Source organism: Medicago sativa, chromosome 8, assembly GCF_051527215.1.
Source record: "Medicago sativa cultivar Bolivia chromosome 8, Bolivia_mono, whole genome shotgun sequence".
Lineage (NCBI taxonomy): Eukaryota > Viridiplantae > Streptophyta > Magnoliopsida > Fabales > Fabaceae > Medicago > Medicago sativa.
Genome location: NC_140756.1, coordinates 56,757,066 through 56,901,244, shown reverse-complemented (window position 1 = coordinate 56,901,244; position 144,179 = coordinate 56,757,066). Strand labels below are relative to the sequence as shown.

The window sequence follows — 144,179 nt, the reverse complement described above, 5'->3', positions numbered from 1 at the left end:
AATATATATTGTATAATTTAAATTTATATTCTTTTGTTTCTATTTTCAAAATATATATTGTATAGTAACATAGTAAGAATAACGTATAATAGTGGTTATTAAAAAAAAACCAAATAATGTTAGATAAATTATTTTTTTGACAAATGATGTGAAACAATTGATTTGGTTGTAATTATGTCAAGTATATTTTATTCAAAGTCTTATTAAAACAATTAAACACATTATGATTTGATTTTCCTTAATAATAAGGAAAAGCCACATGTAAGGGATGGTCAACCGGAAAAATAGTAAATCAATGAAATAAAATTGATTAAAAAGGGCGGACAAAAAATAGTAAAACTTATGTTATGGAATATATGTAACCGAATATTAAAGTAATGGCATAAAAATAACCGCGTGTAATTAACTCTCATGCCAAATTAGATTCATTTAGTTTACAAATTACCCTACGAAAATTACTATAAATTAGACCTATGACTTCACAAATTTTCACATCACAACCTTGCCTCTCTTTCTGTTTGTTTAGCTTTTTCCTTTGCTTTTCTTTCTTTGTTTTTTTGTTGTTCGTCTTTTTATTTGTTTTATTATTTTTTATTCAACCGAATATGATATTCATTGAATTCATTTCCGATATCTCCCGTTCACATAAAGATATTTGAAGTATCAGTGGATGAATCATGTAGTTGGTTATCCTTTATTATAAAAGCTAGACTTGCTTGGCTAGCATGTTTGCCCTAATCATCCCTATTTTGCCCTAATTCCCTAGCTTTTTTCCCTCCTAAACATGTAGTAATTGCTCGAGTAATCTCATCCGTTCAAGCATTTGATCACATCCGTTTATTCGACCTTGAAAAAAGTTCTCTCACTTCGTTAATGCAATTGAATACCTATTAAAGCCTAATCAAGTCGAAACATGTACTAATCACTCTACCAATTACTACCAATTGAATACCTATTAATGCTCACTTATAATGGCAATTAAGAACGTAGTTAATGGCTTGAAAACGTCGTTAATGACCATTAAAAATGTTTCACGCAGACACGTAAACATCCCTAAGTTTATGGCAATTGAAGATGTTTCGCGCATACATTTTTTAGGCCTTGCTGTTTCACGCATACACGCCTTGCTGTTTCACGCATACACTAATTCCTGTCGCATTAGGCTACTGACATTTCAATGTTTCACACATGGATTATTTACACCATACTGTGCTATCCGATACAGAGTGGTAGGAGGATATGCGTTTCAAGGTGAAATTTCCAGCGAATTTTACCACTAAAATATGCACCAATCACTCTACCAATTACTACCTATTAAAATTAATTATGACGTACTTATTTCAAAAAATAACGCATATCATGGTTGATTCGATTTTGAATAGTAATTATTGCGTACTGTTAATGGCAATTAAAAACGTAATTAATGGCTTGAAAACGTCGTTAATGGCCATTAAAAACGTCGTTAACGTCCTTTTAATCCACGGTACTCCACGCTTTTAGTTGATTTTATGCATTATGCACTAACCACTCTACCAATTACTACCTATTAAAAACAATTATGACATACTTATTTCAAAAATTATTGCTGTTTAAAGGTTGATACGATTTTTTTTTGAGGGAAGGTTGATTCGATTTTGAATAGTAATTATGATGTAGTGTTAATGGCAATTGGAAACGTAGTTAATGGCTTTAAAACGTCGTTAATGGAAATTAAAAACTTTTGAATAGTAATTATTACCTTTAGAACACTATGATATTTAAATACCACTTAGTTGTGCTATTACAACCATTCTCGACTTTAAGCAAATATATATCAAATATAACTCTTTCTTGCACTTGCTAATATGGCAAACACTTTCACCCCCATCTCAGCTGTGACAGGTGGAAGGAGGGATTTGAAGTTGATTGTCCGTGTGGCCCATATATGGCTGATCCGTGATAAGGAAAATCCAGACGATGTTATCTTCATGAACATGATATTGGTTGATGAGAAGGTATATTATATGTTTCGATTGTATAAATAAATGATCCTTTTTTCAAGTTGCCATTATGATAACATGTTATTTTTTGTTTAGCGAGGAAGGATCCATGCCACTGTTCGTAAGTTCCTGGTGCCAACGATTCAAGGAATGGTTGAAGAATGAGGAACATATAAGTTAGAGAATGTCATGGTAGGATTTAATGAGGGGCCTTACAAACTCTTGCCACACAAGCACAAACTTAACATGGCGGCAAATGCGAGATTTACTAAGGTGAATGCAGGCAATTTACCTCGGAACGTGTTTGAATTCATGTCTTTCAAAGACATTTTGATCTCTCCGTTAGAGGACGTGGTTGCTGGTATGAAATCCTACCTTTTTTTTTTTTTGCGAATTTGTTACTAGCTGTAATGTTAATGCATATTTTTTTGTTGTAGATGTCATTGGTCATGTAGTTGAGAAAGATAGTGTACGCGAAACCGAAAAGAATGGAAGAAAAAGCAAAGTCATTGATCTTACACTCGAGGATTTAGAGTAAGATGTGCAATATATAACTTATCGGTTTATTTCAATTGATGACTTTATTCTCATGATCGAGTTGATTGTGTTATTTGGTGTTTCAGGAACACCAGGATTCGTTGCTCTCTTTGGGGTGAATTTGCAACTGATATTGAAAACTACTTTGCAACCCATGACAACACTAAGTCTGTTGTGCTGATTGTACAGTTTGGCAGATTGAGGAAGTATATGGGTAAATATTTTAATATGACTTAGTGTTGTGTTCAGTGTACTCACTTTACTTATGACTTTAATACTGATTTAACTAATATTTACCCAATAAACAGGTGCAATGGGTGTGGGTTTTTCGGGTCCAAGGTTATCATGGAGGGTGATCTTCCTGAAGTTGAAGATTATAAAAGAAGGTAAATATTAGTTAAATTAATAGTCACGACAATATTATTATGTTAGTTAGAAATTTGTGAATAGGTTCTTAATGTAAATGATGTCCGTTAACAGGATGGAAAATGGTCATGTTGACCTAACGCAAGGTGTTAGTTAGATGTCCTCATGTATTGCACGCCCTGTATCTGAGGAGTTGCTTGACACCTCCAGAATGACTGTTGAGAATCTTATTGAGGCGAGATCGGTACTAAACATATCTTATTTCAATATATTGCATAATGTATTTTTTTGGTTTCTGCTGTGATGGATTAAAATAAAGTTTTGTAATTTAATAGTTTGTATTTTCTCATTACATTAGGCATGTTTTGGGACAGTACTTGCTACCGTATGCGAGATTGAGACTGGTGTGGAATGGTTTTTCCGTTCATGTACTCAGTGTGCGTCATTGGTTACTGTGGTTGATGGAAAGCTGTCTTGCAAAAGATGCAGGGAGTGCAAAGGCGCCGAAAACCCTGGTGTGGAATTATTTTTCATTGATTCGATTAATTTCTATGTAGTAGGACCCGTGCGGTAGCACGGGTCAATGGTCTAGTTTTAGAAATATTTTTTCACTTATATTTGTTGTATTTTATTATTTGTGCCTTAACATAATGTTTACATCGAGAACAAATCTATTATATTTTGTCCTTTTAGATTATTTCAATTCCATCAACTTCATATTTCTTATAATTGGTCTATTATCCTATTATATTTTATTATTCTCATCTTAACTATTTTTTTTATATAGACTGCAATAGTTGCTTAAAAAAAATTATAGACTGTAATAATATAAAATTTGATATAATCCCACAAAAATAGTGCAATTATTTAAATGCATTAATGAGAGATCGTTGCAAATAAGTAACAAGTAATAATATAAACCGGTAAAAAAAAAGTAATATAAACTGTTTCATTAAACAGAAGCCTACAAAAAATCTCCTTAATTTATTATCGTCTAATAAAAAATAAAAAGCTTTAATGACATTGTTATTACCATATTAAAATTAGTATTATATTTTATATAAAAAAAAAACAATAGTGTTATCACGGCGGGTAATGCATTGGGTAGATATAAATGGAGATAAGTGTAATCGATAGGTGCATTTTTTTGGAATATCTCATTTACTTATTTCTTTAAGTACTAGTTTGGAAACCCGTGCCAAGCACGGGCTAGAATTACGACTATTTTTTTTTATAAAATCTAATTAAATAGCAAATTCATTATTTTATACACAATATATAAATAGACGCATTGTTATCGGATTTTCGATTGCTTATATATGCAAATATCAACTTGTATATAGTTATTTGGATTTTCGTATCGTTAAACATGAATGATTTAACGGATGTAACGTCGAAACATATTTAATGCCGGAATATTTTACATGGATGGCTAAGATGGCTAAAATTTATTACGGAGATGTGAGTCTTTTTATTTTTATTTTTTATGTTCTGCATATAACTGTGGGTGTTGGAGTCTCGAGGCCTACCGCTGCATATACAATTAATTGTCCCTACCTAACCAATCGTCTCTACCAGATGCCCTTATATATAGTTTCTTTCAAATTTCATGATTTCTATAGCGGATACCCTTATATATACAAAGCTAATATCGTGCATACACTTGATTCATCTTAACATCCAACACGAATTTGTAATTATTCAATCGTGTAACAAATAAGTATAACAAACAACGCCAAAGACACCAACTATCTATCACATTTTTTAACTAAGCATGTTATAAAAACACAACAGAAAAGGCTTGAAAAAGGACTACAAAATTGTCCTGTGCATGCACATAGACATAGGCGCTCCAAAGAACAAAGAAAAAAAAAAGACGGATATATAGCAAATTGTATAAAAATTGATCACTCGGCCTGTTCTTTGCACAACAATAAATGTCATTGGATTTTATACAATGAAATAAGAAGTGTGATCTTAATTGTTAGTTCCAGAATTGTAGTTTATCTACATGACCAATCCATTACTCTTTCTTTATGCAACTATTAGAATGGTTGCAAGTAGAAACAACCAATTCATATCCAAATAAAAAATATATATTACAACGAAGTTTAAAAGAGAAAAAAAAAAACTCATACCCACCTGCGTCATCAGGAACGACCGGTTAAACAATCCAAAAAACATCACGGTACACAACATTAGTGGTCTCAGTACACACGCGATTTTCTTCATCCAGTATAAGCATTTTCAATCCCTTTTTAGAAGTGACCCTCAACACAGCGACATACAAATGTCCATGAGTAAAAACCAGTTTGGAAAGATAGATTTCAACATGAGACAACGACTAACCCTGACTTTTATTTATTGTCATTGCAAAACACACAGCCAGCGGGAACTCTCTCGTAGTAAATTTGAAAGGCAGTTCAGGATCACCTGGAACTAAGTTTAGTATTGGAATAATTACTTTTTCACCAGCATTTTTTTGGTAATAACAGTTATACCGACAAAGTTCTTCCCAAGATTGTCTACAATTAACCTAGTCACATTGCACAATTCAGTTGCTTGGTCAATGTTCTTCAACAACATAACTCGACATTCAACTTTAAATCTCAACTTGTGGTTTGGAATACCGGAAAACTTGATATTGTTTAAGAATTTGGTGGTAAACCATTCGCTTTGTACCTCACTATTCTCGTCTGATTTGCAAACTGAATCAGAACTGGTATATTCCTTTTTGTCTCCTGGAACCAATGATAGAAGGAATTTGTTTACGTGATCAACTGCATCCAGCGTGGGAGCAAGTATCCCTCGCGTTTGGAAAAAAATCCGAGATCTTCATGTTTTGCGAAAAAATTCGGATATACAAAATCAACCAGAGAACGCAACAAATCAGAGGAATCTTTTATCAGCAACTCATCAGGAATGGGTACCTTAATTTATCCACTCTCGTTGGTGGATCCAATTCCATCTCCAATTGAAAGCATCCAATCAACAAACTTTCTTATCTCATCTTGCTCGACACGAACGGTTTAAGCACGTAAACACATATTTGTTGTAAGTGTGAGAACCTTACAGTGACTCCACAACTTTGATGAGTTGATGGATGAAGCAAGTATGTCTTTTCTGCATCCTTTTCTTATCACTGGAAAAATTTGTCTGAAATCACCGCCGAAAACCACAGAAATACCCCAAATGGTTTGTCTGTATTATCGACACCATCATAAGACATTATATCGCGCATGGTTCGGTCAAACGCCTCAAAACAATAACGATACATTATCAAGTGTCAAACGCCCCAAATGGACACCCGTGTCAAGCACGAGATATAATTTCGTCATATTTGAGGGAGAAAATGCTCTGATGTATCAAGTGTCGGTTAAAGTTCAATATTAAATAAAAAAGTGGAGGTTGAACAACAAATAAATTAATGAAACTCATATTTTAGTCTTCAATTTTTCGATGAAGATGTGGTATCGTTCTCACTTGTGTGGTTTCTCTTTCTGTAATGTGTCAAATCACATCAATGTTGACTCCCCTATAAAGCCCAGAGGTGGTATCATATCCCGGTTCAACATTGTGGACGGCGGATGGAGTGCTTCTTGGTGGTCTGTCACAGACACGGAGAGTCTCTTAATGGAGATATGTTAATCTGTCAATTATGAGTTAAAATTTGACATTGGATGCAAGAGTACATGTTGAAAAACATATGAGGGAGATTATCCATATACCTGATGCTTTAGGACTTTGGGTGAAGAAGTGATGTCAATCTCACTTGTGTTGTTGCTCTTTGACTAATATGATGATACAACCCAATGTAGGTTCCAATGGAAGTCACAACATTATAATGATTTGTTTTGTTAGTTTTTGGGTGTCATTTGTTTAATTTTTATTTAAATTTTAGTTTTAGGATGTCATTCGCTTTCAAGCAATTTTTTATTCAACCTCTATTACTTTAAATTCCTTCACTTTTGGTCTTTGGTATGATTTGACAATGGAAAAATGTAGACGTATTATGCTACGTTGACAAAATACATATTTAATAGACATTTTAAATTGATGCGACATTTTTAATGAATCTATTATTTTGGTAGCATAATTACCCAGTAATTTCCAATTCCTTAAATAAATTCATAAAATTACCAACAATTGATTCTATTAATTATATTGTCATAGATAAAACACACTCTCCTTAGTTTTACTTCTTATCATTCCTCTCTTGTTCAAATTCCTTTTTCTTCTTTCTTTTTCTAATTTACTTTCTATCTCCACATTAAAGAAAGGAACAAAGACACCCGTCTATGAAATAGCCACCAACTCACATTTTTTTACCATATTGGTCCTCTTATCTTATTTTGCTATCTCACCATATCATAGACACAAAGAATCTCACACTTAAGGGAGGGATGGTAATGTGTCATTTGCAAGTAAAATTTCTACATTGGATGCAAGAGTATATATTGAGCAACAAATAAGTTAAATGACAAATATACCTAATGTCTTAAGGTTTTGGATGAAAATGTGGTGTCAATCTCACTTATGGGGTTTCTCTTAGCCAAATGTGATGATCCAAGTGATTACAGGTTCCCTCGGAGCTCCATACATTATGATAAATTGTTATCTTAGTTTTCGGATGTTCTTTACTTAATTTTTTATATTAAAGAAAAGTTTTTGGATGACGCTCACTTTCATGCAATTGCTTTTATTCAACCTATGTTCTTTCAAATACATCCACTTTTGAACTTTAATCTTGTTTATGGTAGCCTTGGTCGCAATCCCAAATATAAAAAAAGAGGGTTGTGTTAGCATCTACAACAAACATAAAAAAAAAATTACAAAATTGAATCTCTATAGCCAACTCCACTTGGTGGGGATAAGACTTGGTTGTTGTTGGTTGTTATTGCACCTTCACTTTTAGTCTTTGGTGGAATTTGACAATGAAAAACACAAATGTTTTATGTTGAGTTGACAAAGAGACATTTTAAAATGATGTGGGATTTTTTTAATTGAATCTATTTTTTTTGGTAAAATACTACTCATAAATCTCCAATTTCTTCAACTAACCCATAAAATTACCATTAACTCATTCTATTCATAATACCTCCACAGACAAAATACAAACTTTTTTTTCCTTATCATTTCTCTCATGTTCAAATTGCTTTTTCATATTCTTTCCTTTTCTAATTTCCTTTCTCTCTTTTCATTAAATATGGGAACATAAACCTACATAAACCACCATCAATCCACCTTTTTTACCATGTTGTGCCTATGTCACCAAATCACAAATGCATCAAGTCTCACACATAAGGGAAATATGTTGATGTGTCAATTTTGACTTAAAGTTCCATAGTTGATTCAAGAGTAGATGTTGACAAACATATAAGTGAGATGACCAATAAAGTTTCATAGTTGATGCATCAAGTCTCTTTTTGTATTTTTTTCTCTTTTCTTAATGAAGCTTAGAGGTTAGCGGTCATCCTGCTACCTCTTTATGCTAAAAAAAAAAAAATATGACCAATATAAGAGTAGATGTTTAAGTTTTATATTAAATTTAAGGTTTAAGATGTTGTTCACCTTCATGCAATAGTTTTTAATTAATCTCTAGTAATTTAAATCCCTTCACTTTTGGTTTTTATGGATTTAATCATGGATAAACTCTTATGTGATTTGTTGAGTTAACAAAATACGTGTTTATTAGACACATTTAAATGTTGTTTTTTTTTAATCGAGCCTAAATTTTTGGTAAGTTAAATGTTTATTCTTTAGTATGAACACCTGCACCAAGCATAGTCTAGTATCATTTTCATTTGTGTGGTTGATCTTTGTTCAATGGATAAATGCACACCAGTGTTGACTACCCCATAAGGTTCAACGATGGCATCATATCTCGATTGGACTGTGAGGAAGCAGAAGAGGTTCCTAGTGGTAGATCCCTGCAGTGGATAGTCTCATACTTGAGGGATAGAAGTTAATGTGTCAAGTCTGAGTTAAATTTTCATATTGGAGGTAAGAGTGTATGTTGAGCGACACATAAGTGATGTGATCTATATACCTAATGTCTTAAGGTTTAGGATGAAGATATGGTGTCAAACTCACTTAAGTGGGTTTTCTTAGTCTAATGTAATGATCAAATTCAATGTAGCATCCCTCGAAAGTCTCAACATTACGATGAACAATATTTTATTTTTTATTTTTATATGTCATTTGTTTTTTTTTTAAATTTAGTTTTTTGATGTCTTCCTCTTTCATGTGAATTTTTTTATTCAACCTCTATTATTTCAAATTCATTCAATTTTTGTCTTTGGTGGCAAATGAGAGTGGAAAATTGCAGACGTGTTATGCTGAGTTGACAATATATGCTTATTAGACATTAAAAATAATGTGAGGTTTTTTTAATTAGATCTAATTTTTTGATAAAATAATTACCTATATGTAGTGGGATCTGACAATGGCAAAATGTAGTTGTGTTGTGCTGAATTCATAAATACATGTTTATAAGACATTTTAGGTGAAATGAGGTATTAATCTCACTTGTGTGATTGCTCTTAGCCTAATATGATGATCGACGCTCCCCCTGAAGCTCCAACATTATGACTTCTTAGTGAGATTGTATATCATTTGTTTAATTCATTGATCTTAAAATCAAGTCTTTCAGTGTCATTCATTTTTATGCTATTTTTTCTATTTAACCTCCATTAGTTCAAATTCTTTCACATTTTGTCTTTGGTGAATGTGAAAATGGAAAGAGGCATATATATGATGTTGATTTGACCAAATACATGCTCATTAGATATTTCAAAATGATGTCGCATTTTCTAAATGAGTCTAATTTTTTTGTTAAAATAATTACTCATAAATCTCCAGCTTATTCAACAAACTCATAAAATTTCCAGCAACTCACGCTATTTCCTATACTCTTAAGAACATATCACACACTTCTTTTTTTTTCCTTTATCATTTTTCTTAGGTGTAAATTCATTTGTCATTTTGTTATATTTTCTAAGTTTATTTCCCTCTTCTCATGAAAGAAAGGAATGAAAATCTTCTTGCATGAAAACACAACTAACCCACCTTTTTTAGCATGTTGTGTCTCTGTCTGATCTTATTTGTTTATATCTTTTATAGCACAGACATCAAGAGTCTCACACTGAAGGGAAAGATGTTCATGTGTCAAGTATGAGTTAAAGTTCGACATTAAATTCAAAAGTATATTTTGAGCAACATATAAGTGAGGTGACCAATATAACTTATGTCTTTTATGGTTTTGGTAGAAAGAAATTCATTGTGGTTTTTGATTTTATTTAAATAACGACATTAAATGTTAAACCTCAAAAATTATTACGGTGCAATGATAATTAAGGTGTTATTCCATTTATATTTTTCTTTATAAAATTAACCATAAATGTATTATTATTTTTTTGTATTATAAAAGACTTTTATGTGCACTATGCTACTAAAAGGGAATTGGATTATCTCCATTGAAATTTTTCTCAATTTTTATCCATTTTCAATCTACACGATTAAAATACAAAAACCATTTTTTTATAATTTAATTCTCAACTTCTCTCTCATGTTTAATTGTTGAGATTACACTGAAGAAGATTTGAGAGAATTTTCAATGTAGAGAATCCAAATCCTACTAAAAGACATGATGTACTTTGATTTTTTTTTTCAAGATTTTTTTAGAAAAAAATCAATTTAATTTAGTTGCTGATATATCAAAATCAATTTATTCTATATTACTTATTTTTATGAGTTTAATCAATATTGATAGCAATACAATTTGTTGTTTATCATATGTTTTAATATCCTTTTAAGGTTGATTTCGTGGTTGCGGGGTCAGGTTTATATACTCTCAGCTTTTATACTTGCCTTTATTTAATATTTATTTCTTTGCTTAAAAAAAAGATAATAATACAATTACTTCATTAATACAAATTTCCTTCTCTAAAAAAAATAGTGCACATTAATGAAAAGATATACATTAATAAATGTAAATCAATCAATATCAAAATAATTTAATATCCTAATAAACAGTAATTACAATTATTTACTTTAATATAGTTAAGGCAAGGTAGTTAACGTAGTAAATAGGTTTTATTTTGATGATGAATTTAAGTGCAAAATCAATTGTCATATTAATGTGTGATCAATTACAATAGTAGTATTGTCTTCTATCGTCTTGTTCCTGCCCTTGCTAGATACATCCTTAAGACAATTTCCTAAAAATATAGAATATTGATTCAATTTATAACGTCACCACCTATTATAATTATAATTAACATCTATCTTCCAACTGAAATGGTAGTATAGCTACTATCATAATTATCACTTTCATGCCAAATAAAAAGTTCCAATTAAAAGAATAAAGAAGCACGTTTGTCTTTTGTTCCCTTTGGATCTCAACTATACTTTTTTTTCCTTTCCATAATTCAATCTTCATGAATATCGTCTATTCGTGAATAATTTCTGCAAATTAAAAAGTCAAAACACACAAAAAAAGTTATAAAATATTCAACAACACAACTTTATACCGAAGAAGAAAAACTACATTGTATTTGTTAAAAAAAGAAAAACATGCTTAGAAAAGACTTTCAATAATATGAATTACCAAAACTTGTGATTCTCTTACATATATCAAAGAAATCAAATATGTTGTTACAACACATGCGTCATGTACATTAATAAGAGAAATGTGTAAAAAATTGACATTGTAACAAAGAGAGAAAATATAGGTTCATAGAAGACTTTCAATAATATGAATTGTGAACAGAGAGTTGTGTGAAAAGTGTGAGAGTCAAAACGGATATTTATAGCCAAAGACATAAAGTAACCAAAATAATCAAGTGCTTGATTCGTGCATATTGTAACGGAAAAAAAAATTGTACATTAATATTCATCAATTGGTGCATTTGATCTTAGAAACAAAATCGTAATAATTCAAACCAAATGATTTTATTTTATTGATAACTTTTTTTTTTGACAATTTTATTTTATTGATAACCATATATTTGACATCTACTTACGCACACTATTTTTTGACCAAATATATTTTTATTTAATTTTAATGTGTAACAAAAAAAACTAAAAATGTGTATAAACATATTATGTACCATATCATTCCTTTCATGCTACATAAACTATGGAAGGCGTTACTAAAATTTAGAGAGCTGTCTCTTCATATTTAAAAATAATTGTTGTGATAAAAAGACAAAAAATAAAGGAAACGAAAACAAATAAAATTATAAACATATGAGAGAGAGAGAGAGAGAGAGAGAGAGAGAGAGAGAGAGAGAGAGAGAGAGAGAGAGAAGGTGTGTGTCACAATGAAGATAGAGAGAAAGGATGTGTGCTACGATGAAGATGAAAATGATGACGGACATATTGACTATATAGAGGGGGAAAAAACCTAAGTAAAAGTTAAAAGGATGACATGTATGCTCAAATTTGATTGGTTGGTAATTTTAATCATGAATCATGATTGGTTGATAATTTTAATCATGAATCATGGTCAATTTTTATTGGTTGATAATACAAAACATATTCATGATAGGCTATTAAAATTAAAATGTTTATAATTTCCATTTTTCTTTTTAGTAAATTAATTGAAATAAATTAAATTTGTGTGAGTGATGCAAATGACATAAATAGCATGTGAGTAAATATATGGTAATTTGAATCTTTGATCAAGCAATTAATGAGATGAAGCAAGAAGGAGTTCCAAGTGTACTTTTCAAACAAAAAAAAACGGCAAATGTTATAATAAGGATTATTAGTATTTGGTTTAAAAATAAGTACCAAAACTTATGGTTAAATGTTGCAATTGAAATGTTTGACCGATCGATAAAGCTAATCGTTTTTTTTTAACAAATTGGCTGATTGTTATATGCTTTGAATGATCCATCCTGGACATTATTTATATTGCGTATATTGAAAAATAATAAGCATCATCAATGTCATGTATTGTAAAAAAATAAGCCTTAATCATCGTTGGTAAATTAAATACTCTTATAAAATAGAGATAACATTTTAGGATAATTCATCAAATTATGATTTTTGTTTCTATTATAAACTTTTTCATATTTACTGTGTACATAAAAGAAAACATTGGTGCATTAAACAACAATTTCAAATTCTGACTCTTTGCACAACATTTTCGGTTACCATACTTGGATTTCAATTTTGTTTGTTTTTTTCCTATTATAAACTCCATCATACCTTGTGTGTACATGAGAAAAATCATTAAATGAACCTTTTCACTAATAGGATGCCAAGTGTACTTTTAAAAAAAATAGTGCAAATATATATAATAGAGATGCATATTATTTTGTGTTAATTTTTATTAGACTTCCATTTATCAGGTAAAAAAAAGAGCAAAAAAGAGAGAGAAATCCTCAAAGATATATATCGTAATATTTTTCTCATATGTCATGTGACATCTTGAACCAAACCAAGAAATGTCGTGAGTTTGACACTTAATGAAATGTACAATTTTTTAATTTTTATTATCATAATAATAATATAATAATAATGTGAGACAATTATAATATTATGTATTTTATTGATTTCCAAACAAATATGGACACAATCAATATCTTAATTTGTTGCCAAATATTGTGCCCGCACGCGGGTTCATTGGGCTGGGTTGCACCTTTAATTAGTGAATTTTGTTAGGATAGGTTAGAGTAGATCCATTGGACTGATTTATCACGATGTATTTACGTTTGGGTTATTCCTGGGTCAGGTCTAATGTCCTCACAGTCTTTGTATCTCTTCTTTTTATTTTATATATTTTCTATTTTGCCAAAAAAATGGTCAAAATAAATTTGGTATAATTAAGTTTCCAAATATATTTTATTGGTCAATTAGAATAAAAAAAATCATGTTCCAGCGAAATTCCTTAAAAAAAATGTGCAAGCAAAATAAATAGTGTTTTTTTAATACATATACATATCATTTTTCTATGAGGATTAAATCTCACCTTTATGATTTCCTTAGCAACAAAAATAAAAAAAATTAAAGGTCTGACTTTTTTTTTAGAATTAAAGGTACTACTTAATGACTAAGATAGGAAATCTGTATAATTGTCCAATTTAAATGTTATTTTACGAAATTATCCTATAAAATATATTATAAATTAGACCTATGGGCTAGCAAATACTTCACATCACAACTCCATTCGTCTTTCTATCTATTTTCGTTAGTGTTTCTATATGTCTTCTTCGTACCTCTTATTTTTCATGACTCATATTTCTTATGTTCATCTGTTTTTCATCTTAGAGCCGCTTTTTCATGACTCATTTTATTATACCTATTTTTCATGACTCATATTTCTTTCTTATGTTCATCTTATTTTTCATGACTCAGTCTAACAACTAATTCAATTTTCATCGTTTAGGTTTTGGTTTGTTTACATAACTGAAAATTGATAATCTCTCATTAACATATATTATTCTCATTGTAACGTGTATTCTACTTAATGAGTAATGAAGTTTTACAAATAATTTATCTCATTGTAATATATAACAAAAAATTTAATTTTAATGAGGACATTCTCCTTACCGTCAAATTTTAATAATTATAATTATAAATAAAAAATTTAATTTTTTGTAACTAATTATACATTATTAGATTACATGTGGTATCTTCACATTCCTCATCTCATTTAATGATTTCTTATCATCCAATCAAATTGAACCATGACTCATTTATATTTTATTAGCCAATCAAAATAAATCATGACACATTTAGTTTCTATAGGCCAATCAAAATTAATCATGTCATGATTTTTTTCCTATATATTTGTTTTTCATTATTTTCATATGCCTCTTCCCCCATAAAAAAATTCATAAAATAAAGTATTTTCTATGTTTTGAAACTTAAAGCATGGAAGTTTTTTCTGAAAAAAAAAAATAGAAGTTTAATCATTTGGTTGTAGATTATGGGGTTGATTTTATTTTTCATGTGTATCTAATATGTTAATTGCTAATTCTACTTTCTCATGGTCCCATTGGAGAGCATGTACCTCCATTCTTCGATTTCAAGGCGTTCAAAATCAACAATATAATTTTAAGTCAAGGCAATGTTTTGTTTTTGATATGGAATCAAGATGTTAGAGTTTAGATACCTTTTGTTAATTGAATATTACTTAATGAATTGATATGTCAAAAAACTAATCTCAATAGATTGATTTAGCTTTTACACATGAACTCTTATTTGATAATTTCTTAACACATCTCCCGATATGTTACACATCATCCTAATGGTTGCACGCAATTGGTTCAGATCATCTAAATTAGACAAACCTTTTCTAATAAAAATCATTTTAACTTCATCATGGTTTACTATGACGGTTTTTCATTTATCACAGTTTCTTCAATAGAATGTATCAAAAGCTTCAATCAGTCATTGATAAATAGACATGTTTTTTCGAGACACATAATCGCAACTTCTAACTCTAAAGAAATGTCCCAATTAATGTAATTAATTGTTTCCTTTTACAACTAATTACTAACATCCGTCATTAAAAAAAATATTTGTTTTATATGACTTTTTTTTTATTAATTCAATATATTAAAGATATCACTTTTCAACTATGATAATGAAATATTATGCATTTCATTTGCAAATAGTATGTATTCAAGATAGTTTTCAAATTTAAAATAGCAGATTATAGATATTTTAAGCATATTTTTTAACAAGCTTTTTAGGCTAAAAATTTATTAAGAAAAAAATGAAAAATAAAAAAACTAAAGAAGATAAACCTAGCCTAATAAACAATTATGGACATAAACCGAATTAAAAAAAAAAGGTAACATAATCTTTTCCATTAATTTCAGTGATTGTCTTTGTCCCAATTATCTTTATTGTCACCTTAACTTTCATTTAAAAATATTATACATCTAATCAAATTAACTTTACACACAATAATACAGGAGAATAAACATGAAGTGAAATTAATTTGGGATGAAAAATTTATATTTATACAATAATGCCTTAAACTTTATTGACATTTTTCAAGTTATTATAGAAATTTCTTATACGTAACACTATCATAACTAATTATAGTTTACATATTTTTTTTTTGTATCATGAGAATTGATATAATATTCGGCTGCATTTTTTCATGTGATTTAAAAAATTTATGTGTGAAATTTAAGGTTTTTTCTGTCTATAAAATTAAAAAAATTTGATAGCATCTAAACTAGGCACAATATATGTAAATAAGAGATAAAAAATCAAATATAACATGCAGGAGAACATGTACCAACATAGCTGTTATAATTTAATAAGGGAGTAAAAATTAGTAGAATCAATGTCTATATTCCACATAGGAAACATCATTTATGAGTCAAAGAAAGCATTTTTGTTTTTTCTCTATAAGGAATGATTTGGTGGTGTAATATTTCTTTCCATAAAAAAGTTGATATTTTTTGTAGAAGAAAAAAATAAAAAACAACGGTGGTAAGAAGGGTCAAAGAAAAGCGTTTTTTTATTTATATATAAGGAATTATTGAATTAATGGTACATAAAAAACATTATTTAAGTTCATATTATTAATGGAAAAAATAAAAACATTTGTGATAAGTATGAAATAAATTACTCATATGTTTCCACATAGGAAACATCATTTATGAGTCAAAGAAAGCATTTTTGTTTTTTCTCTATAAGGAATGATTTGGTGGTGTAATATTTCTTTCCATAAAAAAGTTCATATTTTTTGTAGAAGAAAAAAATAAAAAACAACGGTGGTAAGAAGGGTCAAAGAAAAGCGTTTTTTTATTTATATATAAGGAATTATTGAATTAATGGTACATAAAAAACATTATTTAAGTTCATATTATTAATGGAAAAAATAAAAACATTTGTGATAAGTATGAAATAAATTACTCATATGTTTTTTATCTACTCATATGTTTTTAAAAACAACAGCATACTTTTTTTTTCATTTTCACATTATGTAATTCTTTTATAATATATATTATAAATTATTTTGCTAGCAAATTTAGGATCTATACGTTAATGTAGTGATTTTCTTGGATTTTTTCTATAGATATTGATTCTAATTTCACCGTTCTTCACACAATTATGATATTGAACCAAAGAATTCAAAATTCTTTTCAATTTTACTGTATTTTTGAATTTTCAACAATACTCACTATTGGTAAAAAGAAAAAAAAAACTTACTACTCTCATTTTTTCAGTGGGTCCAAAACCAATAATCTTTGAGTTTCGTTGTTCATCTTTTGTTTGTTTTTGATGTATCAAACTGTAAGCATCTATTGTCACTAGACATCTATTGTCGCTATGTATTCGATTAGTATACATGTTTGTCTTTATTTTCAGCTATTGAAGTGTCAAACAAGCACATAATAAGAAATAGTACAAAAACATTGGGAAGAAAAATATGTAAAATAGTACGAAAAATATTGGGAGAAGGAGATAAATAGAGAGAAAATTAAATGAGGTGTTGAATGAGTGTTTAAGAATAATTGATGTTCAAATATAAGAGTTGTTAAAGATATAATTTAGTTTATTAAATCAAGATAAAATGAAGGGTGTGGATATAGAGTAACTTTTTTTTTTGGTATGTGAACCATGAAAAGAGTTATTTTTACCATCCAAAGGATGAACTAAGAAAAATATATATACATAGTAAAAGTTCCAAATCCGCTAAAACTAATCAGAACAAAATGATATATATAGATATATAAAGAAAATCAGCAAACCCTATTGTTGATTGTGAGATCATTTTCTATCTCATTTCCATTTATTTTATTACTAAAATCACTTTCATGTTTATTTTTATTATATATTTCCAAAAATTGATATTTCTACTCAAAGTTAACATTATCAGTCTTCTAAACAGACTTTACAAATATTAATTAGTCGATAATTCATAACAATCTATTTAGAGAGAAAATTTTGTTCCGCTTATTTATTAGTCCTTTGTGTTGGTTTCTTTCTTTTTTATTAGGCAAATATTAGTTGTTAGGAAATTTATAGAGGGGAGGGAAAAATGTTAGTTTTTGGGGTTCGAACCTAAAAACTCCGACTTAAATTCTCTTCATCGTCCATCCATTAGCTCTCCTTCGTATTTTCAATGGATTCTACAACCAAATCAGGTCGTCAAAATAATTAAAGAGAAGATTATGTCTTGACAATAATAATAATATAAATTGATAATTATGTCATTGAATATAATAAGTAAAAGCGATACAATTATATCTCTCATAATCATTAAAAAAAAATTGATGCCCTCAGAAAAATATTTTTAAGCATATTGAGATAGAGACTAGATTTTCTAATTTATTTTTTGGAACTAAGAGGTGCTTTTATTTTTATTTTGTCAACTCATCATAACACATTGGCGTTTTTTCATGGTTTGTTCCCCAACAAAGACCAAAGGTGAAGGAATTTGAAATAAAATAAAAAATGGATTTTTTTAATTAATATAAAAAAATAAACAAATGACATAAAAAATCTAAGAAAGCAATTCATCATAATGTTAAGAGTTCTGCAGGAGTATACAATGAGTTGGATCATCACATTTGGCTAAGAGAATCTCCACAAATGACATAACACCATATTTTGACCTAAAACCTTAAGACATTAGGTACATGATCCAACATAGATGTTTAACTTACACATGAGACATTAACATCTCTCTTTTCAGTGTGAGATTCTTTGTATATGTGACTTGGTCAGATAGCCTAATAAGATCAGAGGCACAACATTGTAAAAAAGGTGGGCTGGTAGCGGTTTCAAAGAGGGGTGTTTTTTTTTTTCTTTTATGAGAAGAGAGAAAGTAAATTAGAAAAAGAAAGAAGATGAAAAAGAAATTTGAACATAGAGAAATAATAAGGGAAAATAATAAGTTGTTGTTAGTTTTATGGGTTTGTTGAAGGATTTGGAGATTACTGGGTAACTATACTACCTCAATATTACACTTATTAAAAAAAATTCCATATCAATTTTAAGGGAAATGCTGCATAAAGTGACAATTATTATAACAATGACATCGCGACAGTATAAACGTGTATTGTAGCAAAATAACTAAATTTCATCCAACCAGCCATGTATTGTGTGCAAGGAGATCTGACGGTGGAAAGCAATTTCGGGATAGATTCGGGAACACGGGCTTCGCTAGAAATAGCATTGCTCCAATTTTAAATGTCTAATAAACATGTATTTCGTTAACTGTATAAAACATCTACGGTTTCCTTTTGTGAGATCCCACAAAGAGCAAAGGTGGATATTATTTTTAATAAATGAATATAATGCAAAAGCATAAAGAGAAAGGCATGATGTTCCAACTTGGTTAGCACATGATAGCTAACTTTCTCCTTTGCCCATACTCTAAAAACGGCGAAGAAATTTGAAATAATAGATGTTGAAAAAAAAATATTGTCTTGAGAAAAAAAATTGCACGAAAGTGAATGAAATCAAAAGTATAAAATTCAAGAAAAAAAAAGTTAAACAAATGACACCCACAAAATAACAAAACATATTATTATAATGTTGGTACTTCTCATGGAGCTTACATTGGGTTATATCATTGTATTAAACTATATCAGAAACCACACAAGTGAGATTAATATTACATCTTCATTCAAAATATCTAGGCACGTATATATGGGTCATTTCACATATATGTTATTCAACATCTACTTTTCCATCAATTGCAGAACTTTAACTCATACTTGACATATTAATATCTATCCCTCAAATGTGCGACTCTCTGTGTCCATAATTATATGACATAATCAAATAAGGTCAAATGGAAACGCAACAAATAAAAAAGGTGGGTTGGGGGTGATTTAATGAAGGGAGATTTACGTTCCTTTCTTTCATGAGAGAAAAAAAAATTAGAAAAAGAAAGAAGATGCAAAATAAATTTGAGATAGAGATAAATGACACCAGTAAAAAAAATGTGTGTTTTGTCCATGAGGTTATAAAGAATAAAGTGAGTCAAATGAGTTGGAGATTTTTGAGTAATTAACTTCCCAAAAATTAGACTTAATCAAAAAAACACAATCACATTTAAGAAATTCTAATAATTAAACACATATTTTATTAATTCAGCATAACACGTGAGTTTTTCTATGGTTAAATCCGACCAAAGACACAAGTGTAGAAATTTAAAATAATAGGAATTAATAAAAAAAATTGCATGAAAATGAAAAACAACCAAAAATTTAAATTTAATATAAATATTAAACATATACTCTTATATTGGTCATGTCATTTACATGTGTCTCAACATTTAATGTTGTATCTAATGTGAAACTTTAAATCACAATTGACATTTTAACATATCTTCTTTAAATGTGAGACTTTCTACGTCTCTGATATGGTGACATAACCCAATAAGGTCAGAACGAGGCATAACATGGTTAAACAGGTGGATTGATGGTGATTTCATGGAGAGAGGTTTATAATTCTAACTTTCACGAAAAGAGAGAAATGAAATTAGAAAAAGAAAGAATATAAAAAAGTAATTTGAAAATGAGAGAAATGATAGGAAAAAAGTAGTGAGTGTTTCGTCCGTGGAAGTATTGTAAATAGAGCGAGTTATTGGTAATTTTATGGTTTAGTTGTAGGAGTTGGAGATTTACGAGTGATTATTCTACCCAAAAAAATAAACTCAATAAGAAAATGTTACATAATCGCTTTGTCAGATTAGCATAACACATGCATTTTTTCATTGTTAGATCTCACCAAAAGGCGAAAGTGAAGGTATTTTAAATAATAGAGGTTTGATAAAAGTGAATGACTTCCCAAAACGTATATTTAATATAAAAAAATTAAGTGACTTCCAAAAACGTATATTTAATATAAAAAAATCAAACAAACGAATTCCAAAAACTGACAAAACAATTCATCAAGATGTTCGTAGTTCTTAGAGTGCCTACAATGAGTTTGATCATCATATTTGACCAACAGAAACCCCACACGCAAAATATCTACTCAAAACCACATCTAAACTCAAAACCTTGAGATTTTGGCTATATTAGTCCTCTCATTTATTTGTTGCTCAATATCTACTCTTACATGTAATGTAGAAGTTTAAATCACACATGACACATTAACGTCTTTCCTTCAAGTGTAAGACTATCTGTATTTGTGATATAATGAGATAATCAAATAAGTTCAATGGCACGGCAAGGTAAAAAATATGGTTGGTGGCGGTGTCATAGAGGGGTGTTTTTGTTCCTTTTTTTTTTTAACAGAAAAGAGAAACTAAATTAGAAAAAGAAATAAGATGAAAATAAATTTGTGCACGAGACAAATGATAAGGGAAAAAATAAGGAGTGTGTGCTTTATTTATGAGAGTATAGAAATATAATGATTTGCTGGTAATTTTATGAATTTGTTGAAGGAGTTGGAAATTACTGGGTAATTATGCTACCAAAATAATAGATTCACTAAAAAAAATGTGACATCAATTTCAAATGTCTAATAAGCATGTATTTTATTAACGTAGCAGAACACGTCTACATACATTTTTTCATTAACAAATCGTACCAAAAGACCAGAAGTGAAATAATTTAATATAATAGAGGTTGAATAAAAAATTGCTTGAAAGTGAATGACATCCCAAAACTAAAATTTAAGATACAAAATTAAACAAATGACACCAAAAAACTAACAAAACAAATCATCATAATGTTGAGACTTTTGTGGGAACCTTTATTCGGTTGTCATAACATTAGGTTAAAAGCAAGCACACAAGTAAGATTGACATCACATCTTCACCCAAAATCTTAAGACATTAGATATATGAGTCATCTCAATTATATGTTGCTCAACATCTACTATTGTATTCAATGTGTTATTTTAACTCACACTTGACACATTAACATTTCTCCATTAAGTATGAGACTCTCTGTGTCTGAAATCCACCACACGAACCACTTCCGCTCCCCCAAAAATGTTGAAGTGGATATGATATTGCCTTTTGGACTTATGAGGAGCCAACACTTATGTGAATCAACACATTGCAGAAAGAGCAAACACACAAGTGAGAATGATGTTGCATCTTCATCCAAAATTTTAAGACTTAAGTATATGATTTATTTTTCACTTATTTGTTCTTCAACCTCCGATATTTTATCCAATGTTGAGATTTAACTGACACTTGATACATCACAATATTCTCTCTATTAAGGATGACGAAATTCTAGCCCGTGCTTGGCACGGGTGTCTATACTAGTAATATTAAAAACATCTAAGTTTAATCGTTATTTAATTTTAATAGCATTTTTGGTACCTACAAAAAATATTTACATTTAGTTTTAGTCTCTGTTAAAACAAACTTTATTTAATTATCCTATAACTCTTAAATTTTTGAATGACTTTTTTTAGATAAGTTTAGAATATTACGAAATGTTCATTTACTAAAATTTTGAATTTTTTAACATGAAATGAATTAAATATGACACGTGTAAATGAGTTAATGTTTTTGAATTAAACTAAACTAACAAAATGGATTAAAATGTGTAACGGAGAGAATCTTAGGAAACTCAAATGGACAAAAAAATTAATTATATGACCAAAGTAATATAAAAAAATAGTTAAGAGACCAAAAGAGCAGTTTAACCCTATAATTTTCATATAAGTGTGTCATCTCACTTTTATTATTTAAAACTAATAACTTGGTTTACTTTTGTACCTATCATTAAAAAAAATTGTTAACTTGTGTCTACTTTATTAGCTTATCCACTTTGTTATAAACACATTTTATGTTTTGGAACACATAATTATAAACATGAAACAAGTCAAAATAAACACAAATGTGTACAAATATATTTCATTAATTCTTTTGGTTCATAAATAAAGTTGGTCTAAATTAGCAAAAAATGGGTGTAAATTAAGAAACATTATATTCAAGTTTACATATTTTTCTTTTAGTTATAACTAACTTACACTAGTGTTAATATATTTTTCTTTTAGTTATAACTAACTTACACTAGTGTTAATATATTTTTATATCTAAATAAAAAGGTGAACACTTGCTAACTTAGACCTTAATGCTTTTAGGTTGGATGAAAGTGTTTACCTTGCTTAGCTATTTTATGTATCATTGAAAGTCATAAATCAATTATCTACTTCTTAGCTACATGATCATTCATCATCTTTATTTTCAATTATTGGAGTTGAGAATCTTACTCCTTAGCTACTCCTCTCACCTTACTTACTTATATAAGGATAATTTTAGAAATGCTACTTCTTCCCGAAATCGTTGAACATCACGATAGTGGAATGTAACTGCAGCAATCACCCCTTTTATTTTCATCCACCCTATGTTTTCCTACAAATGATATATTCATCACCCCTTTTATAGCAATACTCATTTAATTTATGCCTCTTGTTTACAACTGACTTGAAAGACCAAACTTAAAGGTGATAAATAAAGATACTATCACTACACCAAAAAAATAACCAAATAACAATTTTCTACACCAAGTAGGAAGAACCTCTACACCAAAATGCTATTCAACTACATATGTTTCTTGTGAGAGTAACTTTGTCACTAAATATTTTTTTGTTTATTAGACATGTTGAATTGATTTTTTCTTTTAGTTCTAGTTTTCAACATTGACTTTATGATAACAAAAAAAAAAAACTTCATGAGCTTCTATGTTTGAAGTAATGGATCTGTATGCGGCAAATAAAATGGTACCATCAATATGCCTTGTGATTAACAAAATCCATTGGTTTATAGTCTAGGTGATAGTCTTGCATCATCAAGATTGATGGAATCACTGAGCAAATTATGTCAGCAAAGAACTTGGTTAATCAACTAATCATTGGCATTCATTTTGGTTAATCAAGTTATCATCAGCAGCTAAAATATGCTTACTGACTTTCGGATGGATGACTGCTTCCTATCACGCTATTAATGACCGATAATATAGTCGAATTCTGTCAAATTCAAGTTATTTTTTTCTGCAGGCTAAGTTAATTCTATTCCTTGATTACCTATAATTTTTATGATATGTGTAATCTCATAAAATGCCACTTAGGATCTTAATATATATAGTTGCTCAAATTACTCTGGTTAAGAAAGCAAAAGGTGTTCAAAAAAGAAAGAAAATTTATATATTGCACCAATGGATGTATACTAGTTTAAATAATATGTGCTTCTTAAACTTAATTCCACCATATCCATATCAGTTGGCCAAAAGAAAAAAACCCAAGTTTTCCTTAGATCATCTCCTCCTTCCTGCTTGAATTACCTTTCTTTCTTGCGATCAAATTTAGGCTATTAAGAATCATAAAAATTCTAAAATATACCATGACAGTTACATCATTAGGTGTATTTCCTTAAACTTAAAGAATCTGACCTTTATTAAGAAACTAATAAACCTGACTTAATACAAAGAAATCCAAGTTAAAGCATTGCCTCCATTCCATAAATTGTAAATTCATTGTCTACGAACAAAACTAAATTCTAAACAAAGGTGCAAGAGTCACAACAACATTACAATCATTTTAGCATACAAGGGACGTGTATTCCTAAAATCCTCAAATTTTATTACAATAACAATGTCATAATATAGTATCTCATACAGTCATACCATATATTATAGCCGATAAGATCAATTTACTATATATCAGCAAGGAAATAGCAATCATAGATGAACACATCAGAGCAACAATTTCAAATCTAGAGAAGAAAAATTTACTTATATAGAAGCAATATGCAATGTTACCAGATCAGAGACAAAAAGACGAAATGAACAACAATATTGATCGGAGGCGAGCAAACAATATTGATCGGAAACGGGAAATAACGATGATATTGATCGGTGAAGTTCTCGATTGCGTGATACGCTACATCTACAACCCGAAAGACAGAGACGTAATCGAGTGTGTTTCTTGATTGCATCTCTGTCTCCAGGTCGTGGATGTAAAGCATCATGTAGTCGAGAACTTCATCGGAAAGTATGGTATTCATTCCTCTGGCCGACATTCCCCACAAGTGAAACTGAAAACAGTTTTATGACCAAAGCAAATTCCAAAATTTATCCTACTATACGCGCCTCCCTGAACAGAAACTGAATTGAAAACATATGAGAATGATCTTTGGTTGATGAAGATGATGGTGGAAGAAGGTTTTTATAAGTAATGAAAAGAGTAAACTTGATCCACTTTATTCAACGGTATGGGCGGTATGCATGTGCTTTGTTTGTGTCTTTTTACTCACACGATACAGGGAGCAAAAATTCTCAAAGTTCTCACCACAGTTGCTTTTGCTTTTGCTTTTTCTCTCTCTTTTTTTTTTTTTTTTTTCTTTCCTATCTTATTTTCTATTCCATCTCTTTATTTTATATTCTATCTCATTTGAACTACCAACTCTACTTTTATATATACCTGTGTATAAGATTGGACCTGAAGTTAGGATATATAATCTATGAAATTAATGACTTGTGTTGTATATTTGGAATCATGGTGGTGGGTATATTTTAGAATCACAGTGATCCATCATGATTTTACATATGTTATAGAATGTAGCTTTTGAAAAATTATGGCAGATTATCGTGATTATGACATACCAACTATGATACCAAACATAAAAAAAATTGACTGTGCAGTTAAAGTATAGCAATAGTCACTAAGCAACTTCCCCAATTTAGTGCTATGAATATGACATTCTTATTTTACAATATAGTTTTACACCTGAGATCCAATCCAATCTAATTAAATTTAAAGGGCTCAATTCAAAATGAAAATTAGTGACATATGAGAATGATAATTGGTTGATGAAGATGATGGTGGAAAAAGGTTTACTTATAAGTAGTGAAAATATTCTAGTTACTAATAAGTTGCAACTAAGGAATCAAGAAAAGAAAAAAATCAATAGAGGATTTTTTTCTCAGACACATTACATTTCAAGCCTTTTCAAATACTAAAATAACGATAAATTAAATGCGCGAGAGTTCCGTAGTGACACTAGGTCAAAACGAGCCCCTTTCCCTTGGATAATAACGAAAACTAAACCTAATATTTTTTGCATTTTTTTATATATAAAAGCAAAATAAATAAAGTAGAGACATGCATATTTTTTTATTTATTTTTCATATTACAACTCCCAAAAATACAATCTAAATGCAAATTAAATACAGTGTAGAACATATATGGGGGGTGCCTTGACAAATGTAGATCACATACACTTGTATAGGGGAAAGACTAAATATGCTATAACACATATGAGAGTAATACTAATTTTAGGTCATAAACTCTTCCTAATACTAATTTTAAAGGAATGTTAGACGATGTTGAAATATAGGCATATGAGACTAATTACTAGGATAGAAAGTGGTAACTAAACCTGAAACAAGAAGACTTAAATCAAACAACAAGAGAGAATTTTCATCAAGAGATGATGAAAGTGTACAAGTCCATACCAACACAACAAGAGCAACAATGCATAAATATTCTGAAATGGAAACCGAGTCCAGCATCACCTTTAGTATGTCACTTTTTACAACAGTGGCATTCATGATCATTTCTTCAAGGAATATTTCATCAGGATGATTGTCATCATATCCAGGTTGTGTCAAATATATTATGTGTCAAGACCTACTATTCCTCTGCTGCATCAAATATTTGGGCACATGCAATTACATAAGATGAAATAATTTTAAAAAATGGGGAAATTACAACTGTTTATACTTTATAAGCAAATTGGTATAATAACTAACTACTCTTATTTCTGCTTATCAAATAAACAAACTACCCTTATTACTCTGTTGACATTACAGTAACTTAGTAAAACTAAAAGCTGCGTTATTTTGACACCCAAATCGCAACACTGTATCCGACTTCATACAATATACTCGCCCGACCTACCTAGTTTGTTAATACGGTGTCAGATGTCAAATTTTGTGTCCACAAAACATATCTCTAAAACTGATAACAACAGTTGGACAAACCACGCAACCCAGCCTGATACATTACTAGCATAGTTAATAACCTTGATACTATCTGAATTTTGTATATCTGGTTTGAATGACTGAACTATTCCCTTTAAAGGGTTAGAGGATACAATTGAATATGTAAGCGAAGTATGAAAGTAAGTCGTATTAACTCATATCACATGTTAGAAGGAGACATTTGTCTTTAACTCGTTTTAATAGTCTATCTTGCCTCTAACGTTGTAACAGACATTTCATTTGGCAAGAACATTGCACAATTTGTCAACGAAGCATCTTCAAGAGCAATGATGACATGCCTGGTCTATCTTCTGTTCTTTGTTGCACACAGAATAAAAAAAACCACTTGTATGCATCACATGACTTCAGTTCAAAAGGAGAGCATATTTCCTACAAAAAATCATTCAACACTTCTAGTTGTCTCCCTTCTGTCGCCAGTTTCCATACCCTAGGTTCCAGCTACCCTGTTTGTATTTGCCTCAACTTGATCTCCCAACAATGTGCATGCTAAATCAAAGTCCAATATATTTATTTGGATCCAAATTTTCATCTACTAAAATGTTGTTGAGTTTTAGATCTCTGTGAATACTTCTTAATCTAAAGACTCGATGAAGATAAAGAAGTCCGCACATGATCCAGTCTAACATCTCCCGTTTATTTTCATCTAATCAATGACACATATGTGATAAGCATAAGAGATGCACTGTCAACTATTCTTTTTCAATTTTCATAACTGAAATATACCTTGTTTATACAACCGCATCAACTAAAATCTTGACACAGCAAAATAAAGAGTACATTTTGCAATTTTCAGGATAATTGCCAAACTATGATTTGAAGATAAGGATTGTAATCATTTTTTAATTATCCAACCTTAGCAACCTGTCTATCAGGGACAGCAACAGGCTATGTTTTACTATGAAGAATAAAGTTGCATTTGGATTTCATTCTCAAATTAAAAAACTAGCAGCAGGAACAATATTTTTAACATGCGAAATGCAATCAATGCAAATATAAGAGACAATAAGATACATTAGAATCAGAAAATGGAACATGTAATAATTGGCAAAGAAAGAACAGTAGAAGTTTCAGTTTATAATGTCAATTTATAAGGACAAAAACTCATTCATTTGATTCAAAGCTTAAAAGAAAAACTCGCAACATATCTTTACTAACTATCATATATTACAATTGTTGACATTTTTATCAGTTGTATTTAGCCAACAAATATACCATCATTGATTCACTGTGGCCAACAAACAAGGCGATGCCAAGCTTTCCATGTAGACTACTGCATCCATATAAGCTTTATGTTGAAGCTCGAGAATGTTAGAAGTATCATTTCTGGAATGATATAAGCTCTATGTTGAAGCTCGGGAAAGCATCTCATGCACACTCGATTGTGATAATTTCGCAGATTTTGGAGATGAATGGTTCGAAAGATGAAATGATGAAATTGAAATGCCATATATATTGATGGAGTTTCGACTGCTTATGTTCAGCATTATCGTTAGTTCAATGATAGTTTGTTGAGCTTGCACTTTCAATTTAATGACATTGATGCTGCAACTAAGCTTGTATTGGATATGAATAGCTCAAATAATTGTTGCAGTAATGAAGAATATAGGAATCGCTTACAAAAGCCTTGCTTTATTGCTGTTGGATCGCCTAACCTTAAGAATGCATTAAAAAAACATATAAAGCCTGAGCTACTGCAGAAGAACTCTGTGCTTAAATTGGAAGGTAGAGAAGGTCTTGTTTTTTATAATGGTGAGAAGCTTGCTTTTAGTAACGGAGCTTTGGTTAAGTTTATCATTGGTTACAAAAAAGAAGGTAGAATTAGTGAACTTTCAAAACTTTCACTTAGCATTCAAGGGGAACTATACTCAGCGACAGGATCCAGGTTGTGTTCTGATGTGATCACTGCTTGCATTCATATGGGATGGCTTGAGTCTGCTCATGACATTTTGGACGACGCAGAGGCTGCCGGGTCTCCAATGGGTTTCAATATGTATATTTTACATTCGTCGGCATATCAGAAGGAGGGAATGCAAAGAGAAGCTAAGCCACGGCTTAAACAAATTAAAAAGATTAATTTGCAAAAAGAATTGTCTGATAATGCTATTGACAAACACACCCCTTACGAAGAAACGTTAAATTCAGTTGGTAAATCAGATTTGGCTATCACCTTGGCTCACAATTGAAAGATGAAAATCAGACAGTTATTCCCTTGGTGTACAACTTCAATTATTCAATCTTCTTTTTCTGCAAGGCGAGAATGATGGAGGAGGATGTACTGAAGGCATGTAGAAGAATGTTCGAAAAGAAAGTTCAACTGACAAGTCAAATTTTCGCTCATCTCATGTGTGGATATTCTTCTCTCGGTATGTATGTATCGTTAGATTACGTTCTTGTGGGGAGACATTAAGAGATTTGTTAAATATCATGCTTAGGACTGCTGATGTGAAGACTTTTATGTATTATGTGTTGGTTATTTTATTTTAGTAACTGCTGTTCAGTTTTCTTTAATTAATTGTGTTGTATTGTGGTAGTTATTGGAAGTTTTTAGTATTGTCAAACTATGTAAAACATAGTGTGTGTTCTGTTTGTTTTTTATCAGAAAAATTATATGAATGAAAGCAGTTATTTCTCCTTTGTCTTGTTCATTTCCTGCAACTGTTTTCTTGTTCAATTAACAACAATTGGTATCTAGAGCCCTATTCTAAGGGATCTGTGTGAGTTTAACGTCATGGAAACCGAAGCAAGTCTCTCCGGCATCGCTCCGACAGTGTTCGACGGAAGTAACTACCAACTTTGGGCAGTGCGTATGGAGGCATATTTGGAAGCTTTGGATTTGTGGGAAGCAGTGGAAGAAGATTATGAAATTCCTGTACTTCCAAACAATCCCACCATGGCACAAATAAAAATGCAAAAGGAAAAAAAGACAAAGAAGGCAAAGGCAAAGGCCTGCTTGTTTGCTGCTGTCTCAACCACTATTTTCACAAGAATCATGTCCTTGAAATCAGCAAAGGAGATATGGGATTATCTCAAGAAAGAATATGAAGGTGATGAAAGAATTAAAGGCATGCAAGTCCTGAACCTGATCCGGGAATTCGAACTTCAAAGAATGAAGGATTCTGAGACGATTCAAGATTACTCTGACAAACTTCTCAACATTGCAAACAATGTGAGACTTTTGGGATCAGAATTCTCTGACTCAAGAATTGTTGAAAAAATTCTTGTAACGGTACCCGAAAGATATGAAGCAACCATCATTACTTTGGAGAATACCAAAGATTTCTCAAAAATTTATTTGGCAGAATTGCTTAATGCATTGAAGGCACAAGAACAGAGAAGATTGATGAGAGAGGAAACAACACTTGAAGGAGCATTAACAGCCAAGCAGGATAATGTGGGATCAACATCAGCCAATGCGACAGAAAAGAATGTAAATCGAAGAAAATCTTATCCTCCATGTCAACATTGTGGAAAGAAAGGTCATCCACCCTTTAGATGTTGGAGAAGACCTGATGCTAAGTGTACCAAGTGTAATCAAATGGGACATGAAGTTGTTATTTGTAAAAATAGGAATCAACAACATAATGATGAGGCAAAGGTTGTTGATCAAGAGGAAGAGGAGGATCACTTATTCGTTGCAACATGTTTCTCTAGCATCGAATCAAGTGAGAATTGGCTGATTGATAGTGGTTGTACCAACCACATGACACATAACAAAGATTTATTCAGGGAACTAAGCAATGCAAACTCAACAAAAGTTCGGGTTGGAAATGGCAATTACATTGCTGTGAAAGGAAAAGGAACAATAGCAATCTCAACCTATTCAGGTACAAAGTTAATTTCTGATGTGTTGTACGTCCCTGAAATTGATCAGAATTTGTTAAGTGTTGGGCAATTAATTGAAAGAGGTTATAAAGTGTTGTTTGAAAATGAAAGCTGCTTGATTAAAGATAGTGATGGCAAAGACATTTTCAAAGTAAAAATGAGAGGAAAAAGTTTTGCTCTAAATCCATTGGAGGAGGAGCAAATTGCTTTTCAAATGAAAGAAAATGTCACAGACTTATGGCACAAAAGGCTCGGACATTATCATCATCAAGGTCTGCTGCAGTTGAAATCCAAGGAGATGGCAAATGACATTCCAGAACTTGATGACCATATTTCAAATTGCAAGGCTTGTCAGTTTGGAAAGCAAAGCAGGAAACCATTTCCAAAGACAACTTGGAGAGCAACAAAGAAGTTGCAATTAATTCATACTGACATTGCAGGCCCACAAAGAACATCTTCTTTGAATGGTAGTCTTTATTATGCTATATTCATTGATGATTTTACTCGTATGTGTTGGATCTTCTTTCTGAAGCACAAGTCAGAGGTAGCACAAGTATTTTGGAAATTCAAAGCAAGAGTGGAGAATGAAAGTGGTTGTAAAATTCAAGCTCTCAGATCAGACAATGGCAAAGAGTATACTTCTGAAGCATTTGATCGATTCTGTGACGACGTTGGCATTCATCATCAGTTGACTGTTCCATACACTCCACAACAAAATGGAGTTAGTGAAAGAAGAAACAGATTTATATTGGAGATGACCCGATGTATGCTGCATGAGAAGAACTTGCCAAAGCAATTTTGGGCGGAATCGGCAAACACTGCTGTTTATTTGCAAAATAGGCTTCCTACAAGAGCAGTAAAGGATAAGACGCCATTTGAGGCTTGGTATGGTTATAAACCCTCCCTGAATTTCCTTAAAATATTTGGATGTTTGTGCTTTACTCATGTTCCACAAATCAAGAGAGATAAACTAGACAAAAGAGCTCTACCAGGCATTTTTATTGGCTACAGCTCCGTTGCAAAAGCTTATAAAATTTTCCAGCCACAAAATGGTAAAATTATTGTAAGTAGAGATGTGCATTTTATGGAAGATGAAGAGTGGAACTGGGATGACACAAAGGAGATGGAGGTAATTTCTAAAAATCCAAAACTCCAGATTGATGAGAACATTGAAGATTGGGAAAATGAAATGGTAGATGACGTTCCTGTCAGGGGAACAAGATTACTTTCTGATGTTTATCAAAGATGCAACATTGCTGTTTGTGAGCCTGCTGGTTTTGAAGAAGCAAAACTTGATAAAAATTGGATGGTTGCAATGGAGGAGGAGTTGCACATGATTGAGAAAAATAATACATGGCAGCTTGTTGACAGACCTCAAGATAGGAAAGTCATTGGCGTCAAGTGGGTTTTCAAAACTAAGCTCAATGCTGATGGCTCTATCAACAAGTTCAAGGCAAGGCTAGTTGTTAAAGGTTATGCTCAGATTTTTGGAGTGGACTACTCTGATACATTTGCGCCAGTGGCCAGGCTAGACACCATCAGGATGCTACTTGCTGTTGCAGCCCAAAAGGGTTGGAAAGTATACCAGTTGGATGTTAAATCAGCTTTTTTAAATGGTTTCTTGCAAGAAGAAATTTATGTTGAACAGCCTGAAGGCTTTATGAAGAAAGGGGAAGAAGACAAGGTTTATCTTCTTAAGAAGGCTCTTTATGGATTGAAGCAGGCACCAAGAGCTTGGTACAGCAGAATTGATAATCATCTGCTGACTTTGGGCTTTGTGAGAAGCTTGTCTGAGTCTACCCTTTACATCAAACACAATGAGGTTGATATTCTTGTAGTTTCTCTCTATGTTGATGATATTTTGGTGACAGGAAATAATGCAACATTGATTGATGAATTTAAATTGGAAATGATGAAGGAATTTGAGATGACAGATCTTGGATTAATGACTTATTTTCTTGGAATGGAAATCAAGCAAAGCAAGGATGAAATTTTCATTTGTCAAAAGAAATTCGCAAAAGAAATTTTGAAAAAGTTTAAGCTTGAAGAATGCAGAGAAATGAGCACTCCAATGAATTCAAAAGAGAAGCTTTGCAAAGAAGATGGAACTGAAAAGATTGATCAAGCATATTTTAGAAGTCTGATCGGTTGTTTGATGTATCTGACAGCCACACGGCCTGATATTTTGAATGCGGTAAGCATTTTGTCTCGGTTTATGCATTGTGCAAGTGAATGTCATCTCAAGGCAGCAAAGAGGGTGCTTAGATATGTGAAAGGAACATGTGATTTTGGCATTAAATTTACCAAAAGCAATGAATTCAAGCTGATTGGTTTTTCAGACAGCGATTGGGGAGGTTCTGCTGATGATATGAAAAGCACTTCTGGCTATTGTTTCACACTTGGTTCTAGTGTTTTCTCTTGGAGTTCGAAAAAACAAGAAACAGTGGCTCAATCAACTGCTGAAACAGTGGCTGCTGTTAATCAAGCTATGTGGCTGAGAAAAATATTGAGTGACCTTCATCTTGACCACAAAGAAGCCACTAAGATCTTTGTTGATAATCAAGCTGCAATAGCTATTTCTCATAATCCAGTTTTTCACGGAAAAACCAAGCATTTCAACATCAAATTGTTTTTCTTGAGGGAAGTGCAGAAGGATGGTGTCATTACTCTTGTTTATTGCAAAACAGAAGAGCAAAATGCTGATATCTTAACAAAGCCCTTATCAACTATCAAGTTTGAAGATATGAGATCAAAGCTTGGTGTTTGCAGCTCCTAAAGCAAGGAGGAGTGTTAAATATCATGCTTAGGACTGCTGATGTGAAGACTTTTATGTATTATGTGTTGGTTATTTTATTTTAGTAACTGCTGTTCAGTTTTCTTTAATTAATTGTGTTGTATTGTGGTAGTTATTGGAAGTTTTTAGTATTGTCAAACTATGTAAAACATAGTGTGTGTTCTGTTTGTTTTTTATCAGAAAAATTATATGAATGAAAGCAGTTATTTCTCCTTTGTCTTGTTCATTTCCTGCAACTGTTTTCTTGTTCAATTAACAACAAGATTCACGAAGAACAACTATTTAGTTGTAAATAGAGATCTATATGAGTTACTGCTGCTAAACTTCATTCGAGGTGGTTACTTTGAGAGAGTGATGGTAATCATTGGCCATATGAATTACCATGAACTGTATACTGAGAAGTTTCTGTACAAAAGAGAGTTCCTTATACTTCATAAGAATCTTCATATGAGTTTAAAAGTGTCGGACACAAGAACAGAAGCACAAAGCAAAAGACTTGTGCATGTTCAGGAATTTAGAAAATGAGCTGGTATTGATTAATTGTCTAGTAGATATTCGTGTGCTGATGTACATGCATCTTTTTCAGCAGCAGGCCTTGTGAATGTCGTGTCTGCTTATGCTTATTATTTGAAGTATATTTAATTTTCATTCTGGCTCAACTTTAGCATTCTGGAAATTATGTGCAAAATTTTGATTCATTTGTCATTTACCCTACCATGATATTAAGAATGAATTTCTTCATGCTGATGGCGTAACTGTAACTATCCAATTTGAAATGGATTCATCATTTGATCACTCATCTTGCAACTCACAGCAGGTTCAGAATGCGCTTTGATTGGTTGTTTGGCATCCTAATTAGGCTATCAAGGCATTGAAGGCTTACTGAAAACTGCAGTGCTGAGGATAGGTGGATTGTGGGATTCTTAGGCCACATTGGCCATTTTAACAATCTCAATGTGGACCTTCTGGTTGTGTTCAATGGTTTGAAGTTAGTGCAAAGAGGGATTGTCAATATTTGGTTTGCTACTTGGACTCTATCGTTGTTATCAGCCATATCAAAGATCCTTCTCCTAGTTTCACATGATTATGCTTCTTTGGAGCAAAAACACAACTATAGTTTTTCACAATTAAACGGACTTTGACTGTTTGTTGTATTGCTTAAGTGTATGTTTGGGAGTGTGTCTCAGTCACAGGCACAGCCACCACAAATCTGATTGCACTTCACCATGGGAATGCACAAGGTACAAACTGTAGTCACAAAGGGAATGTGCGTTCATGTGTTTTCTAATTGGTTGAAGTAGAAGCTTAAAGGCTTAGCAAGATCACCACTATCAATTAATCAAGAGATCTGTATGCAATTTTATTTAAAAATGTTTGAAACCAAATGCACGCCTTTTCTGCTAGATGCCTTGTTTATAAGAAACCAAGCACCATGTGACTTTGTACGTTAGTTCCCAAGTATTGCATTGTACGACTTTGGTATGCAATTTTTTAGGGGTTTTAGTCAATTGATTTCCCATTTTACAATAAGGGGGTCTTATTGTTTTCCCTTCGATTTCCCTGCTCTTAGCACCTGAGGTATTTATTGTAAACGTCAACATTCGTACTTCATTTTTGTTTTAATAAAACATAATTGGAGTGAGGAGATGGTAACCCGGTTCTGGGCGGGGAATACCTTGGGACTCAGAGAACGCTCACAAAAGAATTCATATTTACCTCCCTCCAAGAAGACTAGTAGGCTCGCAATAATCGTGGAGTCAACCCACCAAGCCGATTGAGTGACTTTTCTGGTTTTCAATTATACCAGTATGACCAACACGTCTGGTCTGTTTTAATAACTTTCAAAATCAAAGTCAAAATTCTTCAATTTCAACATTGAAGATATTTACATGTCAGAACATGGTTTTCAGAAAGCACACAGGCTTAAAATATATTTGTGGTTCTCCCAAACATGAACTTCAATGACTAGTATTTGAAATTGCCTATACACGTGTTCGTTCATATATATACATAAGAACTATCTATTTTACATATCCAATACCATGTGTTTCCTACAAAAAGGAAGTACTCATAGGATTGGCAAAGAAATGCTCTCCGCAAATTCACTTCTGCTAACATGATTTACTTCCAATAAGATTTTGTAGCATGGAGGAGCCTCCACCAAATCTACTTTGACACATTTTCCTCACAGTTAGGTGTTTACCCAGAACCATCAACTCCAGAAGAGTTTTACAGCTTTGCAGAAAATTTGAATCATCATTTACCCGCAAGAGGAGTGCACAAAAACAATGGGAAAAAATAGGCAACTAAACAAAAATTACATCACATCTAAGTCAATGTTTACAGTCAGCATGATGAAAAAGCTAATATAGTAAAGCCTCCTGCACTAGAACAGAACAGGAATACAATTATTTCTCAAAAAATATATTTTGAACCCAATGACCAGAAATTTCAAAATATAAATCATAGAAAAGATTCATGTGGATTCAACACATGCATATGACGTAAAATATCATCCTAGCACATACAAAGTGAAACTGTCAACATTTAAATAAATCTGATCAAAGAACAATATATTCATATACCTCCATCGTCCCCGGGTTCTGCATCACTATTCCAAGAACACGACATCTGAGTCCCTTGAAAACAATACTATTGATGCTCCCATCTTCATTGATCCATGGCAATATTAGCATATACATAATTCACCAGAAGGAAATTTGACCAATTCTTTCTCAAGATCACATCTTGGCGAGCCAAGTCTGTCTTGCATGCAGCCATCATTCCTATCACAAGCTTTATTTTCACTTCGTGGCTTTGTGCACATTATCAAAGCCAGAGTTTCTTTTCCTAAGAACATCAGCAGAAGCAGAAACGCTACATGTATTATCACTTTTCTTAATGATCTTGTTTGACAAAGGTTGAACAACAGGATGTAAATCAGACACAGCTGCCGAAAAGTACTTGTGATGGTGTAGAGCATCAACAATACGAACAGAATCATAAGCATTGACCTACAAAAAGAAACAAATTAAACTCGTTTCGAAGCTGAACCAACTTAAGAATAAATTATTATAATTTTCAGCAAAAACTTTCAACTTCTTCTGAGGTAAATGGCTCAAACTATTACTGCTGTCGCAAACTACATCAAAATCTAAATAAGACAGTTCCAACTCTGTCACACATAGCTCCAAACTACCAAAAGCAGTATATATTTGCACTCTTACCAGAAATGCAAGAACACAGAGGAAACACAGGGAAAAAAATAATCAAAAAGAACTACTTAAGAATAAGGATTACAGTATAAGAGCTTCTACTCGGAGAATTCTAGATACAAGTTAACCCATGAATGAAAACAGTAGCACAAATCCGTATAACAGCAGCAGTCTAAAAATTCAGATATATGTGTGTACCATACTCTATGATGGCGATTTTCGAAAGTGTACAAAGTTGTGCAAGTAGTAAAATTAAAACGACAAGACCGAGTATCAAACTCGAGGATCATGTTATACTGTCGAATAATACTTATAACTTAACTGAACAAAAAGATACTTTTTTGATAGCAATAATGAAAGGTAAGCAACAAAAAAAAATTGCTTTGAACTTTATAATAATAAAATTGTCAAGGATGAGTTTCACTAGATGACTATCTTGAGTTATCAACTTGACTATGACTATATGACTCTTGTTAAGGCTACAACTGATCACAACCCTCCGCAATATCAAAGATTGTTGTGATACAAATGATCCAGTTCCAAAAATTTAAAACCTTGGTTAAAACATTTAATGAGAATTGAATTAATTGAAAAATAAAGAAATAAACAAACCTTGCCATTGGCATTTGCTAGTTTATGAGTAATAGCTTTGATTCGAGGTTCATAATCCGTAAAACAAACATCAGTCTGAGGTTCTTCAGAATCATCGAATTGTGTGATTTGAATTTCAAATCTCTGATGCCCAGCAAGTGATCGACGCAAATAAACCAAATGAGTAGTAATATTAAGAGGAACAGAACTTGAAACCCTAGATATTTGTTTCTTCTTTTCAAGGACAGATCGTTTGACGATTAAGCCCTTACACTCCAAACTTGTCAAAAACTATGAAATAAGAAATAAAGACCAAACCCAATACTTCTGTTTTTAAGCACACAATAAAAACAACATAACTGCTTCACAAACTAGAACAGCCCTACACAATCTTCTTGGTATACAGTTTTAAGAAATTACAGGTGCACCATTGCAGCTAAGATCAGGGCACCACAGACGTTGACTTGAAACTTCAATTTGACAAGAACACCTATAAATATGATATGAGCTATGTTATTTTAACATCAAAATACAAGCAATGTATGTGTTTATCTAAGTATAAGAGATGCACTGTCCACTATTCATTTTCAATTTTCATAACTGAAATGTATTTTCTTTATACAACCACGTCAACTAAAATCTTGACACAGCCAAATAAAGAGTATATTTTGCAATTATCAGGATAATTGCCCAGGTATGATTTGAAGATAAGGATTGTAATCATTTTTTAATTATCCAACTTTAGCAACCTGTCTTTTAGGGACGGCAACAGTTATGTTTACTATGAAGAATACATTTGCATTTTGAGTTCCTTCTCAAATTAAAAAACTAGCAGCAGGAGCAATATTTTTAACATGTGAAATGCAATCAATGTAGATATAAGAGACAATAAGATACATTAGAATCAAAAAATGCAACATGTAATAATTGGCAAAGAAAGAAGAGAAAAAGTTTCAGTTTATAATGTCAATTCATAAGGACAAAGACTCGCTCATTTGGTTCAAAGCTTACAAGAAAAACTCGCAACATATCTTTACTAACTATCATATATTACAATTGTTGACATTTTTATCAGTTGTATTAAGCCAACAAATATACCATCATTGATTCACTGTGGCCAACGAACAAGGCGATATCAAGCTTTCCTTGTAGACTACTGGATCCATATAAGCTCTATGTTGAAGCTCGAGAATTTCAGAAGAATAATTTCTGGAACGATAGACTCCCAACTGACATTGCCTCTTATTATGCAGCATTAGAAACTGTTCATCCTCTGAAATATATAAAACCTTGGCAAAGGGATGCTGATCTGCAATGGAAGGAATGGTGTACAATATATGCCATGACTCATTATTCCCGAATTCCATCATCATCCATATATCCGTACCCCTATCATTGCAATCAAATATGCACAAGAAATCCTTTAAGACTCCCAAGGTCAAACTACCCACTTTGCTAGTAGTAGGAAGCAAAAGCTTCTGGTATGTCTCAGTCGCCAGATCAAGAGAAAAAAGCCCACCAGCTAACCAATTAACTGTCCCACTCAGAAATAGTCCCGTTTTAGGAAGTGTGTGTCTGCTGCGACGTTCTGGAAAGTCATGGATCCCTCTCCAGGAACAATCCATAGGATCGGACCCCAAGGTATAAATACTAGTTTTAGGAGTGGGGGGATTACGGATAAAAGAAATAGCAACGATCTTATACTTATTAGTGGTATTATCATACCCAAAGCTATAAAAGTTAGCTTGAACGCTCATTCTTCTTGTTTCTGGTGTAACCTTATATAAACCATAATTTTCAGGGGGAGGAAACGAATTTTTCACAGGGGGAATGACACTATATTGTCTGGTGGAAGGGTTACACAGAACAGGGTAACTATCCCGAATTGTGAAACATATGATTCCATGGCAATCGCCCCAACATTTACTGAAATCATCTGTATTCAAATTATGAGGCAAAGAGAGTGGTGTCTGTGAGGGTGAACGTGTGGTGAAAATTGAAGTTATATGGGTAGAAGCGAAACCGTTGTTTTGAAGCATGAGGAGATGGTGGTGGTTCTGGGAAGCCTTTGCCATCTGAAGGTGCTTCTTGATGAATTTTGGATCCGAGATGAGAAAATTCCACCGCTTGCACATGCATCGGAGCTGAATGAGAAGCTTTACAGGAAGTCTAGAAAATACATCTTCAATCAGATCAATGGGGAGCAATGGCTTAGTTTCATCATCAGCGATTTGAACGTTCATCATTCTATTCTATGAAATTAACCTCTAATGAACCTGGTTCTGGTTCTGGTTCTGCTTCAATTCAAGAGAATACGAAATCAAATCTACAAAAAGAAAAACGAAATCAAAGATGAATGAGTAGATTGAAAAGGATCGAAGAGAGAATTGCGAAAAAGAGAAAGGGAATTGGAAAAACCTGAAACGAGATCGATCGATGGCAGCGAAATTCGTTGATTTGATTGAGAGAAGAAAAAGATGTTAGTGAGATTCAGAATAAAGTAGCGCTAAATATTCATTCATTCAGTTGTTGGCGTTATTCATTCCTATTCATTCCTTCATTCAATTGTTTTATGTTATTTTAGTATTCTCTTTCAAAAACTAATTTTTTTTTTGTCCATACCAATTAACAACCGAGCTAAATTCTCACAAAAAATATGTTGTAACATTCATATGTTTTGTATTCTTTGTCAATAGAAAATTAGTTTTACATCTTTTTTTTTTTATCAAAAATTAGTTTTACATCTACTATTTATAAAAAAATATATATATATAAAAGTAATAAATGTAATTGACAAATCAAATATTTGCGAAATATATTTTATAATGCGCTGGGTCAAATCAAAATTCTTATGAAGGAGCAAACTTGATATTAAAATATAAGTATTACTTAGTTTAATTGTGGCTATTCGTTGGCTTAATATTGACTCGTTTTGGATTTCATTTTGAATTTTACAATAATATATTTTAGAGTGAACCATGTTCTCAATTGAGTTAGACGCTTCTTTAGCATGCTATTCAGAAAAGTTCATTCAGTCCAGGATATATGAAGAAATCATGATGTACATGGATGAATCCGAAGAAAAAATTAGTTTAACACACATATGATCTTATTTATATTCAATTATGTTGTTTCGTGAGTAAATGAGTTGTAAACCACTAAAACAAAACATCATTCCACGACCCATGTCGTACGGCAAATTTTTAGATTAACACTCACCCTGAGCTGCATCATCATTTTTTTTCCAAGATGATAAAAATATTTCGTGACCAATTACAAAATATCATTCAAGTTTCATTCCATTTAACAATAACGTGTGACATGGGTAATCAAAATTCTGCCACAAAAATTGTTCCTCTTTTGACTCATTTCCATTTTGAACCACAAGATTACCGGTATCCAACACACGTACAACTGGGTTGTTCACTTGTTTAGAATTTGGAGTTGTCTTGACTGTCAAGGAGGTGGAAAAAGAAGATAAAAAAATTGAAATGGGCCTTCTTGTTTTTGGCAATCTTCAACAACGAGTCCAAAATAACTTCTATCAGCATTCGGCGCCGTCATTAGCTTCACAGTTTATTTCAACCTCCACATGAGAGAACCTTTGATCTTTCACGAAAATGAGAGGTCGTTTGACAGCTACGCCCTCTGCCACCACCAGATCTGAAAGAGTGTCTGTATTACAAGCATCCGTATCAGAAGAGTGTATATATTACAGGCCACAGCATAAACCCCACTTCCCATCGCTGCTCTAAGCTGCTTTGTTGTTGATCTTCACTGAACCATCTAACCGAGATTCTTCTTTTCATATATAATTGATCGATTGATTTGAAAACAAGGACTTTGAGCAACTAATAGAATAACAATCCAAGACATGGGAAAACAGTTTTGAAAGTATATGTTAAAAGCATGCGAACATCACCTATTGACCTATGCTGTAGATCCAATTAGCAGCCAGATGATCCAAATACTAAAGGTATACGTATAATATTATTGCTTACACTTATGTCTAGACAATTGAACTAGGAAGCATAAACTAGATACAAGATATTAACACAGCTGAAGTTACTCAACGCATCTGCCTCAATAATTAAATCTGCAAACAGGCACAATTTTAAGAAATTGTCCAAAAATAATATGATTTCTTAATACCCAATATGAATGGGTATAATTGAAACACAATTTGATGAGTACATAAAAAATAATGGCAACATTTCTCCACCAATTGTGAAACACATTCAAAAGAAATTGAGCACAATGACGCTTCCAATTTGCATCACATAGTTGTATGTATAATCAATAATGAATTAAAATAGGGATCCCTCCAAAATTACAATCTGAATGTATAGGCCGCCATATTGCTATTCAAGAAACAATTTAATATACAATTAGGCAAAGCTTCACCAATAGGCAGAGAGATGATCTGCTGCTGAAGAACCTTTTATTCTTCATTATTTTGATTAGTTTGTAACAACGGAAGAAGACGCTCAAAGGATATAACTATCATTTATGGCAAAGTAGCTTTCACTTCTTTCCTATCAGCACCACATGCCTGCAATTCAAAATATCACAAACCATAAGAGTTTAATAAAACACATCATCTACCAAACTACATTATTACTGTTCATGTCCTTTTGTTTAGTAAAGCTTTCACTACATAAAAACTAAATCCAACAAAATATTATTCATTCTTCTACAAATTAAAAAGCCTTTCCTGTATAACAAATAACTGGAGTAATATTCTGTCACATATCATCTGACATGCATTTGCTTGCTTATATTCAAATTTATTAAACATCGGGTACTTTCAATGAGAAATACACAAGAATAATAAGTAGGGATGAAATAATTTGTGTACCTCGACCCCTAAGCCTTTAACATATACATTGGTAAATAGATCAGATGGGTCTGGCATTTGACTTTCCTGGAAATAAGAAAATAAAACAGAACATAGATTGTAAAGCATATAAAAATATGTGGGATACCAAAGTTAGTATGAGAAGAATAAAAAGAATAAACAACTAATATATGGTTATACCTTTGCTTTGGCAATGGCTTCGTCAACTTGTTTTCTGGCTTCCTTTTCAATATCCTAAAAGAAGAAATTGCACAATACTTTTAGCAATTAAACTCTAATGGTTAATAGAAGAAAATGAAAAATGATATCTGAGGGCTTGCCTCCTACCCAGTCCAATCTAAAGCACCCAAATGCTTACTCAAACGCTAAAAGTCTTCCCCTATTTCACACTACTTTTCAGTATTTACTTTAAAATACTTCACACTTGACTCCTTCATCACACCTTATTTCCCCATGGGCAGTCTGTTATGTTGTGCCTATGAATGTAATGAGTCCTTTCAACAAATAGGGATTAAGCTTATTATCGAGTTATTATCAATGTCTAAAACTTTTATTATTGCTCTCCTTTGTTCTAAAATCCATAACAGGTTTTCTCAGATGATAACTAACTAGAGTATTTAATGATGAACTTCCTCTCCACTACTCCCCCCTAATAACTGAAAACTCACATGTCCAGCCCCTCTCTCTCTCTGCCACCACCTCAATAAAGTCCCTGGTATTCACTCCCTGCACCTTCTTATTTTTCTTAGGCTTTGTTTGCGAGTTTGGAGGGGAAGAAAAGGAAAGGCTTTGAGGGGTGCAAAATATGAAGAAAAATAGAGAAATCTTACAAATTTTTTAAAAGAGTAGTTTTTTAGAGAATGATAAGTTAATGCATATGATTACTTTATTTTTAATTTTAAAAATATTATAACAACATAAATAAAATTTGAAGAATTCTTATTAACCCTCCAAAACCCCCTAAAACCCTCCTCCAATACAATTTTTTAGTTCCTCCAAATGAGGAGGGTTTTGTATTATGAAGAAAAGTTAACCCCCCAAAGCCCTCCTCTCCCATTTTCCTCTATTTCTTCCACTTGCTCATTCCTTTTTTCCCAAGCCTTCCCCTCCCTTCCCCTCCAAACTCGCAAACAAAGCCTTAGTGTAGACCCACTTAAACTAAATAATAATGAAATTGTTTCTATTTGTGAACTTCAAAGTGAAAAGCCAGAAAAACTCGATGATCAGTGTAAAGATGATCATAGAAGTATTTTATACAAAATAAAGACAGATTTATCACATTTTACAATAGTTAAGCATGATTTCAAACTTCACGCAATCACCTTTAATTCCTTTTCAGTAGAAATGTCGTGAGCCAATACCAGCTTTCTTACTCTCTCAATTGGATCACGCTCCTGTAATCAAAATAGTCAATAAAAAAGAGAACTCCTCAATTTAATTAAACAACAAGGACATTGTATACTGGTGATAGTGATATACCTGTCTAACACCGCTAATCTCATCACGCGTGCGGTATGTGCTGCCCGGATCAGACATGGAGTGGCCATGGTATCTGTAAGTGTCCATTTCAAGAATCTGGACATTATAGTCATGAGAGAGGATAAGAGACCAATCATAATCTAGCAAATATTAACCTTTGATAATTTAATCAAAATCAAACTAATTTCAGAAAGTTTTAAAATTTAGCCATTTCTATAACATAGTTAAATGTTATGAAAAATAGTGTTATTATAGAATGAGGATGCACATATTTATATACAAGAGACAATCTCCCAAAGTAAGGAAACTAGGAATCAATTAAACTATCTATGCAAACTATAAATCAAATGATAATGGAGAGAATAACTAATTATAAGCCACAAATACCAACAACCTAGCCATACCCCACTAGGTGGAATTGGTCACACGAATGAGCCAATGACCTAACCCTTATCATTTATATATATAGGGAGCACGTCAAGTGAGAGCATTAATTATTGTGAGAGAAGGGAGGGGTAAAGGGAGGGGTAAATAATAGCCCTTGGATTTAAATCAACTATTATTGAATCTAACTTCAAAACTGCACCCTAACTCTTTTTTGTCAACGCATGTGCGTGCCTTTGTCCTTTTCCCCTGCATCTTCTTCACGCTAAGTGTTAATATGCAAAAAAAAATCTATAGGAAATGAAATGCAATCAAAGCTTGAGACAAACCAGAAATTGATTGAATTGATTTGATTTTTTTAAACAGTAATTTATTGATTTATTATTTATAATAAAAAAATAAAAAACAGAAATTGATTCACTGCTCCTAATACAAATTGATTCACAATCCTGTAAAACATCCTTCAACTGACTACAACAGTCGACAACCTTTCAATTAAAATTGATATAAAACTCTTCAAATACTGTGAAATTCTTTCAATGGAGAAGTGTCCTATAATTCAAGACTTGACCATGAGATGTGTAAAACCACAAACCATTTAATTAAAGATCAGCAAGAAGATCTTTTAGTTGATCGATGATTGTCCATGTTGGAGCCAACCACGATCCTAAAATCCCAATTTATTAATTTAGGGTTCTATGCATTCTTCGCAATTGTTTGCATTAGTATCGTTAAAAAAAATATTAAAAAAAAAAAAAACGATGAACTAAGGTGCAGTTTTGAAAGTTAAACACAATTAGAATCGTTGAATTAAATCCAAGGGCTACTGTTTACTCCTCTCATCTCACAATAATTATTATTATTGCTCTCACTATATATATATATATATATATATATATATATAGAGAGAGAGAGAGAGAGAGAGAGAGAGAGACAGAGAGAAAGATGAAAGAATATATCTGTGTAGCTATACTACAGGTTAAACAGAAATAAAAGTCAGTTCCTATCTGACTCTGACTAAATAAAATATCATTGACATGGTAGGTATCGTCTATCTGCATCAGACAGAATGACGACAAGCAATGTATGCTCAAACAAAGCACATTCTTGAAGAGTGCAAACTACTAATACTAAATCATATGATTGGAGACAATACAATATATCACAACAAATGTCAAATCCCGATGGGCCATGTCGAGGACCAACTCTCTAAAAGGCTTAAATTGTCGCATGCAGAATCTACCTAGGATTGGAAAGGGGGTTTAAGACACACAAACTGTGTGCTGGTAACGCTGATTGTAAGATCCTACTTCAGAAACAAAAATGTATTAAGGATGTATATACATATAACAAACATAAATAAGAACAAACGGCATAAGCAACTCCAGTCTCCAGAGATGCTACCAGCACTAGAACAAAAAAACCAATCAAAACAGCAAACAGAGAAGCAGGCAGGTGTAGATTAAAAGCCAAACCAGAGCACCCAGAGAAGATTGAAGCACCTTCTTCGCCATCAAAGACCACCCAAACAAGCACACACAACAGAGCCACACAGCCTTGAACAATTAAGTCATTGGGCCATAAGAACCAGCATATCACACTGGGGTGATGGAGAAACAAGAGCAAGAAGAAGAGAGCAAATAGCAAGAATAATTGTTCGGCCAGGGTAAGGACAAGAGATGAGCGGTAATGAGAAAACACCGGTAAAAAGGTATGTTTGGAAGAAGATCGGACCAAAAGACAAAAATATGCTCAAGAGTGAAATAAGGGATCCAAAACCAATTAGATCCTCAGGCTTTTAAAAAAAAATGTTGTTCTTTCATCAAGTACAGCGAGACCACCACTGATTTCATGAATAAGATTGGTAATCCCACATAATCTAATCATATCGTGTATTGAGATTGTGGTGGTGACACCAAAACACGTAGGATCTTGCAATTTGTTAAACTATTTATTATTAAACAAATGTTATATTTTATAATAGCAATTATGATAGTTATTGATAAGTTATTATGTAATAAGTAGTTAGGCAAAATTACACCTTTAGTCCTATAACTTAATTTTAGGTAACAATTTGATCCTTTATCTTTTTTTCATTTCAATTTTGTCCTTTTGGTCCATTTACATATGAATTTTCAAGCTTCAAATTCATGGTTTTATTTTTTTATGGCCTTTCAATCTTCAAATCTACGGTCTTCTTCTATGTTTGCATAAGAATATTAAATTTGAAGCTTGAATATCCATATGAAAATGGACCAAAAGGACAAAATTGAAATGAAAAAAAAAAAAAAAAAAAAAAAAGATAAAGGACCAAACTGTTGGCTGAAATTAAGTTAAGGGACTAAAATTGTAATTTTGCCAAGTAGTTATTAAGTTAGTTATGTATTGTGTGTGAATAAAAGGGATACTCCAGTCTATTATGGGTTATCCTCGCAATTATAAAGTGTTTACTTGGGAAGGAGACCAAAAGCTCTCAAATTCTTGGAAGGGAGAGACCCAAGGCTCTCGAATTTCTTGGGAGCCCATTGTAATTATACTATTAGTTTGGATGTTGGTACCAGTTTCTATCTCAATCCTACAATCTAAATGGTGATTTTAGTAAACACAGCAACATAAGGACTTACGATTGGTTTTATATTATAAAGACACTCCCTCGTAGAAGAGAAATTAAGGCTTCAATATTCACAATGTGCATGCCTTGTTCCCAAATTACACTTCATATCTAGAAAAACAGGGGTTGCAAGGATCAAACTCCTAACAAGTTGGTCAAGGAGACTCTAATACCAGTTCAAGGACTGCCTTGTTATACGCTTAAGATGTTCATGTCCGGTGAAGATGCACATGATTTATTTTAAGTAACCAACGCGTTTCTATCTGTCATTGAGTTTCTTGCATTCATCTCCTGCTTCTTAGCTTACGACAGGTCCTATGGATCACGCAAATTATATACAATCAGCTACCTAGGACAAGACCAGATCAAATGAGCAGTTCGCACATCATCACTCGGTCAATTGGAAGAGTCATACATGCTTGTATCCAGAAAACCCAGAGTATTCCCATCTTATATGCATTTGATTAATCCTTAGTTCAAAAAACTACACTCACTATTGAGTGACCTTCCCATGTTGAATCAAACACTCAGCACCCCTCCCCAAAACAGCAAGAATTAACACAAACAACAATTAATTCTTCAAGTACAACACAAAAAAGACACAAATCAAAATCAGTCTGCAACAGAATCAGCCCATTTTATGGTGAAAAACGAGACAGATGCTACAGAAGATTAAATAATTTACAAGGCCCACAGGAGAAAACGACATAACCTGTGTAGAATCCCCAACATTTATAAAGTGTATCATGTTAATATCCACAAAATTAAATGGACCTATATCTAGTTTGATGACTAATAAAAATTTCTTGATTGATTCCGCCATAACAAATGATTTAGATCAAATATCTGATGATGAATATCTAGAGCCTTCTTTTAGCCCTAAAACTAATATAATGACCAATGAAATAATCATAGATGATAACTCCTAATCAAAATCGCTCTGTCAAGCATTAGCAGATGAACAACCAATCCGGAACATCGTTTAACAATAGCTTTAGAAATAAGTATTCATACAAATAAATGCAAGTAACTTTACTCACCAGGGGACCATTCTTCAAAGCATGTTCCTTTGCAAATTTGCAAGCTTGCTTTACAGCAAGAACATCCATACCATCTACCTGTACAAAGTAAATACATTTATTCATAAAATTTCAAAAGGGTTGTTCAAGAAAATACAATATATATATATATATATATATATATATATATATATATATGCTTAGCACGTGCATATGTGGAGAGCCAGACATGCTTACGCATAAACAACAGGCCACAATCATACCCATAAAATATCTCTGCTCAAACAAAGATAGTAAAGACCTATGCATCCAACTAAATCAAACATGTATATAGGATGCACAATTCTACGTATTTAGGTAAGAAAAATGGAACAGTTCACAAGAAAGGAGTCAAACCACTACAATCCAAAAAGAACCGACACAAGAACAAGAAAATCACCACGCAATTTAGGGGTGTTCGTGGTGCGGTTTGGTTCGGTTTTTAGGCTAAAAGTCATCTGAACCGCAAGATAAAAAAAGCATGTGGTTTGGTTTGCGTTGGTTCAGTTGTTGTGGTTTTTTGCAAGACAATACAATTTTTTGTTTCCAACATTAAAATCAAGTTAAAAGTTAAAAACAACTTATTTTCAACAATGTTTCAAATATGATCTAAAATTACAATTTTATTTTCATCCAACAATGTTCTCATCAACATCAACATGGACTAAATTAAAAACATGGTCAAAAATCTTATCAATCTCTTTGGTAAGATCTTATCATTCTCTAAAAGTTCTCATTGAGTTTCAATGATTTAAGATATATCTCACATAAACATATATGCAAAAGTGCAAGTAGAATTAAATCAAAGCACATAAATACATTTTTAGAATCAAAAGCATAGAAGAAACTTAACAAGAGACAAAACATGTCATTCTATAAAATTTCTCATTGAATTTCCATGTGGTTGACATAAGTTTAATTAGTGTTTATCTTATGTTGTAGTTTGGTTCGGTTGCCAAAATAAAAAACGCAAACCGAACTAAACCATGTGGTTGAGTCAAAAAATGATCCGAATACATCCGAACCGAATGAGATTTTTGCGGTTTTCGGTTTGGATTGGTTCGATTTGTGGTTTTTCTATTGGGTTGGTTCGGTTTTGAACACCCCTACCACGCATACGAAGTTCATTCCTCAAAATATCATTATGAATTTACATCCAAGACTAGCTAAATCACCTAGGTTTTTAGGAGTATACTACATTAAATAGATAAAAGTTATCAACAGGCTAATTTTTGGGTTGGCCTCTCTTGATGGACTTCAGCCGCTAACAATTGGTGTTTTCGTTGAGAGAAAGCCTAGTCCGTTGTGTGAGAGAGCCTCGTGGCTTATGTACCACATTTAGCAGTTTTATTTACTCAATGTAGGACTCTTAACATAGGTTATCAACTGTAATCAAGCCACATGTCAGTATCTATACTTTAAATTAGAAAAGAACAATTGCATTGCATTCCAAATCCAACATAAAAATCAACCATTTCAATAAGTTACTAGTAATTCCTTACTAGAAGATAACAAATAACTATGCAATAACATAACAAACCATTAAAAATGCCATTCCAAAAGTTACCAAAACGTGCTAATGATTAATCTTTCTAACCTTCAATCCAGGAGCATAATCTCCACGCTTGTAATACGCAGGACTTTTGGCAGATCTCCACTCAGCAGTCCCCATTCCATCTGTTACACAAATCAAAATCAAAATCCAAAAAAAAAAAAAAACAAATAAAGTAATGATTCAAAACTCATGAAAGTAGGATAACTCACAATGATTATTCTCACAAACCAAAATAGCAGGAAGATCCCAAAGAGCGGCGATATTAAGAGCTTCAAACAACTGACCCTGATTAGCAGCACCATCACCATACAAAGCAAAAGTAACATTGGGATCCTTATTATACTTCTGACCAAAAGCCAATCCAACTCCAAGAGGAATCTGAGCTCCAACAATCCCATGTCCACCATAAAACCCACCTTCCTTCCTATAAAAATGCATGGAACCACCTTTCCCCTTGGAACACCCATCTTTCCTTCCCATCAATTCAGAAAAAATCTCAATTAGGGTTCCACCCCTGCAGAGAAAAGTACAGTGATCACGATAAGCGGTGATTACGCAGTCTTTTCGATTAATAGCAGCTTCCATTCCAACAGCAACGGCTTCCTGACCGTCGTAGAGATGGCAGAAACCGCGGATGAGTTTGGCTTTGTAGAGAGAGTCAGCAGCGATCTCCATACGGCGCATGAGAACCATGTCGTTGAAGAAGGACATGAGTTCGGAGGCGGTGGTTTGGACGGTGGTGGAAGGTGGTTCGCAGTTGTGGGAAGTGAAAGGGATGGAGGTTTCGACGGTTAGGGTTTCGGTGGAAGAGGAAGAAATGGAACGGTGTCGTATTGAGGAAAGGAAATAGGGTTTGAGAAGGGTGGATCCGAATTGAGAGGATGAGAATCGCGATAGAGCCATTTGGATCTGATACTGGAAAATGAGCTTAATGAATTGAATTGAATTGAATTGAATGGTTTTTGTGATGAATGAGAGTAAGAAAAATTTGTGAATGAAATGATTAGATTTCAATTTGTAGAGGTTAGGTGAAGAAAAGCAGTCAAATTAGGGGAGCTATGCTATGCAATGATTCTTCTTCTTCTATGAATGGAAAGAGTGAGGACGCTATTCGATAGTTGGTGGCACAATTTGGGGAATTCTGTTTTTTTTTTAATTTTTTTTATTTTATTCAATTTTTAGTTGTGAGATAAGATTATGGTCGTATTCCTTAATAAAAAAAAAAAAAATTATGGTCGTATTCGCATTGCATGTGAATCTTAGACTTTTCTTTGACTTGAATATGATTTTGGTCTCTATAAATATGTTAAATTTTTGTTTTAATTTTTTTTAAATTAATTTATAGTTCTTTTAAAAAATTCATAAATGTATAAGAATATTTCCAAAAAAAAATTAACAACATATAAAATTTTAAGGGTCAAAAATATAAAAAAAAATTAAATTTAAATTATGTTTTGTTAAAAAATTCTAATATTTTTTCAGATAGACTCTTATATTAGTCTTAACATACCTGAAAAGTTTTAATCAAAATTATGAAAGTTACACATGAATTGACTTAAAAGTAGTAACAAAATATGATGATTGCAAAAAAAATTGAGACCAAAAGTGGAAGAAATTTTTTTATGTAAAACAAAAAGTTGATATTTTATAGGGACCAAAGACATATTCACTTTCAAGGATGAATTTTTAGCCATTAAACTACTTTATCAAAAAAAAAAATTATATGAATAGTTTTTTCACAACTTTTTTTGTTGGAATTTTTACAATATTTTTATCAAATTGTTTAATGATACAAATTCAACCATTAAAATAAATATAGAACTTAGAGTTCAAACCTCAATCCATTGTACAGTCAAAAGTGTCAAGTTCATGGGCTATATTTGTATATTTTTTTTTTGTTACATAAAGTTTAGGTGGATTCGGCTCCGGTCACCACCAGGGTCAGGGCAGGCCTCCGGGTCCAAAGGGCACTTACAGAGGTACTTACAGATCACCCACCAACACCGTCCTCACATCGGCAGCGGGAATCGAACACACAACCTTCTGAGGGGAAGTGACTCGTTCCTTACCAACTGAGCCAACGTGTGTTGGCTCTATATTTGTATATTATAAATAGTTTATTTTTTTGAAGGAGGATATTATAAATAGTTATTGAAGATTTTATTTTATTTTTATGGGAAAAATAGTTATTGAAGATTTTATGGATGCATTTGATTAAATTTAAATACTTAGCCGTCTTTTCATGCATGAAAGGCCAATTCATGTTTGTGACTCTGATCATGCGGGTGTGTTCCTTTCTTTTCTTTTTTAGTATTGTATGCTAGGTCACCCTTGTAAGGTACACTTTTTTATCAAAACATGTTTCTTAATAGAGTAATGATATTTTGACATCCATTTGATGACAACTTTGTTGACAACCTTGTTTTTCTCACTTCTTATTGGTCAAAAACAATGGAGAGAGAAAAAGGAAGAGAGAGAATAACAACATCATGTGAGTATGAGAGAGAAAGTTGTCCAAAAGTTGTCAAAAAGTGGTTGTCAAAATATCATTTCTCTTCTTCAAAAAAAAAATATCATTTCTCTTCTTAATATTCCCTAAAATAATGTCATGGTCAATTTTGTTCTGTGCAACGATTTTTTTTTCTCTTTTTCTTTTTTGTTAAATCATGTATGTCCCTAAGAAAAACATGTCTGTTTCTTGAATAATTCAATGGCTTTAATAAATTAATTTGTACCATGCTCAACAAGAAGTGCTAATATGTCCTTAAAAAAAAAAAAAAAAAAAAAGGTGCTGGTACGTACAATGTTTCGGAAATTAATTTTCTAGAAATTGAGAAAATTGTATTCTTCAATAGTTTTCATGATTTTTGACTTGGAGACAATAGTTTTCATGAAACTTAAATCATCTTTATTTGAGTTGTTTCGTGTTGTGTTTGAAACATAATGGTGTCGAAACAAATATTTTTTTAATAGTTTTAAAGAAAAAATATGAATGGTTTGTTTTTCAAATAAAAAGGTGCACACTTACTAACTTAGACTTTAATATATATATATATATATATATATATATATATATATATATATTTCAAGTTTATCATTTACTTTAAATTATTATATTTGCAATTTTATACATTAAAAATTAAATAAATGTCATTCAAATAAATAGAAACAACACAAGTACAATAGAAACAATACTTGACATTTTTTTTTTGACAAAACCAATATTTGACCCTATTAAAAGAAATTAATTTATTCCTATAAAAAAAAAGAACTTATTTATCAAAAATATTTGATTATAGTAAATGTCGAAGTTTTTTTTTTTGCACAAATCAAAATGGGGTATATATTAACAACAACGGTGTTCCTCCCAGCACAAGGAGTGCAAGAGAACAACACCGATAAAAGTTTACAATTTACAAGGAGCCAAAGAAAGAGTCACCAACAAAACAGACCATAACAAACACTAGTAGACACCCATACAAGGTAGCGGGTGTTTCCACCGGTCATGATAACAATAATTAAAGGATGCATGTTTTGCTTTCAACCACAAAAAAGAATATAACTTGACTTTCTCAATAAGAGCAAACAGAGTAGTCGTTGTATTATTGAAGATGTGATTATTCTGTTCCTTCCAAATAACCCAAACGCTAGCAAGCCAGATAACCTTAAAAAATAAATGGGCACCACGCAGCATCCCCGCCATAAACAAAAACTGAGTGAAATGATTGCGGATCTAGCCTGGAGGAACCACTAATAAACCTACCCCAATTCCATACATGAAGCCACAAGCCGTATGACATTTCACAATCTAGAAAGAGGTGAGTAACTGTTTCTGTAACTCCACAACCTGTTGCACAAACCGAGTTGTTAACATGGATGACGCTCCACCTCATCAGATTATCTTTCGTAGGAAGTCTATTACGCAAAAGATGCCACACAAGCAACAACACTTTCATAGGAATATATCTATGCCAGACATCATCAACAAGATTCATATCCACCTGTTCACCATAATTAGTAATAAAGCGGTAGGATTCCCGCATCGAATATCCATGCACAGAATCTAAAAGCCATCTTCAAGTATCATTAACATCAACCTGCAAGACAATGTTATGCAAAACAGCATAGCACTCCCTCACACTCTCCTCCTCCCAAGCTAACAATCGATGTCTCCACACCCACGCCATTCCCCCCCTCCCAACCTAGTCTCTCCATCTCCTCCACCGTGCAATCCTTATTTATGGCTAAATCAAAGAGTCGAGGGGATTTGAAACGCAAAGGCGTCTCCCCGGCCCAATTATCGAACCAAAATAAGGTTGTGCGTCCATTGTAAAGCCCTATTTTATTACTTATTTATTTTATTGAGATTAGATGTCTTTTTATAATTTAGTTTATATATTTTTTGAGTGATATTTTGTTATGTTATATGTTGGTATTTATTAGTATAATATATTTGTTATTTTGTGTAGAAATATATATGTTATCTGGTGTAGAAATATATTTGTTATTTTGTGTAGAAATATATTTGTTATTTGATGTAGAGATATATTTGTTATTTGGTGTTAAAATATTATATACATATATATTTTGATGAAATATACTATTATGTGTCATTTAGTGGAAGAATATATTTAGTGGAAGAATATATTTAGTGGAAGAATATATTTAGTGGAAAAATATAATTATTTAGAATAATGAGGCTTTGGGGCAGAATTGGAAATAAGGGAAAATAAGTAGGTTAAGGATTTATATATATATAGGAGAGTCAGAGTTAGAAAATAAGGATTACGTGCAAACTGTTTTTGGGAGAAAGAGGAGAAACCTAGAGAATGAGGAGAAACGAAGAGAAGAGAAGAGTCAGAGAAGGAGAAGTCTGTAGAACATTGTTGTCAATTAATCTAAGGTAAGGGTGGGACTAACCTTCTTTAATCATAAGTATATGGTTCTGAAATAGGGTTTAACATGTTTGTTGTTGTTTTATTTTGATGATTAAAGAAGTTAGGGTTTTGAATTGCAATTTAATTGATGAAATTCGTGCTCTAGTTGTAGTGATATGTTTGGGTATGTTAATTTGTTGATAAATGAATTGTTCATGATGAAAGTGCATGCTCTTGGTATATGTATTTGGATACTTGATGAATTATGCTCAATTGATGATTTATGTTATGTTGTTGTTGATTGTGATGATTTTGAATGAATGTGAAGTTTGGATAATATAAGTTGCTTTTTCTGATTTTTTTTTCATCTCTGCCCCAAATTTTAAAATGAAAACTGGTATTGATCGGTGCGGAATTGGTCTTAGGTGTAAACACGAAAGTTGTAGATATGGATGTTAGCTTTCTAATGTCGTTGGTCTGATGTCAAAATGATTTATAGAACTTGAGTTATGGTCAAATTACTGCACGTAGGTCACAGTGAATATTTATGGACTTCTGCACAACCTTTTCGAATTTAAAATGGAAACTGGTATTGATCGGTACAGAATTGGCCTTTGGTGTAAACATGAAAGTTTTAGATAATTTTGTTAGCTTTCTAGTGGCTTTGGTTTGACGTGAATATGATTTTTAGTTTTTGAGTTATGATGAAAATACTCCAAGGAGGTCTTAGCGAAATTGTACGGTGACAACATTCTCTGTTTCATATTTTTGCGTTTGTTTCACATGTTTCTGTTCTGAATTAGTCTTTGGTATAAACTTGAAAGTTGTTGATATTTGTGATATCTTTCCAGCAGCTTTGGTTTGACATGAAAATATGTTGTGGATAATTTATTATGTTTTTACAAAGATACATAGTGAATTATTGTTGTTGTTTAAATACGATGTTTTTTTTTTTTGAAAGGTTAAATACGATGTTATATGATGTTGTTTATGATTGACGAATATGATGTTTTATGATGTTGTTCATGATTGATGAAGTATTATATGAAGGTATATGTTATTTAATATGGTGATATAAGATGTTGTCTATAATTGATGAATTATGATATTATCATGAGAAGATGTTGTTGTGGTCGTTGTCGCTGTTGTCGTCAATGTCATTAAGTTGTAAGTTGTTGTTGATGTCGTTGAAGTTGTTGATTTGTTGTTGAGTCCATGCATACATCATTCAAGTTGAGGGCTTGATGCCCTGGAGCTTTTGCTCAATTATGCTGGGGGATTGATGCCCTGGAGCCTTTGCTCTATCACGTTGGGGGCTTGATGCTCTGGAGCTTTTGCTCAATTAAGTTGGGGGCTTGATGCCTTAGAGCCTTTTTACGCTCAAATATGTTAGGGGCTTGATGCCCTGAATTGGTACCACATGCATTTGCATTATCAAGATGGTTTTAAGAAGTTGAAGTTGCATAGTCAAGTTGAAGTTGATTAAGAAGTTGTTTACGATGATGCTATGATTTTATATGATTATTAATATGATATGATGATGATGTTTATGTTGTTAAATTCTGTTGAAGAATTGTATGCTTATTATTAGTGAATGTGAAATCTCACCCCTTCTGCTTGAAAATGTTGCTCTTCGTATGGGTAACTTGCAGGCTATGAAGCCCGGATACTCCAAAACGGAGACGTACCCGTACCGGATACGTATCGGATACCGATACTCCACGGATACTCGCGGATACGCACCCACGAAGTATCCGAATTAATTATTTAAATTTTTAAAAAATATTTTAACGGATACTTATCCGATACTCCGCAGATACCCAATGATACTTATAAGATACTTCACAGATACGTATCCTAGAAAAAGATGAAGAGTAAAAAAGTGAGACAATGTTGTAAACATTCGGTGGAGATATATATGATTCAATTTTAGATATGAATCACTAGAATTGTTTCTCGATGAACCGCTTAAAATTATACTTCTTGTGAATGAAGGTAACGAGAGAGAGATGATTCAGTTAATCAACATTAGATAAAATTTGTGTTGATTTCTTTTAATCAATGTTTATTTTCTTAAATTATTTTACATACATATAAGTTTTAGTATAAAATTTTTGTTGATGTATCCTAGCCGTATCGTATCCTAAATTTTGAAAAATTTGCGTATTCCCGTACCCGTATCGTATCGTACCCGTACCGGTATCCGTATCTGGGCTTCATAGCTTGCAGGTAACCAAGATTAGTCGCGGTCGTGAGTGAACTCCTCACAAGTGTGTCCTAGGTGCTCTGATACGTAGCGGGATGAGAATTTTGTTATTGCTTTTCTGTTCCTTACGTATTATTTTCAGAAGCTTTTCAAGAATTATTGTCGAACCAAGATTTTATGTTGAGGCCCTTGTGTCAAAGATTATTTAAGATGTTGAAATATTTCCGCTGCGAAGTTTTAAATATTACGTTGTTGGATTTTTGAAGGATAAATATTTATTTATTCCGTTTACGATTTTAAGAAAAGAAATGTAACATTCCGTTTACGTTGAGAAACTCTGATTTATTTTTGAAATTTTTATGTTGGAAAAACGGGGTGTTACATCCATCTCCAACAACCCGCCGGACATTAACATCAAACCAGCCCCCCACTCCCTCACCAACCCCCCCCCCCCCCCCCCCCCCCCCCCCCCCCCCCACACCACCACCACACACACACACACTATAAATCTTCCTCCACCACATAGAATCATGCATGCCCCCTTCCATCAACCGCCCCTACCTCCCCATAACGAGCCTTTAAAACACGATACCACAACCCCCTTTGTCTGTCACCATTCGCCAACACCATTTACCCAACAAAGATAAATTAAACGCTCTTAATCTCCTGACCCGCAACCCTCCTTCCTCCTTCGGGACACACACAGAGTCCCAATTTATGCAAGCATTTTTCCTATGATCCCCCCCCCCCCCCCCCCCCCCAAATGTTTTAAAAATATATTCAAGAGAAGAAATGATACCTGCGGGAGCCTCGAAAAAGGAAAGAAAGTAAACCGGAAGCGAAGACAGAACAAATTTCAGCAATATCAGGCGACCACCAAATGAAAGAAATTTATTGTTCCAAAAGGACAGGCGAGCCACAATACGATCAACAACCGGTTTTCAAAAACTCAGTTTCCTGAAATCCCCCAATAGGAAGTCCCAAGTACAAAAAAGGAAGCGGCCCCGTTCTACAATTCATCACCGATCCCGCCTCCGCCAACCACGACTCAGATATGTTAACGCATGTGAGCATGCTCTTATGGAAGTTTACCTTCAATCCTGAAATCTCTTCAAACAAAAGCAAAACAGCACGCATTGAGCGCACATTCAGCCAACATTTCTCGCCTATTATTAATGTATCGTCAGCAAACTGAAGGTGAGTAAGCTGGACCTCACCCAGGCGTCCCACTCCATAACCCCTGACATATGTGCATCCACCATAACCCCTTAATATTGTTTTGCATATCATCAGTAACTAAATAAAAAATAAACCTAGTGAAAAAATTATAAATTATACGCATAAATTATAGCTTTCTATTTTGTCAAGTAGTCGTCCCGTAAGCGTAACTTAATTGATAATTACTAAGGACATTACACATAAAAATTACAATGACTTTTATTTATTTTTTATTCAAGTAATGTGCAAAACAATATTCAATTGCTTAATTTTTACACTGACACCTAGGTCATTTTAACTAAAAAAACATGTGCTACATGTTAGAACTAAACATAAAGAAATCCGACATCGTTTTTTACGCGACCATGTTGAGGGCAAAGGCTACGGTGGGAGACCTTGATAGGTCTCCTACCGGTGAGAGACCTCCTTTTATTTTTCCTTGCAAAATATGAAAAAAATGGAAAATTATATAATTTTTTGAAAAATGAAAAAAAATGGAATATATAATTTTGAAAATCATTAAAAAATCTGATTTTTTTTGAAAATATATTATTTCATTTTTTTCGAAAAATCTGGATATATTATTTCATTTTTAAACGAAAATTTCAATTTTAAAAAATTATTTCATTTTTTTTCGAAAAATCTGGATATATTATTTCATTTTTTTTACGAAAATTTCAATTTTAAAAAATTATTTCATTTTTTTCGAAAAATCTGGATATATTATTTCATTTTTTTACGAAAATTTCAATTTTAAAAAATTATTTCATTTTTTTCGAAAAATCTGGATATATTATTTCATTTTTTTACGAAAATTTCAATTTTAAAAAATTATTTCATTTTTTTTCGAAAAATTTCGGTAAATTATTTTAATATTTTAAATTTATTATCGCTTTTACCAAAATACCCCTAATTTAAGAATGAAATAACAAAAGCATCATTTTTGTCCTTTTTTACTCAACCATTGGATTTAATCCAATGGCTCCATTCAATTTGCAAAAAAAAAAAAACAAAAAAAATGAGGTCTCTCACCGGTAGGAGACCTATCAAGGTCTCCCACCGTAGACGGCGCCCATGTTGAGAAGGTGATGTTGTTTTGGAACATATTGATAAGCTTCAAACTCCGTTTTCAACTTATCTTTGTCTCTTGATCTCTTGATATTTCTTTGTAAGCAAGTGTTTGCGTCATTGGCATGAGTTCTTAGACAAGTTCAAAAAAGGGGCAAAAAAATGTTCTTTCCACTTATGAATATTTTTATTTTTATTTTATTTTTATATAAGACAAAAAAGGGGAAACTCATTTCCCATTCCCACTCTTTCTCTCACTGGTCCCTTCCTTTCTCTCGTCGTTACTCTCCCTCACTCACTTACTTCCTTTCAACACTCATTCCTCCCATCAACTTAACACCATCCCTAACCTCCCCAAGCTTCAATCTTAAGTTAAATGCCTCTAATTCGACACTCTCTCCCTCTCCTTTACCTTTGTGAATTTTTGCAATTTTAAGCATTTTGGTGGATTGATTTGATGTGTGATATGGAACTACTAAGAACCTGAAATTAAGTGGAAGAAAGAGCATAGAGCATGGGTCAAGAGGGTTAGGAGGAGATTTGGGAAAAATGTAAGTTCTCACCAATTTCATCGATCTAGTATTTAATTATGTTTTGATTCTTAAATAAGAGTAAAAATTTGGTATGAATCTTGGAGGAATTTTTAATTGTAGTTAAGATGTAGTGTGGTTGCTATAAATTTGTTTTGGGATTTTTAGTACCATAAACAAGGTGTTGTTTTGTTTGGTAGAGTGGAATGAAGTTTATCTTGGCATTTTGGCTTTCAATAAGGGTTGATTAATGGGTTTGATTTTGGTTTCTTGAAGTTGACGTAAAAAGCCGCAATAAACCGTTTTGCGGAAAAACGATAATGAAGCTGACAAGAGTTTATTTGAGACTTAAATGGTGTAGAGAATTCCTTTAGTTAGTTAACTCTCCCTTTGGGTAGTTTGAATCATGTCATTAAAATTGTGTTATTTACTTTAACTCAATACAAACGAGGTTTTAATGGTTATCCAAAGTTATGATAATGTGAATGAAATTTTATATGATATCAATGTTATGAAAGTGTTTATCATATGAATTGGTTCTAGCAATAAAATGCTAAGCAAGGCAATTGATGTATATACTTACAGAAATAATTTGAAAGAAAAATTGAAATGAGTTAACATTCTTATAGAAAGAAAAAAAATATATAAAATAATAAAATTGAGAAAAAACTCCATTTGCTACAACGAAGAGATAATGTAACCTATGAGGTACGGCTCATAGTAACGAATGCAAAAAACTCCGTTTGAACGAAGAGATAATGTAGCCTATGAGGTACGACTAATAGTAACGAATACAAAAAACTCTGTTTGCTACAACGAAGAGATAATGTAGCCTATGAGGTACAACTCATAGTAACAAATGCAAAAACACCGTTGGCTACAACGAAGAGATAACGTAGCCTTTGAGTTACGGCTCATAGTAACAAAATGAAATAGTTACTGTTCGCCATAACGAAGAGATAACGTGGTCTATATGGACACAGTGAAATGTATAATTAATGACATGAACTTTAAGTCAAGAATTATGATTATGATAATGAGTATGTGTATGAATAAGAATATGACATTATCATATAATCATGATAGTATTTTAGGTATCGATCCTAGTTACCCTCGATCGCTCAGTTATGTATGATAAAGACTGTATAAATGCGAAATGAGTTGAGTTTCGAACATATGACAATCCTAGGTTCCCTGAGATTGACTACAACCTAGGATAGGTGGAACTCACTGAGACATCCTGTCTCACCCCAATCCCTTTTATTTATTTCAGATATTCAGGTTATTAGACGACATAATGGTTCGTGATGAAGAAGCAGAACCATATAAAGTTCACATCAGTGGTATTATTTCAGATGTATAAGACGAGAATTTTCATATCTTATTCAAAGGAAATTTTTATTATTGTAATTTTAATGTATCAAATGCCAAGTTTAACACACATGCTAGATATATCTAGGTAATTTCTAATAGGGGTGTTTCAAAACAAGTTACATTAAATTAAATTTATATAAAAATATAACTCGTGTTCTCCCGTCCACCAAATCGTTTCCACTTTTTGTCTTCCCTATTCGTTTGAACCGCTTATACCTTTCTTCCATTGTTGTAAATTAAAGCTTAACAATGACAAGAAGATTATAATAGAAGGAAGGAAAACCTTTCCTACTTTTTTTATTGATCAGCAACAGGTTTCACAACTTGAAATTGATTTGGGGATTTAATTTTGTTGTCTATATCATCTGTCTCATTTATTGCCTATAGGTATTTGCATCAATCTTTTGAAGGTTGGCCAAATATTCAAATTAGTTAACTACATGGTAATCAAATTGCATACTCAATATTTGACTATTGTTTAGGAATTAGGACTAGGCAAATTCTGAAACCCATACAATGCTTAGATCTGGCGGTGCTATGAAACAAAGACGTGCGGTTTGTAAGTATCGTACAGAAGGGGATGTCAATAGGGTTGACGGAGTGATAGTGGAAGGAGGCAAGAGGGAAAATTGAGTGGAGGAGAGAACACATTATATTTCTAATGAAAGTTTAATCTAAGACATTTATTATATTTAATGGATGTAAATAATTGTTCTTATTTCTCACATTAAATAAGAGTTCTCACCGGATACGCTCCCTATATAAATATATATATAGGGGGTGATGCAATACAGTAAAAGGCAAATCCAACACCTTGTGCAATCAAAGAAGCAAATATATACCATGACCACCATATAATCCTTCTTCCTTCCTATAAGTATGGAGTATGGAAGGCATGGAGATTTCTATGGTTAAGGTGTCGTTAAATGACTAGATGCAATTATCACAAATATTTTTCGAGTAAAGTGCATGTACCGAGCAAATATTCATTTGTTAGATTATTTTTGTATTTTATCTTATACCAATCCTAGGACCATTGTCTTTGGTCTAGTTTACTGGTAACAAATTGTGTTTACTAGTAACAAAAGAATATCTTTAGATTATCTTTTTATCGGCAATGGATATATTTGAGTTCATCTTATGGCATCCAAACCAAGAAAAAAAAACCAAAGCATTGCCAAAATCCTTAGAAAAATTTGCACACAGTAATCTTTTTAACCAAATAAACTCGGTTATTGGATTTGTCTTTTTGTAATAAAACTCATGAATTGAACTCCTGTTGTAATTTTGCAGGACAAGCTCACTCCTTGAAGATAGAAAAGATTTTGTTTCAAGGAAAGTCAAATTACCAGAAATTCATGGTCTTCCTTGCAAGTTGTAACACCATGATGTCTTCTGCAGTCATCAACATATGGCAAGGTTCTTGTTTTGGACTCACAGAAAGGGACGAATGTGCCTACCAAGAAATGATCACTCATCTTCCTCTTTGCTCTATTTCTAACCCCAAAAAGGTCATTTATACTTCTCTGAGTCGATAAATTTTTAGTATATCGAGTTTGTTCTTGTAAAAAAAAAAAAAAAGAGTATATTGGGTCTGTTTCGATTAGTCTGTTTGAGCTTATTTGCTGGCATAAACACTTGCGAGGTTGTTAGAGAAAACTTATGGAGATTGCTTATAAAAACGGCTTATATTTTATATCAAAGTAGTTTGACTTTATTTTATCTTTTGTTATAGAAATAACTTATACTATAAGTGCTTAATTGAGTTGTTTATCCAAACTGGACTTATGTCTATATTTCATGCTTAGTCGCTAAACTTTTTTTGACAGACAATTAGTCAATGAACTTCATTTTCACTGTAATTTTTTGTTTTAGGTTTTTGTTAGTGGTGGAGTTGATGGTGGAGTCCTGCAAGAAGTAGCACGTCATTCTTCAATTGAAAAGATAGACATTTGTGAAATTGACAATATGGTTGTTGAAGTGAGTATGCCACACAAAATTTTATTATTATGTCTCTAACCTAAGCTAAATAACATGATTTTAAATTGTGGTTCACAACTATGATTGCGGCCGTAATGTTAACCTCATTTGTTTGCAATTTTAAAAATCCTAACGCGGCTGTGACCAGGATCGCAATATAAAATATTGACTAAATTATCTTGCTGGCAAGTTAATATTCTACATACAATTAGTTCTCTATTTTTTTTTTCTTCCAATTTTTCTTGATTTGATGTAGGATTTTCTACTTAAGGAAATTGAATACTTTTGTTCTGTTCTTTTTCAGTCAGTCTAAAAAGTATAGTCTCTATTGCTCGGTGACTTTTAGTTGCAGTATGTAAAATATCGTAGTCTTGACTTTGTGCAGGTTTCCAAACAATTTTTCCCTGAAGTTGCAGTAGGGTTTAACGATCCACATGTGACTCTTCGCATTGGTGATGGTACGATCACCTACACTAATATCTGTGTTTAATTTTACAGTGTCGTAAAAAAATTTACACTATCGTTAAATCACAACCAAGCATGTGTGACTGTAGAAGTAGTTGCGATAAAAGCCAAGCATTTTTAATGATGTGACGATTGTAATTGATTGAATGAGTAAAAAATCTTTACACTGATGGTTTTATATGAATTAAATTCTAATTATTTTAGTCCTCATTAAGAAGTCATGTTCTTCTCATGATGGCTTTTCTCACAATGGTCTAGGAGTTGCATTTTTTAAGGCAGCTCCAGAAGGATCTTATGATGCAGTCATAGTGGATTATCTGACCCTATTGGTATGCTACATGTGTGATACACTGCAGTTTTAGTATCCTAAGTGATCTAAACTTTTAAAGAATGTTAATGTTATATTTAATATCCTTTTCGAAAAGCCATTTTTTTCAGTCAGTGGCAAGGGCTCTTCTTCCAGGAGAAGTTATGTGCACTCAGGCTGAAAGTATATGGCTTCATATGGATATAATTGAGGACATTGTGTCCAATTGTCGTCAGATTTTTAAAGGCTCTGTCAATTATGCTTGGACTACAGCTCCTACATATCCAAAGGTATGTTTTTGTAATCTATTAACCTATTTGAGAAGAGAAATCTTGGCTACTAAAATCACATGTTCAAGTCATAGAATCGGCCTCTTGCAAATGTTTGAAAATGTAAAGATAAGAATGTCCACAATAGGTGTTATCAATGGCAAATGGCGGGTTACGGTAGAAGCCAAAAATCCACGATATAAACATGGTGTTAATGTGTTACGGTCTATGGCAGATACAATAGGGGCTGCGACCTATGGCACCTGGTAAAAAAATACGCCATGCCATAAATGGTGGCAATTTGACAACACAATCTGTAACATACCCTTTTCCAAAACGGGTCTGACCCTCCGAGGACCCTGATATGGTCGGAGCTATATAAAACTTGACTGCATTTTATCTATTTTCCTGTTTGAGTTCTGCTAGGTATACTCCTGTGTTTTTTTAATGATGGTAAGGCATACTCCTATGTATTATTTACAAGTTAAGTTTATAAGTATTGTTTTTTTAAAGGAGTTTATAGGCATGTTAATTATACCACAAAACGGCCATATGAAATTAAAATCTCCTCAAGCAAAATTCAAATGCAGACCGGTGTTGTCAATTGTGAATCGCAGAGGACAGTGGTTTGTTCGAATTCCACTACACGTTAATTCTATAACATCTGTATATATTTCACAGTATTTTGTATTAAATAGCCTATCTTGGAAAATTACTGATTTGTTCAAATCCCAGTATGCAATACTAGTGCTTTAGTCGCTATTTAACAACACTGATGCACACCTCTTGTTGCCTTTTTATCGTTTTTTGTCTTTACTTCCTCTAGGAGGTTCAGGTTTTAGATTACTTGACAATGTTGTATACTACTCTTTTGTGTAGAGGTTTCGAAATGTATATGATAATCCATCTTAATATTTCTTTCATTTTTTCATTATAGTGTGATGATTGGTTTTATGCTTTGGTCAACTGAGGGACCTCTTGTTGATTTCAAGCATCCAGTGAATCCTATGGTTGAAAAAGAATGTCAGAAGTCAGTAAGACCTCTCAAATTCTACAACTCTGAGGTATGTTGCTCCAACCATCTTTTGCATTTCTCTCTTTCTTTTCAGAACTTCTAATTCTTTTCTTCATCTTTTGGTTATACTTATATCTATCTTTGCCTTCAATCCCAGATTCATACTGCAGCTTTCTGTTTGCCGTCGTTTGCGAAGAGGAAGATTGGTTCCAAAGAAAATTGAGAAGATTCTTAATAGCTCAAAGCAGCTCATGTGGCTGTTGAAGTCCATCATTCATATCTTTTACTCGATTGGTCATCTATCAACGGACCATGGAATAAGTTGGTGCCTAAATTTGAGTTTGATAAGTAACTGTTTATTTCAGGATAATGACAAAGTTGTTGGATTTATTTAGCAATAATTTTCCTCGTAAACATGACTGCGCCCCTATGTTGACTATGATTAGCTGATAGATAAAAAATTTGTTCAATGAAATTGATTGCTTTTTATCTGTTTTATCTTTTAAAATTACACATGTTTTGAGATTGAGATGCATTCTTTTATGATCTCTGCCTGTTGTGTGTCTTGAATGCTTTTGGTATCAAATGTTCTTTCATTTGGTATCACGTTGTATTATTATTAAATAAGCAATGAGATTGAAAGTCTAGGTATGTGATTTTGACATCAATGCTACAAATCACAACAAAAAACACAAAACTCAAACAACGAAAAATTATACAGTGAGATATTTAACGTCAAACAGTTTAAGATGATGATTTTTTACAAGTTTACAACATATACTCTTATTGACATTCCTCAAATTGAAATAGCTTTTGGTTGTTGCTTGAATGAAGTTGAATGAAGCAACAAAGATGGAGCTTCATCTGTACCGCAGGTGCGAAGTGTGTTCGAATAAGAAGTAATAAAAGTACTAGATTCACATTCATGCTCACATATTCTTTGATTCTCATATAGTTCTCATTATTCATGCTCAAGATATAGCCGTAAACCTTTCTCTGTGGTAAACACCAAAAGATCACCATTTAAAACATTAAATCCGGTAACAATATGATCTTTCTCCATCCCTCACATTGCTCTCACCCTGATTTTCACAATCCTTTTCCACAAACTTGATTCATACTTTGTTAAAACCCATACAGTAAACACACACTTCCTTAATCTCACCAGACAAATAGATTGAGTTGAACCGCTGACTTTACCCCAAATTAAAAATTTCCATGCAACAACTTATATCATTTGAACCCTGCCTTGCTTCTTTCGGCACCCTCAACATTGTTGTCATTCCATTCTCAAAATTGTATGCCATAATATACGGCCTAAAATAAGGACTAACTTTTTCCACGTAAGGAAAACAATCTGAGATGAAGTATACGGCTCCATTGTGTAACACTGGCATGTCAAATTTCAAGTTTCTGTTACACGTAAACAAACTTCCCTTGTTTTTCTTCCAAACACCTTCCTTTGGTACATAGACTTTGCAATCTAAGTATGTTGACCAAATGTAACGCCCGTCAGAATTATTTAATTATGTTGGTATTTTATTGGGTGATTTTATTATTTGGTAGAAGACTATATTTAGTAGAGAAATATAATTAATTGAATTCGGTGTTCGAAGGGTTATAATTGGACATTTTACCGTCAATTGAGTAGACCTGTTGTGAGTGGACTGTAGTATAAAGAAATAATATTATAAAGAAAATAATATTATAAGAGGGAAAGTAGGGAAGGAAAGAAAGAAAGAAAACACGGGAAGAAGAAAGGAAAGAGAAGAGAAAGAGGAAAAGAAGAGAAAGAAGAGAAGAGGAAGAAGAGAAGAAGAAAATTGAAGATTCTTGCTCAGATCTTGTCAATTAAGGTAAGGGTGGGACTAACTCTCATTTTTATCAAGTTTTGATTCATGAAGTTCAATCAATTGGGGTAGTTTTAGGATTTGGGGGTTAGGTCAAAATCATTAAAAATGGTAGATCTAAGTGAATTTTGGTGTAATTTGAGGTAGGAAGATGTTAATTAGTCATAGAAACATTTAGATGTTGATTCCTGGTGATTTAGAGGCTTGGGTAGTTAATTGTGGTGAAATCAAGTTTAATTGATGTTGTTGATGATATGATATGTTGTTGTTGATGATTCATAACTTGGGTGTTCATAATCATGAAATTGTGATGTGAATTAAGTTGTTTTGTTGATGGTTTTTGTAGAAATAAGTGATTATGTGGGATCTTGGAAAACTATTTTTGGGTGGTTGAAACATGAATTTTTCAGTAGATCATGATAGATCTAAGTTTCAGGAGCGCGTAGGCGAAAACGGCATCGAAAACGGATTAACGGTTTGATTTTTATGCACGAAAACGTAAGGGTTGAAAATCTGATGTTGTCTGTCAAGCTATGAACGTGCCACGATGGAGGATGAACGTGCCACGATTTTACCCAGAAATTTCAGTGTTTTTGACTCTGGAAAAATCGTGCCACGATGGGAAACCAACGTGCCACGATCCTGTTAGACTAGGAACATTTAAAATGCATTTTTCTTTAATCCAATCATTTCTAAACTTGTTCCAAAGTGTAGGAACTTTATCCTAATCATTTAGGGGTGTTTTTATGAAAGAAATAACCTTGTTTAAAGGGTCTAATGAGTTTAACTTGTTTTGATTTGAAAATGGAAATAGTTTGGAAAAGTGATAAAGTGAGATGAACTTGAATGAAAGATGTTGTTGAATTAATTATTGTTCCAGTAAGTACTGGTTGGATGTGATGAATTATTGTTGAATAATTGTTAATGAATTTAACATTAAAAATGAAGTTGTTGTTGGTTGTTGTTGATTGTTGTTGATTGTTGTGGATTGTTGATGTTGTCGTTGTCGTCGTTGTCGTTGTCGTGGTTGTTGTCGTTGTCGTCGTTGTCGTGTTGTTGTAGTGATGGGGGCTTTATGCCTGACAGATCTTTTATGATCTTAGAGATGGGGGCTTAATGCCCGACAGGTCCGTCCACTAAACCGACCTTTGTGATGGTGGTACCACAAGCATGCTGAGTCGTCTGAGTCGTTGTCGTCGTCGTGTTGAGTCGTTGTTGTCGTGATGTGGAGTTGTCATAATATATTAACTAAATGATGACTATTGAGATGTTGTTGCTGTTGAGATGTTGTTGCTGTTGATGATGCAATTGATGTTATATAAAGCTGTTATTATTATGTTGATGGTTACCTTAACCTTATTAAATGTGGTTAAATAATGATATTATGGTTGTTGTTTCGATGATGTTGTTGCTATTTTGAAGTTGAAAGATGAAGAGATGGATGTTATATAAAATGAATATTATTTATATAGGTTGTTGATTATTCTTTATGAATTATTATTTGCTAATAATGATTGTGAAATCTCACCCCTTCTGCGTATATGTTGCCTCGACCGTGGGTAATGTGCAGGTACTAAAGACTAGCTGTTGTTGTGAGTACTTCTCCGTTGTGTCGTCTAGGATGCTCTGATACGTAACGGGATGGGGATTTTCTGTTATTTTGTTCCTTGTTACGTATTTCTTTTAATAATAATGTTGAAGTATTTTGTGAAGACTATTTTTGAAAATGTTAAGTTGTAGCCTTTGTGCTAAGTATTTTATAAGATGATGTAAACTAAATTCAACTGTTTTTGATTATTAAAGTTTATAAAGACAGGTTGTTTTAATAAATAGTAATTTCTATTACTATGATTGTTGATTAATGATGTATTGATGAATGTGATGCTCCGTTTCTGATGTTTAAACTCTGATAATTTTTACGAAATTTTCAAGTTGGGAAAACGGGGTGTTACAATTGGTATCAGAGCAGGTCGGTTCGTCCGGCCAAGTAGTAGAGTCGCGTTGTATCGTATTACAGTTTTGTACTGTATTTGAGTTGCCCTGTTTGTTGTTGTTGTGTAATCCCTGGTATGAACTGGTTGGAGTACAACCATATTCATATTAATTGTTTTAGTAAGTCGGTGTGTTTTTCTTCCGCTGAAGAAGAATGTGGAGTAGAGTTTTGTCTACTAAGCAGCTGAAGCAGTTAGCATGTGATGGAATTTTGATGTTTTTGTTGATGGCGTCACTGTCTTTTGAGAATCAAGCAGTGAGTGTTAAGTTGCAGATCGTGTGAGGATTTCCTAAGGTTTCCTGAAGAGATTGTTGTTTGATCTTATCGGCACATCAGTAAGTGTATGCTGCCGGAGAGGAAAGTTGAATTGTCGATTGATCTTGTTCCATATTATTTCTGATAGAGGAGTCGTTGTAGATTCGTCGAAGGTGGATGCGATATCGAAATGGGAGACTCTTAAGTTGGTTACCGAGATTAGAAGTTTATTGAGTTTGGGTGGTTATTATCGTAAATTTATTGATGGGTTTTCGAAGTTGGTACTTCCATTGACTCAGTTGATCTGTAAAGGTAAGGCGTTGTGAGGAATGCTCAGTGTGAGAGTAGATTCAAGGAACTGAAGAAGTGGTGGATGACAACTCCAATTTAAATTTTGTCGAAGCCAGATGAACCTTGTGTTGTATATTGTGATGTGTTCAAGTTGGGTTTGGGTGGTGTGTTGATGCAAGATGGTAAAGTAGTTGTTATGCTTCAAGACAGTTGAGAATTCATGAGAAGAATTCATGACGCATAATCTGGAGTTAGTTGTTGTGGTCTTGGTGTTGAAAATTTGGATATACTATTGTACAGTTCCAGATTTGAAATATTTAGTTGATCAAAAAGAATTGAATTTGAGGCAGATAAGGTGGTTAGAATTGTTGAAAGATTATGACTTTGGTTTGAATTACCATCCGGGTAAAGTTAATGTGTTGCTGATGCTTTGAGTAGGAAAATATTGCGCATGTTGGCTATGATGGTGAAAGAGTTTGAATTACTGGAACAGTTTAGAGACTCGAGTTTTGTTTGTGTTTTGGCACCTCAGAGTGTGCAGTGGGTATGTTGAATATTAATAATGATTTCTTGAATAGTATCAAAGAAGCACAGGAAGTTGATGTGAAAATTGTAGAATTGATGGTTGCTAGTAATCATGCTACAGATGGTAAATTTTAGGTCGATGATCAAGGAGTGTTGAGATTACGAGGCAGGATTTGTATCTGTGATAATGATGAATTGAAAAAGTTGATTTTAGAAGGAAGACACAGAAGTATCTTAAGTAACCATCCGGGAGCTACAAAGATGTATCATGATTTGAGGAAGTTGTTTTGGTGTATAAGTTGAAACGTGATGAGTTGCCGAATATTTCAAGCTGGCATGATTCCATTTGGGTTGTTGTCGATAGATTGACGAAGTCGGCACATTTTATTCCGATTAGTATCAATTATTCAGTAGCTCAGTTGGTGAAGATTTATATTCATAATATTGTGAAGTTACATGGTGTTCCGTCGAGTATTGTGTCGAATAGTGATCCGAGATTCACTTCGAGATTTTGGAAGAGCTTGCAAGAGGTTTGGGCCTCTCAGTTGAGGTTGAGTTCAGCTTATCATCCACAAACAGATGGTCAGTCGGAAAGAACGATTCAATCATTAGAAGATTTGTTGAGGGTGTGTGTATTTGAGCAAGGTGGAGCTTGGGATAGTCATCTACCGTTGATAGAGTTCACGTACAACAATAGTTACCATTCGAGTATTGGTATGGCATCTTGCGAAGCTTTATTTGGTCGAAGGTGTAGAACTTCTTTATGTTGGTTCGAGTCAGGTGAGAGTGTGGTTTTAGGACCAGAGATTGTTCAACAGACTACAGAGAAGGTAAAGTTGATTCGAGGAAAGATGAAAGCGTCGCGGAGTCGACGAAGTAGTTATCATGATAAGCATAAGAAAGACCTTGAGTTTCAAGAGGGTGACCATGTGTTTTTGGAAAGTCACTCCGGTGACGGATGTTGGCTGTGCATGGAAGTCAAAGAAGTTGACTCCGAAGTTTATTGGTCAGTATCAGATATAGAAAGAATTGGAACGGTGGTTTACCGAGTGGGTTTACCACCAAATCTTTCGAATTTGCATGATGTATTCTTGTGTCGCAACTTTGGGAGTATGTTTCGGATCCATCTCATGTGATTCCAAGAGATGATGTGCAAGTGAGAAATAATCTTACGATTGAGATATTACCGTAAGGATCGGAAGTCGTGAAGTGAAGAAGATGTGAGGCAATGAGTTTTCTCCTGTGGAAGTCGTTTGGGGGATGAGTGGCTGGTGAAGGTTTGACATGGGAATTGGAGAGTAAGATGTTGAAGTCATATCCAGAGTTATTGACTGAGGTACATTTTCGAGGACGAAAATTCTTAAAGTTGGGGAGAATTGTAACGCCCGTCAGAATTATTTAATTATGTTGGTATTTTATTGGGTGATTTTATTATTTGGTAGAAGACTATATTTAGTAGAGAAATATAATTAATTGAATTCGGTGTTCGAAGGGTTATAATTGGACATTTTACCGTCAATTGAGTAGACCTGTTGTGAGTGGACTGTAGTATAAAGAAATAATATTATAAAGAAAATAATATTATAAGAGGGAAAGGAAGGAAGGAAAGAAAGAAAGAAAACACGGGAAGAAGAAAGGAAAGAGAAGAGAAAGAGGAAAAGAAGAGAAAGAAGAGAAGAGGAAGAAGAGAAGAAGAAAATTGAAGATTCTTGCTCAGATCTTGTCAATTAAGGTAAGGGTGGGACTAACTCTCATTTTTATCAAGTTTTGATTCATGAAGTTCAATCAATTGGGGTAGTTTTAGGATTTGGGGGTTAGGTCAAAATCATTAAAAATGGTAGATCTAAGTGAATTTTGGTGTAATTTGAGGTAGGAAGATGTTAATTAGTCATAGAAACATTTAGATGTTGATTCCTGGTGATTTAGAGGCTTGGGTAGTTGATTGTGGTGAAATCAAGTTTAATTGATGTTGTTGATGATATGATATGTTGTTGTTGATGATTCATAACTTGGGTGTTCATAATCATGAAATTGTGATGTGAATTAAGTTGTTTTGTTGATGGTTTTTGTAGAAATAAGTGATTATGTGGGATCTTGGAAAACTATTTTTGGGTGGTTGAAACATGAATTTTTCAGTAGATCATGATAGATCTAAGTTTCAGGAGCGCGTAGGCGAAAACGGCATCGAAAACGGATTAACGGTTTGATTTTTATGCGCGAAAACGTAAGGGTTGAAAATCTGATGTTGTCTGTCAAGCTATGAACGTGCCACGATGGAGGATGAACGTGCCACGATTTTACCCAGAAATTTCAGTGTTTTTGACTCTGGAAAAATCGTGCCACGATGGGAAACCAACGTGCCACGATCCTGTTAGACTAGGAACATTTAAAATGCATTTTTCTTTAATCCAATCATTTCTAAACTTGTTCCAAAGTGTAGGAACTTTATCCTAATCATTTAGGGGTGTTTTTATGAAAGAAATAACCTTGTTTAAAGGGTCTAATGAGTTTAACTTGTTTTGATTTGAAAATGGAAATAGTTTGGAAAAGTGATAAAGTGAGATGAACTTGAATGAAAGATGTTGTTGAATTAATTATTGTTCCAGTAAGTACTGGTTGGATGTGATGAATTATTGTTGAATAATTGTTAATGAATTTAACATTAAAAATGAAGTTGTTGTTGGTTGTTGTTGATTGTTGTTTATTGTTGTGGATTGTTGATGTTGTCGTTGTCGTCGTTGTCGTCGTTGTCGTTGTCGTGTTGTTGTAGTGATGGGGGCTTTATGCCTGACATATCTTTTATGATCTTAGAGATGGGGGCTTTATGCCTGACAGATCTTTTATGATCTTAGAGATGGGGGCTTAATGCCCGACAGGTCCGTCCACTGAACCGACCTTTGTGATGGTGGTACCACAAGCATGCTGAGTCGTCTGAGTCGTTGTCGTCGTCGTGTTGAGTCGTTGTTGTCGTGATGTGGAGTTGTCATAATATATTAACTAAATGATGACTATTGAGATGTTGTTGCTGTTGACATGTTGTTGCTGTTGATGATGCAATTGATGTTATATAAAGCTGTTATTATTATGTTGATGGTTACCTTAACCTTATTAAATGTGGTTAAGTAATGATATTATGGTTGTTGTTTCGATGTTGTTGTTGCTATTTTGAAGTTGAAAGATGAAGAGATGGATGTTATATAAAATGAATATTATTTATATAGGTTGTTGATTATTCTTTATGAATTATTATTTGCTAATAATGATTGTGAAATCTCACCCCTTCTGCGTATATGTTGCCTCGACCGTGGGTAATGTACATGTACTAAAGACTAGCTGTTGTTGTGAGTACTTCTCCGTTGTGTCGTCTAGGATGCTCTGATACGTAACGGGATGGGGATTTTCTGTTATTTTGTTCCTTGTTACGTATTTCTTTTAATAATAATGTTGAAGTATTTTGTGAAGACTATTTTTGAAGATGTTAAGTTGTAGCCTTTGTGCTAAGTATTTTATAAGATGATGTAAACTAAATTCAACTGTTTTTGATTATTAAAGTTTATAAAGACAGGTTGTTTTAATAAATAGTAATTTCTATTACTATGATTGTTGATTAATGATGTATTGATGAATGTGATGCTCCGTTTCTGATGTTTAAACTCTGATAATTTTTACGAAATTTTCAAGTTGGGAAAACGGGGTGTTACAATTGGTATCAGAGCAGGTCGGTCCGTCCGGCCAAGTAGTAGAGTCGCGTTGTATCGTATTACAGTTTTGTACTGTATTTGAGTTGCCCTGTTTGTTGTTGTTGTGTAATCCCTGGTATGAACTGGTTGGAGTACAACCATATTCATATTAATTGTTTTAGTAAGTCGGTGTGTTTTTCTTCCGCTGAAGAAGAATGTGGAGTAGAGTTTTGTCTACTAAGCAGCTGAAGCAGTTAGCATGTGATGGAATTTTGATGTTTTTGTTGATGGCGTCACTGTCTTTTGAGAATCAAGCAGTGAGTGTTAAGTTGCAGATCGTGTGACGATTTCCTAAGGTTTCCTGAAGAGATTGTTGTTTGATCTTATCGGCACATCAGTAAGTGTATGCCGCCGGAGAGGAAAGTTGAATTGTCGATTGATCTTGTTCCGTGTACGAAGCCTGTGACGATGGCTCCTTACCGTATGTCAGCGGTTGAGTTGGCAAGGTTGAAGAGCGCCGATGTTGTTGGTTAAGAATAAGGATGGTAGCATGAGGATTATGTATAGGTTACTGTCAGTTGAATAAGGTGATGATAAAGAATAGGTATCCACTTCCAAGGATCGATGATTTGAGGGATCCGTTAGTGGGTGCACGTGTGTTTGGTAAGAATGATTTGAGGTCAGTTTACCATCAGATTAAGGTGAAGGATGAAAATATGTAGAAGACAGCGTTTAGGACGCGATATGGACACTATGAATATAATGTGATGTCTTTCGGTGTTGCTAATGCGCCTGGTGTGTTCATGGAATATCTGAACAGAATATTTTCATACTTTTCTGGATAAGTTTGTTGTTGTGTTTATTGATGATATATTGATTTATTCTAAGCATAGTTGTCAAAGCGGAAACGCGGCGCGACGCGGCCACCCCAAAAATTGACGCGGCGCGGTATGCGGGCGCGACGCGGGGGCTATTACATGACGCGGTCCCTAAAACTAAAAATTATATTATTAATAAAGGACCAAGAAATTATGAAAAAAAATTATATTTGGTATTAGTATAAATGAAAAATTAAAAATTATTAATTGTTTTTAGTATTAAATACTATTATACTTAAATACTTTTAATGTTAAAATATCATATTGTTCAAAAAGAAATATTAAAATACCTTAAATAATATACTTAAATACCATAATGCTAAAAAACAATATTAAAATACCTTAAATAATATTCTTAAATACCATAATGCTAAAAAACAATATTAAAATACCTTAAGCAATGTACTTAAGAAACAAATTAATTGTATATACTTATTAATTTAAAAACTATTATTATTATGATTTTGACTTTTTTAAATCACATTAGCATTACCCTATTATTATTATTATTATGATTATTATGAGTTTGAATTTTTTAAATCAGATTAGCAATTAATTATTAATAATTTATTGAAAATAAAAAAGGAATGTAAAGTTATTGAATTGAATAGAGAATGAAACGACAAATAATAGTAATTGGGAGTAGTGGGTTATAGCTGTGGGGCATTAACTATTAGTAATTGGGAGTAGTGGGTTACAGCTGTGGGACCTTAATTGCATGTCCAGCCATTCACGTGACTAAACGTGTTTTTTTAAATCAATAAAAAAATAAAAACTGCATCATCGTTGTAACAGAGTGGATCTTGGATGAAAACTGCATCTATCTTTTTTCTTCATCTAACCCGCTTCCTTCTTCCTTCTCCTTCCTCTTCCTTTTCCTCTTCCTTCTCCTTCCTCTTCCTCCTCTACAGATCTCACCGGATCTAACCGGAAACAACCACTAAAAACTCAGATCCGATCGTTTTGTCACCGGATCTAACCGAAAACAACCACAAAAAACTCAGATCCGGTCGTTTTGTGCTCAGATCCGGAAAAGCGGGCGCTTTGAACCGCTATTGACCCGCTTCGCTTTGCGATTTCGCGGCCGCGAAACCCGCTTTCCACAAACGCGTGACTCGGTGGCGTTGTGACGCGGCTCTTTGTTTTTGGCCGCTCCGCGCCGCGATAGCGCCGGGAGCGGCCGCGTTTGACAACAGAGATTCTAAGACTGAAGAAGAGCATGCAGAACATTTGAAGATTGTGCTGCAGGTGTTGGAAGAAAAGAAGATGTATGCTAAGTTATTCAAATGCGAATTTTGGTTAAGTGAAGTAAGTTTTCTTGGCCATATTATTTCTGATAGAGGAGTCGTTGTAGATTCGTCGAAGGTGGATGCGATATCGAAATGGGAGACTCTTAAGTTGGTTACCGAGATTAGAAGTTTATTGAGTTTGGGTGGTTATTATCGTAAATTTATTGATGGGTTTTCGAAGTTGGTACTTCCATTGACTCAGTTGATCTGTAAAGGTAAGGCGTTGTGAGGAATGCTCAGTGTGAGAGTAGATTCAAGGAACTGAAGAAGTGGTGGATGACAACTCCAATTTAAATTTTGTCGAAGCCAGATGAACCTTGTGTTGTATATTGTGATGTGTTCAAGTTGGGTTTGGGTGGTGTGTTGATGCAAGATGGTAAAGTAGTTGTTATGCTTCAAGACAGTTGAGAATTCATGACGCATAATCTGGAGTTAGCTGTTGTGGTCTTGGTGTTGAAAATTTGGATATACTATTGTACGGTTCCAGATTTGAAATATTTAGTTGATCAAAAAGAATTGAATTTGAGGCAGATAAGGTGGTTAGAATTGTTGAAAGATTATGACTTTGGTTTGAATTACCATCCGGGTAAAGTTAATGTGTTGCTGATGCTTTGAGTAGGAAAATATTGCGCATGTTGGCTATGATGGTGAAAGAGTTTGAATTACTGAAACAGTTTAGAGACTCGAGTTTTGTTTGTGTTTTGGCACCTCAGAGTGTGCAGTGGGTATGTTGAATATTAATAATGATTTCTTGAGGAGTATCAAAGAAGCACAGGAAGTTGATGTGAAAATTGTAGAATTGATGGTTGCTAGTAATCATGCTACAGATGGTAAATTTTAGGTCGATGATCAAGGAGTGTTGAGATTACGAGGCAGGATTTGTATCTGTGATAATGATGAATTGAAAAAGTTGATTTTAGAAGGAAGACACAGAAGTATCTTAAGTATCCATCCGGGAGCTACAAAGATGTATCATGATTTGAGGAAGTTGTTTTGGTGTATAAGTTGAAACGTGATGAGTTGCCGAATATTTCAAGCTGGCATGATTCCATTTGGGTTGTTGTCGATAGATTGACGAAGTCGGCACATTTTATTCCGATTAGTATCAATTATTCAGTAGCTCAGTTAGTGAAGATTTATATTCATAATATTGTGAAGTTACATGGTGTTCCGTCGAGTATTGTGTCGAATAGTGATCCGAGATTCACTTCGAGATTTTGGAAGAGCTTGCAAGAGGTTTGGGCCTCTCAGTTGAGGTTGAGTTCAGCTTATCATCCACAAACAGATGGTCAGTCGGAAAGAACGATTCAATCATTAGAAGATTTGTTGAGGGTGTGTGTATTTGAGCAAGGTGGAGCTTGGGATAGTCATCTACCGTTGATAGAGTTCACGTACAACAATAGTTACCATTCGAGTATTGGTATGGCAACTTGCGAAGCTTTATTTGGTCGAAGGTGTAGAACTTCTTTATGTTGGTTCGAGTCAGGTGAGAGTGTGGTTTTAGGACCAGAGATTGTTCAACAGACTACAGAGAAGGTAAAGTTGATTCGAGGAAAGATGAAAGCGTCGCAGAGTCGACGAAGGAGTTATCATGATAAGCATAAGAAAGACCTTGAGTTTCAAGAGGGTGACCATGTGTTTTTGGAAAGTAACTCCGGTGATGGATGTTGGCTGTGCATGGAAGTCAAAGAAGTTGACTCCGAAGTTTATTGGTCAGTATCAGATATAGAAAGAATTGGAACGGTGGTTTACCGAGTGGGTTTACCACCATATCTTTCGAATTTGCAGGATGTATTCTTGTGTTGCAACTTTGGGAGTATGTTTCGGATCCATCTCATGTGATTCCAAGAGATGATGTGCAAGTGAGAAATAATCTTACGATTGAGATATTACCGATAAGGATCGGAAGTCGTGAAGTGAAGAAGATGTGAGGCAATGAGTTTTTGACTCTGGAAATTTCAGTGTTTTTGACTCTGGAAAAATCGTGCCACGATGGGAAACCAACGTGCCACGATCCTGTTAGACTAGGAACATTTAAAATGCATTTTTCTGTAATCCAATCATTTCTAAACTTGTTCCAAAGTGTAGGAACTTTATCCTAATCATTTAGGGGTGTTTTTATGAAAGAAATAACCTTGTTTAAAGGGTCTAATGAGTTTAACTTGTTTTGATTTGAAAATGGAAATAGTTTGGAAAAGTGATAAAGTGAGATGAACTCGAATGAAAGATGTTGTTGAATTAATTATTGTTCCAGTAAGTATTGGTTGGATGTGATGAATTATTGTTGAATAATTGTTAATGAATTTAACATTAAAAATGAAGTTGTTGTTGATTGTTGTTGATTGTTGTGGATTGTTGATGTTGTCGTTGTCGTTGTCGTGGTTGTTGTCGTTGTCGTGTTGTTGTAGTGATGGGGCCTGACAGATCTTTTATGATCTTAGAGATGGGGGCTTTATGCCTGACAGATCTTTTATGATCTTAGAGATGGGGGCTTAATGCCCGACAGGTCCGTCCACTGAACCGACCTTTGTGATGGTGGTACCACAAGCATGCTGAGTCATCTGAGTCGTTGTCGTCGTCGTGTTGAGTCGTTGTTGTCATGATGTGGAGTTGTCATAATATATTAACTAAATGATGACTATTGAGATTGTCACGACCCAAAAACAATCATCGTGACCGGCGCACGAACTAGATCATTCTAGCCCGGCAAGCCTATTAATCAAACTTGATAACTATAATAAATAAATAAGAATTTCAATTTGAATTTCATTCAAAAAAATATTCACTGAAATTTCGACAGAGTTTCCTCTATATTTTCAACATTTCCAATATGTAAATCCTATTTTAAAAACACCTGTTTATCAGCCAGAATCTCCAAATAACATCTTTATTTTCATACTAATTGTACAATTCAAAATAAAACATCCTATCAGATAAATACTTCTGATTCAAAATTTCTATCATATACATCATATATATAAAGTTTGACATTAATCTATAATCATTTCCTATGTCATCAAGATGCGTCAATATTAACGTTAATCAATTCAATAATATAAACTAATGGCAATATCCATATAATAGAATGGAACCTCATGAAATTCCATTAACAATGACAAGGATAAAGTGAGTCCTTCCTCCCTATAGCATCAGAGGAAGCAATGCTCCGCTCGGCACCAATCTTAAAATTCATTTCAGCAACAATAAACAAATCATATAACAAATATAATCATAATCACCACAATCATATCAATCACAATCATATATCCAATATATCGTTTTCTGATATAATTTATACTTTGACATACTTATCTGAGTATGTCTCTGATCCTTTTTCCGATAATAACTAATTTCGGCTAATTAAGCCGGAGTTCCATAACTAACATTTCTCATTTCCAACTATTGATAAAATACCCATGAAACATTGTTCCATAGCTAATTCATTCTAAACATAACTTTCATGTTAATATGTGTATGCTATGTTAGTATTCATGTTGGAGGGTCCTTAGAATTTTCCTTGATTCCATACATTTTGTATTTTTTTTCTTCCAAATATTGTTCGAGTAATTCTTGACTTAAAATTTCATATCATTAATTTTACATATCAATCGTTACTATGAGCCGTACCTCATAGGCTACATTATCTCTTCGTTGTAGCAAACGGAATTTTCATATTCGTTACTATGACCCGTACGTCATAGGCTACATTATCTCTTCGTTGTAGCAAACGGAATATACCACATTATCTCTTCGTTGTGGCGAACGGAAATATACCACATTATCTCTTTGTTGTGGCGAACGGAATTTCATAAAATATCTATGAGCTTGTTACTCATAGGCTGCATTATCTCTTCGTTGCAGCAAACAAATTTTTTCTCAATATTCTCATTTCTTTCTTTCTTTCTTTCTTTCTTTCTTTTTCTATGAGCATATTACTCATTTCAATTTTTCTCATCATTTCCATTTTCCTGTGACTTTCTATGATTCACTGTGAGCATATTACTCATAGATTGCATTTCAAATTTTCTTTCAAATCATTTCTATAATTTTATAGATCAATTGTCTTGATAGAATTTCCCTCCAACATTTATACTAGCATAAACATACTTATTAACATAAAAGAGATTTTATAATACACTAATAATAATCATTCTACTATCTCACCCAACTCAACAAACTTTACAACACTAACAAGTTCAAGTACAATGCATAAATGGTATAACCTAAATCAATCCATCAATTAACATTATCATTCTGCTATAATCATACTTTCTATCACTAACACAAAAATCTTAATTTCACAACCATCATTGTCCAAAACATGCAATTAAAAGGCAAGACATGGTAACTCAACATAATCATGCTAATTCACACTAAAGCATATACATTCTCTTTAATTAAAAATCATCTAAGCACATGAAATTCATAGGATCAAATTATCAAACACCTAGAGTGCATACTACACAATTAGATAAAATGTGCAAAGCACGAATCATATAAACAATTAAACTCAGCTGATCTCAAAACTAGACCATTAGGTAGGCAGTAACAACAAAAACTAAACTATACTCATTAGGTGGGCAGTAACAACAGGACCGTTCTTCAACAAAACAATAGTCATTCTACATATAGGTTCGTACTTTCCTTCTCTCTTATGTAAACTCCTAATATTCACATTTGAAATAAAACAATCAAATAAAACAATCTCAAACAACAAAATCTAATATGTAAACAACTCCAAGGTTGAAGCACCTTTTCCTTTTTCTTTGGAAAATTACCTGAATGAATTTAGTCAGAACTCAGAACTAACTCCAACAAAGTATGTGGTCTTTTTAGAGGAAAGTAAAGTATGGATATACATTCAATTGACGGTAGTGCTACTGTACTATAAAACTACATGTTCCAAATAACCATAAATTGAATTCACAAAGTTGCAAACTACTTCAAGTGATTCACCTACAATAATTTTAGTAGAGTAATGAAACCACTTCGAGTCAAATTGAATTCACCTATACAATGGAGTAGTGATGAATAATTCACAAACACAAGAATAAGCAAAGGAAGTACAAATGAGCATAGGAAGTGTCATCTTATCTCTTTCGAACAAATTTGCAAACCCAAGAAAGATGGGTACCTCTTCAAACATGAATTCTAGCAAATTCCCATGAATTTGGAGACCAAAAATGGAAGATTGACAAATTGAAGGAAGGGGGCGGTTTGGCTTGAATAAAAGGGAAGGATAATTTTTTTTTTTTTTAGCTTATTTGATGCAAACCAAACCTCTAGGAACCTTTAGGCATGGTTTTGGTGATGATTATTGGAAATTTGAAGAATTTGAAGATGATGGTGTAGTGGTGAGGGAGAGAACCGATTGTGTCTTGAGAGGAGGAGAAAAGAAGGTAGTAGAATTGTGTAGAAAATTATAGTATTTTTCCTATATAAAATATACTTGGCCACCAAAATGTCTATATTGCCCTTGCTTAAAAAAAATCTCATGGGATATTACATTCTACCCCCCTTAAAGAAATTTCGTCCTCGAAATTTTAGAAATTTAATTACTAATAAGCATAAACAATTTCTCCATAATTTCAACTTTAGATTCCAACATACGTCCATTACGAACTGATTCTTTCTGACTGACTAATTTAAATTGTATAGGTACCGGCCACCACGCTTCCGCTGCGCCACTCTGATTTATTTCTTCACACCTTACATCATACTCCTTATACTGCGTCTTCTGTTAAGGTTTCATTCATCTCTCAGACATTTGTTCTAACTGTCATATACTAGTCTGAGTTGATCAGGCTCAGCCAGACATGACATTTGGAATAAATATATGGAACCCAATAGTCACACTACATCTTATTGAATTCCATTGACCCAAGGCACGATCTGAATCGACCTGCTCTGATACCAACTTTGTCACGACCCAAAAACAATCATCGTGACCGGCGCACGAACTAGATCATTCTAGCCCGGCAAGCCTATTAATCAAACTTGATAACTATAATAAATAAATAAGAATTTCAATTTGAATTTCATTCAAAAAAATATTCACTGAAATTTCGACAGAGTTTCCTCTATATTTTCAACATTTCCAAGATGTAAATCCTGTTTTAAAAACACCTGTTTATCAGCCAGAATCTCCAAATAACATCTTTATTTTCATACTAATTGTACAATTCAAAATAAAACATCCTATCAGATAAATACTTCTGATTCAAAATTTCTATCATATACATCATATATATAAAGTTTGACATTAATCTATAATCATTTCCTATGTCATCAAGATGCGTCAATATTAACGTTAATCAATTCAATAATATAAACTAATGGCAATATCCATATAATAGAATGGAACCTCATGAAATTCCATTAACAATGACAAGGATAAAGTGAGTCCTTCCTCCCTATAGCATCAGAGGAAGCAATGCTCCGCTCGGCACCAATCTTAAAATTCATTTCAGCAACAATAAACAAATCATATAACAAATATAATCATAATCACCACAATCATATCAATCACAATCATATATCCAATATATCGTTTTCTGATATAATTTATACTTTGACATACTTATCTGAGTATGTCTCTGATCCTTTTTCCGATAATAACTAATTTCGGCTAACTAAGCCGGAGTTCCATAACTAACATTCCTCATTTCCAACTATTGATAAAATACCCATGAAACATTGTTCCATAGCTAATTCATTCTAAACATAACTTTCATGTTAATATGTGTATGCTATGTTAGTATTCATGTTGGAGGGTCCTTAGAATTTTCCTTGATTCCATACATTTTGTATTTTTTTCTTCCAAATATTGTTCGAGTAATTCTTGACTTAAAATTTCATATCATTAATTTTACATATCAATCGTTACTATGAGCCGTACCTCATAGGCTACATTATCTCTTCGTTGTAGCAAACGGAATTTTCATATTCGTTACTATGACCCGTACGTCATAGGCTACATTATCTCTTCGTTGTAGCAAACGGAATATACCACATTATCTCTTCGTTGTGGCGAACGGAATTTCATAAAATATCTATGAGCTTGTTACTCATAGGCTGCATTATCTCTTCGTTGCAGCAAACGGATTTTTTCTCAATATTCTCATTTCTTTCTTTCTTTCTTTCTTTTTCTATGAGCATGTTACTCATTTCAATTTTTCACATCATTTCCATTTTCCTGTGACTTTCTATGATTCACTGTGAGCATATTACTCATAGATTGCATTTCAAATTTTCTTTCAAATCATTTCTATAATTTTATAGATCAATTGTCTTGATAGAATTTCCCTCCAACATTTATACTAGCATAAACATACTTGTTAACATAAAAGAGATTTTATAATACACTAATAAGGATACCTAATTTAGAAATAATCATTCTACTATCTCACCCAACTCAACAAACTTTACAACACTAACAAGTTCAAGTACAATGCATAAATGGTATAACCTAAATCAATCCATCAATTAACATTATCATTCTGCTATAATCATACTTTCTATCACTAACACAAAAATCTTAATTTCACAACCATCATTGTCCAAAACATGCAATTAAAAGGCAAGACATGGTAACTCAACATAATCATGCTAATTCACACTAAAGCATATACATTCTCTTTAATTAAAAATCATCTAAGCACATGAAATTCATAGGATCAAATTATCAAACACCTAGAGTGCATACTACACAATTAGATAAAATGTGCAAAGCACGAATCATATAAACAATTAAACTCAGCTGATCTCAAAACTAGACCATTAGGTAGGCAGTAACAACAAAAACTAAACTATACTCATTAGGTGGGCAGTAACAACAGGACCGTTCTTCAACAAAACAATAGTCATTCTACATATAGGTTCGTACTTTCCTTCTCTCTTATGTAAACTCCTAATATTCACATTTGAAATAAAACAATCAAATCAAACAATCTCAAACAACAAAATCTAATATGTAAACAACTCCAAGGTTGAAGCACCTTTTCCTTTTTCTTTGGAAAATTACCTGAATGAATTTAGTCAGAACTCAGAACTAACTCCAACAAAGTATGTGGTCTTTTTAGAGGAAAGTAAAGTATGGATATACATTCAATTGACGGTAGTGCTACTGTACTATAAAACTACATGTTCCAAATAACCATAAATTGAATTCACAAAGTTGCAAACTACTTCAAGTGATTCACCTACAATAATTTTAGTAGAGTAATGAAACCACTTCGAGTCAAATTGAATTCACCTATACAATGGAGTAGTGATGAATAATTCACAAACACAAGAATAAGCAAAGGAAGTACAAATGAGCATAGGAAGTGTCATCTTATCTCTTTCGAACAAATTTGCAAACCCAAGAAAGATGGGTACCTCTTCAAACATGAATTCTAGCAAATTCCCATGAATTTGGAGACCAAAAATGGAAGATTGACAAATTGAAGGAAGGGGGCGGTTTGGCTTGAATAAAAGGGAAGGATAATTTTTTTTTTTTTTTAGCTTATTTGATGCAAACCAAACCTCTAGGAACCTTTAGGCATGGTTTTGGTGATGATTATTGGAAATTTGAAGAATTTGAAGATGATGGTGTAGTGGTGAGGGAGAGAACCGATTGTGTCTTGAGAGGAGGAGAAAAGAAGGTAGTAGAATTGTGTAGAAAATTATAGTATTTTTCCTATATAAAATATACTTGGCCACCAAAATGTCTATATTGCCCTTGCTTAAAAAAAATCTCATGGGATATTACATTCTACCCCCCTTAAAGAAATTTCGTCCTCGAAATTTTAGAAATTTAATTACTAATAAGCATAAACAATTTCTCCATAATTTCAACTTTAGATTCCAACATACGTCCATTACGAACTGATTCTTTCTGACTGACTAATTTAAATTGTATAGGTACCGGCCACCACGCTTCCGCTGCGCCACTCTGATTTATTTCTTCACACCTTACATCATACTCCTTATACTGCGTCTTCTGTTAAGGTTTCATTCATCTCTCAGACATTTGTTCTAACTGTCATATACTAGTCTGAGTTGATCAGGCTCAGCCAGACATGACATTTGGAATAAATATATGGAACCCAATAGTCACACTACATCTTATTGAATTCCATTGACCCAAGGCACGATCTGAATCGACCTGCTCTGATACCAACTTTGTCACGACCCAAAAACAATCATCGTGACCGGCGCACGAACTAGATCATTCTAGCCCGGCAAGCCTATTAATCAAACTTGATAACTATAATAAATAAATAAGAATTTCAATTTGAATTTCATTCAAAAAAATATTCACTGAAATTTCGACAGAGTTTCCTCTATATTTTCAACATTTCCAAGATGTAAATCCTGTTTTAAAAACACCTGTTTATCAGCCAGAATCTCCAAATAACATCTTTATTTTCATACTAATTGTACAATTCAAAATAAAACATCCTATCAGATAAATACTTCTGATTCAAAATTTCTATCATATACATCATATATATAAAGTTTGACATTAATCTATAATCATTTCCTATGTCATCAAGATGCGTCAATATTAACGTTAATCAATTCAATAATATAAACTAATGGCAATATCCATATAATAGAATGGAACCTCATGAAATTCCATTAACAATGACAAGGATAAAGTGAGTCCTTCCTCCCTATAGCATCAGAGGAAGCAATGCTCCGCTCGGCACCAATCTTAAAATTCATTTCAGCAACAATAAACAAATCATATAACAAATATAATCATAATCACCACAATCATATCAATCACAATCATATATCCAATATATCGTTTTCTGATATAATTTATACTTTGACATACTTATCTGAGTATGTCTCTGATCCTTTTTCCGATAATAACTAATTTCGGCTAACTAAGCCGGAGTTCCATAACTAACATTCCTCATTTCCAACTATTGATAAAATACCCATGAAACATTGTTCCATAGCTAATTCATTCTAAACATAACTTTCATGTTAATATGTGTATGCTATGTTTGAAACACCCCTACTAGAAAATTACCTAGGATATCTAGCATGAGTGTTATACTCGGTATCGGTACATTAAAATTTCAATAAATAAATAAAAATTGTCTGAGCAAATCATAGAATTCATCACCTGTTAACTCAGAAATGGTACCACTGACGTATACTTTATATTATCCAGCTACTTCCGCTTCTTCAACAAGAACCATCATGTCGTATAATAACTCGTATATCTGAAATAGATAAAAAGAATTTGGGATGAGACGAGATGTCTCAGTGAGTTCCACCTATCCTAGTTTGTAGGCAATCTCGGGGAACCTAGGATCGCCATCTGTTTCTAATCTTAACCCATTTCGGGTTTATAGGATTTCGTTACACATAACACAGCGATTAGGGGATAACTAGAATCGCTATCTAAAATTCTACTTTGATTATATAATAAACATAATCATACTCACCATATTCATATCAATAAACACAATCATATATCCAATATATCGTATTCTGATATAACTTATACATTGACATACTTATCTGAGTATGTCTCTGATACTTTACCGATAACAACTAGTTTCGGCTAACTAAGCCGAAGTTCCATAACTAAAATTTCTTCAACTTTTGGTAAAATGTCTATGAAATATTTCTCTAATCATTCTAACATAACTTTCATGTTAACATGTGTATGCTATGTTAGTATTCATGTTGGAGGGTCCTTAGAAAATTTTTTTTTTCCTTGGTTCCATAATTAAAAATTTTATTTTTCTCTTCTCTTTCAAATATTTTTCGAATAATTCTTGACTTAATTTCATATCATTGATTATATATTTCATTCGTTACTATGACCCGTACGTCATAGGCTACATTATCTCTCGTTGTAGCAAACGGATTACTATGACCCGTACGTCATAGGCTACATTATCTCTCGTTGTAGCAAACGGTTTACTATGACCCGTACGTCATAGGCTACATTATCTCTCGTTGTAGCAAACGGTTTACTATGACCCGTACGTCATAGGCTACATTATCTCTCGTTGTAGCAAACGGATTACTATGACCCGTACGTCATAGGCTACATTATCTCTCGTTGTAGCAAACGGTTTACTATGACCCGTACGTCATAGGCTACATTATCTCTCGTTGTAGCAAACGGTTTACTATGACCCGTACGTCATAGGCTACATTATCTCTCGTTGTAGCAAACGGATTACTATGACCCGTACGTCATAGGCTACATTATCTCTCGTTGTAGCAAACGGAGTTTTCATATTTTCTTTTCTTTTTCTTTCTTTATCTATGAGCATGTTACTCATTTCAATTTTTCTTCTCATTTCCATTTTTCTGTGATTTTCTATAATTCAATGTGAACATATTACTCATAGATTGCATTTCAAATTTTCTTTCAAATCATTTCTATCATTTTTATACATCAATTGCCTTAATAGAATTTTCCTCCAACATTTATACTAACATCAACATACTTATTAACTTAAAAATATTTAAAACATACATTAATAAGGATAACTAATTTAAAAATAATCATTCCAATCCATAAAATAAGAAGAGTCAGAATTTATTCAACCAAATTACTAATTAGCTTCAGCTAAGTATCAGGAGTATGAACTTTCGATAATGTAAAATACTAATTTCGACAATAATTTAAAATATAGAACAACATCCTTTGAATAGAAATAAAACGTAACGCTAACTAATTTGTCAATCATTCAATTCATCTACCAACTAAAACCATTTATATAAAACCATTTATATAAATCACTCTATTTAGTCTTAAAGATACTCAAAATTCCAACAAAATAATTTATTCTTTTTGCTCCCTTTTTCTCAAAAGTTTGAGGATTAAACCCTTTACTAACTTCACAATAAAATCAACTTCAAACTATCATATAAATACCTTTTTTTTCCTTCTGTTTTGTTTTTGACCTCCCTGCTCATGAAAATAATGATACTATTGTACATTTGAAATATTAATATGCATGTATGAACAAAACTTTTCAATCAATAATGATACATAATATTTCCAATCAAAAAAAAATGTCCAAACTCTAGCCTTATACAATTACCACCTATTCGGATTTAAACTTATAATTAAGTTAAACACTCTCTAAATCGGAAACCTCATAATAAAAGTGTCACAATAGAACATTTCTTCACAACAACTCAACTCAATTTCAAAGGACTATAGTTTCAACATTACATCACTATAAACCTTATATCAACATAAACTACGATTTTTAAACATATAATAGGCTAAAAATAAGGCTCAACAACAACTAAGTCTCATATATCCATTGAAGCCTTACTAGGAAGCTTAAAATCATCAATCTAACAAAAACATGTTTAATTTGGTGGCTTCTAAAAAAAAAATCCGAAAATATATATAAAAGCCCTTAAAATTAATTTTAGAGAAGAGCAAGAAGATGGAACTCACCTCTAAATTCTTTGAAATACAAAATTCTCGAGCAATCCCATCCTTAGCTTTTGTTTACCCCTTTCTCTTAGCTTCTGATTACTAACATTCCAAGGATTAGGCCATAGCTCTTACATGCCAAACAAAATTCAAACTACCCAAAGGCAAGGATGGATGGCTACGGCTGAAAAGAGGAGGAGAAAGGAAAAGATTTTTAACTTGTATCAAGGGTTTGCTTACATGAAAAGAATTTGGTAAAGTTCCATGATGATTTAGTGTAAGAATTTGTGAGATTGGAGAGCTAGAGAGAGAGCCGAATTTTTGAGAGTGGTAGAAGGAAGGAGAGAGTTCTAGAGTGATGGTGAAAAATGTGGTAAAAAAAAAATGAGAAAAAAAAATCTAGTTTTGGCCCAATTAAAGAAAATCTTGAATGGCAAGTTACCAAAATGCCCTTCAAGGAAAAATACACAATTATCATTCTTTAATTCGTAACCTTTTTAGTAAATTTTTCGAGTTCATTGGAATAATGAGCGAGACATTTACAGACAAATGTCTCATTTCTCAATAAATAATTAACCCCTTTAACAATTATTTATCTTTTGACATGTAACTAATACGACAGTTTATTACAATTTCAGCGGGATATTACAATCTACCCCCCTTAAAGAAATTTCGTCCTCGAAATTTACGGATTTACTTGCTAATAAACACAAATAATTTCTCCAACTTTCAACTTTAGATTCCAACATACGTCTGTTACGAACTGATTTTTTTTTCTGACTGACTAATTTAAACTGCACAGGTGCCAGCCACCATTGGCGTTGAATACTTCCTTAAGAAAATTCATTATAAACTTCACATCCTGCCTTTCCTTCTTCGTACGCTTCATTCCTCCCAGGTTCCATTTAGCTCTCAGACATTTGTTCTAACTACCATACACTAGGTTGAGTTGATCAGGCTCACCTAGATATGATATTTAGAATAAACATCTGGAACCCAATGGTTCCCACTTCTTTTATTGAATTTTAATGACCCAAGGCACGATCTGAATCGACCTGCTCTGATACCAAATTGAAACACCCCTACTAGAAAATTACCTAGGATATCTAGCATGAGTGTTATACTCGGTATCGGTACATTAAAATTTCAATAAATAAATAAAAATTGTCTGAGCAAATCATAGAATTCATCACCTGTTAACTCAGAAATGGTACCACTGACGTATACTTTATATTATCCAGCTACTTCCGCTTCTTCAACAAGAACCATCATGTCGTATAATAACTCGTATATCTGAAATAGATAAAAAGAATTTGGGATGAGACGAGATGTCTCAGTGAGTTCCACCTATCCTAGTTTGTAGGCAATCTCGGGGAACCTAGGATCGCCATCTGTTTCTAATCTTAACCCATTTCGGGTTTATAGGATTTCGTTACACATAACACAGCGATTAGGGGATAACTAGAATCGCTATCTAAAATTCTACTTTGATTATATAATAAACATAATCATACTCACCATATTCATATCAATAAACACAATCATATATCCAATATATCGTATTCTGATATAACTTATACATTGACATACTTATCTGAGTATGTCTCTGATACTTTACCGATAACAACTAGTTTCGGCTAACTAAGCCGAAGTTCCATAACTAAAATTTCTTCAACTTTTGGTAAAATGTCTATGAAATATTTCTCTAATCATTCTAACATAACTTTCATGTTAACATGTGTATGCTATGTTAGTATTCATGTTGGAGGGTCCTTAGAAATTTTTTTTTTTCCTTGGTTCCATAATTAAAAATTTTATTTTTCTCTTCTCTTTCAAATATTTTTCGAATAATTCTTGACTTAATTTCATATCATTGATTATATATTTCATTCGTTACTATGACCCGTACGTCATAGGCTACATTATCTCTCGTTGTAGCAAACGGATTACTATGACCCGTACGTCATAGGCTACATTATCTCTCGTTGTAGCAAACGGTTTACTATGACCCGTACGTCATAGGCTACATTATCTCTCGTTGTAGCAAACGGTTTACTATGACCCGTACGTCATAGGCTACATTATCTCTCGTTGTAGCAAACGGATTACTATGACCCGTACGTCATAGGCTACATTATCTCTCGTTGTAGCAAACGGTTTACTATGACCCGTACGTCATAGGCTACATTATCTCTCGTTGTAGCAAACGGTTTACTATGACCCGTACGTCATAGGCTACATTATCTCTCGTTGTAGCAAACGGATTACTATGACCCGTACGTCATAGGCTACATTATCTCTCGTTGTAGCAAACGGAGTTTTCATATTTTCTTTTCTTTTTCTTTCTTTATCTATGAGCATGTTACTCATTTCAATTTTTCTTCTCATTTCCATTTTTCTGTGATTTTCTATAATTCAATGTGAACATATTACTCATAGATTGCATTTCAAATTTTCTTTCAAATCATTTCTATCATTTTTATACATCAATTGCCTTAATAGAATTTTCCTCCAACATTTATACTAACATCAACATACTTATTAACTTAAAAATATTTAAAACATACATTAATAAGGATAACTAATTTAAAAATAATCATTCCAATCCATAAAATAAGAAGAGTCAGAATTTATTCAACCAAATTACTAATTAGCTTCAGCTAAGTATCAGGAGTATGAACTTTCGATAATGTAAAATACTAATTTCGACAATAATTTAAAATATAGAACAACATCCTTTGAATAGAAATAAAACGTAACGCTAACTAATTTGTCAATCATTCAATTCATCTACCAACTAAAACCATTTATATAAAACCATTTATATAAATCACTCTATTTAGTCTTAAAGATACTCAAAATTCCAACAAAATAATTTATTCTTTTTGCTCCCTTTTTCTCAAAAGTTTGAGGATTAAACCCTTTACTAACTTCACAATAAAATCAACTTCAAACTATCATATAAATACCTTTTTTTTCCTTCTGTTTTGTTTTTGACCTCCCTGCTCATGAAAATAATGATACTATTGTACATTTGAAATATTAATATGCATGTATGAACAAAACTTTTCAATCAATAATGATACATAATATTTCCAATCAAAAAAAAATGTCCAAACTCTAGCCTTATACAATTACCACCTATTCGGATTTAAACTTATAATTAAGTTAAACACTCTCTAAATCGGAAACCTCATAATAAAAGTGTCACAATAGAACATTTCTTCACAACAACTCAACTCAATTTCAAAGGACTATAGTTTCAACATTACATCACTATAAACCTTATATCAACATAAACTACGATTTTTAAACATATAATAGGCTAAAAATAAGGCTCAACAACAACTAAGTCTCATATATCCATTGAAGCCTTACTAGGAAGCTTAAAATCATCAATCTAACAAAAACATGTTTAATTTGGTGGCTTCTAAAAAAAAAATCCGAAAATATATATAAAAGCCCTTAAAATTAATTTTAGAGAAGAGCAAGAAGATGGAACTCACCTCTAAATTCTTTGAAATACAAAATTCTCGAGCAATCCCATCCTTAGCTTTTGTTTACCCCTTTCTCTTAGCTTCTGATTACTAACATTCCAAGGATTAGGCCATAGCTCTTACATGCCAAACAAAATTCAAACTACCCAAAGGCAAGGATGGATGGCTACGGCTGAAAAGAGGAGGAGAAAGGAAAAGATTTTTAACTTGTATCAAGGGTTTGCTTACATGAAAAGAATTTGGTAAAGTTCCATGATGATTTAGTGTAAGAATTTGTGAGATTGGAGAGCTAGAGAGAGAGCCGAATTTTTGAGAGTGGTAGAAGGAAGGAGAGAGTTCTAGAGTGATGGTGAAAAATGTGGTAAAAAAAAAATGAGAAAAAAAAATCTAGTTTTGGCCCAATTAAAGAAAATCTTGAATGGCAAGTTACCAAAATGCCCTTCAAGGAAAAATACACAATTATCATTCTTTAATTCGTAACCTTTTTAGTAAATTTTTCGAGTTCATTGGAATAATGAGCGAGACATTTACAGACAAATGTCTCATTTCTCAATAAATAATTAACCCCTTTAACAATTATTTATCTTTTGACATGTAACTAATACGACAGTTTATTACAATTTCAGCGGGATATTACAATCTACCCCCCTTAAAGAAATTTCGTCCTCGAAATTTACGGATTTACTTGCTAATAAACACAAATAATTTCTCCAACTTTCAACTTTAGATTCCAACATACGTCTGTTACGAACTGATTTTTTTTTCTGACTGACTAATTTAAACTGCACAGGTGCCAGCCACCATTGGCGTTGAATACTTCCTTAAGAAAATTCATTATAAACTTCACATCCTGCCTTTCCTTCTTCGTACGCTTCATTCCTCCCAGGTTCCATTTAGCTCTCAGACATTTGTTCTAACTACCATACACTAGGTTGAGTTGATCAGGCTCACCTAGATATGATATTTAGAATAAACATCTGGAACCCAATGGTTCCCACTTCTTTTATTGAATTTTAATGACCCAAGGCACGATCTGAATCGACCTGCTCTGATACCAAATTGAAACACCCCTACTAGAAAATTACCTAGGATATCTAGCATGAGTGTTATACTCGGTATCGGTACATTAAAATTTCAATAAATAAATAAAAATTGTCTGAGCAAATCATAGAATTCATCACCTGTTAACTCAGAAATGGTACCACTGACGTATACTTTATATTATCCAGCTACTTCCGCTTCTTCAACAAGAACCATCATGTCGTATAATAACTCGTATATCTGAAATAGATAAAAAGAATTTGGGATGAGACGAGATGTCTCAGTGAGTTCCACCTATCCTAGTTTGTAGGCAATCTCGGGGAACCTAGGATCGCCATCTGTTTCTAATCTTAACCCATTTCGGGTTTATAGGATTTCGTTACACATAACACAGCGATTAGGGGATAACTAGAATCGCTATCTAAAATTCTACTTTGATTATATAATAAACATAATCATACTCACCATATTCATATCAATAAACACAATCATATATCCAATATATCGTATTCTGATATAACTTATACATTGACATACTTATCTGAGTATGTCTCTGATACTTTACCGATAACAACTAGTTTCGGCTAACTAAGCCGAAGTTCCATAACTAAAATTTCTTCAACTTTTGGTAAAATGTCTATGAAATATTTCTCTAATCATTCTAACATAACTTTCATGTTAACATGTGTATGCTATGTTAGTATTCATGTTGGAGGGTCCTTAGAAATTTTTTTTTTTCCTTGGTTCCATAATTAAAAATTTTATTTTTCTCTTCTCTTTCAAATATTTTTCGAATAATTCTTGACTTAATTTCATATCATTGATTATATATTTCATTCGTTACTATGACCCGTACGTCATAGGCTACATTATCTCTCGTTGTAGCAAACGGATTACTATGACCCGTACGTCATAGGCTACATTATCTCTCGTTGTAGCAAACGGTTTACTATGACCCGTACGTCATAGGCTACATTATCTCTCGTTGTAGCAAACGGTTTACTATGACCCGTACGTCATAGGCTACATTATCTCTCGTTGTAGCAAACGGATTACTATGACCCGTACGTCATAGGCTACATTATCTCTCGTTGTAGCAAACGGTTTACTATGACCCGTACGTCATAGGCTACATTATCTCTCGTTGTAGCAAACGGTTTACTATGACCCGTACGTCATAGGCTACATTATCTCTCGTTGTAGCAAACGGATTACTATGACCCGTACGTCATAGGCTACATTATCTCTCGTTGTAGCAAACGGAGTTTTCATATTTTCTTTTCTTTTTCTTTCTTTATCTATGAGCATGTTACTCATTTCAATTTTTCTTCTCATTTCCATTTTTCTGTGATTTTCTATAATTCAATGTGAACATATTACTCATAGATTGCATTTCAAATTTTCTTTCAAATCATTTCTATCATTTTTATACATCAATTGCCTTAATAGAATTTTCCTCCAACATTTATACTAACATCAACATACTTATTAACTTAAAAATATTTAAAACATACATTAATAAGGATAACTAATTTAAAAATAATCATTCCAATCCATAAAATAAGAAGAGTCAGAATTTATTCAACCAAATTACTAATTAGCTTCAGCTAAGTATCAGGAGTATGAACTTTCGATAATGTAAAATACTAATTTCGACAATAATTTAAAATATAGAACAACATCCTTTGAATAGAAATAAAACGTAACGCTAACTAATTTGTCAATCATTCAATTCATCTACCAACTAAAACCATTTATATAAAACCATTTATATAAATCACTCTATTTAGTCTTAAAGATACTCAAAATTCCAACAAAATAATTTATTCTTTTTGCTCCCTTTTTCTCAAAAGTTTGAGGATTAAACCCTTTACTAACTTCACAATAAAATCAACTTCAAACTATCATATAAATACCTTTTTTTTCCTTCTGTTTTGTTTTTGACCTCCCTGCTCATGAAAATAATGATACTATTGTACATTTGAAATATTAATATGCATGTATGAACAAAACTTTTCAATCAATAATGATACATAATATTTCCAATCAAAAAAAAATGTCCAAACTCTAGCCTTATACAATTACCACCTATTCGGATTTAAACTTATAATTAAGTTAAACACTCTCTAAATCGGAAACCTCATAATAAAAGTGTCACAATAGAACATTTCTTCACAACAACTCAACTCAATTTCAAAGGACTATAGTTTCAACATTACATCACTATAAACCTTATATCAACATAAACTACGATTTTTAAACATATAATAGGCTAAAAATAAGGCTCAACAACAACTAAGTCTCATATATCCATTGAAGCCTTACTAGGAAGCTTAAAATCATCAATCTAACAAAAACATGTTTAATTTGGTGGCTTCTAAAAAAAAAATCCGAAAATATATATAAAAGCCCTTAAAATTAATTTTAGAGAAGAGCAAGAAGATGGAACTCACCTCTAAATTCTTTGAAATACAAAATTCTCGAGCAATCCCATCCTTAGCTTTTGTTTACCCCTTTCTCTTAGCTTCTGATTACTAACATTCCAAGGATTAGGCCATAGCTCTTACATGCCAAACAAAATTCAAACTACCCAAAGGCAAGGATGGATGGCTACGGCTGAAAAGAGGAGGAGAAAGGAAAAGATTTTTAACTTGTATCAAGGGTTTGCTTACATGAAAAGAATTTGGTAAAGTTCCATGATGATTTAGTGTAAGAATTTGTGAGATTGGAGAGCTAGAGAGAGAGCCGAATTTTTGAGAGTGGTAGAAGGAAGGAGAGAGTTCTAGAGTGATGGTGAAAAATGTGGTAAAAAAAAAATGAGAAAAAAAAATCTAGTTTTGGCCCAATTAAAGAAAATCTTGAATGGCAAGTTACCAAAATGCCCTTCAAGGAAAAATACACAATTATCATTCTTTAATTCGTAACCTTTTTAGTAAATTTTTCGAGTTCATTGGAATAATGAGCGAGACATTTACAGACAAATGTCTCATTTCTCAATAAATAATTAACCCCTTTAACAATTATTTATCTTTTGACATGTAACTAATACGACAGTTTATTACAATTTCAGCGGGATATTACAATGTTAGTATTCATGTTGGAGGGTCCTTAGAATTTTCCTTGATTCCATACATTTTGTATTTTTTTCTTCCAAATATTGTTCGAGTAATTCTTGACTTAAAATTTCATATCATTAATTTTACATATCAATCGTTACTATGAGCCGTACCTCATAGGCTACATTATCTCTTCGTTGTAGCAAACGGAATTTTCATATTCGTTACTATGACCCGTACGTCATAGGCTACATTATCTCTTCGTTGTAGCAAACGGAATATACCACATTATCTCTTCGTTGTGGCGAACGGAATTTCATAAAATATCTATGAGCTTGTTACTCATAGGCTGCATTATCTCTTCGTTGCAGCAAACGGATTTTTTCTCAATATTCTCATTTCTTTCTTTCTTTCTTTCTTTTTCTATGAGCATGTTACTCATTTCAATTTTTCACATCATTTCCATTTTCCTGTGACTTTCTATGATTCACTGTGAGCATATTACTCATAGATTGCATTTCAAATTTTCTTTCAAATCATTTCTATAATTTTATAGATCAATTGTCTTGATAGAATTTCCCTCCAACATTTATACTAGCATAAACATACTTGTTAACATAAAAGAGATTTTATAATACACTAATAAGGATACCTAATTTAGAAATAATCATTCTACTATCTCACCCAACTCAACAAACTTTACAACACTAACAAGTTCAAGTACAATGCATAAATGGTATAACCTAAATCAATCCATCAATTAACATTATCATTCTGCTATAATCATACTTTCTATCACTAACACAAAAATCTTAATTTCACAACCATCATTGTCCAAAACATGCAATTAAAAGGCAAGACATGGTAACTCAACATAATCATGCTAATTCACACTAAAGCATATACATTCTCTTTAATTAAAAATCATCTAAGCACATGAAATTCATAGGATCAAATTATCAAACACCTAGAGTGCATACTACACAATTAGATAAAATGTGCAAAGCACGAATCATATAAACAATTAAACTCAGCTGATCTCAAAACTAGACCATTAGGTAGGCAGTAACAACAAAAACTAAACTATACTCATTAGGTGGGCAGTAACAACAGGACCGTTCTTCAACAAAACAATAGTCATTCTACATATAGGTTCGTACTTTCCTTCTCTCTTATGTAAACTCCTAATATTCACATTTGAAATAAAACAATCAAATCAAACAATCTCAAACAACAAAATCTAATATGTAAACAACTCCAAGGTTGAAGCACCTTTTCCTTTTTCTTTGGAAAATTACCTGAATGAATTTAGTCAGAACTCAGAACTAACTCCAACAAAGTATGTGGTCTTTTTAGAGGAAAGTAAAGTATGGATATACATTCAATTGACGGTAGTGCTACTGTACTATAAAACTACATGTTCCAAATAACCATAAATTGAATTCACAAAGTTGCAAACTACTTCAAGTGATTCACCTACAATAATTTTAGTAGAGTAATGAAACCACTTCGAGTCAAATTGAATTCACCTATACAATGGAGTAGTGATGAATAATTCACAAACACAAGAATAAGCAAAGGAAGTACAAATGAGCATAGGAAGTGTCATCTTATCTCTTTCGAACAAATTTGCAAACCCAAGAAAGATGGGTACCTCTTCAAACATGAATTCTAGCAAATTCCCATGAATTTGGAGACCAAAAATGGAAGATTGACAAATTGAAGGAAGGGGGCGGTTTGGCTTGAATAAAAGGGAAGGATAATTTTTTTTTTTTTTTAGCTTATTTGATGCAAACCAAACCTCTAGGAACCTTTAGGCATGGTTTTGGTGATGATTATTGGAAATTTGAAGAATTTGAAGATGATGGTGTAGTGGTGAGGGAGAGAACCGATTGTGTCTTGAGAGGAGGAGAAAAGAAGGTAGTAGAATTGTGTAGAAAATTATAGTATTTTTCCTATATAAAATATACTTGGCCACCAAAATGTCTATATTGCCCTTGCTTAAAAAAAATCTCATGGGATATTACAGAGATGTTGTTGCTGTTGAGATGTTGTTGCTGTTGATGATGCAATTGATGTTATATAAAGCTGTTATTATTATGTTGATGGTTACCTTAACCTTATTAAATGTGGTTAAGTAATGATATTATGGTTGTTGTTTCGATGATGTTGTTGCTATTTTGAAGTTGAAAGACGAAGAGATGGATGTTATATAAAATGAATATTATTTATATAGGTTGTTGATTATTCTTTATGAATTATTATTTGCTAATAATGATTGTGAAATCTCACCCCTTCTGCGTATATGTTGCCTCGACCGTGGGTAATGTGCAGGTACTAAAGACTAGCTGTTGTTGTGAGTACTTCTCCGTTGTGTCGTCTAGGATGCTTTGATACGTAACGGGATGAGGATTTTCTGTTATTTTGTTCCTTGTTACGTATTTCTTTTAATAATAATGTTGAAGTATTTTGTGAAGACTATTTTTGAAGATGTTAAGTTGTAGCCTTTGTGCTAAGTATTTTATAAGATGATGTAAACTAAATTCAACTGTTTTTGATTATTAAAGTTTATAAAGACAGGTTGTTTTAATAAATAGTAATTTCTATTACTATGATTGTTGATTAATGATGTATTGATGAATGTGATGCTCCGTTTCTGATGTTTAAACTCTGATAATTTTTACGAAATTTTCAAGTTGGGAAAACGGGGTGTTACACCAAACCTCATCAGAGTTATCATAAAAAATCAACACCATGCAATCATGTTTGTCATCACATTCAAGAACAACTTTGAGATCTAAATCAACATTTACAGGTTGCAGTTGCTCGGGTAATGGAATTGGCAACCAAGTTTGTGTTACTGGGTTGCTAATAAATAATTGGAATTCATTGTCACGGATTGTAGAGCGACAAAGAATCAAACCTTTGGCAGAAGACAAAAACTTTAGTAATGTTTGGAAACACCTAATGATGAATGTTCCTCTCTAGATAAAGTGCATAATTGAGCAATGTTTCCATTGTATCTTTGGGAGAAATTTGATTGAATGAAAAAAGAGGAATCATCCTTTAGTAATGAATTTTGAGTTTGTCTCAATGCAAAATATTTTTCCCTTGAAAAGTGTGAGAAGAATTTGCTAGTGGACCTAAATTTGTATATAGATTTTGTAGGTAACCAAGATGATATCTCAATAAAAGTATCAGGAGGGGATCGACACCATTGTTGTTAGACAAATAAATATAAAAAAAAAAATGGGAACAAAGTTGGAGAAGAAAAGTGTTTATCGATCGATGTGAGAAGGTATTATGGATGAGGTTGTGATCAATCAAAAGTATGAAACTATGAACTTGAGAAGGTTTTATGATGAGTGGGGCTTATGATAGAATAAGGCATAAAATCTGATAAGTATATTGAAATTGAAGGATAAGGTTTCATTTTATTCCTTACTTTAACTTGTTACAGGAGAAAAGAATCCATCTCATAAAGAGAAAGTAGAGCAAAGCAAAGAATGAATTGAACCATCAAATTTCCTTTTATTTCATATTACACAATTCCACCATCAATCATCATTCTCATACAGACCCTCTCACTATCCACCAAATCACATTAGATTTCTAAGTTAGAAACAACCGGGCAAGCACATATTTGTGTCCACATACACACCTCACCAGCTCTCTCTTCATCAGCAACCAATAAAGCACATATTTAATATATAAGTTAGAAGCTAACATAACTACTAACTTACAAACATTTTCCTCTAATACAACTTGCTTCTGTAAACTAATCATATGAAAATTCAACATCAACAGAAGTGAAATTACAAAATGCGTACAACTTCTCCTTAAATTCTTTCAGGTGTATAGAGTTCAAACAATTATCATAATTTTGAATCATTCTAATCCATGGAGAAGCATAACCTCCCCAATTCTCTGGTATAAAACCAAACTTTGCTGCCCTAGGTTTCCCTTTGAGCTTCAATGATTGAAGTTTAGGAAACCGTTTCTGGAGTTTTTCCGGAGTGGAGGCGTAAATTAGAGGAATTGTGATGTGTTTCCGTGTATCTGAATCCATATCCCTCCATTCCTTACGTGCTGTTTGTTAGATGCAATAGTCCATTAGTTACAAAATAAGTTAGTTACAAATTACAAAAATCAATCAGTTAGTTACCTGAGAAAGCAGGTTTCTGAGTTCGAAGTCATCCATGTTATGCATAATCAATTAGTTGCAACAATGAATTAGTTAAGTGAGACTAGTTAGTTACAATACCTTAGAAGAAATCACGTCTCTGTCTTTAGGGTCATCGATATGCTCCACCATGCGTTTCAGAGCTTCATCATGAATGCTTGCATTTATTCTTTTGACACCTTCATTCTGCATTGCTGAAAGAAAATTCGAAAATTGAAGCTACTACACTGAAATGAAAGCTATGTTAGTGAGATGAAGATGATGATGGCAGCAGGGGTTTTTATAACAAGTGAAAGTAAGGAATCAAAGGAAACTTGATTATTCATCTTTGCTTTGCATCTTTTGTGGGTTTGGTATTGTTCTTGGAACAAGAGAAAGAAAGGAATATTATTCATCTTTGTCTTGCTTTGCTGAAATTGCTTTTCTTGTATGGTGGGTTTGTTCTTGGAACAAGAGAAAGAAAGAAATAAAGAAGAGAAATTATGTCTGTGACTATGAGTGTGACATGAAGAAGAGAAAGGAACAAAGTATCGTGGTAGATTAATAGGTATCTAATGTCATGTAAAAAGTTTACAACTAACTCTTCAATTTGCCTAATATTTGACAATTTTTAATTAAAAATAGTTATGCAGTTCATTGTTGTAAATGGCTGTCATTGTGAAACAATTTTACACTAACAATGTGAGAGTGCAAAAGAGCTCCAATAGTCATATAGTGAAGGAAATACACTACTTATATGCAGAATTGCTAAAATTAAGATTGAATACCTAAATATAATTAAATAAAAATTAAAAGTTACCTTATGATTAAAATTGACTCATTCATATGACATTTAATATTGCATATGTAGATTACAGTTTGATTGTTTGATATCTTGAAGGTAAATTATCCCCTAAACAAGAGAGGGTAATCTAAACCTCACCTGTAGAAATCATATCTCAATTCTCATCATTTTCCAAATAAGAAACTTTCCCACTCTCTTCTCTCTAACTGCCCTTCCATGTATTATAGCCAGTCTAATTGATTGTAGTAAGAGTCAAACTTAAAGCAAAATTCACTCAAATGTCGAAACTTCATGTGACTTGTCATTTATTTTGATTAATCTTTTTTAACCTATTTTACAGTGACAAAATAATGTGAAATTTTGATCATAAATTTTTTATGTGAAATTTTGATCATAAATTTGTTTTAACTTAATCATACTAAATGTTGTCTTCCCTCTATCTCATAATAATTGTATCTTTTTAACAATTTTTTTCTTCTATTTCTCTATAGACGCTAACCATATACACATCATATGTGAGGGACCATAGATGCTCACAGATAACTACCTAATAGCTCAAAGATGTAGGAAGTTGTTTCTTTCATAACGTAACAACTAAGATGGCAATTTGGATCATAGCCCCTCAATGACCTCTTTTGAGCTTTATAACGATGTTTTTTAACTTGCATCATCAACATTTGTGTTTTACTCTAAACGTTAATATATTGGCATATTTCTGAACACTTCTTAGACTTATTTACATGGATTGTTGAGAATCCACCTATCTCTGGCCCGTAGAACAGCCTGTAGTGTCTCATGAAACGGGTAGTTGCAAGTTCAAATTCTGAATACGGGCGTGGTCTACGACGGTAGGTGAGCATTTTACTCATAAGCGGTAGGTGAGAAAATCAAACGTTTCAGAGAGAATCCAAAGGCCGTATTGTTGAATTCCGTCTAGGATAAAAGTTGAAAATACGAAACAATAACGGGCGAAGTGGCATTACTGAATTTTAAATACGAATAGAACCGTGTCATTCATTGTATTTTGAAATAACCTGGAAGGGGACTGTAGCAATGAGTTACCGGTGGATGATCTTGGCCGTCCATTATTTTAATATTATATTGCACGATAAAAAGCCACTCACTCACAGTGAGAGACATGATAAGGTCATCCACCGAAGATTGAGCCTTCTTTGAGACCTATTAAGATAACTTTACAACAACGGCCTAATTAATGTTGAGCATGTGGATGTCACAAATTGTAGAAAACATTCTTAGTGGAATAAAATACAACTTTAAAACTATCTCACCTTCTTTGATTAAATGTTTTTTTAAAACTTTAAATGTTATTATAGCCGAGTATTATCTGTTTGAATGGGAAAATTATTAGAGAATTTCTCTTTCCACCTTTCATATCCTCAAGAATCACTATCAATTTCAAAGTCTAATAGTTTTCAAAGAGACGAGAGTGGGAAAGTTTCTTATTTGGAAAAATGATGAGATATGACTTATATAGTCATTGAATAATACTCTCTTCGTCCTAAATTATATGACAATTTTGGCATTTCACACGTATTAAAAAATGTAATTAATTTTGCGTGGGAAAAAGATATTATGAGTTGTTTTAGAAAATTGTCCTTAATAAATGATATGAAAAAGATAAAAACTTAATTGATCATTTGTTCCCCCAACTTATTTGTTGTTTTCATTTTGGTCTCATCACTCTAAAAATTTCTTTTCGGTCCCTCAAATATACATTTGTTAATCAAGTTAGTCTCGTTCCGTTAATTTTAATCTCAAATGTCTATGGTGGACCAACATGGTAGGTGGTACACCATATACCTCATTATTTTGTTTAGTTTAAATCGTTTGATCTTTTTTTTGAAAATACAGCCATTAGATTATGCTTGTCTACTATATCTAATCGTGCACCATCACCACCTAATTATTTTCAACTTTCTACATCTTCTTACCTCATTGTCTTCTTCATATTCATAACCATCTTCATAAATCATCAACATCACACCCAGAAAAGAAAAAGAAAAAACAGTTTCCTCTTTTCCAAAACTTCCGAAAAAATTATTGATTGTAAAATTCGAACGGAGTTATTTTCGTCAAATTGGAGGATGGACAAGAGAAATTCTCTAACAATTTTGTTTGCATTTCAAACAAATAATAGTTAACTATAATAACATTTAATCAAAGGAGTAACAAAAAGAAACATTTTATCAAAGAAGGTGAGATAGTTTTAAAGTTATATTTTGTTCTGCACTACAATTTGTGACATCCACATGCTCAACATTAAGAGTATTACTTTTCCCACCCTATGACTTTCCTCGCGCGCCCTATTTTTTTTTTCCAATTTTACCCCTTGTCCGGATTATGTTTTCCGGATTTCATTGTTAGAAATTTGCAGATGTTCCCGGATTATATAATCCGGAATAGTGTTTTATTAGAACTTTTGCAATTGTAAGGTCTACAATTCGTAAAACAAAATGGAAATAAACTAAAAAACATAAATAAAAAGACAAAAACATAAAAAAAAAATTCATTTTATTAATATATGAACAATACATTACAATAATTTTCAAGCTTTCAAGCTTTTTAAGCTTATTACATAATATCCTAAAACTATTTCTAATCTTATTCTATTACATAAGCTATACCAGTGGCTCCAGCTCCAGCTCCAGCTTCAGCCACTGGTGGAGAGGAAAGAGGGTGGGAGGAAAGAAGATGGCGGGGAAGAAGAAATGTTGTTGGTGGGGAGACAGAGGGGGCACAGGTGCCTCTAGGGAACAAGAGACCATGATGGTCAACATGACACCCAGACAAACCCACCTCAGATTCAGACTCACCCCTACCCAATTGACCGATCATAAGACCCCTGATGGATTTCCAAAGAGGCCTCTTTCTATGAAAGGCCAACGATGGAAACACATCGTTGTAGAAGAGGAGAAGAGAAGAAAGAAGAAGGTGTAAATTTTTTTGAGAAAATGAACCATATTTATAGGGGAGGGGGGTTAAAAAACGTGTGGGAGGCCATCAATGCCGGTCAAAAAACGTGTTTTTACACTTGACCACCGCCCAAAACGTTTGAAAAACGTTTTCTTTGTGGTGCAGACCACCGGCCTAAAGCTTCTGCTGCAGTCCGGAAGATATAATCCGGATGCATTCCGGATAACGTATTCCGGAAAAAGACGATAATGGGGTGTCCCAAAGTGAAACTTGGGACGTTGTGTATGGTGAGGGTTGGTTCGGATTGTATAATCCGGATTGCTTCAGCATTGGATTCTTTTGTGTGGCCTGCATTGCACCGACAATTTTTGTGGTCCACAGTGCCCAAATACCTCTATAAATAGGGGTCCCTGATTTCATTACAAGTAAACTACACCAGGAAAAAAAATTCATGGAATTCCCTGGCTTTGATCCGAACACCAAGGTAGCGGCAGTCTACTACAACGGTGGAACACCACCCTATCTGTTTAGGATTCGCGACGATGTCACCCTCTCCGGGCTGAAGGATGAGCTGGATCAAATCAACCGTCAACTCAACCGCATAAACACAAGGAGGGTGGTCGGTGTCGAATATCGATGTCCATTGTCCGACTCAGTCGGATCTCTTCGCTTCAGCCGGATGAAACTCACAAACGACGACGACGTGAGAACCATGTTCTCTGTCTTTGGTCAACACAGCGCTAGAGGACCGATCGAGTTGGACGCTTCTTTGGTTAGATCTACTGAACAAATTCTGAAAAGTTTGCACCGGCCCAGGAACTACGAAGAGATCAGGGCTCTGCTGGAGGGACCAGAGGAGGAAGAAGTTAGTTTGAATGATCCATGATAATGTGTTATGTTTTAATTAATCGTGTGTTTTATGTTGTTTTAATTGCGTGTTAGTAATGTGTTGTTGAATTAAGTTGTTGCATTATGTTTTAATTGCGTGTTAGTTATCTGTTGTTGAATTTAATTGCGTGCGGCGTTATTATGTTTTAATTTACGGCAAAGATGAGATAAAAATAACCAAATATATGCTTTTCGGATTACTAAATCCGGAAACCACAGGGCGCAAGTGTATTCCGGAATACGTAATCCGAAATTCCTCAGCATAGGATTCTTTTGTATGGACCACATTGCACTAAGAGTTTATGTGGCCCACAACATCCAAGGACCTCTATAAATACATCCTCTCCGATTTTCACCTTCAATACCATCAAAACACACAAACACAACAAAGCAAACCATGCAAATTTTTGTCATCAAGCTGAGGATCTTTCTAATGCGGTCGCGAATGGATGAGTTAGCTCTCTATTTGACTGCATTATGAAGATCCTCAGCATGCTGTCAAAAATATATAGATAGTCCTTGATGCCTCTTTGATAGATAGATAACTCAAAAATATCAAGAGGTTTCTATGAGTTAGATATTGCTGCCTGCCAGATGAATATGTCATTTGGCAAGGCAGCATGATCTAACTCAAAGAAATCCTCTTGAAAACACCTTGCCTTTCTTCATTGTGTTGCAGATCTAACTCCAAAGAAGAGGTTCTTATGAACTCGATCATGTCGGCCTGCCGATCGTAACATGTCAGTTGGCAGGCCGGCAAGATCGAGTTCAAAAGCTCATCTTCGAACCACCTTCCCAGAAGATTCATTATTTATGTTATTATGGTTTTTTTTAACTGTTTATTTGTCTTATGTTGCTTTTATTTATGTTATGTATCTTTGATCTATTTTTTTCCAAGGCATTCACAACGAAAACGATCCAAATAAAGGGTCAGGTGAAGTTCGAACTATATAATCCGAAATCACTGCATGCATTCCGGATCGTATTTTCCGAAAACCCTCAGTAACATTTTGGCCGGTGACGTTTCACCAAAGGTTAGGCTGGTTAGTGGAGTTTGAATGCATTTTTTTACGGTTTTGAATGTGGAACACGTTTTATTTGACCGTAATTAAGACCTATGACTTATATAAGACTATAAAAAGGCATGGATCTTCAACATTTTCCTTCATTCTTCTTCACCTCCTTTCTTACATTTTCTTCAATTTTTTTAAGTTTTTTAGGTAGCTTTTAGGAGTGTTTGTGGTGTCATGGTCATTGTTGACCGGTCATACGACCCCTGCAATTGCTTTGCAGCTTATGCGAGGGTCGTATAACGGTCAACAGAGACCCTTGACATCAAACAAAGACACAAAATGTGCATATCGAATTGGTCCGGATTTTATAATCCGGAAACACTAACAATCTGGTTCGGAAAATGTAATCCGGACCAGGGGTATTTTTGAAATTTTTACAGGGCGCGCGAGGAGGCCATAGGGTGGGAAAAGTAATACTCCAACATTAATTAAGCCGTTGTTCTAAAGTTATCTAAATAGGCCTCAAAGAAATAAGTCTACGAAGTGCTTAGAAACATGCCAATACTTGAACGTTTAGAGTAAAACACAAATGATGATGATGATGATGATGATGATGATGATGAAGCAAGTTACAAAAACATTGTTATAGAACTCAAGAGGTAATTGAGGGGTTATGATCCAAATTGCAATCTTATTCATAGCTGTTACGTTATGAAGAGAGAACTTCCTACATCTTTGAGCTATTAGGTTAGTAGGTAGTTATCTGTAAGCAACTATGGTCCCTCATATATGGTGTGTCCCTCATATATGGTGTGCATATAGTTAGCCTCTGTAGAGAAATAGACCAGGAAATATCCATCCCCCATGTCAACATGTTTGTTCTTTTTCCATCTTTTGTCCATTGATGTTGGAGATAATTATCAATTATCTTGAAGTTTGCTTTCTTCCCCAGTAGAGTGACTATCTCTAACATGAGTAAGATCATTGATCCCATTCAGTGTTTTGTAGAGGGATATCGAGACCATCAACAAACTGGTATAGGACAATATGATCTTCATCATTTGATACCTGCTCTATGAAAAGATTCTGAAACTCTCCTTTATATGACATAATAAGATTCTTTGATCATCCATTTTCTTTTGGCTTTAAGGTCTTCTTCCTTTTGGTTTCCTTTTCTGAGGTGAATGCAAACTCTAGCAGAGCTTTACCATGAGGGTTTTTTTTCCCTAAAAATATATACTTCTTTCTATGATTTAAAAAACATAGAGATGATGATCTTCGTTAACCTGTATGTATAGCAAGAGTTTTAAACTATATTTTAAACCATTGTTGCAGTTAGGTCCCTAAAGTTGTGTGCACTATGTATTCATTATATGTCAACCTGTATCCATTTTTATTTTTTTTATATTTGTATCCATCAATTTTAAAATTTGATTTATTTTCACTCAGATTTTCCCAATCAAACCACTTAAATTTGCTTTGTCTGTACTCATTTTCCTTCAATTCAAAATTAGTCGGATCCATAGCCAAGCCATAATTTTAGATTCCACACCCAGTTTCATAATTTGACAAAGGAAATGTAAAAAAATTGGCTGCAAAGGCAAGACCACTTTACAACCCTGAATATGAAATCTAATTGCACCATGTCATATACCCTTCTACCTTTCCCAAATGACATGCAATACATAGAAGAACGCGCATTATTTAGGATGTCAAAAAAATAAACATAAATAAATTTCTTCCCAAATGACATGGTGCACAATTTAAGTGAATGTGGAGGCCAATTGCAGCCGCCGAATATTTCATAATTTGAATAATAATCTCAATAAGTTGGTAGCGAGCTAAGAAGAGAAATAAAACTTATTAAGATAGCAAAAATGTGGATGAATGGAAAGAAAATGTTCCCTAGTGTACAGATTACCTCTATTTACATCATGATATAACTCATCAGTCACCATGTCACAATATAATACAATCTCCTGAGCCTCATCATCTCCTTTTCTGTATCCCTTATTTGGTGTCTAGGATTGAAGATGTGAAGAGCACAAGAAAGTAAATTATATCTCAGAAAAACATCACATTCTCCATTTCTAGGATGCGATGTCATCGTCATCTGGTGCTGGTACCACTGATGCATGACCAATATTACCGAGGCCAACAAAACTGCAATTAATGGATTGTTTTCATATAAACACTCATTAACTTGGAAATTGCAACAAAAAAAATGATAAAGATGTCTACAGCAATTTGACACTAATGGTGGGAAAAACATTTGAATCACATGTTAAAGTTTCGCGCGAATACAAAGTAAGACTGTCTACAATTGACACAGAGAAGGTAAGGCTCTAATGTTGTTAGTTAAACATTTGGGTTCTAAAAATAACTTAAAATCTGGGCATAAATCAACTCCAAAAGCTAAGGGGTAGTGATTGCTCAAGCCTTATAAGAACGTTTTTTTTTTTCCTTCCTATATCTCTAATTGATGTGGGATCTCAAGAAGCAATAAAGGAAAATCACATACCATGTGTCTCAAATTGGATATCATCATTTGATGGAAAGAAATTTGTAGAACCGCCGTACTCTGCTTGAACAAGTGTTCGAAGACATTGTCTGTTCACAATATGAATTGTTCTGATGCAAACTTCCCCTTTTCCTTTTTGTTCGAATTAAAGAGTCTTCGGTATCTAAAACATATGAAACCTAACAGCAAGCAATGTGTTCAAAGGAGAAAACAAAGAATGGGAGTTCAGAAATACAATCGGAAGATGCATAAAAAAGTAAGCAAAATGCATGGCATTAACGAAAAAAGGGCGAAGCAAAAATTTACTAAAATTTGGTGATTTCAGAACAAATGGCATATAATTTTTTACAATATACAGAAGTAAATGATTACATACCTTGGATGAATTGCAAGCAATTTTACACTCCAAACCATTGATAACTTGTACTCCATCCATAACGTGGCCTGAAAACTCATCACTCCTGGCACATTTTAGTTTATTCCTACATAAAATAAATGAACCTTAAGTAAATACAAAGGTAGGTTAATGAATTGATCGAATTAAAGTGACTGCAAATGAAATGGCACCAATAATTCTCCTACTTATAAATACCTTTTTAAGAAAATTCCTGACTTCTCCTTACTGCCGGGGACAACAGATAGGAAGTCATTGTGCAAATAGGTTGAAAAATTAGGATCTATTGACACAGCAGTCACTTCTGGCTTATCATGTCCATAGTCCATCAACTGAATAGACAATCGAGTAGGTGACTGCAAGGAGTTATTAAATAAAACTGTTATAGATCATATAAACTTAACCTTTGACACAGTCACACAGGCATATCTGTGAGAGTAACTCTTAAGACAGGGGTGGTGGTTATGTTAAATTCTTCCCGAAGTAGTGAGTGGTGAGTGGACTCCAGAATTCAAACCTTTGACATTGCAGGTAATGTTTTTCTGGAATATCAATCCACTTCCACTGCAACCATTAACTATTATGTATATAAAGCTATCCATTTAAGATTTCATTTGAATGCTCAACCAAAATAAATAAATAAATAAATAAATCAAAAGCTGATCCAAGTAGAGGAGTGGAACAAATAAAAACTTACACATTCAATACGATATATGTTCTCATCATGAAGAAGAACACGGGCATTTTCATGATAAACTATATCAAAAAAGCTTCCAGATTTTCTTGATTGTTCATATGCATATAGTTGAAGAAGTTTATTATCCATCTCATCAGTGCCACTGGCAACAGCTTGAAGCTGAAACAAAATAGGACATGGTTTCAGGCTCAGAAAAAAGATGGAATGGTGTATAAAGGCACGTGAAAAACGGAAAGTAAAACAAACAAGAGAAAAACTGAATCTCATCAATTGAATGAAAAAGGTACAAGCGTTGTTGTGATTATATAAGCTAAGCATAATAAATCACAATCAAGAAAAACAGGAAGAAAAAAAACGTATCCTAATAAACAGATGCTAAGATATACACATGCACACAATATTTTATTAGAAACTAGATTATGAATGTTGCCCGTACCCCATAACAGGAGCATGAGATCCATTAGAAACAATAATATGTTGCTATTGAGACATCGTGGAGTAAGATGAGAAGTGTAAGGAACAAACATCCATAGATCGCTAGCATAGGAGACAAGTATCCACATATCCTCCGTCTCAGAACATTTATCAACGATGAAATAGCAGGACATTTGTCAAGTGACATAGCATAAGAATGAAACCGACAATTTCTTGCTTGTGAGGACAGGAAAAAACCATTGGAACAGCCAAAAAACAGTCGACATTGGGGCCTAATAAAATCAAACAAGGGATGGGACGCAGCAATGGCGACACCACAAACAAAAGAGATTTACAAAGAAATGCCTAGAACACATCAAACATGGGATCCACACAATGGAATTGGCCCCAACCAAACCAGCAAGGCCACACGAGATGACCGGTTTCAGCAGCGCCGAAAATTGGGGAGAAAAGGGTGGCACGTGGAACCCACAAGCTGACAAGGGCAGAACTGAAAAACTGCATGTGAGACCACATGACAAATCAGAAAGGCCCAAGGTTTTGGGTTGTGCAAGATCGGCGGCGACAGCATATAGTGGAGACAGAAATGACAAATGGCATCGGCAGATGGCTGTGATTGCGGGACAAAAGAAAGCAGAGAACGGACTCAAGGTGCAAGGCAGCAACAAAGGCTGCCTAGTATGTGGCTGGAAAGAAGGCAATTAAGATGGCTGCAATGAAGGCAGCTAGGTTTTTGCTTGTTTTGGTGCGGAAGTGGAGCTTCCCAGATCGACAGCTCTAATACCAAGTGGAAAACAAGAGAAAAACTGAATTCCGTTAATTGAATATAAAAGTAAAAGCACTAATGTGATTATATAGGCTAAGCCTAATAAATCTTAATCAAGAAAAACAGGAAAAAATCTGTCCTAAAATTACCGATACTAAAATATACACCGAATATTATCCAAAACAAATGTCAATTTACATACTTACAAAAATAATTCATGCACATTACCTGCTTAACAAGTTTATATATCAGCTTGTCTAACGTGAACAAGACATATGACTGAGTTCCAATAATAGCTCGACAGTCATCTTCAAATTTTGAATTATCAGAAGAACCATCCAGTAAACTGTAAAGAGAATTCATGAACCTGCAGCATAAAACCATAAAGGGCATCATCAGTCTTGTATAGATATTCAAATGTATAGTTTAATTTGTAATAAACAGTAACATTCCAATGCATATTACCTGGCATATCGATCAGTGGAACTTGTATCATTTGAAGCTCTCCATTTCTTTTCAGCAGAAGATGAGTTAATCTTTGCCGATCGTATCCTCTCATACAATGTCTGTCAAATTAGCAAAGAAAATGCAAGTTAAAGAATATATTATGAGCTCTGAAACTTCTGGTCAGTCTACAACCACAACTATAAATGTATATAATACATAAACTGACATAATTGTACCTGATGAAGTCTAAACAGCACATAAAAGGAATCATTTCCGTAAAAAATTTTAACATTCTCTTCTTTCCCATGAAACACCGGGCCGACATATTTTACGAGAGGCTTTACAGTAAGAAGAAAGCGCTCTGAGTATGGCAGTGAGGCTCCATCTCCTTCAACATCATTGGCATCAGCCATTCCTTCAGCTTCACCTTCACTCTCGACCTTGTTATCATGATCCCCATCCTCTTCATGTTCTTCTTGAGAACATTCCTCACCATCAGCAGACTCGGTACCAGAAACATCACCATTCTCCGATGCATTTTCACTGTCGTCTGATGATCTATGAGGACTTCCGTCACTTTCATCGTCATTTTCACCTCCAGCTACCCCACAAATTTGTTCCTCACGTCTATTTTGGTAGTGTTGACTGGTATTACAATCTTTTCCTTTATGCACTGCCTCCAGACCAGCATCTGCATAAACTGCAAAGTTATCCTCTTCAAAGTCTCCATTCGGAGATAATTCACCTTCTTCTCTTTCACATTTGAAGTGTCCAACTGATTCTTTGTGACAGCTGTGAGCTTTGGTGTCTTCAGTGATGGCCCCATTTGTGGACGTATCTGGTCTTGTAGAATCAGCACCCTAGGTAATTATAAAAGAAATCAAAACATTATACATATGGGAAACAATGCAAGCCTGACAAGACAGCAATGAAGGAAAAAGGAAAAAAAAACGGAGCCCCAAACTGATTTTCATTCAGTTTTAAGTTATTGCTGGCCTTATCTCTTAAATTATATATAATCCCCGCAGCAACAACAACCAAGTATTTTCCTAGTAGGTGAGAATCAATTACACGGACCAATCATTCATAGAAAAACCAGTAACATATCCCTCTTAGAATGAAAAATGATTTGCACTAGAGTAAAATGCTGAATATATTACAGTTTGAGTGTTTTTGATAACTTCAGCCGCAAGATGATCATTGTAGTCAGACGAACTTCAGTAGAAAGGAAATGGTGGTCCTGATATTCTTTTGAAAACAGCAGCAACATATGGCTTAATATTCAAGTGATATAATAGGGTGGGTATCTAGGGTAAAAGACTCGTAGCATGTTTCTCACACGGAAGCAGCAATTTTGACCAGTTTCAGTAAGTCATCTCATTTTTCATTATAGTTTATTATCATTCACACATGGATTTAGAGTTTTTAAATTTACAAATTGCACCTTACTCCAAAATGAGACCAATGATTCTCTTCATAGAGCATGACACAGACGAACTCACCGTAACAATTCCCTTCCACCCGTGCTTCTCCACCTATCCATTCTAATACTAGATTTGAAAGTTTCCAAATCTTAACGACTGACCTAGATCTCTGTATATTGTTCTTTGCCAACAATCAAAAGGCTCTACATTGCAGGTTAATTGATAGAGGTGCAGCTAGCCATTTAGTACACAGTCAGCAGGGTGGTCCCAAGAAATGGTTGGTTTATTCTAGAAGGGTAGGGAACGTGGGAGTTAGCAAGCCTTGAAGTGCCAATAATGGGGCATTCCTTGGTTTATTGCTGTAACCGTTTCATTATAAGGGGTAGAGTGACAGAATGGGATCTTATCTTAGACGGTAGCTAAGTTTGTTATGGGCAAGAAGCAATAACCTTCGTATAAGGAGCAACGCTCTGTGTCAATCAAGGATTACTCCTCCTCTGTAATTCCCTATTTTGAGATCTGGTTCCTAACATTAATCCCTCTAGGGCTACACAGGTCAGCAATCCTCATTGAGTGCCACTGCCATTTGGAGCCAGCATTGCTCTCGAATCTTTGATTGCACTAAAGGACATCTTGCCAGAAGCCCAAGACCTCAGCGCCCCTGTTTCAAATATGCAGTTTTGGCAGTGCAGCCCTGTTGGGACTACTTTGGGGGGTAGCACTTCGGTGCCTTTGTCTTTGGTGCCTTTGATCCTATCTCTCTCTAAACCATTCATTCTCTCTCATCTAAATAATTTATTTTAATCATTCATCTAACATTCTCTCTCATCTAAAATGAACTAAAGACACCTTAAAGGCACCAAAGGCGAAGGCACTGAAGTGCCATCCCTACTTTAAGTTGATGGTAAGAGCAGAGATGTAGTGGTTATTCAAAGTGATTTCAACACTGGTTGCTGGTTCAGCAGAGTTTGGTCATGAGTTGAGCAGCACATGTATGGCGATATGAAGAATTGTAACCTGGTGAACGTGGTGTCATGGTTAGGTTCTTTTGATCAGGAGGAGGCAGGTTCTTCTTTCTAGTAAAGGCAGGTCTGTTATGGATGGTTATGGTTGCTTCAACCTTTCGAAGATCCAAAGGATGGTGCCAATGGAGATGAAAAACATGTTTGCAAAACATTTTCCCACTTGTTGTGCATTAATCCATCCTTCCCAAATCATGGCTGTTGACTTTTATAACAACATGTCTGATGGTATAATTCACTACATATCTGATGGTATTTAATAGTCTTCCACCACAAATCATTTCACTACATTATTCACCCTAGACTCAACCCATATGATATATCCCAATAGTGAATTAAATTAAACCGTAAGTCTCATTCACTTAAACTTGAAAATAGACTAAAATAAGGTGATAAAGGAGTTAAGCCATACCTCTGATGAAGGTAAATCAAGCCCTCCCTCACTAGAAATATAACCAGGTCTAGACGGAGTTGCAGCAAATCCTTGCAGAAAAAAAAAGAAAAGGAAAAAAAAAGGTATCTCAGAGTGTCCATTCATTAGAGAAACAGTTGAAAATCAAAGGAAACACTAATGACCAAGTATGTAAGATAAACAATGAAGTAAATGTTGCATCATTCTTTTATCAAGTTGCCAACCTGATGCATTATTCATGTTTGCTCTTCCATTACTTTGCTCCATTCCAGAGGACATTGAGACATTAGCATTCACCAACTGTTCAATGGAATGATCTTGCTTATTGACTCTTGATACTTTGTCAGGAACGGATGCACTTATATGAACATTACCCTGCAGGGTACTACTTCCCAAAGTTTCAGTCTTAAGCGCAGAACGGTCTGATTTGAGACAATTATCCTCTTTAACCCCACCAACCCCATTTGCTTGCCATTCTTTGCAAGAATTTGATTGTTCAAATGGAACACTAGCATCTCCATTTCTATTAGGGTTTGAACTCTTAAGATTCATTATGGTAGCACCAACACCAGGACTACTATCACCCTTGGCAATACTTGCTGTACCAGTTTTTGCAGAATCTTTCTGGGCCTTCACAGCATCTTCTGTGTCTTCGGGAACACGCAGTCGAGAAGGAACACCAAGCATTGGTTCTAAAAATGTTGTCCAAATCTTCATCACTTTATCCAATTGTTCGGTTGTACAAACTTCTCCACATGAATATTTTATGAGTTGGTACAAATCTTCCTGTATCTCTGGATCAGGATACTCAAATTCCAAGTTAGGAAGAATAGGCCGTCTATTTCCAGCAGCAATTGCAAGAAGAACATCATCTTCTTTTCGTTTCTTCTCGCTAATTTCTTTGATCTCTCCCAATAAGGCTGTAATCCACAGTAAAAGAAAGGAGTTAGGAATCAGAAGAATAAAAAAAAAACTTTTACACCGTGATCACCACATATTTCAAATTCCAAGTTCCATTGTGCTCAAACAATAACAATTATTTTGCAATCTGTGTGCAAAGAAGCTCTAGAGACCAAGTCTTTTAAATCAATACAATCAAAGATGCATTCCAGCGTACAAATTATGTGCATATAAATTCCTTTCAAAGGAAGAAACCTGGCGAAAGGAACTATGTATTCCATTATAACCAAAAGGAACTAAATTGGAAGGAAAAAACAAAACAAACAATGGAATGAAGATGGTATCCTGCGTTGTTAATGCTCTGGTCCAAGGCATCCTTCAGCAAAGCAAGCCCAGGGCATTTCACAAATAAGACACGAGTTAAAAATAACTGAAGGCGGAATTTCCAACACAGAAAATAGTGGTTTGTTGAAATTACACTATGTAACAATGCTACAGCGCAGCTTCAGATGTTATTTGACAATATTTTGTACTGAAGAGCTTATTGTAGAACAATAGTGATTTGTTCAAACTCAAGAAGGAAAAAAAACTGCTGGACTCAAGTCCGTGCAGGCAACACACAGCAATATGAGATTGCCGAACTCAAAGTCCAACAGGGCAACCTCAGCCCGTCTGACTCGAAGTCCGCGAAGATGAGGCTTAAATAGAAATAAATCCGAAAGCATAATATAAAGACGCAAGTACTATAACAGGTAAATCCATTCAAAAAGAAAAACAGGATAATCCATTCAAAAATTTCAGTCAGAATATAAAGTATCAACGAAGTTCAAACCAAGCTCATAAAGTTCTACGAAAACACGCCAGTTCTTTAGAACACATGCAAATCCAAATCAAGTTCTACATAAACTTTAAACGAAAGCTACGATAATTCTTAAGCATTAGAAACATTGTACGAATTACAAAAAGCTGAAGTACAGAGCCAATAATCTCAAAATAGATAATAAATTACAAAGCCTGAGAATTCAAAACAGATGGCAAGACTATAAGGAAAATAGGATTCAAATTAAGTCCCCGCAACAGGCTCCACCTCAACCACCAAATCATCACCCTCTACAACTTTGTCCATGCTCATACGACTGAAATCGGCGCCCTTACAAAGGAATTCAGCTTGCGACCGCGCCCGGTTAAAACCATTATAGAAGCTCAAGGCAGACTCCATCTTCTCATTGTGCAAGTCCTCCTCCAGCTCAGCAATCTTCTGATCCTTAACTCCAACCCCATCCTTTAAAGTCTTCACCTCCTCCTCCAACTCATTCTTAGCATCCTCAGCTGTTTTCTTATCCGCCAAGGCGGCCTTCAACTTCTCTTCAGCATCAGTAGCTTTGCCCTTCCAGCCAGACACCTCCTTCAATAACGCCTCCTGCTTCTTCAAGGCTTGGTACTTCTTCCCCAAAACCTCCATCAGCACAACGGTCCAAAGACCAAACATCCCAGAATCACGAGCGACCCTCTCGAAGGCGCCAGAATCACCAGCCGCCATGTCCTCATCAAAACCCGCGAAGTGCTCAGCCACAAAATCTTCATAGTCGAAATTTACATCCCAAAGGGACTTACCCACCTCGCCGGCGACTTCAACATCCTTCGAACTTGACTCAAACTTTCCATTGATCGCCTTCTCGACTACAGAATCAAACATGACAGAAAAATTGCAAAGACTACTGACATTTGCTCATCCCCCCGAGGCACTGAACGCCCGTTCATCCCCCGTGGCACTGAACGCCTTGGCAACCCCCCGTGGCACTGACATTTGCTCATCCCCCGAGGCACCAAGTATTCGTTCATCCCCCGTGGCACTGAACGCCCGTTCATTCCCCCGTGGCATTGAAGCAAAGCACTGAACGCCTTGTCAACCCCCCGTGGCACTGACATTCGTTCATCTCCCCGTGGCACTGAACGCCTTGTCAACCCCCGGTGACACTAACATTTGCTCATCCCCCCGAGGCACTGAGTATTTGTTCATCCCCCGTGGCACTGAACGCCTTGTCAACCCCCCGTGGCACTGACATTTGCTCATCCCCCAGAGGCACTGAGTATTCGTTCATCCCCCCGTGGCACTAACATTTGCTCATCCCCCGAGGCACTGAACGCCCATTCATCCCCCCATGGCACTGAACGTTCAAACAAAGTCTCTTCTATTACGGACAGAAACCGACAATACGCCAAAGCGTTTGAAACACACAGACACAAAATTCGAAGATAATATGTGATTTTCATTCACGAAGTTGCCAAAAACCGAGCATTAACTTAAAAACAAGAAAATTGTTTATAAAGCAACAAAAAGGCGTATCAACTCGCCATAATCAGCACCATGGGCTAAATAAGTTAAAAAACGACACGAAAATGTTATCATTACAAAAAACGAAGAACACATTGTCCAAACGAAACAGAATAAATAAAGTACAACTATCATTCTTCATCGACCAACTTGCCATCTACAATGACTTTGAAAGAATCAAGCTCGTCCACCTTTGCCCCAGGATTGAAAAGCAACACCTGCTCTGTGGCGCACTTGAAACCATCTTCAAAGTAAACGGCAAGAGCTCGCCTCCCATCTTCAACGGCCGAGTTCGCCTCCTCTAAAGCCTTCTGAAGCCTATCTACTTCTTCTCTCTGCGTATCCCTCTCCTTCTCCGCAGCCTCTTTCGCCTCTTTCATATCACCAAGTTCTTTTTCTGCAGCCTTCTTCTCTTTCAGGGCATCTTTTAAACGCCCCACAAAACCAACAACTTTGTGCTTCCACTTTTCTACATCCTCAGCGGCATCCTTGAACTGTTTTTCAACAGCACCATGCTTCAGCTCCATCGCATGACCCATTAGAAGAATACGCAAGGCCGCCGACCCAGCATCCACCACCAAGTCACTAAACTTGGCCTTTACACCAGCATCAACGTCAACCTTCGCCAAAGGTACATGCTCCGCCATGTATCTACAAACACGAACTAGCTGATAAGATAAATGAAAGAGTTAACCAGATAACAAATCAGAAGAAACAAGAACATACTTTCGAAAATCAAACTCCGAATGCCAAAAAGACTTCGTAGCTTCTACGTTCAGTGAAGTGCCACCCACATCTCTACTCGCCGAGCGATCCCTCTCGGAATCCACAGCCTTGCCTGTCTTCATCTTCTTTGGCTGAGGAGAGTCCGCCAGAACAAATGCAACTTCGTCCCCAGTACCATCCAAGTCTTTTATCTCCACCTCGCAAGTTTCGGCGCCACTCTTCGCGGCGGGCTCCTTCCTCTTCAACTTCCTCAACTTCAAACCTGCCGGATCGCTCGACATATAGCCATCTAAATTCTTACTCTTCTCCAGTTCCGCCAAATACTTCTTGCGCTCTGATCCAGTCAAGGGCAACATTTTTTCTACAAGGATTAAAACAGCATAAGAGGTCAGAACTGCAAGAATAAACACAAAAATCCAAGAATAATGTAAAAACTTTTAACCAAAAACCACTCACGCAAATAGGCGTCCATGCTTCTAACATCTCCCTCTCTATCCAACAACTCATGAATATTGATGAGAGGAAACTTCTCCAAGAAACAAACTAAAGACTGCTCGTAAGGCGTCATCTAGGCAAAATCGAAACCCATCACCGCCCGAGGATTGTTTGTCCAACGAAGAGGAAACTTAGGCTTCCCATCCACCAAAATAGATGCAGTAGAACACTCAGGCGCGCCTTGTATCCTGGCGAATGAATCTCGCCATTCTTTCTTAAAGTTAGAAGCATAAGGAGGAAAGAGTCTCTTCCCGGCATGAGCACCAATAGAAATCCACGTTCCTTTATTGACATCCTTAGTACCATAGAAGTGAAAGAAAACACCAACAGAAGGTTCCAAGGACAAAGCCTTACACAGAATCTCAAAGCCTCGGATAAACGCCCAACTATTGGGACGGATCTGGGAGGGCGCGACATTGAGAAACTTCAGCACGTCCATCTCTAAAGAAGTGAAAGGAATCTTCACGCCGAATTCTTCTAAGACAGCCATGTACATCAAATAGGATTCGTCTTGCTCGCCTGACGTCTCTTGATCACAGACGCGTTCATCTTCGTCGCAAGACAACAACACCACCACATCCTCTTCATGTCCGGTGGATGAGATGTTGAATTTGCTACGAAACAAATTAACGTCAGGAACGTTAGTGTATAACGAATACTCCACGCGGACTTCTTCGGCGAAACCAGCCATTTCCGTAGAACTAGATCTCGACTCCTCACCTATCAACTCAGATGGCTGGAACAGACAAACCTCTCGACAAACGTTTTCCCCGCAATTCGTTCCTGAAGTAGCAGAGAATCATAGTCACTATCACTACTCGAATCAACGCTGGATTCACTAGATAAATCACTGAATAAATTCTCCCCGTAAAGCCCTAAATTGTAAACCACCCAATCAATAACTCCATTAGGGCCGGTTGCATGTCTCAAACAATCCTTCCTCAACTGTTCCCTCTCAGCTGGATCAGTGGGATCAATCACCTTTCCCGATTCGTCGCACTCTCTAATTAAAACCATTTCCTAGAACTACGTCTACGAAGTGAAAACAAAACAGTAAAAGAGAAAAAGTTCGGAGAATACCTAAAAGTGACAAGCAACAGAAATCTCAAACAAAGTTGGAAGCTACGAGCGGATGCAAAATAGAGAGAAAGCAAAGAGAAGTTGAAAATGAAGAACAGTCACGCTTATATAAGAGAGATTGAAGGATGCCTCGAAAAACGTGTTGGGGACTTCAATTAGTGGAGACACTTAAGGAATAAGCTACGATTCAAACACGTGGATATCAACGAAGAGTCAAGAGATCTGAGAGCCGTCCAGATGCCCAGAGCAAAATGTGTACCCAACCCGCCTTAATTACTGGACAAACCACCTCGCCTTGTCCCAAGACTCATGCTTGGGGGGCTAGAAGGGATCATCAGAGTCGTACATTCACCCTCGGGGGCTCTCAAGACATCCTACATCACCTCAGGGCGACGCCTTCTAGGCAAGTAATATACTCACCCTTGGGGGCTCTCAAGACCTCTTACATCGCCCCAAGGCGACGCTTTCCGTATGAAACATACATACGCCCATAAGAACTCTCTGAATACAAAGTGAATATCCGAATATAAAACGAAATTTGCAAACGATTAAATCACTTCGCCTTCTCCCAAGGCTCGTGCTTTGGGGGTTGTGGACCGTCATAATATTCCTAAAGACATAAGAGACCCTCAGAAGGGCTCTTAAACCCTCTAGAAGGTCTTGGAGCCCTCCACAAGGCCTTAAGCGCCCTGTTAATGGGCTTTTAGGCCCAAGGCGCGCTCTCCTCGTAGCACCGCCTCAAGCTGCTTCTAGAAACCTCTAGAAGCCGCCTAATTACTTGAATACCCTTGTTGCTTGCTGCCTAAGTAACCACAAAATCCGGCCCATAGGGAGCTATAAATACAACCCTTGAGAGCCTTCTCAAGGCATGACCAATACAATACAAACCCTAATTCTATTATTGTGCTTTTTGCAAGTACAATACTTTATTCCCTAAACTAATTTTAAATATTTCTTAACTATATTAAAAGGGTTAAATCAAATATTTTCTTTCAATGGATGTTAAATAACTTATTGTTTAAAGGTTGTTAAAGAGTGCCATACTGTTAAAAAGAATCAAGAATTGTGTTATTGGACAGAAAATTAATATTTTACCTTTAGTGCTCAAGCTTTTTGTATCCTGCTGCTTAAAGTAAAAGCTTCGATGATCAAGTGATTTATGATAATTCTTCGCATATACATCAGCCCAAACTATATTAAACTCTGCACGGCATTTTGCCCACTCCTCCTGTTTCTGCTTCAGGCGGGTTAATATCACCGGCAAGGCTAGAGATGCATTCTTTTTCAACACGTCCATCACATCAAGCCCATGGTCACCGTATAGTCGTTCAATGCACCTAAGATTTAGAGCTAAAACAACACACCAAGAAGATAGTATCAGAACAGAACACAAAATATCAGGAAATTACATCATATTCCATTTATATGCTATGATAAATTTTATTGATCAATTGAAAAAACATATAACCTGATAAATGCTCCTCAATACGAATTGGAATATCTCCTGGAATTACATCATCATTAACTTTTTCTATGATCTCCTCAACTTTCTTACTAGTTGCATTTATAGACTCTAACAACATATCAAGTTCAAACCTAAAAGTATAAAATAAAAAAAAAATATCAGAAAAGTACTGGTGATAGAAATCTTATGGAAATAACACCTCTCAAATCAACCATGTGATGCCAAAACTAACCAAAAAGTAGAACACATGGCAACTATGACGACAACCAACCAATACAAAATAAATTAAATTAATAGGTATTTTTAAGGGTAAATGAGAATTAATTGTAAGCAATAACCTGTCGTCTTCGCATCTAAACAAGCTCTCTTCATACTGATTTTTGCGCATGTGTTTAAAGGAATAATCCTCACTTCCTGACGTTACAGAAACCCAGTGATCATTCAATACTTTGGCGCCAAGTTCAGTTTTCTGGCTAGCTAATGGTATTGGGTACTGTGTAAGCCAAAATATTATACATATAAAACACAATCAGTAATGAAATCTATGAAATCTCAGATTTCACAGGGACAAGCTAAAAATGAAGATGCAAGCAAAGAACCAATACATTTTTGGGTAGGAGACGGTAGCTGGGAGTACATTGTTCACAGTTAGAAAGGTCCAGTTCATTTATAGGCTTTCCTACATACTTGTCCTTGCTTAGAGACACCTTAGGAATAGAGACATCCTTGTTGGAAATTCCAGTGGATTTGTCTCTTTCTCGGAGTTCCCGGTCCCTTTCTTTCACCCCATCATCCCTGCCCCGATCTCTGTCCTTCTCCTCTACCTTCAGTGGTTTCTGCCCATGTCCTTCATTCCACAAAGATTCTGATGAATAAACAACGTCAGATTTTTTGGACCAGAAGAGAATACTGGCAAATGTTCATGTGAGCCTATGCTACAAAAAAATAAAGAAAGGGAAGGGGGTGCATCTATAGAAGATAACAGAAAAGAGAAAACCATATAACTTACTTTTATTCATGACACCAGCAAGGAATCCTTCTACATGAAAGCACTTGATTAGAAAAAATATAAAAGAAATAATATAAAACGAAAAGAAACTAGATTTTGTAGAAAGTGAATAAATAGCTTGAACATTACCATTCTTCTCGCATTGTGTCACAAAATCATCAAATCCCTCCATAATATCGGCATATTTTCCCAGTAAATCACCCACCTAAAAGAATAAGCCAAACAGATATTAGCAATTACATAGAGTATGTTTCGACGGGGCAAATTTCAAAATGTGAAATGAATGAAAGTCAATGATAATCTGAACCTAAATTGAATAGTGTGAACCTTAGTTATGTTCAACAAAAATAACTTATATCACAATACCATTCAACATTTCCTACACCACATTCAATTTTTTCAGTTTCAGGTTTTTGCCATGGGGGACGGCTGGAAGTTGAATGTATTTGGAAAGCTCTGCATCAAACTGTTCAATCAATTGTTCTATTCTATTACAATTTTAATTTGTTGTTTTATGGAAACCATACTAAAATCAATTGTTTTTCCTTCCCATTGTACTCACTCCTATTGTTTAATAGAAAATTGACTTTCATTGATGATGTATGGACTATGGGCTTGCACAAAGGTGTATGGTTATATTCTAGGAACACGTGTCTGCTGTGTCAAGTTAAAGGTCAACAAAAGTCAAAGCTAAAATAATGCATAAGGCCAATGGTCTTTTACAATATAACAAAACCCATTGTTTATTGTTTTGGCTATTTGCCCAGATATAACTCTTGTAATTGGCTCCTCCCACTGCACTTTTCATTCCAAAATAAATGGCAACAATGTGCAGGGATTTTCTCTGTATGCCCATGGTAAGTTCTTCATTTCCGTATTTTACCTTAAAAATATTTATCAAATGTTAATGTTCAACGCAAACCACACTAAATTGCAGGGTACTGATAGAATGTGGAAAAACAAAATCCAGAAATGTAGCTTCTAAAAATTTGAAACCATACCAATGCCAGTAGTTCTTGTCGGGTGATTATTTCCCTGCTGTAGATATGCAGGCACTTCAAAAATTCCTGGTAATCATCAGGATTTTTTAACTTCTCCTTGACTTTTTCAAGGAAAGCAAGCACCGGACTGCACAAACCTGAGATGACAAATTTTTAAGGTTCAATATGAATCATAAAAGAAAGAGTTAAAATTACTATTCAACAAAAAATATAACACCAAAACAAGTTGGAAAATAGATATTTCTTCTTACAAGTAAAACATGAAGAAAAAAAAAGAAAAAAAAACTAGCATTTTTCAATTATAGATAATCCAATCAACAACAGATATGATAGTTTTTCTAGCTTTTACCATTATAACTGACAAAAAGTGAAGATGAATATGTGCATTAGATAATAACTTTCCAGGTGTTATTAATGGTTTTCTACATTTTATATTTTCCACTAATTCCTTTGCATGTGAACGTGATGAGACTGAAGTGTTAGTGCGGTTAAAATATCATGCATCTTAACTTAAATAATTTTAGTTATTGACATACTTTTCAAAGAACTTTTATCCTCACAAGAGGACGAGTTAGGAAGAAGGTCGAGCTTTTCATCTGCATCATGCAATGGTTCAGCAGTACCAGGGTCCATAGCTCTATGACCAGACTTTTTCTTGTGGGATAAACGCTCCAGATTACCATCATTATCATAATCTCTATCATCCCTTTCCCGTTCTCTCCTATCTCTTTCTTCTCTACGATCCTTTTCTCTCTCGCGTCTTCTCTGCTCCTTATCAGTCCTCATCACACCTCTGTCAAGTTCTGGATCAGGATGATCAACGCTGAGATCGCGATCAGCATGCAAAGTTGTTGTCTTTTCTCTCTGGCAATGAGAAAAGCAACAAATTAGCTTAGCTTAATGGTCAACTACAAAATAAAAGGGTTATAAGAGCTAGAAGAGAGGCATATACCTTGTCAACATGCATTTGCCTCCCTGTTGTCATTGCAGAGCTCCTATCTCGAAGGAGAGGATTACGAGCAGAAGCAAAATGTGCAGCAGCTGCTCCTGAAGTATCAGGAAGAAAATGAGTAAACTCCTCGAGAAGATCTCCATGGTCTTGGAAGAGAGCAGAAACCTGGAGAATTGCAATATGATTAAAATGTATGTATCAAGAATCATAACACCTACCAAAGGGGAAAAAATAGCTAAACCAAAATAAAAATTAGTCAAATTGGAACATGATAACATAGGCAACGATAGAACGGACCTCTTGGTAAACTGCAGTGATAGGCTTGAGTTCCTTTCTATACATATTTAGTATGTCTAAAAAAGTCTTATACACGCGATCGTTGCCTTGAAAACGATTCTGCATAAAAAGAAGCCAATCAGAATGAAAAGTTAAATAGCTGATGCTGAGTTGATCTTCGAATAATGTGTGAGAGCTATGGCCTATGAGCAAGATGGAACACTAGATTGCCGATGCGATGTCACTGCCAACATCTTCATAGGCCCACATTTAAATAAGCCAGCATTTCAGTCGTCCAAGTTCCTAGGCCCAACCTTTGTGTTGGCACATGTGTTGGAAGAAATAAATTAAGTGCATCAAATTCAAAATTGTTTTTACCTTAATCTTGCCCACAAAATTTATAGCTTCTTCAAATTCAACAGGCTTCTTTTGTGGAGGCTGTTCATCATCCGATGGGAGTGTGATTGCATATCCCTTTGGCAAAAAGGTGTTAAATCCCAAAATCAAATCTTTATGCCCTTTAAACAGCTCCTTCACTCTTTCTATGACACCAGCTGTATCAATTCTAAACAAAAGAAAAAATGTGACACCAATCAATCTCTGCTAAGAAAATGAAAATCCACACTACCATGAGGGAAAAAAGAATGAGAATGAATTCTAGATGAATAAACCTTTGGGCTTTGAAAGCCTTCATGACTTCCAAAAATTCATCGTACTTTTCCTTGTTGTTTTGAAACATTTCTCTTACAGCTTTAAGATATGATAAGGCATCATTTGTGGTTAACTTCTGACCACCAGTCATCACTTGGGCTTGCCCCGAACTACATTCAACAAATTTTAAAAAAAAAATACTTAGTCCGTTGAACAAATTAATGACAAAGTACTTAACAAATTATCGGTTTCGCGACATTCAAACACTGTTTAGCTAAAGAATGTTGAATGCTTTTTTGCTGTTAGTTTTTTTCTTCGTCTAAATATAGTAAAGGTCTACAGAACCTGCTAGTGCTAGTTAAAATATATAAAAAAAACTCTAAAGAAATTAACTTGTCGGTTTCAGTTACACCAAAGAACTTAGAAATACGGATGACTCCATATAGAAACTACAGATAAATCATCAAACAAATAAACATTTTATCTTATCTCACCAAGTCAAACATCACAACAAAAACAAAAATTGAACCTTCACCAGTAATAGAGACTAGGTCCCTGTTTTTATAACAACTTGTTTTCAGCTTATAGCACAAGCGCTTATAATGATAAGCACTTATGTATAGGCTATTTATATAACGAAAGATAAAATATAGTTAAACTATTTTCGTATAATCTGTCTTCATAAGCTATCTTGGAAAACATATGAAAATAAACTATTTCCATAAGTTCTCCCAAACAGTCTCACAAAACTTACGTCAGTAGATAAGTTCAAATAAGTCAATCCAAACAGACCCTAAACCTAAATAACAAATGAGAAAACTAAAAATGCAATCAAAGAGAAAAAAACACAAACACACACACAAGAACAATTCATGAAACAAGAAACTAAAGACACAGAAAAAACATGTTTTTTAATGAAACTTACGGTTCTCCTCTAGAAGACAGCACAGGGCGTTTGAGCTGTGAACTCATGTAACCATCATCTCTTGACCTCTTCATCTCTGTCAAAAAAAAAAAAAACAAACAAACACTAAATCAATGTCTTGAAACTCAAAATCTTAAAAAACCCATGTTACACATTAAGAACAAAAAAGTAACAACCAGAAAACAGATCTAACCTAATGGAATTCACAAAGACATCAAACAGGAGCTAGAATTCCAAAACCTGATTACAACACAGATCAACCAAACACAACCAAATCCTAAACAAACATAATAAAAAATAATTCAAAAAATGGTTTTTTTTTTTCTTCAATGTAAAGCAAACTTGATAAAAATTTACAACCCAATAAAAAACGATTCAAATGGAAAAACTTTATGGATTGATTGTGAAGTTTAAACACTTGAGAATCCTTAAGAACAAGTTTTTTTTTTTGGTTGAACAGATAGATATATAAATAAGAAAGTGTGAAAAATAAAATGAAAAATAGAAAAAGAAATTAAACCTTCGCAGAAGAATGAAATTGAAGATTGGAGTAACAAAACAGAACAATGAAGTTTTGTGGCAAAGTTTGTTACTGAAAAGAAACAATATCTTCGAGCGGAGGTAGAAGAAGAAGAAGAATGCAAAGGGTGAAGAGAGTGAACGATGGTGTTTATATATTTGTGTCGTGTGTTCAAAATAAATAGGCTTTTTTATTTATTGTAAAATTATAATTAATTTTTTTGATGAACAATATAAATTATTTTTTTGTAAAAAATGTTTTGATAGATGATATTATGATGAGATAAAATAAAATAATATCCACGTGAATTTAGCTCAATCGACAGAGACATTTTGTAATATATGCAGGGATTGAGTTCGAACCTGAAACATTTTATTCATATAAAGGTGAATACAAGAAGTTAACTCATATTTTATAAGAACGTGAGTTCAACTCTTTATGTCAACGTGGGTACCAACTTTACGCAAGTCCTAATGAGCTCTTGTTGGAGGGTCAAATACAATTGTTAGGGTTCGTTAAAATTTAAAGATTATCTTAACTCCGGCTAGCTCCGAGCTCAACTAACATAGACATTTTTCAATAAAAAAAATAAGGTTATCTTCTTTATCAGAAAATTATGGGTCTTATTTTATTTTATTTTGATAAATGGAAGTTATTTTTTTTACTAAATATGTTATTTTATTTCAATTAATTTGATTCTATCTTATATTATTAATTAATTAATTAATCTTAACAAACTCTCTTTTTTGACTTAATCACCTATGCTCTAGTTTTATTAAAATAAAAACGTATACTGAAATCATGATTGTGTGGTATTATCAACAACAAAAAGATTAAGAAATTGGGGGTGTGGTGTCGTAGAAAAGCATATTTTGCGTATATTTTATACTAAGTATTTATCTTATCATTTAGGGTTAATTTTTTAATCAAATAATCAATAATTAATAATAACTAGGGTTAATCAATATTCTAAGCGAGTGGTGATTTAGGGATCACACAATATAGAAGGGTAAATAGTCGCGTGGCCCACAAGATAGATTACATGGCACGTTTACTTGTTACAAATTAGGGGCTGGCTTTGGGAATTAGGGTTTGTTGAAAGATGTGATCTTATCAAAAAAATTATCTTTGTTTAGACAATTTAGTAGGGACTATTAATTTTCTCACCCTATATCTTTCCTCGCGCGCCCTATTTTTTTTTCCAATTTAACCCATGGTCCGGATTTTGTTTTCCGGATTGAGTTGTTAGAATTTTGCAGATATTTCCAGATTTTAAAATCCGGAATAATGTTTTACCAGAACTTTTGCAATTTTAAGCTTTACAGTTCGTAAAACAAAATGCAAATAAAATAAAAAACAGAAATATGAATGCTACACATGAGTTGATTTAAAATTATGACCAAAAGTGATGATTTAAAATTGTTGGGGACTAAAAGTCAAAAAGAACTTTTAGAGAGATTAAAACAAAAAGTTAGTATACCTATAAGGACCAAAAATATATTTATCCCAAGAAACAAATACATCCATTTCGAATGCATTGATTTACAAATTTTTCATCCCCTCAAAAGAAATACAATTTTTTTTTTTTATAAAAAACCTATTGTATAAGGTACTTAAAGAGTGCCCCGAGAACATTCATTAGTGTTCCCTAAATTTTATGTTGAAATAATTGTTGATATTGGAAATTAGAATGTAAATAAGTTAGTTATTGGCTCTTTTGCAAGACAGATGTTTGAGTTCATAGTAAATAGTGTATACTTCTTGGGTGCAATTGATTCACAAAACAATAAGTAATTGATAAAACAATACATGATATGACATAATAGTACACGATAATTATAGAGATATATAGTATTTATGTTGAAAAATAAAAATGTTACGAGAGGCTTTACATTAAGAGAGCGTTTGAGTATGGCAGTGAGGCTCCATCTCCTTCAACATCATTGGCATCAACCATTCCTTCAGCTTCACCTTCACTCTCGACCTTGTTATCATGATCCCCATCCTCTTCATGTTCTTCTCGAGAACATTCCTCACCATCAGCAGACTCGGTACCAGAAACATCACCATTCTCAGATGCATTTTCACTGCCGTCTGATGATCTATGAGGACTTCCGTCACTTTCATTGTCATTTTCACCTACAGCTACCCCACAAATTTGTTCCTCACGTCTATTTTGGTAGTGTTGACTGGTATTACAATCTTTTCCTTTATGCACTGCCTCCAGACCAGCATTTGCAAAAACTGCAAAGTTATCCTCTTCAAAGTCTCCATTCGGAGATAATTCACCCTCTTCTCTTTCACATTTGAAGTGTCCAACTGATTCTTTGTGACAGCTGTGAGCTTTGGTGTCTTCAGTGATGGCCCCATTTGTGGATGTATCTGGTCTTGTAGAATCAGCACCCTAGGTAATTATAAAAGAAATCAAAACATTATACCATATGGGAAACAATGCAAGCCTGACATGACACGCAATGAAGGAAAAAGGAAGGAAAAAAAACGGAGCCCCAAACTGATTTTCATTCAGTTTTAAGTTATTGCTGGCCTTAACTCTTAAATTATATAATCCCCGCAACAACAACAACCAAGTATTTTCCTAGTAGGTGAGAATCAATTACATGGACCAAATCATTCATAGAAAAATCAGTAACATATCTCTCTTAGAATGAAAACTGATTTGCACTAGAGTAAAATGCTGAATATATTACAGTTTGAGCGTTAATGACAACTTCAGCCGCAAGATGATCATTGTAGTCAGACGAACTTCAGCAGAGAGGAAATGGTGGTCTTGATATTCTTTTGAAAACAGCAGTAACATATGGCTTAATATTCAAGAGATATAATAGGGTGGGTATCTAGGGTAAAAGACTCGTAGCATGTTTCTCAAACGGAAGCAGCAATTTTGACCAGTTTCAGTAGGTCATCTCATTTTTCAGTTAGTTTATTATCCTTCACACATGGATTTAGAGTTTTTAAATTTACAAATTGCACCTAACTCCAAAATGAGACCAATGATTCTCTTCATAGAGCATGCAACAGACGAACTCCCGTAACAATTCCCCTCCAACTGTGCTTCTCCACCTATCCATTCTAATACTAGATTTGAAAGTTTCCAAATCTTAACCACTGACCTAGATCTCTGTATATTGTTCTTTGCCAACAATCAAAAGGCTCTACATTGCAGGTTAATTGATAGAGGTGCAGCTAGCCATTTAGTACACAGTCAGCAGGGTGGTCCCAATAAATGGTTGGTTTATTCTAGAAGGGTAGGGAACGTGGGAGTTAGCAAGCCTTGAGGTGCCAATGATGTGGCATTCCTTGGTTTATTGCTGTAACCGTTTCATTATAAGGGGTAGAGTGAGAGAATGGGATCTTATCTTAGATGGTAGCTAAGTTTGTTATGGGCAAGAAGCAATAAGCTTCATATAAGGAGCAACGCTCTGTGTCAATCAAGGATTTACTCCTTCTCTGTAATTCCCTATTTTGAGATCTGGTTCCTAACATTAATCCCTCAAGGGCTGCACAGGTCAGCAATCCTCATTGAGTGCCACTGCCATTTGGAGCCAGCATTGCTCTCCAATCTTTGATTAACTAAAGGACGTCTTGCCAGAAGCCCAAGACCTCAGTGCCCGTGTTTCAAATATGCAGTTTTGGCAGTGCAGCCCTGTTGGGACTACTTTGGGTTGATGGTAAGAGCAGAGATGTAGTGGTTGATCAAGGTGATTTCAACACTGGTTGCTGGTTCAGCAGAGTTTGGTCATGAGTTGAGCAGCACATGTATGGCGATATGAAGAATTGTAACCTGGTGAACGTGGTGTCGTGGTTAGGTTCTTTGGATCAGGAGGAGGCAGGTTCTTCTTTCTAGTAAAGGCAGGTCTGTTATGGATGGTTATGGTTGCTTCAACCTTTCGAAGATCCAAAGGATGGCGCTAACGGAGATGAAAAACATGTTTGCAAAACATTTTCCCACTTGTTGTGGATTAATCCTTCCCAAATCATGGCTGTTGACTTTTATAACAACATATCTGATGGTATAGTTCACTACATACCTGATGGTATATTAATAGTCTTCCACCACAAATCATTTCACTACATTATTCACCAGCTCAAGGCAGACTCCATTTTATAGAAGCTCAAGGCAGACTCCATTTTCTCATTGTGCAAGTCCTCCTCCAGCTCAGCAATCTTCTGATCCTTAACTCCAACCCCATCCTTTAAAGTCTTCACCTCCTCCTCCAACTCCTTCTTAGCATCCTCAGCTGTTTTCTTATCCGCCAAGGCGGCCTTCAACTTCTCTTCAGCATTAGTCGCTTTGCCCTTCCAGCCAAATACCTCCTTCTTCAATAACGCCTCCTGCTTCTTCAAGGCTTGGTACTTCTTCCCCAAAACCTCCATCAGCACAACGGTCCAAAGACCAAACATCCCAGTATCACGAGCGACCCTCTCGAAGGTGCCAGAATCACCAGCCGCCATGTCCTCATCAAAACCCACGAAGTGCTCAACCACAAATCCTTCATAGTCGAAATTTACATCCCAAAGGGACTTACCCACCTCGCCGGCGACTTCAGCATCCTTCGAACTTGACTAAAACTTTCCCCTCTTCTTCACCGGCGATTTCTTGTCCTGCTCTTGAGCAACCTCCGTCTTGCCGCCCGCAGAACTGCTCTCATTCTTCCTTTTGTTTTTTCGATCCAAAACACCCTCAGGATCACTCTTAACATAGCCTGCAGCCTTCTTGGCCAAAGCCTCCGCCAAATACTTCTGTCTCTAAGCAGGGACCATGGGAACCACCTCTTCTGAAAAGAAGAAAATGACAAACATCAAACACAACAAACATAAAATAAATACAGAGGAAGAAAAAGATCAAAAGGAGAACTCACACAAATAAGACTCTAGCCCTGCACGATCTGGCTCTTTGTTTAAGAGTTGGGCGATGTTCGTAGGCAACATCTTCTCCAGATAGCTAACCAAGTCACGCTCATAAGCGCTCATCTTACTATAGTCATAACCGGTGATAGAGGCGGGGCTGGTGGTCCACCGCAAAGGAAACTTAGCCACACCATCGACCTTAACGGCGGCCTTGACACAGCCGGCGGCCCCATGGACTCTTAAATAACTCTCCCTCCAATTCTTGGGATTAGAAGCATAGGAAACAAACTCTTCCCAGGGTGTGCAGAAATTGAAACCCAAGACGATTTATCCTACCCCTTTAGTTCCATAAAAATGTAAGAAAACGGCCAAAGAAGGATTAAAACCAAGTCCCTTGCACAATACTTCAAGCAAAGCGCCACGCAGGACTACCAAAATAAATTACAAATGAACTTCATTCTTCATCGACCAACTTCCCATCTTCGACAATCTTAAAAGCATCCAGGCCACTAAAGTCTGCCTCAGGATAGAACCATTTAGCCTGTTCACGGGCGCGCTCAAAGCCGTCATCAAAATATTTTGCCAGGGCCCCTTTGCACTCCTTCACCTCTTCTTCCAGCTGAACATTTCTTTCTTTCAAAGAATCCCTCTCCAGCTCCACGGCTTCTTTCTCAGTAGTTAAAGTCGCCAGTTTTTCCTCAGAACTCTTCGCAATTTCCTCAGCCTTACCTTTGGACTTCAGAGCCCCGTTCAATCTGGTTTCTAAACATGTTGCCTTGTGTCGCCATTTCTCAACATCTTCAGAAGCATCTTTATATTTTTTCTCTAGCTCAAGATGTTTCTTCTCCATAACATGGTTCATTAGGAGGATCCTAAGGGCATATTCTCCGGAATCCATCACCAAGTCGCCAAACTTACTTTTACTTCCCGCATCAACGTCAACATCCGCCAGGGGAACATTTTCCTCCATATACCTACAAAATTTGACGATCAAATAAAGTATATAATACATAATAGGGAAGGGTAGAGTATCCACAGAAGTAAATTAATTATACCTTCGAAAATTAAACTCTTTGTGCCAAAAAGACTCCCCCACCTTATCATTCGAAGAAGTGGTTGCAGCGGTATGGACGCTCTTATCACCCACATTATTACGCTTACCAGTTCTCCCTTTCTTTCTTTTAGGAGAATCCACAATCTCCGCTCCAGTCCGGTCGACAACCTGCTCGACGTTCTCAAGCTCCGTATCAACCTGAACAGTAACAGCATCATCCTTTGAAATAATGTCTTTTCTCTTTGCTTTACGATGAGTTACACCGGCGGGATCACTGGTAGCATATCCCTCGGCTTCCTTCCTCACCTTCACTTCAGCCAAGTATTTGTTTCTCTCAGAAGGCGTCATGGGCAACATTGGTTCTACAAAATAAAAACAATGTCAACAAATAATGAAAAGAGGCAAGCATGAAGAAAGCAATTCTCAGACAAAAACACTCACGCAAATATGCATTTAGATCCTCCGTATCCCCTTCCTTATTCAAGAGTTTATGGATATCGGAGAGCAACATCTTGTCTAAAATGCCCACCACGCCCTGCTAATATTGGTTTGGGCTGTGTTCTTAACTAACTACATTAAATTAATTAAGTATACTTTATTCCCTAAACTAATTTTAAATATTTCTTAACTATATTAAAAGGATTAAACCAAATATTTTCTTTCAATGGATGTTAAATAACTTACTATTTAAAGGTTGTTAAAGAGTGCCATACTGTTAAAAAGAATCAAGAATTGTGTTATTGGACAGAAAATTAATATTTTACCTTTAGTGGTCAAGCTTTTTGTATCCTGCTGCTTAAAGTAAAAGCTTCGATGATCAAGTGATTTATGATAATTCTTCGCATATACATCAGCCCAAACTATATTAAACTCTGCACGGCATCTTGCCCACTCCTCCTGTTTCTGCTTCAGGCGGGTTAATATCACCGGCAAGGCTCGAGATGCATTCTTTTTCAACACTTCCATCACATCAAGCCCATGGTCACCGTATAGTCGTTCAATGCACCTAAGATTTAGAGCTAAAACAACACACCAAGAAGATAGTATCAGAACAGAACACAAAATATCAGGAAATTACATCATTTTCCATTTATATGCTATGATAAATTTCATTGATCAATTGAAAAAACATATAACCTGATAAATGCTCCTCAATACGAATTGGAATATCTCCTGGAATTACATCATCATTAACTTTTTCTATGATCTCCTCAACTTTCTTACTTGTTGCATTTATAGACTCTAACAACATATCAAGTTCAAACCTAAAAGTATAAAATAAAAAAAAAATATTATGGAAATAACACCTCTCAAATCAACCATGTGATGCCAAAACTAACCAAAAAGTAGAACACGTGGCAACTATGACGACAACCAACCAATACAAAATAAATTAAATTAAAAGGTATTTTTTAAGGGTAAATGAGAATTAATTGTAAGCAATAACCTGTCGTCTTCGCATCTAAACAAGCTCTCTTCATACTGATTTTTGCGCATGTGTTTAAAGGAATAATCCTCACTTGCTGACCAGAAAAAGTAACAACCAGAAAACAGATCTAACCTAATGGAATTCACAAAGACATCAAAGAGGAGCTAGAATTCCAAAACCTGATTACAACACAGATCAACCAAACACAACCAAATCCTAAACAAACAGAATAAAAAACAATTAAAAAAATGTTTTTGTTTTTGCCTTCAATGTAAAAGCAAACTTGATAAAAATTTACAACCCAATAAAAAACGATTCAAATGGAAAAACTTTATGGATTGATTGTGAAGTTTAAACACTTGAGAATCCTTAAGAACAAGTTTTTTTTTTTTCGGTTGAACAGATAGATATATAAATAAGAAAGTGTGAAAAATAAAATGAAAAATAGAAAAAGAAATTAAACCTTCGCAGAAGAATGAAATTGAAGATTGGAGTAACAAAACAGAACAAGAAGTTTTGTGGCAAAGTTTGTTACTGAGAAGAAACAATATCTTCGAGCGGAGGTAGAAGAAGAAGAATGCAAAGGGTGAAGAGAGTGAAAGATGGTGTTTATATATTTGTGTCGTGTGTTCAAAATAAATAGGCTTTTTTATTTATTTATTGTAAAAATAATTTATTTTGATGAACAATATAAATTATTTTTTTTGTAAAATATGTTTTGATAGATGATATTATGATGAGATAAAATAAAATAATATCCACGCGAATTTAGCTCAATCGACAGAGACATTTTGTAATATATGCAGGGATTGAGTTCGAACCTGAAACATTTTATTCATATAAAGGTGAATACAAGAAGTTAACTCATATTTTGTAAGAACATGAGTTCAACTCTTCATGTCAACGTGGATACCAATTTTACACAAGTCCTAATGAGCTCTTGTTGGAGGGTCAATTGTTAGGGTCGCTAAAATTTAAAGATTATCTTAACTCCGGCTAGCTCCGAGCTCAACTAACATAGACATTTTTCAATAAAAAAATAAGGTTATCTTCTTTATCAGAAAATTATGGGTCTTATTTTATTTTATTTTATTTTGATAAATGGAAGTTATTTTTTTTTACTAAATATGTTATTTTATTTCAATTAATTTGATTCTATCTTATATTATTAATTAATTAATTAATCTTAACAAACTCTCTTTTTTGACTTAATCACCTATGCTCTAGTTTTATTAAAATAAAAACGTATACTGAAATCATGGTTGTGTGGTATTATCAACAACAAAAAGATTAAGAAATTGGGGGTGTGGTGTAGTAGAAAAGCATATTTTGCGTATATTTTATACTAAGTATTTATCTTATCATTTAGGGTTAATTTTTTAATCAAATAATCAATAATTAATAATAACTAGGGTTAATCAATATTCTAAGCGAGTGGTGATTTAGGGATCACACAATATAGAAGGGTAAATAGTCGCGTGGCCCACAAGATAGATTACATGGCACGTTTACTTGTTACAAATTAGGGGCTGGCTTTGGGAATTAGGGTTTGTTGAAAGATGTGATCTCATCAAAAAAATTGTCTTTGTTTAGACAATTTAGTAGGGACTATTAATTTTCTCACCCTATGTCTTTTGTAACGTCCTCCTTTTTATTTAATTATTTTACTTAGTTTTAGAATATATTTATGTATTTATATGATTTATATGAGGGATATATGATTTATTGAGATTAGATGTCTTTTTATAATTTAGTTAATATATTTTTTTGAAGAAATTAGTTAATATATTTTGTTGAGTGATATTTTGTTATGTTATATGTTGGTATTTACTAGCATAATATATATGTTATTTTGTGTAGAAATATATTTGTTATTTTGTGTAGAAATATATATGTTATTTGGTGCAGAAATATATTTGTTATTTTATGTGGAAATATATATGTTATTTGGTGTATTAATATTATCAAGTGGGAGAGATATATATTTAGTAGAATAAGTTGTTGGCCTAAATAGATTTGGGAAGAATATTTTAGTATTATAAATAGAGAAGCTTAGGTTAGAAAGAGTTTACCGGAAACCGCTTTTTGGAAAAGAGGAGAACAAGAAAGAAGAGAAAAGGAGAGAAAAGTCAAGAGAAGAGGAGAAGACCTTAGGAAAGAAGAATGTTGTCGCTGATTCAGGAATTAATCTAAGGTGAGGGTGAGACTATCTTGCATTAATATTAAGTTGTTAAATCATTAGATTACATCTAACAAGTTGGGGAGAGTTTGTGAGAATTTGAGAATTAGGGTTTTGAGAGAGTTTTGATGATTGGATGATGAAAACTTGTTGAATTGATGTAGAAATTGTGTACAGACCTTAGATAATCCATAAGATGATTATTGGAAGTAGTTTTGAGGTTAGAACCATGAGATTAGGTGAAACTTCGAGAAAATCTGCATTATGCTCGAATTTTGATATTAAAACCAGTATTGATCGGTGCGGAATTGGCCTTAGGTGCAAACACGAAAGTTGTAGGTATGGATGTTAGCTTTCTAATGCCGTTGGTCTCACGTCAAAACGATATATAGAACTTGAGTTATGGTCAAATTACTGCACGTAGGTCACAGTGAATTTTTATGGACTTTCAGCACAACTTTTCCGAATTTAAAATGAAAACTGGTATTGATCGGTACAGAATTGGTCTTAAGAGAAAACATGAAAGTTTTAGATAATTTTGTTAGCTTTCTAGTGGCTTTGGTTTGACGTGAAAATGATGTTTGGTCTGTGAGTTATGATGAAAATACTACAGGGAGGTCTTAGCAAAATTGTACGGTGACAACATTCTCTGTTTCATGTCTTTGCATTTTGTTCATATGTTTCTGTTTTGAATTGATCTTTGTTGTAAACATGAAAGTTGTTGATATTTATGATATCTTTCCAGTAGCTTTGGTTTTACATGAAAATATGTTGTGGATAATTTATTATATTTTTACAAAGATACATAGTGAATTATTGTCGATGTTTAAATACGATGTTATATGAAGTTGTTTATGATTGATGAATATGATGTTTTAAGATGTTGTTTATTATCATTTGATATTGTTATATTATGATATGACATGAATTATTTATGTGATCCATATGTTGTCAAGATGCTAAGAAGTTAAGATGTTAAGACGTTAAGATGATAAGAGTTGTTAAGTCGTCGAGTCGTTATGAAGTCGTCAAGTTGTTAAGATGTCATAGATGTTCATGAAGTTTCTAAGACGTAAGATGTTGAGTCCATGCATACTCATTTAAAGATGAGGGCTCATGCCCTGGAGCTTTTGCTCAACCACGACGATGGAGCTTATGCTCAACCAGAGACGAGGGCTCATGCCCTAGGAGCTTTTGCTCAATAGCGACGAGGGCTTATGCCCTAGGAGTATATTTATGCTCACAAGCGACGAGGGCTTATGCCCTAGATTGGTACCACATGCATTTGCATTTTCATGATGATTCAAGATGATTTAAGACGATAAGAGTTGCATAGTCGAGTCGAGTCGTTAAGTTGTGAAGTTTAAAGAAGTATCTAATGATGAATTATTATGATGTTTTAAGATGATGAATGATTATGAAGTTGTTTATGATGAATGTTTATGAAGTTGTTTATGATGATTGATTATGAAGTGATTTATGATATGATGCTTTTATGAATATATTTATGATGATATATGATGACGTTTATGTTTGTACTTATGATGTTATAAGATGATGCCTTATGATTATATTTATGAAGATATATGATGATGTTTATGATTGTATTTTTGATGATGTTTGATGAAGTTTATGACTAATGTAGGAAGATTAATGATACTAGTTAAGGAAGTTTAAGTTGCTAGATATGATTAATGAATTATAGGATGTTTAAGTTGTTGAATGTACTTTATATGATTTATATGCTTTATATTATTGTTTGAGAAATCTCACCCTTCTGCTTGGAAATGTTGCTCTTCGTATGGGTAACTTGCAGGTAATCAAGATTAGAGGCGTCGTGAGTGGACTCCTCGCATGTGTGTCTAGGTGCTTTGATACGTAACGGGACTTGACTTTATTTCTATTCCTTACGTATTGTTTTAAGAGATTTATAATGAAGTTGTTGGATTTGAACTAATTATTATGTTTTAGACTATTTATGAGACTTTTATGATGAGGCCTTCGTGCCAAAGACTATTTTTAGAAGTTAATAAATTCCGCTGTAAAGTATTAATTAATTGTTGATTGAATTTTGAAGGATAAATATTAATTTATTCCATTTATGACTTTTAAGAAATGTGACATTCCGTTTTGTGATGAAAACTCTGATTTTATTTATGAAAATTTTTACGTTGGGAAAACGGGGTGTTACAATTGGTATCAGAGCAGGTCGGTCCGTCCGGTCAAGTAGATGAGTCGTTGTGTCCTGTCGTCATGTTTTCTAGTTAGTAGTTATGTTTTTATGTGATCATGTTTAACTGACTAACTTGATGTGGTTTTTGTGTTTTGTTTGAAGAAGTAATGACTAAATTTATTTTCTATTGTGCTTGAATTTCGAGGACGAAATTCTTTTAAGTTGGGGAGAGTTGTAACGCCCTCCTTTTTATTTAATTATTTTACTTAGTTTTAGAATATATTTATGTATTTATATGATTTATATGAGGGATATATAATTTATTGAGATTAGATGTCTTTTTATAATTTAGTTAATATATTTTGTTGAGTGATATTTTGTTATGTTATATGTTGGTATTTACTAGCATAATATATATGTTATTTGGTGTAGAAATATATTTATTATTTTGTGTAGAAATATATATGTTATTTGGTGCAGAAATATATTTGTTATTTTATGTGAAAATATATATGTTATTTGGTGTATTAATATTATCAAGTGGGAGAGATATATATTTAGTAGAGAAATATTATTCATTAGAATATGAGGATTATTAGTGTGAGTGGAATTAGGGGTTAGAATAGAAAGAAGAATAAGTTGTTGGGCCTAAATAGATTTGGGAAGAATATTTTAGTATTATAAATAGAGAAGCTTAGGTTAGAAAGAGTTTACCGGAAACCGCTTTTTGGAAAAGAGGAGAACAAGAAAGAAGAGAAGAGGAGAGAAAAGTCAAGAGAAAAGGAGAAGACCTTAGGAAAGAAGAATGCTGCCGCTGAAAACTTGTTGAAAACCTGTTGAATTGATTAGAAATTATGTACAGACCTTAGATAATCCATAGGATGATTATTGGAAGTAGTTTTGAGGTTAGAACCATGAGATTAGGTGAAACTTGGAGAAAATCTGCATTCTGCTCGAATTTTGATATTAAAACCTGTATTGATCGGTGCGGAATTGGTCTTAGGTGTAAACACGAAAGTTGTAGGTATGGATGTTAGCTTTCTAATGCCGTTGGTCTCACGTCAAAACGATATATAGAACTTGAGTTATGGTCAAATTACTGCACGTAGGTCACAGTGAATTTTTAAGGACTTTCAGCACAACTTTTCCGAATTTAAAATGAAAACTGGTATTGATCGGTACAGAATTGGTCTTAGGCGAAAACATGAAAGTTTTAGATAATTTTGTTAGCTTTCTAGTGGCTTTGGTTTGACGTGAAAATGATGTTTGGTCTGTGAGTTATGATGAAAATACTACAGGGAGGTCTTAGCAAAATTGTACGGTGACAGCATTCTCTGTTTCATGTTTTTGCGATTTGTTCATATGTTTCTGTTTTGAATTGATCTTTGTTGTAAACATGAAAGTTGTTGATATTTATGATATCTTTCCAGTAGCTTTGGTTTGACATGAAAATATGTTGTGGATAATTTATTATATTTTTACAAAGATACATAGTGAATTATTGTCGATGTTTAAATACGATGTTATATGAAGTTGTTTATGATTGATGAATATGATGTTTTAAGATGTTGTTTATTATCATTTGATATTGTTATATTATGATATGACATGAATTATTTATGTGATCCATATGTTGTCAAGATGCTAAGATGTTAAGACGTTAAGATGATAAGAGTTGTTAAGTCGTCGAGTCGTTATGAAGTCGTCAAGTTGTTAAGATGTCATAGATGTTCATGAAGTTTCTAAGACGTAAGATGTTGAGTCCATGCATACTCATTTAAAGATGAGGGCTCATGCCCTGAAGCTTTTGCTCAACCACGACGATGGAGCTTATGCTCAACCAGAGACGAGGGCTTATGCCCTAGGAGCTTTTGCTCAATAGCGACGAGGGCTTATGCCCTAGGAGTATATTTATGCTCACAAGCGACGAGGGCTTATGCCCTAGATTGGTACCACATGCATTTGCATTTTCATGATGATTCAAGATGATTTAAGACGATAAGAGTTGCATAGTCGAGTCGAGTCGTTAAGTTGTGAAGTTTAAAGAAGTATCTAATTTAAGACGATAAGAGTTGCATAGTCGAGTCGAGTCGTTAAGTTGTGAAGTTTAAAGAAGTATCTAATGATGAATTATTATGATGTTTTAAGATGATGAATGATTATGAAGTTGTTTATGATGAATGTTTATGAAGTTGTTTATGATGATTGATTATGAAGTGGTTTATGATATGATGCTTTTATGAATATATTTATGATGATATATGATGACGTTTATGTTTGTACTTATGATGTTATAAGATGATGCCTTATGATTATATTTATGAAGATATATGATGATGTTTGTGATTGTATTTTTGATGATGTTTGATGAAGTTTATGACTAATGTAGGAAAATTAATGATACTTGTAACAGCCCAGGTGGGTCCCACACCTATTAGTGGGGCCGTCCCACTACCCCGGCACTGTCACTCACAAGCTTAATCACTACCCCCCTTCTCTAGTAGTGTTTTTGCCTCCCGTGGGAATCGAACCTAGTACATGGGGATAAGTACTACTTCAATGCATAGTGGGGCCGTCCCACTACCCCGGCACTGTCACTCACAAGCTTAATCACTACCCCCCCTCCTCTAGTAGTGTTTTTGCCTCCCGTGGGAATCGAACCTAGTACCTGGGGATAAGTACTACTTCAATGCATTCCCACTACCAATTGAGCTAGTAGCTCAATTGGTAGTGGGAATGCATTGAAGTAGTACTTATCCCCAGGTACTAGGTTCGATTCCCACGGGAGGCAAAAACACTACTAGAGGAGGGGGGGGGGGGTAGTGATTAAGCTTGTGAGTGACAGTGCCGGGGTAGTGGGACGGCCCCACTAATAGGTGCGGGACCCACCTGGGCTAGCTCAATTGGTAGTGGGAATGCATTGAAGTAGTACTTATCCCCATGTACTAGGTTCGATTCCCACGGGAGGCAAAAACACTACTAGAGAAGGGGGGTAGTGATTAAGCTTGTGAGTGACAGTGCCGGGGTAGTGGGACGGCCCCACTAATAGGTGCGGGACCCACCTGGGCTGTTACAATACTATTCTTGAGATAGAGATCACATGCAATAACCAAAGGAGTAGGAGGATTCTCAAGTCCCGCGAAAGGTACCCCCTTAGCAATAGATAGATCTATCAAGCAAGAATAAGCCTCGAGTGTGGGTACTAACTGAAAGTCGGGAAAAGTGAAGCACCGATAATCCCGATCATAGAATTGCACTAGAGTGTGCACAAGCTTCTCATCCACATTAGTCCGGAGATGAGTAAGTAAGGCCCCGTAACGACGTCGAAAACCGGTTGGATCCTTGATCTTGAGTGCCAAATCTCTCAAACTAGCCAAATCCATTTCCTTGAACTTGTAGGACTTAGTCTTCCCCATTCCTACAATGTTTACAAATTCAATTTGTCTAAGCCCTTCGATAAATGCATGGAAAAAGTTTATGCATGTATGCATGTATGCATGATCATGTTCAAGTACGGAGAAAACATGGTGGGTTGAAATTCAAAGTCAAGGAGTCATGGGTGGACACGGTGTCCGGTGAATCTAGGGCTTTGGATAATAGTAACCGGGTTCTAAAAAGTTCCCAAGTCGCAACCTCTCTTACGTATATCGTGGTGTCACGAGACAAACACTCGCTCCATGATTATTCGTAAGAAGGTCTAACTTGAGTGTAGTATCGCGTGACGACTAAAATTCGAGACAACACTCGGTTTAGCCTCCGCACTACCTCCTAGAAAATGGCCATGGATGGGTCTGGTTATCTACGGTTCATAGCGTCATAGAACAATTAGAAGTAAAGTGCCTAAATGCGACAACACGCGCCGACAACATCACCCCCAAAATGCCTCAGCTATGTGGGATTGATCGCATAATCCAATACACGAGGCAACCCTCGGAATGAATTGTCGATTATATCCCCCCTAAATCCTAAGTTTACTCAGCCCGGGTGTAAGACTTTTGATATTCTCACCCCCACACGTTAGCAAGAATTTAAACATTTATTCACATAAGAAAGCAAAAAGAAGCAAGTAAAAACAAAAGCGTAAGCGTGAAAATAAAGACTAGGCGTAACTCTCGAATCTCCCCAGTGAAGTCGCCATCTGTTTTATCTTGGTTTTCGGGTGTCAAACATTGATTATGTTTGAACCTTTTTAACCTTTGATATCTCATTTTTTCTTGGGAAGGGAAAAATAAGAAAAACCCTTGAGAATCGAGGTCCGGGAGTTGTTAGGCACCCATAACGACTATAGTATCCTATAGGAACCGTCTTTACTTTCTACGCGCGCACTTTATTTTTAAATGCTATTTGAAAAATGATATTTACACCTAAGAGTTTACTAAGTCAAGAATTGGAGGGAGAAGAAGATGTTTGAATTTTTATTTTATTTGAATTGAAGGAATATTGGTTCCTTGCCTACGTACCCTTTTAAGGGATCAAATCCACCGTAGTTCTCTTCCAGAAATGTTTTTGTTTTCGTTGATTGATTTTAAGTTTGAAAATGGAATTTTGAAGAATAAGAGAGAGAGGCCTCAAGGGCATAAGATTTGGAAAATGTGGGGTGGAATTAGTTATTTTGCAAAATGAAGTCTAAGTATGATTAAAAATTCATTAAGGTTTTTGTTTAAGAAAATAAAGGGAAAATTCAATGGGATTTTGGTCCCAAGGTTTATTTGGAAAATCATTTGAGTGATGTTGTTCATGTTTTTTTTGGAAAAGAGAATTTTTCTAAGTATCGTGATTCCTAAGCATACATCTAAAGCATACATTCCCTAAGCTTGCATCTAAAGTATCCATGTGATGTGTGTGCATGTGTCGGTGCTTGTGTCAGTGTACATCATTAGAGTCCATTGTCCTTTACATTGGCCCTAGTTTACATTCTATGGTCTTGCAAGAATTTAAAATTGCACGAAGTAAAATACACCACCCTAGGTTTTACATTCTAAGTCTTGGCATGAGAATTAAAGTGCAAGGAATGAAACTAAAATTGAAGGATGAAATATGCTTATGGAATGTATGAAACATGAGATGAAAATGTTAGTAGCACAAGATATAAAGCAAGTAAAAGCTATCATAACAAAAGTAAGAAAATGGACATAAAAAGCAAGCAAAAATAATGTGAAATAGCCCTAAAATTCATCACCAATGCAAGGCTTGAGTATGACCTATAATCCTCATAATTCAACATACTTTCAAGGCATAAAATCCAGGTTTTAAAATGAGAATCCAAGTGTCATTGTAAACTTTGCATTTTTATGTGAATTTAGACCTATTTGCACTATTTATTCACAAAACAAAACTTGCAAAGCAAGCAACCAAGCATCATATGCACATATTCAGTAAAAACACATTCAAACAGTAGTAAAAAACTTCATAAAGTCATATATCATGAACCACAAACATTTATCAAGAATTGGAATTAAATCATGCAATTTTCATTGATTTTTAACATGAAATTCAAGTAATAAAGCAAGAAAATGTCACAATATTTTTTTATCAAGTTTTTCAGTAAACAAGTAACACAAAAACATCACAAAATGAATAAGAAACATGCATGAATTTCTTTTAGAATTTTAAAGGATTTTTAGGCTCAAGAACATGCAAAACTTCACAAATTTTAACAAAAAATAGTAAACAATTAGCAAGAAATACCACACATATTTTCCCTCAAGTTTTAACATATAACAATATCACAAAAATGTCAAGAAAATTGTCATGAACATGCAGAAAACTTTTAGGAATTTTTACAAAAAAAATAGGCAAAGCAGTGGTGTAAAAAGCAAGAAACAGTGTGTGAATAGCAAGAAAACTACAAGAACACGTGATCTGCACAGAAAGAGGCCCAAGCCCAAACTAACAAGATCCAGGATCCAAACAGTAAGCTTCAGGGACCGTTGGATTGATCCAAATGGATCAAACCTAAATCCAACGGTGGAGAGTGCGCAGGAATGGACCGGTGTTAGACCGGTCCGGTTTAGTGGTCTATAAAAGCTTAAGGGGACCGGTTCAAACCATTTCACACTTTCACTTCTCTCTCTCCTCTCGTTCTAGTGAGAGAAGCTCTCACTTCTCTCTTAGAACTTCATCTTCCTCCTTGTGTTTTCTGGAAAAAACGAAGAACACTGATGAAGATTCCGGCGACGGTTAGGCTTCTGGTGACGGAACCACCGCGTCGGAATCCCAATCTTAACTGTTTTTGAAAGCTTTTTGTACTGGTGTGTTCGTCTTTTCTTCCTGAGTTTGAAAACCTAACTCGTTTTTCCTAAACCTTACTAGATTAGTGCAGATCTACACTTGAAGTTACGATTTCAACTTTTTCAAATCTTTTCAAAGTTTCTTGGAACGAAACCCTAATCTAACTTATTTTCTACACTGATTACGAATATGGACTCTGATTTGCAAAATAAACGGTGAAATGTTGTAGATCTACATTTTTGAAGTTTCGGTTTCAACGTTTTTTCAATCTTTTTGAAGTTTTATGAGAGAACAAGTCCAAAAACTTGTTAACCTACTTCAATCCACCGTTTATTTGTGCTTACGAACTTTCGTTGAGCTTTTGCGATGAAAACGAAGGAGTTTCTTGTGGTTACCTGAATTGAAATGGAGATTCGAACAAAGATCCTCAAGAAAGCTTTCTGGTAAGTTGGAACCGAAAATAAATCGGTGTTCTTCTCTTCTTCTTCCTCACTGGTTCGAAACTTGCTTTGATTCTTCTTCTTCTTCTCACTCTCTCTGACTGTGATCGTACAAATTCATTGAACTTGTGCTTGAATTGCAGTTGCTAAGGTTCGATGATGATGATTCAGTGGTGAATCTCTGAGAACTCTCACAAAATTGTAGCAATTGTGTTGAATTTTGGTTCTGGAATTTTAGGGTTTGAGATTGGGGATGAACTT

The 144,179-nt window shown here is 34.0% G+C and overlaps 5 protein-coding genes, 4 long non-coding RNA genes and 3 pseudogenes across 21 annotated transcripts; 5 read left to right on the top strand and 7 right to left on the bottom strand.

The window, feature by feature from the left end:
• The first annotated feature begins 1,844 nt into the window (after positions 1-1,844).
• Positions 1,845-3,586, top strand: LOC146899790 (uncharacterized; annotated as a pseudogene).
• A 24,369-nt stretch (positions 3,587-27,955) lies between these two features.
• Positions 27,956-29,476, top strand: LOC146899789 (pentatricopeptide repeat-containing protein At4g17616-like; annotated as a pseudogene).
• Positions 29,477-35,560: 6,084 nt separating this feature from the next.
• On the bottom strand, positions 35,561-39,818 carry LOC146899788 (uncharacterized; annotated as a pseudogene). The gene is made up of 6 exons (XR_015023529.1): positions 39,683-39,818; positions 38,363-39,590; positions 37,685-37,754; positions 37,286-37,498; positions 36,046-36,472; positions 35,561-35,697 (listed from the first exon to the last, which is right to left on the bottom strand). The product of XR_015023529.1 is annotated as an uncharacterized LOC146899788 (transcript).
• Positions 39,819-41,376: 1,558 nt separating this feature from the next.
• LOC146899787 (pyruvate dehydrogenase E1 component subunit alpha, mitochondrial-like) lies at positions 41,377-50,372 on the bottom strand. The gene is made up of 8 exons (XM_085737745.1): positions 49,419-50,372; positions 49,252-49,331; positions 47,637-47,714; positions 43,602-43,697; positions 43,445-43,516; positions 42,303-42,356; positions 42,123-42,188; positions 41,377-41,816 (listed from the first exon to the last, which is right to left on the bottom strand). The coding sequence occupies exons 1-8, from the start codon at positions 50,110-50,112 to the stop codon at positions 41,772-41,774; spliced, it is 1,185 nt and encodes a 394-aa protein (XP_085593871.1). The 5' UTR covers positions 50,113-50,372; the 3' UTR covers positions 41,377-41,771.
• Positions 50,373-58,683: 8,311 nt separating this feature from the next.
• On the top strand, positions 58,684-65,009 carry LOC146899786 (spermidine synthase 2-like). The gene is made up of 8 exons (XM_085733560.1): positions 58,684-59,129; positions 61,776-61,993; positions 62,358-62,462; positions 62,848-62,920; positions 63,186-63,256; positions 63,366-63,524; positions 64,441-64,567; positions 64,676-65,009. The coding sequence occupies exons 2-7, from the start codon at positions 61,841-61,843 to the stop codon at positions 64,471-64,473; spliced, it is 594 nt and encodes a 197-aa protein (XP_085589686.1). The 5' UTR covers positions 58,684-59,129; positions 61,776-61,840; the 3' UTR covers positions 64,474-64,567; positions 64,676-65,009.
• An 884-nt stretch (positions 65,010-65,893) lies between these two features.
• Positions 65,894-71,101, top strand: LOC146899785 (uncharacterized). The gene is made up of 2 exons (XR_015021864.1): positions 65,894-66,374; positions 67,939-71,101. It is a non-coding gene; the product is annotated as an uncharacterized LOC146899785 (long non-coding RNA).
• Positions 71,102-72,829: 1,728 nt separating this feature from the next.
• On the bottom strand, positions 72,830-76,809 carry LOC146899784 (uncharacterized). The gene is made up of 2 exons (XR_015021868.1): positions 74,383-76,809; positions 72,830-74,331 (listed from the first exon to the last, which is right to left on the bottom strand). It is a non-coding gene; the product is annotated as an uncharacterized LOC146899784 (long non-coding RNA).
• Positions 76,810-78,136: 1,327 nt separating this feature from the next.
• On the bottom strand, positions 78,137-97,309 carry LOC146899783 (uncharacterized). 2 transcript variants are annotated; one of them, XR_015021866.1, is made up of 5 exons: positions 94,686-97,309; positions 91,201-92,472; positions 87,716-88,987; positions 85,403-85,502; positions 78,137-84,978 (listed from the first exon to the last, which is right to left on the bottom strand). It is a non-coding gene; the product is annotated as an uncharacterized LOC146899783 (long non-coding RNA). The 2 variants fall into 2 exon arrangements; XR_015021865.1 differs by having other exon boundaries at positions 78,137-85,502.
• Positions 97,310-98,799: 1,490 nt separating this feature from the next.
• Positions 98,800-100,214, bottom strand: LOC146899782 (uncharacterized). The gene is made up of 2 exons (XR_015021867.1): positions 99,553-100,214; positions 98,800-99,377 (listed from the first exon to the last, which is right to left on the bottom strand). It is a non-coding gene; the product is annotated as an uncharacterized LOC146899782 (long non-coding RNA).
• A 3,426-nt stretch (positions 100,215-103,640) lies between these two features.
• LOC146899781 (uncharacterized) lies at positions 103,641-104,075 on the top strand. Its single transcript, XM_085736856.1, has one exon. It carries the CDS (start codon positions 103,641-103,643, stop codon positions 104,073-104,075), a length of 435 nt encoding a protein of 144 aa, XP_085592982.1.
• A 2,777-nt stretch (positions 104,076-106,852) lies between these two features.
• Positions 106,853-133,093, bottom strand: LOC146899780 (paired amphipathic helix protein Sin3-like 3). Of its 7 annotated transcripts, none has more exons than XM_085733549.1 (25): positions 125,544-125,672; positions 125,217-125,300; positions 125,024-125,099; positions 124,119-124,268; positions 123,826-124,012; positions 123,469-123,567; positions 123,172-123,336; positions 122,756-123,083; positions 122,220-122,356; positions 121,348-121,423; positions 121,219-121,248; positions 120,815-121,074; positions 120,548-120,702; positions 120,213-120,340; positions 119,840-120,094; positions 113,433-114,128; positions 113,209-113,279; positions 110,587-111,210; positions 110,369-110,469; positions 110,132-110,270; positions 108,703-108,861; positions 108,204-108,361; positions 107,988-108,093; positions 107,612-107,790; positions 106,853-107,253 (listed from the first exon to the last, which is right to left on the bottom strand). In XM_085733549.1, exons 3-24 carry the CDS (start codon positions 125,095-125,097, stop codon positions 107,635-107,637), a joined length of 4,254 nt encoding a protein of 1,417 aa, XP_085589675.1. In that variant the 5' UTR covers positions 125,098-125,099; positions 125,217-125,300; positions 125,544-125,672; the 3' UTR covers positions 106,853-107,253; positions 107,612-107,634. The 7 variants fall into 7 exon arrangements, with proteins under 7 accessions (XP_085589675.1, XP_085589678.1, XP_085589673.1 ...); XM_085733552.1 differs by having other exon boundaries at positions 121,219-121,245; XM_085733547.1 differs by having other exon boundaries at positions 125,217-125,263.
• On the bottom strand, positions 127,275-133,476 carry LOC146899779 (uncharacterized). 5 transcript variants are annotated; one of them, XM_085733554.1, is made up of 8 exons: positions 133,359-133,476; positions 132,914-133,111; positions 132,604-132,731; positions 132,231-132,485; positions 131,468-131,828; positions 130,424-131,386; positions 128,252-130,339; positions 127,275-127,947 (listed from the first exon to the last, which is right to left on the bottom strand). In XM_085733554.1, the coding sequence occupies exons 2-6, from the start codon at positions 132,961-132,963 to the stop codon at positions 130,867-130,869; spliced, it is 1,314 nt and encodes a 437-aa protein (XP_085589680.1). In that variant the 5' UTR covers positions 132,964-133,111; positions 133,359-133,476; the 3' UTR covers positions 127,275-127,947; positions 128,252-130,339; positions 130,424-130,866. The 5 variants fall into 5 exon arrangements, with proteins under 5 accessions (XP_085589680.1, XP_085589681.1, XP_085589682.1 ...); XM_085733555.1 differs by having other exon boundaries at positions 132,914-133,074; XM_085733556.1 differs by having other exon boundaries at positions 132,914-133,027.
• Between the last annotated feature and the right edge of the window lie 10,703 nt (positions 133,477-144,179).

Excerpts from the sequence above, each read along its gene's own strand:
- LOC146899787 (XM_085737745.1), bottom strand. The coding sequence starts at position 50,112 with ATGGCTCTATCGCGATTCTCATCCTCTCAATTCGGATCCACCCTTCTC. Across the intron at positions 43,698-47,636 it reads CTTTGAAGAATGGTCCCCTG|ATTCTTGAAATGGACACTTA; the intron begins GTGAGTAAAGTT and ends TATAATGTCCAG. Across the intron at positions 43,517-43,601 it reads AGATTAGCGGTGTTAGACAG|GAGCGTGATCCAATTGAGAG; the intron begins GTATATCACTAT and ends TTTTGATTACAG.
- LOC146899786 (XM_085733560.1), top strand. The coding sequence starts at position 61,841 with ATGGTCTTCCTTGCAAGTTGTAACACCATGATGTCTTCTGCAGTCATC. Across the intron at positions 62,463-62,847 it reads TTGACAATATGGTTGTTGAA|GTTTCCAAACAATTTTTCCC; the intron begins GTGAGTATGCCA and ends GACTTTGTGCAG. Across the intron at positions 63,257-63,365 it reads TGGATTATCTGACCCTATTG|TCAGTGGCAAGGGCTCTTCT; the intron begins GTATGCTACATG and ends CATTTTTTTCAG.
- LOC146899780 (XM_085733550.1), bottom strand. The coding sequence starts at position 125,097 with ATGAAGAGGTCAAGAGATGATGGTTACATGAGTTCACAGCTCAAACGC. Across the intron at positions 121,424-122,219 it reads GACAAGAACTACTGGCATTG|GTGGGTGATTTACTGGGAAA; the intron begins GTATGGTTTCAA and ends TTATTCTTTTAG. Across the intron at positions 107,791-107,987 it reads TTGCTTGCAATTCATCCAAG|GTTTCATATGTTTTAGATAC; the intron begins GTATGTAATCAT and ends GCTTGCTGTTAG.
- LOC146899781 (XM_085736856.1), top strand. The coding sequence starts at position 103,641 with ATGGAATTCCCTGGCTTTGATCCGAACACCAAGGTAGCGGCAGTCTAC.
- LOC146899779 (XM_085733554.1), bottom strand. The coding sequence starts at position 132,963 with ATGCGCAAAAATCAGTATGAAGAGAGCTTGTTTAGATGCGAAGACGAC. Across the intron at positions 132,732-132,913 it reads TTTAGATGCGAAGACGACAG|GTTTGAACTTGATATGTTGT; the intron begins GTTATTGCTTAC and ends TTATACTTTTAG. Across the intron at positions 131,829-132,230 it reads AAAAAGCTTGACCACTAAAG|AACCAATGTTGCCCATGACG; the intron begins GTAAAATATTAA and ends TTTATTTTGTAG.